This window comes from Haliotis asinina, chromosome 12, assembly GCF_037392515.1.
Source record: "Haliotis asinina isolate JCU_RB_2024 chromosome 12, JCU_Hal_asi_v2, whole genome shotgun sequence".
NCBI lineage: Eukaryota > Metazoa > Mollusca > Gastropoda > Lepetellida > Haliotidae > Haliotis > Haliotis asinina.
In genome coordinates, this window is record NC_090291.1 from 11,747,563 (window position 1) to 11,854,212 (window position 106,650).

General features: G+C 40.7%; 1 protein-coding gene across 1 annotated transcript; it reads right to left on the bottom strand.

Annotated features, from left to right (window-relative positions):
- Positions 1-16,045: 16,045 nt before the first annotated feature.
- On the bottom strand, positions 16,046-73,952 carry LOC137258118 (uncharacterized). The gene is made up of 3 exons (XM_067795679.1): positions 73,583-73,952; positions 17,631-17,847; positions 16,046-16,257 (listed from the first exon to the last, which is right to left on the bottom strand). The coding sequence occupies exons 1-3, from the start codon at positions 73,862-73,864 to the stop codon at positions 16,079-16,081; spliced, it is 678 nt and encodes a 225-aa protein (XP_067651780.1). The 5' UTR covers positions 73,865-73,952; the 3' UTR covers positions 16,046-16,078.
- Positions 73,953-106,650: the final 32,698 nt, after the last annotated feature.

The window sequence follows — 106,650 nt, forward strand, 5'->3', positions numbered from 1 at the left end:
AATGCTCTTTAAGTGTGTTTAAGTGTCCGGCGGCTTGTCCATGCATAGCTCTATACATTTATGCATTCATTATTTGTACAAGATGAAACTAAAATAAACAAACAACTACCACTGTAATTACACGTTCCAAAAGAGTACCATTGATGAGTCGAGTGAGTGATGGTTGAATATAAAAAAACGATTTTAATGGATCTTAACAGTGCATTGCAGGCAACAGGTTGCCATGAAATTTATGTACATCACGAATTGTGATTTCATCACTTTGTTTTGATTAATTTTTTAAAAAGGCAGATATTATGCTACAATTTTCACTTTGAAGTAGGCAAATTATTGTCTGATAAAATTCTTCCTACCTATAATCGTTCGAATCCTTTTTTAGGAATAACAGCTAAATCTTAGGGATAACAACTTCTTGTTTTGTTTTCTTTTACAGCGTTTCTGGGGTAGTACTTCCCCTTCTTAAGATGGATAATGAAACGTGAAAATAAATCAAGAAGTTGTTCTCCATAACATTTGTCTTTTGTTACTACAACTTCTAAATATTCTTGAAGACGTCGTTCGGAATGTTAAAATATAGCTGACCAGGAATAGCTGCCAGATTGGTAATCCGGCATAAAGCATTATTCACTCACTCACTCACTCATACCTTTAACTACTGGTCTTTAACTACTCGCTACAGCAGAGTTCCATTTTATAGGGTTCCTATCGACTTGGATAATGGTAACATGGACATAAACTTGCCGAGATATGAAATTTGATGTACTCTTCCTGTAGATAGGTCACCACTTATTAACACATTTGATACCTCGAGCTAAAGACCCGGTTCTAAACTGAAACATGAGGAATCAAATTAGATTTAGAATCTCCTGGTTCTGTTCCAATATTCAATTTAGGGAATTACATCTACCGGTAACAGAAGTCTACGCTGAAAAGCAGACTGAGTATTACCTACATATGCATCTATCATATGTACTGTCGAGAGTCTAATGTCCATATTCACGAGGTTTTGATTAGACTGGACATATATTGATAATAACATCACGTATGATTTCTTTCATTGGCTTACCAGAAGTTGGGTTGATGAAGGATGAGGACAATTCTTATGCATATACAATTTCTTTTTTCTGTATAGGCAACGTTTCGACATAGATTCGACAAGGATTCTAATGTCGTTGTCAAGCAGGTGATGTATCTTTAGAGTCTATGTCGAAATATCGCCTATACAGAATAGAGAAGTTGTACTTCCATAAAGATAATCCTAATCCTTCAATAGGACAACGTGTTGGTAATGCATGGGATTTCATTACTAAGACAAGACAACTAATCAAAGTGCATCCAAATAAGTTAAAATGGGAAAACTGAAGAAATTGATTGATTTCAAATTGTCATGAAGAAGAGTCCCCCTCTTGCGTCGTCGAGCCTGAGCAATATTGATCGATAAATTTTGATCATTATTTTGAGGCCCAAATCCTCTCTTTGAATGTGTAAACAAACGACGTTTGGAAAGAACGGAAGCCGTAACTGACATTCCATACACGAAACAAATTCCGACCTTTAGGTATTTTACATATATTTGACCAGTCAAAATCGGGAATAATGAGGTGAAGATTCTCCCTGGTGTGACGTCTCTACTGAAATCTTCCATTATTTCCGTGTTTCATGCGTGACCTAGCGATCCAATCACTTGATTCACCTTGGACTGCTTCTCCACACGCTAGATTTCCCCTCGCGTGTGTGACACAATATATAACATTGAACATTATCTTGTTTCTCTTGTTTACGTCTTTTCAAGATACGGAAGCAGGGATGCTGACGAGAGGCGTATGTGCATTTGTGCGCGCAATGTTGGATTAAAACATAAGCACACTGACATTTCAAAATTTAACTTATTGAGCTGCCCTTACACATAACTCTGCAAAAAAGGAAGTACAATAAGCAAAATTAGTAGAACCTTCCTTAAACATATACTCTGCAAAAAAAACCAAACAAACGCATAAACAGAAACAAAATTGGAAATAATGAGCTTTCCTGATATTCATACATGTTAATACCAAACATAAACTTCATACGTCCAGATGCATAGTGAGTGCTTGGTGCTGGTATAACACGGCCGAGAACACAAAAACACAACCACGTGAGTGCGTGACAGTCAAACACACTAGAATGAAAAGAAGAAGCAACATGAATTGTTTGGCTATAAAAACCATTAGTTTTCATTTGTCATGGGCTCATGAAGGAGGCGACCAACTGGATCGGGTGTTCTGGCTCGCTATCTTGGTGGACACGTCACAGGTTCCCAAATGCACAGATCGCTGCTGATGATTACTGAATTGTCTCTTCCAGACTCGAATATTTACAAATCACCACCATATAGCTGAACTAATGCCGAGTGCGGCGTAAAGCTGAACTCACTCACTCTCTCACTCAGTTGTCATGAGACAGGTTTATGGGGACCAAGGTTAACCATGATCTTCAAGGATAGACTGTTAAGGCCAATTCCTACACTTATAGTGGTCATGTGGTGAGACGTCAATTGTGAACAACAAACAAAACGTCGCGATGCTTATCTCTATCATCATCATTAGTAACCTGTTTATATCTTATCCGATCAATAACACTGAATGTATTGATTTCACGACTTTATAATAAGGTCACTTCACTCTCCATATCAACACACTCATCTTGTTTCCCAGTGTGCTACCTGCTGTACGAAGTGTGTGTACGCTTTAATCATGCTCGTATTGATAAAGGAATCGGTTAGCCGTACTCATGACGGATGATAAATCTTAATAAGAACGAAGTATTGGCATGTTTTATCTGGACGGTTTCAGGAGCAGACATTATTTAGGATCTCACTCCACACACACCAAAACCCTAATTTCTACTTGTAAATCCAAAACACCTGGATTTACGAAGGAGTGGTGGGGTAGAAAAGTGGTTAAATCGTTCGCTGGTCACGCCGAAGACCTGGGCTCAATTCAACACTGGAAAGCAATTATTCTATTATTGTTTCCATAAGAAAATATTCCAATAACCTGTCAGGTAAAGATCGTACAAATCACAGACTCATTTCACAAAGTAACCTCTACTAAGTTTAACCTTAACTCCCATTCTTTAACATTGCACTAAGGCTACCTTTGACTTAGGTAACCTTAGTGCAATGTTAAAGAATGGGAGCTAAGGTTAAAACTTAGTAAAGGTTGCTTTGTGAAAGGAGCCCCTGAACAACTCAAAACATTCCAAACGTAATTGAGTACATGAGGTGGGTTTTACGCCGCCTTTATCAATATTCCAGCAAAACCACGGCATTTCATGTGTCGTACCTGTGTCATACACACATGTATATATAGATGGTGAACCAGGTTATAATCTGCATCGCACATGTATAGTTTGTGCAGAATAGACATAGTTACAATACAGGTGAATCTGCCAAATCCGGACTCCGTGCAATGCGGCTTTCTCTACAAACCGGACTCCTCGCTTAAAACCTGTAGATTCAGTGTGTTAGCAGCTTTAGGCTTAAACGTCGCATACAGTAAAGATATACAAACGAATTCAAGTCTCGTTTATATTGATCATTTTAAAATACAAATTGAGCATGTTTAGGCATCTCAACACGTTTGAATTATGTAAAGTGGGTCATGTTTCTGTTTTGCCGAATAACTATATGCTAGTTTCAGTGATGTACTTGGAATCCTACAAAATTTGGAAAGGATATATTTTCACAGAGATGCATGTTTCTTAAAGTACTTCCTTTGATCGATAGATGCAGCTGTTCTTGTGATGGGATCGAGCTGAAGATAGATTTACTTACAACAGACACATCTGTTTGTGAGTGCAGAGCTATTCGTTTCTGTCAGATGGGCCAGTACTGGATATTTTAAACGTTTGAAGATTCAGATGTTATTTCGGACGGAGGATGTAGCATGCGGCTTACATATTTGACTTATGACCAGATTGTTTACAGACCGCTCCCATATGGATGGAATATTGCTGAGTGTGGCGTTAGACTATAAATGAAACTTATTTTATCTTCAAATTGGTTTAAGTGACAATCGTAAAGTGACAGAACCGGACGTGATTATCCTTTATTTTGCGAACACCAGATGTCGTCTCCGATTTTTCAGACTCATTCAGAAATACTATTTAAACCGCCATTTCGAATCTGTTTGGGTCGATAAACGGAACTGGTGTTTTTCTCTCGTGTTGACGTTGAACATCATTTCTTATAAGTCATAAATACTTTTTATTGCAATCGACATGCATTTAACTGTCATCTGTCATCATATTACACATATGGGCTTGAGATGAACATTTCAATTTATAATTTCTGCAATCCCTGACAAATATTTGTAAAATGCACACATCAAAAACGAACTTAAACACTTAAATACGTGCGTATTTAGTCCTTCGCCATCCTGTACTGCTATCTGAGAAATGACACTCAACACCCGAGGCACGACGTCACAAAACAAGGCATGCACTCTCACCAAAAGCGAGTTGGGGGTTAATATCCTGATGACGCAAGCAAGGGAGTGAGGCAGGTGGGGATGAAGGAGTGGGGCGATGGAGGGGGAGTGGAAATTAATATCTAGCTTTGACAAGAAGTGTTTTGGGGTTTTTTGGGTTTTTTTGGTTTTTTTTGGTTGTTTTTTTTTTGGGGGGTGGGGGGTGGGGGGTGGGGGGAGTTTTTTTGGGGGTGGGGGTGGGGGAGTTTATGGAAAACAGCAGAAATCAATTTCATGATTTTACTTCAAGAAAGGCCCGGAGATAGGGGACCTCATCGTTCATGGTTATTGCATCAACGTTCTAATTTGAATTTGACGTGCTCGGGTGATCTCTCACCCTACGTCTTTATCAAGTGCTGCAATTACACATGTTTCGACAAAAACGTTAACGTGTCTTATATCAAATCAGTAGAAAACAGGACGGGAAGAGTGACAGGAAGTGTTGCCATGTTTTCGTGTTAGTGTTGAGGTATAAAGTTAGCTATCTATCAAAACTGTCAAAGAAACATCGTTTCCACGACGCCAGAACTTCAGAAAATTAAATTATGTCTGTGGTAATAAAATAAGTATTTTTTGCCATGAAAAAAAAAATGGAAAATTGTAATGAAGTTTTATATGATCTTTCAGTGATGACACTGAAACGAGCAATCTGGCTGCATACACTTAAAGTCATCAATTTAGAGTATGACAAAGACGAGATTGCTAATCAGAGTCAATGGAGACAGATCGAATGTCAGCAGCGTATTTTTTTGTCCAGACGATGCATTTAGCAAAAGAGGTTTTTAATAGGAATATGATAAATATGAAATGTATTTCAGCGAGATGTTCTTCATGACGAACTTAGGCAGAGCTAGAGAAGCTTAATGGTTTAACCGGTCGCTCGTCCCGCCTAAGACACAGGTTCAATTCCTCAAGTTGTACGTATTCTGTTCTACGCTTCCCGTCCTATTTCCCATTTCATTTCATGCCCTGCATTTTTTTATTTCGATGCAATATCTCAGCTATAAGGTGGCGGCCTATTAATAAGGCAGTCAAGTGATCGACATCATGAACATCGATCTGCTCAACAGGTATACGAAAACATGCATCAGCGACATCAGCGAACATGGGGCAGTCTTGAAAATACGATCTTATCTCACTAAGACACCACTATATCTACTGCAGCGTAAAACAATATTCAACCACTTAAAAACTTTTATTGTATTCTTACATACGGTGACGTGACGTATCACTGCAATAATGTGCAAAGCGGCGTAAAAAATGTTCAGCACTTAACAATTTTGGTTGTATTCTTACATACGGTGACTTGATGTATCACTGCAAAAATGTCCAAAGCGGCGTAAAAGTAAAAAATGTTCAGCACTTAACAACTTTGGTTGTATTCTCACATACGGTGACTTGAAGTATTACTGTAATATTGTGTAAAGCGGCTTAAAACCATATTCAGCCACTTCACAGTTTGTTTGTTTTTTCACCCACGCAGGGTGCAAGACGTGCATCATTTGAATACCGTACAAAGCGGTGGACCCAAAGGACTCACTAATTGAAATTCATCCTCTCTCCCACTGGCGAATCAGGCCATCATCAAGTTCTTCATCATGTCCAACAGATGAGAACTGTATAGGCGATAATAATGAACGATCTTGAATTATTCATTTATTGTTTATGTATCAACTTGAATAGCCCCACAGGCACAACAATGAGTCCCCCGACTCATACCTAAACGCCTTATCGTCTAGGTTCTGTTTACGTTAACAGGGAGTGTATTCGTTGGCGAGTTGTTATGCACGAAATGGCATTACTTTGTTGACATAGCAGTCTGTGCTGAAATTCAGAACAGATATCCTAAACTGAATTCTTTTTGAGATCAGAAATGTCAGTAATAGTTCCTTATTTCCTTTATCAGTTATTATTCATTTTCTCTTTTTAGCATATTTGATCAATATATTAATGATACTTTTACGGCAGCGTATTAGGGCCACGGTGAAAATTTTTTTTGGTGTCACTATCTCCTACGTAGGACTTACTATCTCCTACGTAGGGCTTACTATTTCCTACGTAGGACTTGTTATCTCTTAAGTAGGACTTAGTATCTCCTACGTAGGACTTAATATCACCTACGTAAGACTTACTATCTGCTACGTAGGAGTTAGTATCTACTATCTACGTAGGAGATAGTAAGTCCTACGTAGGAGATAGTAAGTCCTACGTAGGAGATACTAAGTATTAAATCCTACGTAGGAGATACTAACTCCTACGTAGGAGATAGTGACACCAAAACATGTTTTCACCGTGGCCCTAATACGCTTCTGTATGAAACAGAGAAGATAACGGCTGGTGGCAGTTTTAGCTTCCGTACTTTCAGTTTCAAACTTTGGTGGAATCTGAAGTAACTTGAAGTGAGAACTGTGTATACTCCTACTTAATATCACCTACGTAAGACTTACTATCTTCTACGTAGGAGTTAGGAATGCTATCTCCTACGTAGGAGTTAGTAACTACTATCTACGTAGAAGATACTAAGTCCTACGTAGGTGATAGTAAGTCCTACGTAGGTGATAATAAGTCCTACGTAGAAGATACTAATTCCTACGTAGGTAATAGTAAATCCTACGTAGGATATAGTGACACCAAAAACTTTTTTCACCGTGGCCCTAATACGCTTCTGTATGAAACAGAGAAGATAACGGCTGGTGGCAGTTTTAGCTTCCGTACTTTCAGTTTCAAACTTTGGTGGAAGTTGCAGTAACTTGAAGTGAGAACTATGTATACTAGTTATGTCAAACAACTGGAATCACGGTACCGATTTTGAAAACCGATTCTTGGTTTTCCCGTTCATGATATGTAAACAGATATGATCATTATTGCTGTAAGGGAGTGAGTGAGTGAGGTTTTATGCCGTTTTTAACAATAATCCAGCTAAACCACGGCTGAGGACGCCAGAAATGGGCTTCACACATTGTAACCATGCTAGCTATTCTCGAAACGTTCTTAGCCCCACGAACTTCTTAAGATCATTCTTAAGCCCAAAGTTAAGAATTCTTAGGACTACGAACGTTTCGAGAATAAGGGCCAATGTTCGGAGTAGAATACGGGGTCTTCGTCGTGACTTCGATGATGATGATGATGATGATGATGATGATGATGATGATGATGGTGATGGTGATGATTGTGATGGTGATGATTGTGATGATGATGATGATGATGATGATGATGATGATGATGATGATGATGATGATGATTGTGATGATGATGCTGTTTCTGCGCACATGACTTGGTCCAAGGTCAATTGTGTGTGTAAATGTGGAAGTCATGAATGATGATAAATGTGTATCACACTCCATCACACGTTATCAAGTGCAAAACATCGCCGACAACGTGTCCCGAGGAATGGTACGCTATAGTTCATTTAACTCAGAAAATAGCCCCAAACGATGTTTTGAGCTGCGTTACACTTGTCTGTAGGTCAAATCCACACAGTGTTAAAACTGGGCTCTTTAACAACCCGTACGAGGCCCTAGACAGAGAACTGCTCTATAGTGCCGCGGTTGTTGCTGTAGGCGTTGGTGCTTGATGGTGCAGATTGAAATGTCACTATCGCCCTGTAAATATTCTTTTTTCATGGACATATGGTATACGACTGATGTCTGTAACTGGGGTTTTTAAACAATTTGGGGACAGGAAGACCATTCCTCATTGACCCCCATTGCCGTTCTCTACAGCTCCTATTTCTTACTGCAACCACATCAACTACGCTTCCTGATACTGTCACCCTACATCCCCCGCAGTCCCCCTTCCTCTATCTTATACACTATCCTTATCCGACTATGCCTACTTCTATCCTGTCTTCTATCATCTACCCACCTCTATCCTCTCCACTGTCCGTATCCGACTATAATCACTTCTATTAGACCCACTTCTATAACCGATCATACTCTACCCTACCCTTATCAACCTAATCCCACCATCTACCCCATACCTGACTCTAATCCTCTGTACTTCTTCTAATGAGCTACCCCTATCTTACATCCCCAACCCACCCTCACCCATCTTCACGTGCATCCTACACCCATCCCTCCATACCCCTACCCATAATCTCATTCACTTTAAATCTAATATATCTAACAATACATAATCCCCATCTGTGGCACTCCATCCATGTCTCGAAATAGGTACAGCTCGATTAAGTTTCGATTACCACCCTCCACCAATGACCAACGAGTTGACCATATCGGTAGTGTTTGTTTATACGTCTATATCTCCAGCAGGCAAAAACATCCGTGTTCCTCGTTTAACTATACTTCTCCATGTTACGGAAATAGCACCACGATAACAAGTACGATTGCCTGTGGGGTATCCGGGAGTACATGCACCTCTGAGCAGTTTACACAAGGTCGTTAAGGCAGACTCGATGTGTTTGTTTTGGGATTAAGGAGCATTCAGCAATATTTGGATGCATGGCGAGTGTCTAGGAGTAGTCGAGGCTCAATCAGACAATCCAGTGATCAACAGCATGATCCCGTAAGTGGCCTCTTACGAGAAGTATGGGTTACTGAATCTCAATCTAACCAAGAACGAGACGTGTAAAGATACACTGATCGGAAATCTAGATATGAGACCCGTTCTGTTAATCCATTCGTCAGCCAGGTCTACACGACTTCTGACAGATGGTCTTGATATTGTTGATCTATAGCGGCCTAAAATAATACTATTGTGTTCTCAGTGGTGGGTTTTATTGTGTGATCGTCAGCCATTTTGTAACGGTACATCTGCCGGGACCAGACCGGTTTCTGGTGTCAGACAATTCGAGTTGTGTCCCTTAGGTTAGCCAGGAGCTTATGGTTATGATTCTAAGTTAGTAACATCAACTCGTACCAATGTGTTTCACCAGGATCAACATGTACAAGAAAGCTTCCTACAACACCAGGATGAGATTATGTATTATAATTCAAATAAATTTAAATGGCGTACTCACTCTCACAAAGCTGCATACACTATGGGCGAGGATACATGTTTGTGCCCACTGAGCTCTGCAAGAGGGCAACAGGGTAGACTAGCTTGTGATTAAAGCGTTGGCTCGTCACGCAGAAAACCTGGGTTGGATTCCCACATGAGTAGAATTAGTGAAGCTCATTTCCTGTGTCTCCCACCGTGATATTGCTGACATACTGCTAAATACGGCGTAAAACTGAACCCACTCATTTCTCTACAGGAATCGTAAATAATGGCTTAGATGTTTCAACCTCTACAGATAATTCCAGGGCGTATGTTGATGTCGTAAGTGGGTGTCTAAGTCAAGATGAGCTGAGAGTTACACACGTCTTAGCACCAGATCCAAAAGGTGACTGGGTCAGTGCCCCGCAGACAGAAGACAAGACAGGACTTGTAAATGTTGTTATTGTTGTTGTGATGGAGACTGATTTGTTGGTGCGGGATGCCTGCTCCTCATCTATAAATCACGAGCGTCAATTTCCAAACTGACTTACATATACGACACTGCATCTAGGGTTTAAATAGTGTAGAACATCAACATTGAGGTGTTCAGTGAGTGAGGTATAGTTTTAATGTTTTGTTTGTGTGGGTGGGCGTAGTCACAAGGTAGTTTTGTCTGATTGACGCATTACTGTTAGCAAGTGCTCGGTGACCTCCATCGGGCCTATAATGTCACAAAGGACCGCATCAATGCTTGAAGCTGACCTATGTCAATAACACGGGAACCTGTGTGAATGATAGGCGGGCCCATGTCAGTTTTACAAACGTCAATGTCAGTTCACGAGAACCTTTGTCAGTTCTGAGTGGGATGTTGTCAAACCCACGAGGACCTTTCAGTTTCACAAATGTCAATGTCAATTTCACAAAAACCATTGTCAGTTTTACGAGGACTTATTTTGGGTGAAAATTCACGAAGGACTTAAGTATATTTAATTTCGTGTTTACCGATTGTTAATTTCTCAAGGGCCTATTGTCATTGTAACAACTGACTTTATCAGTTTCACGAGTGCCCTTCCGTCCTTGATGAGGGACATGCCAATATCACGATAGCTACGTCCGAGTCTCAAGGCCACCCAGGAGGACAGGGTAGCCTAAAGTTAAAGCCTTCCCTCGTCACACTGAAAACCCGGGTTCGATTCCCCTCATGGTTGCAATGTGTGAAACCCATTTTTGGTGTTTTCCACCGTAATATTACTGGAATATTGCTAAAATCGGCGTAAAACCTTACTCACCAAACCATCAAACCATCACAGTGATATGAGGAATAGTTAACAGTGATGTCTTATCTTACGTCCTTTACCCCAGAGACTATGCTCCACATACGGACTCATTGGCCGCGGTTGTCAAAGATGACAGAACATCCAGATCCGTTTACAAACCGACACTCAAGGATTTTCTGAAGGCCAATACAGGACATTGTCCAATGACATAGATATTTTAAGATTCCGTTTCACAGAAAATATATAATGTGGCTGACCCGTAACTGTCCACAGAAACATACGTGTACACTTGTAACTGAAGCGGTTGTTAGATAAGTGGGTGATTAAACAATTCTTTACCTATTTCAGGGCTCAGAAACCATGAATATGAGACGATGAGACTATAAGTCGTTCTCTCGAAGATGGACTGTGTGTCTGTACCTTCAATCTAACTTTATAGACAAAATTAAATTCTTAACGTATCGTTGAGTACCTAGATTTGCAATGTAATAACCTCATACAAATGATCTGGCTTTGCATGTATTTGTGACAGACTCCACAATGCGGTCATCTGAGGCTCACCTTTTCGTGATCACTCTATACCATCACAATTTGATAATTATTCGATTAATTCTGTCTTTTGCTACTAATATCAGTGCAGAAGGGATTAAACGTTTACATATGAATATGTGTGGAAATATGATGCAAAACTATAAAGTATTAACCATGTTAACTATATACTCTCACCAAAAAGAAACGATTACGAAGTGTCAGAAGACCCTGTTCTGGCCATGTGCTGCGACGGTTCGTATGATGAGCCACGCTTTCTGCTTCAGTTCCGTGAAGTAAGAGCGCGTGTCTTCTAGACTTCAAACTACATGCGTGTCCTTCCTGGTTGTCTGATATGGTGGTGAGAATGTCATGATGTGGGAGGTGATTTCCTACAGGCAGAATTCGAAATCTAATTCAAGCGGCGTCCCAGAATGAATTTGAATGCTCTTGAATTCAAAGACTTATTGAACCCATCCTGAGACGGCGCTGAGTTGTCTGGGAGCACATGATGACCACAACAGATATGAAACACAACGCCCAACTAGGAACAGTCGCCCTGACCTTTTGAGCTTTATATAAGCTGTACATGTAAAAACACATGGGATCTTACGTACTACGAAATGTGATGGCATCTGATCAATATTACGTGTGTTATCTCAATTTACAATTAGAAGGTATAATCCGTCAAAATACATCTATGCGGGGGTTTTTTGGAAAGTATATTTCCGCTGGTATTCATGTCATGTGTCAAGTGATAATTCTGCATAAACACAAACAACAGAAAACAGAACGACCTTGCCTGCCTTCTTTAGACAAATTGAAAAAAGTTATGGTACACGACATTTCCAGTTTTGATGTTTTATAGAAAGGGTGGAGTCTTGAAACCCAGAACATATTCTCTTACATGACATATTTGTAGGACTTCAATACGGTGTTATTCACGTGAAGAGGTCAGTCCTAGCAGTCAAAACAATTCATCTTTCACGAACGTGTTCCGTCTAACCTACTGGAACAAGCATGTATTTCTTTAGCAACCCACGCTTGTACCTCCTTGAAAATAACGATTTTCATTGGCTTTCAGCAACCGATGGTTGTCATTAGAGACAGCATCATGTTAGGTTGATACACGAGTGACATCGGTGACCATTTTGTCAATCACTGGATTGTCTGGTTCTCTCACAAGTATATGGATCAATGCCATAATCTGAAATATCTTTAACACGCACAATATCCGCCCCAAGTCCTGATGATTTGGGTACCCCATAAAAGAGTTGCTTGCTTGTTTTCTCCTTTCTAAGGGCGTCTATGCCAGGGTGATCATGACCTTTGACACATGAAAGCTGACAAAAAGTAACACAATAACTCTTTTCATGAGATAATTGGTATTTTTTGACTGTACTGAAAAAGATATACTGAACAAAACAACGGGAATGTTTATACAAAACGTGCAACATTGCTTTAATTCCTTACATACATAACTCTCTCTCACTGGTGACAGAATACGAAGGTTAGTTTACCGTTACAAACATGTCGAAGCAACGGTTCTCTCTCACACCCAGACGTATATTACCATGAACGTATCTTAAAACCAAGAACTCTAATTAATCTATCCGCTTTCCATTACTAGTTAATATTCGTTGCACTCTTTCTGAAAAATATATATGTATTTAGTCATTGTTCCCGTTACTCTGTCTATGTGTGTGTATAGTCACCGATCCTGTTACTCTGTCTATGTATGTATATCGTCACTGTTCCTGTTACTCTGTCTGTCTATCAATCACTACTTTTTTTAGAAAAAAATGTTACTCTAAGGCGACAAGGAGAGTATTCTTAAAAGCCATCCACAGTACAAATGTTTCTTTGAAATGAAACAGATATTTTATATAAAACATCCAAGAGTATGCAGCTAATGAAATTCAAGTTCATACATTACATGGCACTACACAAAAAAGAAACATGCTGTTGTACAAACACATATACGCAAGCATGTGACCTTCTTCACAAACACCCATGAAAAGTACATGGCTGAATTCTGCATCCAAGACAAACACAAAAATATCACATTATTTTCTTTATATCGCTTAACGCACAACAACGATTGACTTTGCGCAGTAGATTCGTTCATAATAATTCCTTGCAATAAAACGATACAATTATTTATGACAGCGAGTTATTTCTGACCGAATCCAACTATATCAGGTACCAAAATAAATGTGACTGTACTGGGCATTATTAGCATAATAGCTTATCCCGTCCCACCGGTGACATCTGTCATAAAAACACGCAGAGGCAAGACAATTCATCTCTTGATATTATATTGTATAGTCGGATATGGAATTTGTCACTTTGGTCACAGGTACGTCAAATTTGATAGATTTGATATGTCCATAATGTGATTGAGCTTTACGCCGCCGTTTTTGTCAATATTCCAGCAATATCACGGCAGAGGATACCAAAAAAGGACTTGATACTTTGTACCCATGTGGGGAATCGAGCCCGGGTCTTTGACGAGACGGGGAACCACTAGGCTACAAAAGTACTCGCAATATGTCAACTAAAACATTTTGATGTCTCAGTAAGCCTTGAACTTGTAAAGCTGATCAAACGTTTGATCAGAAGGATTTCATGACAACTGGAACACTTCTTTTACATTAAGAACAGCATATGAGATGTTCTTGCATGACAATAATCTTTTCAAAACAAGAACGTACAAAGACTTTTCAGTGTAATGAGCTGTGTTTTTAGTTACCACCCGTGACTTAACTTGATGTAGGGAAGTATAATAGAAACTTTATGGATACCAACTTGTTTATTTCGTTAGTACCATGTTTCGACACAGATTCCTGTACAGACTACAGTTAATGTGTTTATTTCTTTTTCTATGTCTTCTTTCCCAATACTGCTTTCCTTTTAACCGATTATAGCAATACGTTTTTTTTCAGTGTTGCGACAGAAGTTGATGAAAAATTCGGTCTGAAATGTTTCAGAAATCATGACATTGACATCTGTCCTTCTAAAATAAATGATAAAAAAGACTTGTTCGTTTAAAGTTGTGTGCACTCTGTCAAACGTGACATCATGGTCGATACCAGCTGGCCGCAGGTTGAATATTTATGTTCAGGTTGCTTTTAAACATTTGTAGCAGATTATGTTTCACACATCTACTGTATTCAATCACCATTTCATTTTCTTACCTCAGATTTTGCTTTCAGAATTTGAAAGGATGTCTTAACAATATCTTATTTCAAGATATTAATTTTAGATATCAAATTTTACTGCCTTTACTATGTTTGAGCTAAAAAAATAAACAAAGAGTTGCACATTTAGCAATACCACCACTTCGGTACAGAGGTACCGAAAGTACAATTACGACGTAATCAAAGGGAGGATCAAAAGACCTAACTCTCAGACAACAATATGTTTGATCTATTGATCTTTAGTTGGCAACATTATTTCATGCTTAGTCAGCACTAAATGAATATTTCCACTAGGGGTCATTATTAGATTATTTGATTCAAAACGTAAAGAATTAAAATTATAAAACAACAAGTCACAGCATACACATCTTACCTTAAAAATACACAGATTTGGATTTTACGACCAATTTACAACATGAGGGAACAAATATTTGCAAGTTCATTTCGTATTCCACTCGTCACTGAATCAAATTATTTTAACCCCAAATTGACTACGAGGGGGAGGGGGGGGGGAGTATACCACGGGGACAGGGAGGGAGAGAGTGAGTGAAGTTTGGGGCAATATCATAGTAGGGGATACCAGACATGGGTTCCACGCACTGTCCCTATGTGGGGATTCGAACATTGGTCTTCGGCGTGGTTTTGTAGATACATGTACAAGGGGCATGTTCCACTAGACCGCACAGATACGTCATTGGTGCTTGGAGGTCGTAGTAGCAATACGAGTCAGTGCTTGATGACCCGGCAGTATGAGTTGAGATATCCTGCACTAACTGGACAAAAACAAAGCGGCTGAAGAATATTGAATGTCATCCAGTAATGACAAACATTAGGATGAGTCCGATTTGGGAAAGGACAGATTGCACCGTTTGAATACAAAGATGCAGGTATCCTAATTATTCTAAAAGTGCGGAAAATGAGACGGTATGGTCGCTGCCCAATATTTGCTGAATTTGCATAATGTTCGTCCCATAATGCCTTTGGACGTCATTTCCTCTTTGCCATCTGTTTTTACCGGCAGCATGGGTGTTATGAAGGCATTGCGCCTTTGATCGAGGTTTGCTGAATATGCAAGTGCCAAATAGCAACATAAGGGATAGTCATTCCAAGACTTTGCAATGAAATAAATGAGCTTTACCAGCAATGATCGTGTACACTGTGAGCAGAAACAGTTTAAGCTTGAACTTTAGACACAGAAAACCTGTGGTGTTGCCATAGATTTCAAAAGCGTGATATTTGACAGATCAAACGTCAGTTTTGACCTTAGTGGAGGACACCGTCTTTACGTTGTGTCATAGGATTCATTAGAAGAGATTCAACGTCAGTCATGACCTTACTAGATGGCACAGAGGGCGTCTTGGTGTATCGACAATGTGAGGTTGTGCCGAGGTGTCCACGACCTTGAACTGTTGGTCATGACCTTGATTCGTTGGTCATGACCTTACTCGTGAACTCTGTGATGACCACAAACATCTGTGATGACTTTCCAAGGAGACACAGGGGTTGTCATGATGTCATCACATCTTCTTATATCAGATTCAGCCATTCCATTTTCCAATGTTACCCAAGGCTGTTGAAGCTGACACTGAACTGTAACTTTCAGAATCATCATCATGTTTCCTCCTCAGGGTCAATGTTTGCTGAACATATAGTCTCTCAAACCATTCTTTACAAAGTCTTTGCACACTTGGTCTGCCTGTCTGGACATCATTGCCTTCATGATTGAGTGCTCCGTCATGGCCGTTGGAACCATTGAGAGAAAGTTTGGTAACGTCACAATGCCTTTAATTCCTATGTTGACATCTAAACCTACAAAACAGTAGAAAAGCGCTGTTACGAAACTTTACAATATGACGCCCCAAACTCAAACCCAAAATAATACACAAACCTACAACATTGCAACAGGAAGTGTACCTGGTACACCTCCAAATGTGTCGTTACACATGAATAATATCTTAAACTTCATCCCATCGTCAGAGCACTACATCTTCACATAGGTACTTACGTTACATCACAGCCTACATTTTAAGCATAGTGGATAAAGCGTATTAAAACGTACAGACAGTCAATGGTTCCATCACTTCCGCGTCATATTTTAAAATATAGTCCTTTTAGTTACTCTGTCTGGAACTCTAGGTAAAGGGAATAAAATCTACGTTTTCTGTGTGAAAGGATCCCAGAAAGGAAAACAAAGGTTCAGTTTTGAAATCGTGCACCGTTTCCATCCACGTTCATTTTTCTAAAATCTTGAAATATGGTTTATGACAAAACATTATGCAATATTACAAATGCCACAACGGCTAAATGAGAAACGGCGCCACAGGGAGAACTTGATTTAAGGACTTTTGTGTTAAAAAAAGAAACGTCAAATCATCTGCTCTGTATTGAAGATGAAGACATATTCCAACACAATTACCATTATGTCATAAATGGAAGCGTAAAAGCATGTTTTAGTCCATCTCGTTGGCATGGAAACAACACATTAGAAGATTCGGGAGAGTCAATTAGCCACATACCACGATTAACGATTTAACATCTTGCAGTTTCACATACGTTTAAGAGACCTGGAGTTTATTTACGATGACAAATATACGACGTTGGTGAATGTGTGGCCTTTGTGTTCCGGATAATGTTCATGGAATGTGGTTGTCTTACAAGCATTATTTACAGAAATATAGCGTCATTAAATCTATCTTTAGACCGAATGGTATAATAAATACAGGTTTCCCAAATATAATATATATATCTTCCCTTAGTATATTCATTTTTAGATGATGGTATATAAATATTCATGACCAACATATTCCTTACATCACTTTGGCTACCATTTAAAGATTTATTTGTAAATTTTCAATAACGTGTGAGACGATAGAATCGGCCTAGAGCTTACATCGTTGGCTATTGCTGGAATTTTGCTGAAACCTAACTCACTCACTCACTACAACGTTCTTGTAATTGTTTTTGTAGAAATATTCAAAGAAAATAATTGTTTTCAAATGTTACTGCTATTCGCGGCTGAAATACAATCACTGGCAGTGTGTTTACAAATGAGTGAAGTGCGGGTAACACCAGAAATGGACTTCACAATGGGTATCGAACCCGGGTTTTCAACGTGACGAGCGGACGATTTAATCACTACACAAGCCCACCGTACCTTATTCCTAAATGAATGAAGGTGTTACCTGTGTGGAAATTGTAGCACCCTGCGGCGTCTCCCTCTGACACAACAAACGTGTCAGAGTCTTCGAAATACGCCACCGTCTCCAGCCTCTGCGAGAGCTTGATCTCAAACAGTCGGGGGCTGAATTTCATTAATTTTAGAGCGAACGAGTCACTCAACGAATGTTCACAATTACTCTTGTAGGTGTTGAAACATTTCATGAAGATATTTCTCATCATCTGGAAAAACACAACAAAAGGCCTTATAAGAAGTTTGTTGTTGTTACCCTGCCTGGCGATTGGGAAACATGGAGTAAAATTAGGTTTGGTCGGCTCGAAGTGAGTAGAACAAATCAGGTATCGATGCTGATTTGTAGCCTGGTACCTCAGTGGGCGGGCTTACGCTATAAGGCCCGCGAATCTCGAAAATAGCACAGCTCGGTACCCGTACACGTTCCTGTATAAGTCACTTTGTCTGTCATGATGGTATACATGTTCAACTGAAAAGACGTTTTTGATTGAACTGGTCTCCTAACCTTCTGGCATTGTGAAATCTCATATAATATAATACAATATAATACAGTGATCAGGTAGACACACTCTTTCCTCGTCACCGTACCCTACTGTACCAGTTGCATGTGTTGCCGCAATTCGCTGTACTGCATAGTTGCCTCCCTTAGGCTTGAGGGTTCGAATCTCGGATCGCTCCATGTTTGTCAGAACCATACCCGTGCTGATGGGTTTCAACAGAGTTAACCAGTGACACGCATTACCTCGGGATTTCATCCCTTATTTACAGCACAGTTTTCAGTACGGCGTTAAACCTAACCCAGCTTCTGCCATACGGGTAATACAGGGAGGTGGGATAGCTCAGTGGTTAAAGCGTTCGGTCGTCACGCCGAAGACCCGGGTTTGAAACACAAATTCTGGAATCCCCAGCCGTGATATTGATTGAATATTATCAAAAGCGGCGTAAGACCCAACGCACTGAAATGGAACTGAACAAAGATTTATTCTACGTGGTTTCATTATCCGAAATCCCATCTCGGAATAATAATGTGACTGTCTACACATCACGTTATCTGACTCCGGTAACTTTACGAGTCCCTGAATGCTACTTACTGCATTAATGTCTGCAAGAAAAGACAAGCCAAACCAGACTTATTCAAGCAAATGTCTGACACCGTCTGAAGTACGTACCTCGTCTGTTAGTGGTATGCAGTTCCAGTATTTTCAAAAGAAACATTTATGTCTGGGGGACTAGAAGGAAGCGGAATGAAGTGTAATAATTCACACATGTCCATTCTACTCCTGGTGTTCACGTCTGCTCTATTCATGCATCTCATACATAGATGTCGCTGTGACATATATGCGCCGCAAAAGGCACTGTGGGATTTGAGTCTTGTCGTAAAGTAGCCTAACTAATGTCGCGAATGATCTATGGCAGGTCTACCTAATCCGTACATTACTGCACGACTTCAAAGTCTCAAATTGCATTGTGGGATATATGGTCTTGTCGTAAAGTGGACAGGCAAATGTCGTGAGAGATCTATGGTAGCTCGAGTTCTGATATTTCTCAACAACTTTAAAGCACATGGCTGCATTCTAGGATATGTAGTCTTCACGTAAATTGGATCAAAATGTGAACAAAATCTATTGCCGTCTTGCCTAATTCTCAGAAGAGCGGGCACTCCACCGTCTTCAGTGCGTTCAAAGAAACCATTGGCCACTTTACGGAACCTGATTTAAACGTGTAATGCAAAAATCGATGACTCGGTTTTCAGTTATAATAGGGCACCAACTGCGCAAAATATGTTACCTCTTCAAAAGGACACATCCAATCTGCCTTTGTATAACCAGCTTCAAAGAGTTAATTATCCTAAGCGTACCCCTATTCTGCTCCAAAATCTTTGCTATCGAGCATGTTTCAATCGCACCGGGAAACCATATTGTATGTAATAGAGAATGCACTGCTCCAGGGAAACCTCAAATTCCATTTTGTAATAACTTTGAAACCTTACATCAGTTCAAGATGAGAAGAAAATGTTGAACTATGCGGAGATGCCCTTTCTACCGGATATTGGAAAGATAAACCGGAAGTTCCCTTGTGACACTGTCAAGTTTTTGAGCACGCAGGGCTTGGATCATGAAGGAAATTACAACTTTTCGGTCCTAATGTCCTAATTCTCGCTGCTTGTCATGCAACCTCTATATATGTTTCTTCGAGACGACGTTCCACGTCTGAAGTCAGTAGGGTTATTTAACAATTACGTACGTACTGAACAGCATGATCCTCGACAATCTCGAGGTCATACGTTACTTTAAATCTCCACTATAGCACCCTGAAGATCGAGAATGAATAGCATGTAGTTTAATGCAAACGTCACCGAATTACAAGACTTTCCAAACGAGGTCATTCAATGAATGACTTGGTTAAGTCGTTTCAGGAATCGAATGGCAGTCTTAGACGTTCAGAGAAACTTGTCAACTTGTCACCCTCACGAAGGATGCTATATTATGGCCTTTGCATGTACTTACGTATTTAATCCATGTGGCTTTGACTGGCGATCCTACCGGTAGAGCTGGACGAGTTTACCTGATCCGCGAACTCCTGGTGTCAAGCAATGCATTCGCATACCAGTAATTTCTATTTTGCCCTTACATGAGGATTAAGTTTCGACAAATGCTCTAAACTTTTCATACCGTTGCCGTTAAGACTTTGTCTAGAGGTACAGCGTTCGACTGGAACAGTTACCCTATTTTCGTTCACTACTGCATGAAATGCTTATTGGCACTTGGGTACTCCACCGCCCCTGGTGATGAATGATGAAAATGATCTGTATAACGATAATTATGCTGACGATAATAACGATAACGGTTAGGGTGAGGTGAAATGGGGTTTACCTTAATATTTCGATCATATGACGACGTGCTTTAGTGTGTACGTGTGACTGCATGTACAGGCTTGACTTCAGATGGTTTTGTTGTGCCAGTTCACTGAAATTTAAGTACTGTCGCATTTAAGCATTAATACCCCATTAGACACATTATACTGACTCCGAGCAGGCTAGTCCTCGCTGTACCCATTAATGCCGAGCACCAGGCAAGGACCAACAAGTTTTCACATCTCTTGGCATTGTCGTAACTGGGATTTGGGTGTTAGTAAACCCTCTTACCAGTTACCTGTTACGACGACCGTTCTGCCTTATTGGGGGTGCTGTCAGCTCTGGTGGCATACTCTCTTGGTCTGTCCGGGGGGCTACATCTAGGAATAAGTGGTCTGACGACCGGGATTCCTAACTAGCACATAGCATTCATGTACTGGCACTGAGGCATACAATGAATAACTCAACACAAGTTTCTATACTCACATCGGTTTACTCGATCCCTCTCTTCATAACAATTGGTCTTGGCCTGGACAGGGTTGGGCAAGGATGTGAACGTCCTGCTGTCTCTTCAACCCGCATCGCACCTCGCACCTTTTTAGTGCTAACAGTATCTTTTTAAGGTGTTCGAGCCTGCTTCACCCTTATCACATGACCCTCTACAATCTCTCTGATTCGTTAGAAGTTACATCATTCCCTGGTCTCATGTCGTACCTCGTGATTGGAAATCTCCCTTAATTCTAATCATTGACTCAGCTTTAATTGCTACTTGACGAATCTATTCTGTTCTGTTGTTTGACATTTATTCCCTTTTTCCATCCCTTAATATATTACCCAATAGTAATAGCATTGGTGCTATGCCGAACTAACCGCAAATCTCAATGATAGATGTATAAATCGTTTCTTGTATACGATTGCAATTTTCACCTTATAACAGCATGACGGGGTCGCAAATCGAACCCGCGACCTTCCGCTTTACGGGCGGACGCTCTAACCACTACACCGCCGAGGAGGTCGTAACGATAACATTGGTGGTGACTGTAATTATAGAAATTAAAGCAAAGGTGATAACTACACCGACATCAACATGACAAGATAATGAAGTGATAATAAAGGTATGATTATCTACTCACCGATCGATCTAGCACAACACGTAATGTTTTCAATAATGGAGATTCTCACTTGGGAACTATAAACGTCATATAACGGGACTTGGAACTGCCAAATATTTTCAAAGAGAATCCCGTTAGTCCATCACATTCGCTTGTATCTGTCCCATAGGCTGTCAAGTCAAAGTGCAGGTTATGGACCCGCGTCTCTGACATAGGGACATTGTGTTATTCCGGGCGTTCAACGGCAGCCACCGCAGCGTACGCCTTACACGTATGTTGCACGCACTCGTCGCTAAGTCCCATCGTACGCGTACGTACTGCTTGGCCGTTAGCTCCATCACAAACGATGACCAGTTTTCTCCCTGGTGTGTATTCTATTTCTTTTGTATGCTCGCGGGTAAACTGAAAAAAGAGAATGCAACGTTAAAACAGGGTTGATATTTCAAATTCAGTCATGACAATATAATTTACCAAACATGCAGATATCCGACCGAACTGACATTCGTTAAATTTTTTTTTTTAAAAATATACTAATTATTTATGTGAAACGTGTCTTCTGAATATTTTAATATTAACTAAATCTATATTTGTATACGAAAGTATGATTAAGGGTTTCAGAGCGTCAGTGCTATTTGTCGCGTCATTTTGTTTTTTTAGAAGCCATGGGATCTGTTTCAGCAGATACTCGTTGCTGGTTATCTCGTTTTAAAAGTTTATACATACATATTTTATGCTTTCGTTGGTTAGGAGCATAGATTATAGATAAAAACAAAATACCGAAAGCAATACTATTTTACGGCTTCGATAGGAAACAAACGCCCAAATATTGTCTGTAAGCAAACAAAATTCAATCACAAATGTATCTAGTAACCCGTAGCCCGAGACAAGCAGAGCCCGCTATTAGACCATAAACTCTTCTGACGACTACCAAACGTACTGGATAACTGGTTAACAGATTCTTTCTTGTTTGAAACCACATTTAGCAATATTCCAACTATATAACGACTCTGCATATAATTGAATCTGTACCAGGCAATCCAGAGTTAGGATAAAGGGATGCACCATCTGAAAGAGACGTGACACTCGATAACACTCGTCAAATTTACATCTGTTGCTGAAGGCCATGAACTTAACTTCCATTCTAACCACGAACTTTACCAAGACATCGAGTTAAACGAGTTCGAGTTAAAAGGTAGCAACACACCGAAGGACGTTCCACCCTTCCACATCAAATCATATGTTGACGGCTCGGCTAAACAGTACACATGCCATGCTCATTTTAGCTTGGACATATGTCCTAACGCAATGACCTCCGATGTTGCACTGTAACATCCTTTCTGGGTTAGATTCGATGCCACAACGACCCCACCTTAACACACAACCTCCATTAACTTGCAATTGCCACAGTGTTGAACATTTCCCCCGGGAGCACAAATCAAGGCTCGTACCAAAGGATATATCCCAGTCGACTGACGACATTGCGTGCTGGGTATCGTATGTCATTGCGACGCGACATACTGATGGTATGTCCTGTGTGTGGAATATCGTTTACATATTGTGGTCGGCTATGATGTATTTTTGGATATAGTGCTTCTTATAAAGCTGATGTGAGGGGTTTATTACCCTTTCCAGTGCCCAGCCCATCATTTGTGACATTATTGATTGCAGTGCGTGAATGAGTGAGTGATTGCGTTGATGAGTGAGTGATTGAGTGATAGGGTGAGTGAGTTCAATAAATGATGGAGTGGGTGGATGCAAAAGTGAGTGAGGTTGTTTAGATTGTCTATTCCCTCGATTTGTTATTAAAGACCCCAAAAGACATTAGTAAAATAACACTGGACATATCATAATCTCATAAATATATCGATCGAATATTAAAAGAGAAAAAGAACATCAATAATGAAGGACAAACAAAATGGGAATATGATACTGATAAGGAAGTTTTACAAATGAGAAATACTTTCAACATATAGCAGCAAACACGTAGTTATAGAGTGGGTGAGTGAGTTAGTAGGTGAGTGAGTGAGTGAGTTAGTGGGATGGTTCAAATATCTGTGGAACTATTTACTCGACATATCCCCCAGCCGAAGAACGACGCATATATATCACTGACCCTATTTACAATCTCATTAATAGATCGATCGAATATGTTAAAAAGAGAAAATGAAAAATAAATGATAAAGGAAATAAGGAAATAAGGATACATGAAACATTTCTGACCGCAAAAAGAAATCAGTTTAGGATAACGGTTCTGAATTTCTGCAGTCCACTGTGTCAAAACAGTAATGGCATTTCGTGCATAACAACTCAAGTACGCTGACTGTTAACGGTAAACAGAACCTAGACGATAAGGCGTTTAGGTATCAGCCGGGGTACTCATTGTTGTGCCTGTAGGGATATTCAAGTTGATCCATAAACAATAAATGAATAATTCAAGATCGCTCATTATTATCGCCCATACAGTTCTGATCTGTTGGACATGATGCAGAACTTGATGACAGCCTGACACGCCAGTGGGAGCGAGGATTTCATTTAGCGAGTCCTTTGGGTCCATCGCTTTGTACGGTATTCAACTGCACGGTACGTGGGTCAAAATACAAACTGTGATGTGGCTGAATATGGTTTAAGACAGTTGGCACAATATTACATTAATACCTCATGTCACCGTATGTAAGAATAAAACCAAAGTTGTTAAGTGCTCGAATAGTTTTACGCCGCTTTGCACAACATTGCAGTAATAACTCATGTCACCGTATGTAAGAAAGCAACCAAAGTTGTTAAGTGGTTGAATATTGTTTTACGCTGCAGTAGACATAGTGGTGTCTTAGTGACATAAGATCGTATTTTCAAGACTGCCCCATGTTCGCTGATGTCGCTGATGCATGTTATCGTATCACTGTTGTGCAGATCGATGTTCATGATGTCGATCACTTGATTGTCTCATTGATAGGCCGCCACCTTATAGCTGTGATATTGCTGAGAACGGCGTCAAAACAATGAAATACAGAGATGGCATAATGAGATAGGATTATGACTTATTATGACATGAAATGGGAAATGGGACGTACAACGTAGAACGGAATACGTACAACCTGATGAATTGCGGGGCGTCTTAGGCGGGACGAGCGACCGGTTAAACCACTGAGCTTCACTTGCTCTGTCTAAGTTCGTGACTAAGGAAGTCTTCCTGAAATACATTTCATGTTTATCATATTCCTATTAAAAAAACCCTCATTTGCCAAATGCACCCACTGGACAAAAACCTTACACTGTTGACATTCGATCTGTGTCCACTGACTCAGTGGAAGAAGCAATCTCGTCTTTGTCATACTTCAAATTGATGACTTTAAGTGTATGAAGCCAGATTGCTCATTTCACTGTCGTCACTGTAAAATCATAATTATACATCTTCATCATAATTTTCCATTTCTTTCTAATGGCAAAAATACTTATTTTTGAAATTAGACATTTAGTTTTCGTGGAAACCAACCTTTTTGGGATAGTTTTGATAGATAGTTAACTTTATATCTTAAGTCGAAAACATGGCAACACTTTCTGTCACTCTTCCCGTCCGGTTTTCTACTGATTTGAAAAATAAGACACGTTTTTGTTGAAGCGCGTGTAATTGCTGCAGTTCATAAAGATGTCGGGTGAGAGATCCCCCGAGCACGTCAAATTGAAATCAGAACCTTGATGCAATAACCATGAATGATGAGGACCCCTTCGTCGGGCCTTCCTTGAGGCACAATCATAAAACTGATTTCTGTTGTTTTCCATGCAGAAACACACACTTCTTGTCAAAGCGAGGTATTAAATTCCACTCCCCTCTCCATCGCCCTTCTCCCTTCATCACCATCTCCCCACCTCCCCTTCCTGCGTCATCAGGATATTAACCCCATAACTCGCTGTTGGTGAGAGCGCATGTCTTGTTTTGTGACGTCATGCCTCGGGTATTTCTGAGATAGCGATACAGGATGGTGTAGGACTGAATACGCACGTCTTTGTTTGTGACGTCAGCATGTGTGCATGTTACAAATATTTGTCAGGGATTGCAGAAATTATAAATTGAAATGTTCAGCTTGAACACATATGTGTAGCATGAAATGAATGACAGCTTGCAGACACAGATGACAGTTAAATGCATGTCGATAGCAATAAAAAGTATTTATGACTAATAAGAAATGATGTTCAACGTCAACACCAGAGGAAAACACCAGTTCCGTTCAAAAACAGTTTCGAAATGGCGGTTTAAATAATATTTCTAAATGATAGTGAAAAATCAGACACGACACCTGGTGTTCGTAAAAAGGATAATCACGTCCTGCTCTGTCAATTTTCGATTGTCACTCCAACCAATTTGAAGATGAAATAATTTTATTTGTAGTTTAACGGCACACTCAGCAATATTCCATCCATATGGGAGCGGTCTGTAAACAATCTGGTCGTAAGTCAAATATGTAAGCCACATGCTACATCCTCCGTCCTGAATAACATCTGAATCTTCAAACGTTTAAAATATCCAGTACTGGCCCATCTGACAGATATAAATAGCTCTGCACTCACAAACAGATGTGTCTGTTGTAAGTAAATCTATCTTCAGCTCGACCCCATCACAAGAACAGCTGCATCTATCGATCAAAGGAGGTACTTTAAGAAACATGCATCTCTGTGAAAAAATATCCTTTCCAAATTCTGTAGGATTCCAAGTACATCACTGAAACTAGCATATATTTATTCGGCAAAACAGACACATGACCCACTTTACATAATTCAAACGTGTTTAGATGCCTAAACATCAATTTGTATTTTAAACTTATCAATATGAACGCGACTTAAATTCGTCTGTATATCTTTACTATATGCTACGGTTAAGCCTAAAGCTGCTTACACACTGAATCTACAGGGATTAAGCGAGGAAAAAACCGCATTGCACGGAGTCCGGATTTGGCAGATTCACCTGTATTGTAACTCTGTCTATTCTGCACAAACTATACATGTGCGATGCAGATTATACTCGGAACCTAGTTCACCATCTATATATATATACATGTGTGTATGACACAGGTAGGACACATGGCATGTCGTGGTATTGCTGGCATATTGATAAAAGCGGCGTAAAACCCACCTCATGTACTCAATTACGTTTGGAATGTTTTGAGTTGTTCAGGGGTTCCTTTCACAAAGCAACCTTTACAAAGTTTAACCTTAACTCCCATTCTTTAACATTGCACTAAGGTTACCTAAGTCAAAGGTAGCCTTAGTGCAATGTTAAAGAATGGTACTCATTGTTGAATTAGGTTGAATTGAACACTAGCCTTCGGCGTGACCAGCGAACGATTTAACCACTTGTCTACCCACCACCCCTTCGTAAATCTGGGTGTTTTGGATTTACAAGTAGAAATTCGGGTTTTGGTGTGTATGGAGTGAGATTCAAAAGAATGTCTGTTCCTGAAACCGTTCAGATAAAACATGCCAATATTTCGTTCTTATTAAGATTTATCATCCGTCATGAGCACGACTAACCGTTTCCTTTAGTAATACGAGCATGATTGAAGCGTACACACACTTCGCACAGCAGGTAGCACACTGGAAAACAAGATGGGTGTGGTGATAGGGAGAGTGAAGTGAGCTAATCATAAAGTCGTAAAATCAATACATTCAGTGTTATTGATCGGATAAGATATTGATCGGATAAGATATAAACAGGTTACTAATGATGATGATAAAGATAAGCATCGCGACGTTTTGTTTGTTGTTCACAATTGAAGTCTCACCACATGACTACTATAAGTGTAGGAATTGGTCTCAACAGTCTATCCTTGAAGATCATGGTTTGCCTTGGTCCTCATAAACTTGTCTCATGACAAATGAGTGAGTGGGTGAGTTCAGCTTTACGCCGCACTCGGCAATAGTTCAGCTATATGGTGGTGGTTTGTAAATATTCGAGTCTGGAAGAGACAATTCAGTAATCATCAGCAGCGATCTGGGCATTTGGGAACCTATGACGTGTCTACCAAGATAGCGAGCCAGAACACCCGATCCAGTTGGTCGCCTCCTTCACGAGCCCATGACAAATGAAAACTAATGGTTTTTATAGCCAAACAATTCATGTTGCTTGTTCATTTCATTCTAGTGTGTTTGGCTGTCACGCACTCACGTGGTTGTGTTTTTGTGTTCTCGGCCGTGTTATACCAGCACCAAGCACTCACGATGTATGGGGACATATGAAGTTTATGTTTGGTATTAACATGTATGAATATCAGTAAAGCTCATTATTTCCAATTTTGTTTCTGTTTATGCGCTTGTTTTTTGTTTTTTTTGTTTGGGTTTTTTTTGCAGAGTATATGTTTAAGGAAGGTTCTACTAATTTTGCTTATTGTACTTCCTTTTTCGCAGAGTTATGTTTAAGGGCAGCTCAATAAGTTAAATTTTGAAATGTCAGTGTGCTTATGTTTTAATCCAACATTGCGCGCACGAATGCACATACGCCTCTCGTCAACATCCCTGCTTCCGTATCTTGACAAGACGTAAACAAGAGAATGTTCAATGTTATATATTGCCTCACACACGCGAGGGGAAATCTAGCGTGTGAAGAAACAGTCCAAGGTGAATCAAGTGATTGGATCGCTCGATCACGCATGAAACACGGAAATAATGGAAGATTTCAGTAAAGACGACACACCAGGGAGAATCTTCACCTCATTATTCCCGATTTTGACTGGTCAAATATATGTAAAAAACCTCAAGGTTGGAATTTGTTTCGTGTATGGAATATCAGTTACGGCTTCCGTTCTTTCCAAACGTCGTTTGTTTACACATTCAATGAGAGGATTTGGGCCTCAAAATAAATAAAAAATATTCTATATTTATCGATCAATATTGCTCAGGCTCGACGACGCAAGAGGGGGAGTCTTCTTCATGACAATTTGAAATCAATCAATTTCTTCAGTTTTCCCATTTTAACTTATTTGGATACACTTTGATTAGTTGTCTTGTCTTAGTAATGAAATCCCATGCATTACCAAGACGTTATGCTGTTGAAGGATTAGGATTATCTTTATGGAAGTACAACTTCTCTATTCTGTATAGGCGATATTTCGACATAGACTCTAAAGATACATCACCTGCTTGACAACGACATTGGAATCCTTGTCGAATCTATGTCGAAACGTTGCCTATACAGAAAAAAGAAATTGTATATGCATAAGAATTGTCCTAATCCTTCATCTACTCAACTTCTAGTAAGCCAATGAAAGAAATCATACGTGATGTTATTATCAATAAATGTCCAGTCTAATCAAAACCTCGTGAATATGGACATTAGACTCTCGACAGTACATATGATAGATGCATACGCAGGCAATACTCAGTCTGCTTTTCAGCGTAGACGTCTGTTACCGGTAGATGAAATTTCCAAAATTGAATGTTGGAACCGAACCGGGAGATTATAAATCTAATTTGATTCCTCATGTTTCAGTTTAGAACCGGGTCTTTAGCTCGAGGTATCAAATGTGTTAATAAATGGTGACCTATCTACAGGAAGAGTACATCAAATTTCTAATCTTATCAAGTTTATGTCCATGTTACCATTATCCAAGTCGATAGGAACTCTATAAAATGGAACTCTGCTGTAGCAAGTAGTTAAAGACAGGTATAAAGCAAAACTGTCTCGGAGTGAGTGAGTGAGTGAATAATGCTTTATGCCGCATTACCAATTTGGCAGCTATTCCTGGTCAGCTATGTTTTAACATCCCGAACGAATTCTTCAAGGATACTTAGAAGTTGCAGTAACAGAAGACAAATGTTATGGAGAACAACTTCTTGATTTATTTTCACGTTTCATTATCCATCTTAAGAAGGGGCAAGTACTACCCCAGAAACGTTGTAAAAGAAAAAAAACAAGAAGTTGTTATCCCTAAGATTCAGCTTTTATTCCGAAAAAAAGGATTCGTATGATTATAGGTAGGAAGAATTTTATCAGACAATAATTTGCCTAGTTCAAAGTGAAAATTGTAGCATAATATCTGCCTTTTTAACAAATTAATCAAAACAAAGTGATGCAATCACAATTTGTAATGTACATAAAATTCATGGGAACCTGTTGCATGCAATGCACTGTTAAGATCCATTAAAATCGTTTTTTTACTCACTCACTCGACTCATCAATGGTACTCTTTTGGAACGTGTAATTACAGTGGTAGTTGTTTGTATATTTTAGCTTCATCTTGTACATACAAATAATGAATGCATAAATGTATACAACTATGCATGCACAAGCCGCCGGACACTTAAAAACACTTCAACAGCATTAACGTGCGTAAGCTGGAAAAAATGATTACTATGAGTTACATACAATTTTCAGATAAACATAAAACATGACATACAGCAGTGATTTATGATTTTGTTGATGATGTTACAAATAAAAACTAACATATTTCTTAGAAATCAATATAGCAATCGCCAATGTAATGTTGAAAGGTTGCAGAAGCAGGCAAGGTAGGAGGTGATTCTTCATTAGAGAATACGATTTGCATTGATCATGGTTGAGTATTTATCGTTCATATCATACAGGTAATGTTCTGTCTCCCACCAAAGACAATTTGTACCTATGTTGAGATGTGGGCGGCTTGTTTGTTTCTTGTTACCACCGTAATATGCAATACTCCAGCCACAGGACGGAGGTTTGTAAACGATCGAGTCTGGACCAGGGAACCCAGTGATCAATATCATGAGTATCGGTCTATGCAGTGGGGATGCAACGACAGCGAGCCTGACCACCATGCCACGTCAGTCGCCTCATAAGCATGGGTTACTGAAGACCAATTTTTTTATTCCGGATCTTCAAGGTAAGACGAAGACATATTGGTGTGAAACAGCCTGTTGATACAACCACCAGCAAAGGGACCACCAGGTCTCAACATGACCTGTTTTCGCTGAAGGCGAGACCATGCGACCACGAGAAAGTATTTATTTGTGTGCTACAGTATTGTATGTGTATGGTTGACTGAATTGTACTTCAAGTATTCTGAAATAGATTTGACCAGGTTTAATCAGGTGTTGCGACCAGGTACTTATGAACAGCACCAGTTAATGGCAACACTGTTCTGATATCCAGGTATACACTTCTGACACAAGGGTACAGATTCTAGACAACCGTTGATATATTCAGGGATGTCAGGTCTAGCGACATATCGATGTGTTCACAGACAGTTTATAATTAAAGCGAAAACTTAAATTTGTATCTAATGTAATTAGACATTTTTTTTCTTTTTACTCTTAGCTTGATGACCATACACTTCTAACACATTGTGGATAACCATTGATCAATATTCATTGGTGTCAGGGTCATTGAAAAAATAGATGGATTCACAAGTAGATTCAGGTGAAAAGTTAATTTCAAGGCACCTAATGATATTAGATAATTGTTATTTTTCTATTGCTGACTTGAGACTAACAATCAAGCAATCTTCAGTTCATTGATGAAAGGCAACGTACATTTTGTTCAGCTGATCCGGAAGGTTTCTAATCCAGAACATTATACAAATTCTCTGTTCGGATTCCGTCGTATTTTGTGTATACATTTTGCAGAAGCAATCAACTAATGCAGTTATTGTCCATGAAATATTTGCAAGTAAAACGTTGACAACGCGGTCCTTGTGTTAGTGGAATACAACGTAATGACGGATGGGGTGGGACAACACAAGCGACATGTGAAGTTTTTCTAGCCAACGGCATTACAGTAATTACACGGTCTGTTCCGGGAGGCCTGGTATTATCAAAAGGACACACACCTGATCAATATTAGTCGCCTATGTAAAAAGTATATTGTGACATAAATTCGATGAAATAACCAAAACAATTCTGCCGAGACTGTATCTTCCACATTTATTGTGAACATGTACAGGTCGAATGTTTAAGCTACTGGTCAAGCACCGTTCACAAAACGTGACGGAGTCAGTGAGTGAGTTGGGTTTTACATCGTTTTGGGCGATATCACAGCAATATCACAGCGAAGGACACCAGAAATGGGCTTCACACATTGTTTCCACGAGAGGAATCGAACCTAGCGTGACGAACGAACGATTTAACCACTAGGCTAAGACAAAATGTTGAAATGATGAAGGTGTCTGGTAGGCTACCCCTCGGTCCCTTTAAGGGGATCGGGTGGCCAGACTCACTGTCTTGCTTGATAAATGTCATCGTCTCCCAACTGCGTAGCTCGATACTCAGGCTGATGATCACTGAATTGTCCGGTCCAGATTTGATTATCTACAGACCAACGCCATATAGCTGAAACATTGTGCGACGTTAAACTAAAACGACTCACTCTAAGACATTCATCACTTCACCTGTTCCCAACACATCAAACTGACACAACGTAATGCACAGTGTCTGTTAAAACGGTTTCAAACCATACCCACTCACGTCTGAAGAAATATACATACATTAAAACTGTTTTGTACATCTTGTCTGTTCACGCACAGAAACATCTCCTAATTGTTATAAGATCCATTACACAAAGACCACATTTCGAAAACCACGTGTTTAAATACCTCACAGCAACCTAAACAAACAAGTCTCCAGAATACGACGAACTCTCTCCATTCACTTATATCCAATTACATAACCATCGTTGACTTAAAGAACGTTGTGTACTTCAAGAACAGGAATCGAAGCCATCAACAATTTCTTGGAGCCTGGAAACCCCAACCTTCTTCTGTTCCTTTGAATCTGGTTATAACTCATCCCAGATGTTAAAGTCAGATTCGCTCATCACAAGCTACGCTCAGCATCAAAACTTTCATGATAACAGTCAGGTATCAAAGGATAACAGTAGGAGGTTGTGCTGTGAGGTTACTCGTGTCATGGTGCTCTAACCTCAACACTCAAAGAAAAACTGGGATGAAATGTTTGGAACGTTTCAAAGTTTCCCAGCTTTCATGAAATACATTTAAAGATAATATACAAATGGAAAACGGGATTATTATTATTATCAGTATTTCATTTTCATTTCACAAGAATAATTGCTCGTACGGTGATACTCCAAGATAAACGAAGTTATAGTTTCCAGAAAGGTACAATGTCAACGTTTCAAAGCTCTTTCCTGCTACATGATTTAACGGTAACACATAAACGGAAATTAAGACGTTTTTGCTCCTAGCAATATTCAACACAGTTTCATCGGGATTAAAACACGGGCAACTATCTAGTACACAAATACGTAAAGTCTAAGACTGCCATAAGCAGGACCAAAGAAACACCTTTGTTTGGTCATGTGGCCAAGAGAATGGTTGTGATGGGGTCAAGTGGTTAGTGCATGCGCTTATCACACAAAGACCTAGGCTTGAATCCCAATCTGGTCTCAGTATGTAAATCCAATTTCTGGTGTCCCTCACCTTGATGTTTCTTTAGATATTGCCTAAAACAGTGTTAAACCAACTCTTTCAGTGACAAAGACTTCATCCTATTTAACCAGCAATAGATATGCTCCCGTACCATACGTGCCCCAACGAGTGATTTTAATTCAAACAACTTTAGGTCAGCTGTTAAGAAACGTAATCCACAGTTTGGGAAAGTAAAATTAAACACTAACGATCAAATGGAATTGGAATTTAGCGACATGCTAGAGATCAATAGAAAAATCAAATGGCACTGACGTAATAACATTGCTGACATCTGTTCACAGAATAAATCAGACACATAATTCCAAAACAACATACCTTTACCCTGCGGCGCTGTCAGATAATTGCTTTATCACCTCAAAAGCTACGCGTTAATGCAGGTCTGATGCATAGCCATTGTTCTTGCACTTCCAGACGGATTCCAGTTTATCTGAAGGCGTGACATTATCAACCAAGCCAACTCCGCAATAGATCATATTTTCATTTCTGGTAATTGCTTCATTATCCCAAAACAACTTTTACATTTGTGATCAATATTACATTCTGATGAATTTCAGTATTCAGATACTGGGTGTAGTATTTATGAACCAGAAGCAGACCGCAGGGTTAAAAGGGACATGCATTCACAGGAAACAATGTCAGTATTAGTCATGCTCGTAATGTCATGATTTACAGACCCTTTTCATCCGGCTTCCACTATCTTTCCTTTCAGACGACCCGGAGATGGAAAATTTTCAGTTAAATGACGCCTCCTTAATCTGGACCCAGATAAATCGAAATACCAATGTTTCCGACAAAGTATGAGAACCCTTACGCATGATACGTAGACACGCGAACGTCGCACGGACAGATATTCACTCCAACAAGGAGCAGACAGACACTGACATATTGAGACATTCGTCTGTAGGAATGGCATCTTATCTGGACAAAGTTAATATGGACGAGGTATCCGGACTATCAGGGTTACACTTTATGCCGATGCGGGTTTTGAAAGACGGACTCCTGCATATGCTCCTGCGGGTCTTACTGAACATGAAGGATTTCTTTTTCTTTTTTCGCACCAACTGTCACATAGGATTCGCGAGTGAGTTTAGTTTTACGTGGCGATTGATACTGTAGTTCACCCATGAGTGGCCCAGTCTTTCACAGGACTAAAAGACCCACTGTCTGAACACTGAATACAAGCCGACGGAGCAGAGCGGAATGGAGAGCGGCAGGAGGTGTAACGCCGCGCAGCATTGGTCATCTGTTTGACAGATTTATACCTAGATATATATAGGCCCAAACACACCACATTGATCTCACTAAAACAATTACTGTATCTATGAATGCAGTGACTTCAACACTAATCAGTTCGATCAATAAAGTGCAGAACACAAACTTCCCTTTTCCCAAGGAAGGTAATTACTGACGTCTAAGTCATCTTTATATTAGCTGCACCTATGCTGTTTCCCTGTTTGCCTAAACTAAACTATTTCCCTAATCTTATTGTTGGATATTGCATGAGGAAGCATATGATATAGGTTTCCCAAGATAAGGTTCAGTCTGGGCCCGTCTCGGGCAGTGTCCGTTTGTCTCTCCGAAGGATTAATTGCAGCAGCGGAAGTTTATCTGTTAAATGGCTGCCGGCTAACAACACATTTCCATTCATAAAGTCATGAATGCAGTTTAAGGTGGACTCTCTTTACCACGGGGAACGTATAAATGACGAAAATAAGCCGAAAACACCTTTTAGGTTCTGTCAAAATGTATTATCGATTTATATCGCACATGAGAAGCAGGCTTTTGCGAGGTTACATGGAATAATGAGATATGATCGCTGAAGGGAACCCGACTAGAATGTCGTAGAGTTAACTTGACGCATGCAAATCCCATCGTTTCTCTGTTGAATTATTCGGAAAAAGAAATATAAATTAAACATTAAGCAGCAAAAACATAAACTCTAGTCATGGCAGCTGTTGCCGTTTCGAATACTATGTTCAATGCTACTGCTCTGAGTCCTGATCTATAAAACGTTCGTAACTTTACGACTTGTCGTAACTAGTTTATCACAGGCTTACGGATATCGTAGTGGTACGAGCGCTTTTTGGATCGAGCTCTTGCTCTCGAACCGTCCGTAGCCCCAAAACCTCTCAACCTTGATCGTAGCCAATGTGTTACAAATGGGCTTAAGAAGTTCGTAAAAGCTATCGTGAATATGTAGCCTGGACTCTGATTAGAGTCATGGTAGTGTAGTGTGTTTATATGTGAGAGAAATATTGGATTCGGTCTTGATAAATAGGGACCATCTGAAACCGGTTTATGAGTAAGCGTCATTGCACATGGTTCGGTATGGTGACGGTCAATATGGCCCCACACATGGACAAGGTATTCCATTCCGTTAATAAAAAACCCCACCCCCAACCCCAACCCCACCCCACCCCCACCCCCAATCTCCGACGAGTCTCCAACAAAATATAACTTAAATTATAGTTGTTACTACACATTTCGTCCGCTGACATAGAAACTCAATCTGGTTTAATCTCTTGGCCAGGTTTTATCTTAGACAGAGTAGCTATCAAACCAAACTATTAAATTCTAACTGTTACAGTGTTTAAAGACAATTACGTCATTTATAGAGTAGTGAATGGCGTAATTGTTCAGCCGAGAATACTACTGAAAGTTAAATCGAACAAAATAAACGACAGTGTTTTGCAATTCACAGACCATTGACTTACATTTCATTGACATCGGAAGACCTTGTACGAAGACCTTAAAAACACGATGTCACATTACTGTAATGACATCACCCATCCTCTGTCACAATGTCACTGTCGATAATGGCTGAGAGGAGATTTGTAGCACAACGTCACATTTCAATTGCAGATTAGATAAATGTACTTAAAAGCATTGTAACTACGAGTGAGCTACTGTAGAAGCAGCTCAACCAACGCGGACGCTTTGCCAAACACGCGACGCCATGCTGCAGTATTGATGGATCTGCGATGAAGGTAAGTGGTAATTTCTGACATATCTGTCTGTTTAGACATGACTCCTAATGTAAGAACTAGGATACCTGCCATTGTATTAAAATAGATATCGTGTTGATGTCACGTTGTCGTCAAAATGTTGTAGAAACGTGCGGTCAAGTAGAGAAAAATATTTCGTTGACATTTGCTTTTGTATATAAGACGCTTCCTACCACGTCACCAATTCAACTGTATTTTGACCATTTCACTTCAGCAGATAGAAGATATAAGTGAGTATCGTTACAGTGTAAGTACTAAATAGACGCCGTTTAGAGCTTACACGGCATACCTGGATTCGACTCCATACATGGGTACCATACCCTGGTTCGACTGCACACATGGGTACAATGTGTAAAAGTCCATTTCTGGTTCCCCCTGCCTTTTGTTGGAATGTTGCTAAAAGCGGCATAAAAGTAAACTCACTCACTCACTTAAACGTCACCAAAGGGACGTAACCCATGTTTCTTTTATTTCAATCAGAAAGTTGGTCTCAGAGAGACGTTTTCAAGTTGAAGATTTTCGTTAGGACAAAACAATGTAAACATGGACACTGCACTCTCTCTTGAGGTGTCCGTCCTTGTAATTCGAGACAAGCGGAGCGCCGAAATGTATCCCACATAGACCATACACTCTTACTACAGTGTTTTGAAAGTTCATTTATACACCGTTGTTTCGACGGTGACTGGATCTTAGAAAATATTTCGATCTATCCGATACTCGACGCAACAAGAAAAGGGTGACTAAACAGGGAATTAAGCAGAGACAAAGCTTATACTTCGACATATTGAGATACATCGAGATAACGTGTTCGAGATAACGGTTTTTGCACATTTGATCTAGTGGACTGGGACCGTAGACAACATTTCAGTCCTTAGCGATATATTAAAGGGATTCGAGTCACAAGAATTCGAGTAAGTGAATGTTTCATATTGCATTGGTATAGGTTTCATGGTTGCAAGAGCGCATAGTAACGCAGATATAACTCTCGAATGGGAGCTTGGGAAATCTATCGCTGAAACGCCTTATCTATAACGAATTGCCCAGTTGTTTAAATACTGTAAAAGACGATCGGTTTAGTGGAAACACTTTAATCGGATCCCAAGCGTTGACGGTGATCGAATCGAAAAAAGCCAGTCACATTTAGGCGGAAGTCAATCAAGGAAAGGGCACGACGATTTCCGTCTGATTTAGTCCGTTAGACACGTAAATACAGTTTGATAACTTAGCCCCGAAGAACCTTGCTGGACTGGTTTAGGCTATTGGGGGATCAAACTTTTGTTTGATCATTACATCTTTAAACTGGATAAAGAACAAGCAGAGTGCAAAGTTACGAAATGCTTAGTTGAAATCTGATTAGCCTCGGGAGGTCTTTTGTATATTCCGGTCGGAGAACATTTTCTGAGTCTCCAGCCTAAACATTCTGATGCTTGCTTTGAAAACCAGATTTGCTCAAGTTTTCATATTAGTTTGCCAGCTCCAAAGTGCATCGCTCGTTATCAGTTTGAGCGTTCTTGTTTCAAAAGGCAAAATATATCTGATGCATGTGCTTTCAAGAATTCCATTGTCAGCATCGCGCGTAATATACTTTCCAGTTTTTAGTGTTTATGGATATTACAGAAACAGTCAACACGTCCCTTTCTACTTTCGGTTTGCAAAGGCCAAACGACTGATGCCAGGCTGAGACATCAAGGTGTTTATAGTAGCTCGGACATGTTTGCAACCCCTCAGTCATCTGTATTAAACATGCATGACTCCAATATTTAAACAGAGAATCTGAAAATGATAGCCTGTTCCATTAGCTTCAAGCGTTGTTGACAGGAGTCAAGTTTACGGCACATTAAGTGTGTGGAAACCAGAGCAGGACTTTCATCGAGCACCCGCGTCATTGTATGGAAAACGGCGCGTCATAGATTTCAGCCTTCAAAGGTATTCAATACAATTTTGTCTCTATCTTTCGTCAAAGATTATCATTTACACCATTCACTATTCTGTGTAAGGACCACTGTAGTATTGCATTAACACCATAAACACTTCTTGTTACTCTGTTAAACCTTTGAAAGATGGCGAGCTCCTCAACGCGACGTCGTTGGCATGGCTACGAGATATATCCTTTGAGGTTGCGTCATATTTTTCAAGAAAAGATCTTATCAGAGTTACTTGTCTTCAGCAGTTGTCGGCGACAAAGAGACGGGATTTAACATAGTGTAGTTAACACTGACAGATAGACGGCTTAGATGATGCAAGGGGTAATGATACTCTCTGGTGGAATCTGTCATGTACGTCAACTACTTCATCACTTCCTCTGTGATGTAACAACCTTCTCTGATGCGGTTCTTGTTATCTGGGGCAGGGTAGGGCAGGGATGGACAGATCCGAAGAGGGCATGGCTGAACAGTTCTGGACAGGGTAGGACTGGGCACGGCAGTGCACGGCAGGACAGGGCAGGCCTGGACAGCGCAAGACAGGGCAGGGGAGATCTCGAGAAAGCAGGACAGGGCTCAAGATATAAAGGCAGGGCAGGTCTCCAGAGGGCAGGGCAGAAGGTGTCTGGAAAAGTCAGATCAGGACAGGGCAACACAGAAGAGGATAGACCTGAAGAGTGGAGAATAAAATCAAGTCACATCAGGTTATGTCAGGTCGGGGCAGGTCAGATCAGGGCAAGGTGAAATAAAATGAACAATGTTTTACGTGTTTCATTGAGTTGACGACAGCGCGGGCCCTAAGGCATAAACCACATGTAATACTACCGACGATGTCTCAGCTGCAGCGTTCAGCGACTGCAGGTACACAAGACTAGACACGCTGACTCAACTTATCACACTAAAGAATATATGAAACATAATTTCAACATGCACTGAAGCAGTTCGTGATTCCCAAGTGATTTATGACTGTCCGTTTTCAGACAGAAGGCTCCACGTCCGCGGAACCAGTAGACGAAACACCAAAGACACGTAGCTAATATTGGCTAACGACCTTGGCTTTTCGGAACTAGTAAAGAGAGAAAATTTGATTTGTCAGCATACGTGCTGGTCACGAAAACATGGAAAGGATTTGAGATGTCGTAGTCTGTACTTTAAAATGTGGCAATGGTGGAAGAACACAAAGTCTGACGTATAGAGCAAGTGAGTGAGTAAGCGAGCGAGTGAGTGAGTGAGTGTGTTTTATGTCTCTCTTAGCAATACTTCAGCAACAGCCCGGCAGGGTAGACCAAAACTGTCACATATTAATTTACCCATTTGGGGAATCGAACACGGATCTTCCTGACAAGCAAACACTTTAACCACTAGGCTACCCATCCGCCACTATATAAATCAGGTAAGATCGCTAAAGCACCCCTTGCAATACCGTCTGATGATTATTGGAAGTTTACAAATTGAGGAGGAAAATAATGACGTTTCTAAATAATGGACAAATTCCACCTGTATAAACTGGCTGCAAAAACTCTTTCTGACCAGTGACTGACATCATGAGCATCTTCCTGATACGTGCTGCTGGGGATCAACTGTATTATTAAAATAGAATCACTGATTTTGCCGTTGTAATTTTATTGACTGAATGATTTTGTTTGTTTTTGATTTGGCTTCCTATGGGATATAACCATGGACCTGTTTAACAATATGCCCACGAGTATCTAGTCTCGAGGTACCAGAAATGGAATTGACTCAGTTCATCCACATGATCAGTCGACGTGTCAACCTCCCAGTACACCACTATGTTAACTTTTAGTCTCCCCTAACAGTGCATGTCGTTTACAAAATGGCTTGGTGAGTGAGTAATACTTGAAGTATTGTTTGTTCATATACCGATGTGGAATTACAGGTAAAACTGACACAGTGATTAAAGCTGTCCGGACATGGGTACATATGGTGCTGGCACACCAACAAGGGGCTAAGTCGGGATTCGAACCTATGACCACGAAAACCGCGATCTGCAGATAAGGGATATAGCTTCAATATGGGTTTATGTCCATTTACCCCTGTACCTGAATCTAATCTTTAGCTGAGAATGAACATACGACGTATAAGCCGTCGACAATTTTACTCAGTGTGCGAAATAGACAATGACCCGCTAGTCCCTGGCTAGGACAAATCAAGTCGGGCCAGTGCATCGCCACAGTCACTGTTCCAACTAGTTAGTGAATTTTCATGGGAATCATAAAAATCATACAAGATTATGCACTGATTGAAATTGTCATCATTTTGCCAACCTAGTGGTGAAAGCCGTGTCTACATTCAAATTTCGGACTAGTGAATTATTTTGTGGGCTAGTAACTTTCAAACAAAACTAGCCCGACTGGCACACGTACACGTGCTCTACTGTAATTCCTTTCCATTCAACGCCATCCAAATAACTGTTGACATCTTGTATAACCCAGCGATGTCACATGTTTCTTCTCAGACCGATTTTCAGGTTTGTTGCGAAAGAAATGAGTTAGAAAGGAACGCAGACAGTCGTCTAGGCCCTGTTATTAAATCTCACTAAACTATATAAATATCTTTACACAGGATTTGGTTTTATTTGTCAGTGTGTAGCACAGAGAGATGGATTACAGGAGGTATTTGGGTGTAACGCCACGCCGAAATGTATCTTATTCGTAACCCCGAAGTGATGCATGTCTCAAACGATTAAATATGAGCATGGGTATAGTGTTGAGAACTCTCGAAGATCCGAGTTGAATCAGGGATGCAGTCCCCATACTTTTATACTCTCCAGTGTCTCCATTGTACAACAAACAACGACGCAAGGATGAAACTAAATTTTACATGCTTTAAAAATATTAACCATGAAATATTGATGTATGCCACGATGCGATCTCAGTGTCATTATGTGCCAATATCGGCGTTGGCTTGATGCATTCTAAGGAAACCAAGTACTCACTATTCTGAAAAAGGGCGTGTTCAGATTTACGACGCCATGAATTTGCGAACGTATGTTGAAATCTCAAGTAATGACGCCAATATAAAAACATAGATTTGTCGCGAAATAAAATACTAATTCTTAGTCGATTTTTGCAGTTTATTTGCAGTTGTGATCTTTTTTTGATAGATATAGAAACCTTTCATGATCGCATTACATGAGTGATCGCTCAAACGTAGAAACGATAAATACTATTCCCTTTCGTTCTGAAATGTCATCATGGTCACAAGGAAACGTGGCCACGAGAACATGTGACAGACAGAACGTGGTCACGTGAAACAGACCCATGTTGGTTTTCAGTGCAAGGTAAATAGGCCGTGACGTGTACAACGATTTGTTCGGAGAGCATATTTACAACCGTTTGACATGGCACGGAATTATATTTGGCATGGCTTCCTACAGAATAACAGGACGATCTTCAGCTGGATTGTGGCACTGGCCTAAGGTCTATGGGTTCCAGTCCCTCTTTAATTCACCAGAATGAAAGACAGGCCCCTCGATAATGGAACGTTGTTTCCAAGTCACATTGCTGTATTGAACAAATCTAAGTGAGCCAAGTCTTTGAGCGAGTGAGTTTTTTAGCCTTCGACAATAATCCATGAATATGACTGCAGGTTACACAAGAACTGGGCATCATGTTTTCATTGTACAGTGTTGGGATCTGAACCCGGGTCTTCAGCATCACGAGCTAACACTTTAACCATCAGGCTACCACACCACCACACGTTGGAAGCAAACACACCCAACTGTATCGTGTCTCTGAATATACTGTGTCTGTAATAACTATCATTATAAGTTAAGATTAATGTGAAAATGCAGCAGAGAGGGTTCGGGTGACCTTGACACAGCCAGACTGGCCCTTAAGCTCATCATCAGATTAGTACTCAGGGCTCGGGGCTCGGGGCGAATGAGACTTCTCCCATAAAGCACTGCCTAGTCGAACTCACCATAAACTTTCTACCTAGAATATGCAGGTTATTGGTATTGCTGTGTCACATCGGTATATGACACCGGGTAATCAACCTGTCGATACAGAGGCAGGTCACAGTGAGTTTACATTTCCGTGATGTTTCATTAGAGCTCGCTACAATGATGTCTGATTGTATCGACTGTTCCTGGACATCTGTGGTCATCTATACATGGATATATCGAACAGCAGGTGCCCCGGGACTTTCTTTGATGTCGATTGTGACGGTCGGAGTAATTTGTCGGATTCAATTTCTAACATTGTACCTTTAATTAACAAAAGTTCAAGTGATAGCAGCTATTCAAGACATATGACTTCAGCCTATAGTCAGCCAGTCTAAACTAATGTTTGATATTTTGAGCAGATTCTTTAATCAACCAGTGAGTGAGTGAATCTAGTTTTACGCCGCTTTTAGCAACATTCCAACTCTGTCACGGCGGGGGACACCAGCAATGGACTTCACTGTGCCCATGTGGGTCGAACGCCACCAACCAAGCATCACCATCCGTCAATTTTGCATCCTTGCAACCCCTTGCTCCAGATGAACACATCCAGGTGATAGATGGCCAAATGGGTGAAGCGTAAGCTCGTCACACCGAAGTTCTGGGTTCGATTCCCCACAGGGGTACAATGTGTGAATCGCATTTCTAGTCCCAGGCAGTGCACGTGATGTTGCTGGAATACTGCAGCGGCGGAAAATTGTACTCAGTTAATTCAGATGACCGCCGATTTTTTAAAATATGATAGCACTTTGAAGATTCACCTTCATTTCACGGGTCTGAGATGTTCCATTACAACATGCCATATTCGAGCAAAATGATATCGATTCCATCAGGGGGATGACGCACATATGGATAACCAAGGCTTGAGATGTTCCTGGACAGTCTCTAGTGTCGTTGCTGTAGTCGTGTTAACTAGATTCGACGTAACAGGACATCGCACACGGGACACCCTTGCTTCAAGATAGACGGGTTCGCCAATAACATTCTGATGACGTTCTAGTCTGATATTGTTGCGTTTTTTTATCTCAGAGTTCTTGGGGTTATCGAAAATATATTATCATCCTATTTTCCAGACAAGCGGAGTGCTCCATAGCGTCAATGATACAGCAAGGGACATTATTTTACATTTTGTAACGATACAGTTAACAGTTTTCAGCTTAATGCCTTTCGAATGCAAAACAGGCGGTAAAATATTATCTCTTCAATGCAAATAATATTTCAACCCCAGACGATATCCATTTAGTATGTGTTATGATGTGAGTCACACTGGTTACCGGCATTCTGAAACTAACCATCAAGGCATGTCGTCTTACTGTGAGAGTGAACGAGTGACGAGTGACGAGCGAACGCTTGAACCACTGTGCTACCCGACTGACATGGCTGAGAGGACAACCCGAAAGGCAGGCGGTATCTCAAACGTTAACCATTTTGGTGGAACCCGTTAGCGAGCACTAGCAAGATTACAGGCTATTATTGCAAGTTCAGTAAGACGAGAAGGGGTTCGATCCCAGGTTTAGATTGAATGAATATGGTTTTATGCAACTTTTAGGAATTTCACGTCATGGAACACCAGGAATATGCTTCACATACTGTACCCATAGAAATCGAACATGGGTGTTCATAGGTTCGTGACGGCGCACGAGTGTAACAATGCACGGCGGAAACCAGGGCCAAACCAGGGCACCTCCATATTACAAATCCAAACAACCCAGTTAATGCAACCACCACCAGACGTATCCCGGGACACCTGCTGGGCGACACCTGCAGTTACCATTGTCTAGACACAATCAATACAATCGCACACCTGTGCAGCAGGTGTAATGAAACATCACACACTAATTCCTTTACCTTGCCTCCATGGCAACAGTAGCCGATAACATTCATGTGAGCGAACACCTTAACCACTGAGCTATTTCATCGCCCTCTTCCAGATAGTGGCGATCCTAGGTGAGATGTAAAGGTGTGCGTATCCTAGACTGTGATACACCAGACCTTAAGGATTTGTCTCACAGTACATCCAAAGAGACGTGCATCTGCTACAGAAACGACAGTCTGGGAATATTACTGGGATTTATACGCTACATCCAATCTGGAATGTTGTTGCTTTAAATAATCAACCTTTATGACGCTGTTCTTGTAAAGCTGATAAGTGATCAGAGAAATAATTTGAGTGCACAATCCCAGTAACGAAACACAGAGTAATGCTTTCGACGACTTTAGCATATTGAATGTCTTATGATGATGGCCACAGATATTCAGTGAGTCACAAGGCTCCGTTGGTTCGAATCCCACTTTGCCTCTGATCATGGTCAAAGGTTTGTCAGAACCGATCTTGTGAGGTTCACCAAATAGACAAACATTTAAGAAGAATTCCGGGGTTTCCTCCCATGCTGACCAGAAAAACTCTAGTCATTCACACATAATGTTATTTCTTTGTTGGCACCGTGTTTGGGGATGTCACGGCAACGATACACTCCAGAAGACTGAAGCGTTGTAATGGTAAAACGTGCTGTTGTAATTACGCGCACTCACTCCGCTTTTACCGTTTAAAACATTTCTCATTTATATACCATCAAAAACATTGAATTCCATGAACGTTATGACATTCAGATTACAACGAAATGGTCTTTTTCACATTGCCGTAAACTGAGGTAATTCTCAGTAGAAACATGCTTTTTCAAGAATGGACTTGATATGAGAATGGCTGGTGGCAGTTTTAGCCTCCATACTTTCTATTTGGGGGAGTTTGAAGTAACTTGAAGTCAGAAATGCGTATGCTAGATATAGAAAACAATTCGAATCACGAACTATATTTTGGGAACAGATTCTTCATGTTCATTGTCATGACATCAGATATGCTTATTATTAATATAACTGAACGACTCACGCTTTACGCCGTTTTTTCATCAAAATCCCAGGTACATCACGACTGGAGACACCAGAAATCTGCTCACACATTGTACCCATGTCGGGTGTGGACCCCATGGTCTTCGGCATGAGGAGCAAACGCTTTAACAACATGGCCCCTTGATGATGGTGAAGAAGATGATGACGATGACGATGATGGTAGTGGTGACGGTGATTTAACGTTACCGTGCATATGATTTGGTCCAAGGTCGGTATAAATGTGGAAGTCATGAACGATGATGATTCGTACCACACTCCATTCCACGTTATCAAGTACAAAACATCGATGGCATTGTGTCCTGAGGTATGGAAAGCTATAGTTCATTAAACTCAGAATATAGCCTCAAATGATGTTCTCGAAACACTTGTCTGTAGGTCAAATCCACACAGTGTTAAAGCTGGGCTCCTTAACAACATGTCCGAGGCCCTAGACAGGGAACTGCTCTATAGTGCCGCGGATGTTGCTGTAGGCGTCGGTGCTTGATGGTGCAGACTGAAATGTTACGAACGCCGTGTAAATATTCGGGTTTTTTTAAACAGACACGTGGTATATGACTGATGTCTGGAAACAGAGTTTTGAGAGGAGGACAATTCCTCAGTGACCGCCATTACCCCTCTCTTACATCCCCCACCCACCCCAATCCCCTTCACCTGTACCCTACTCCCATCCCTCCCTTCCCCTACCCATCCTCATCCATATCAAATCTAATATATCCAATAATTCTCCAATACCAGTGGTATAAAATCTATGGCATAAAATGTACACTCACATGTTTCGAGATAGGTAAAGCACAATTACGTTTTGTTTGCCATCCCGTCCCCCAATTACCAGCAAAGTGTTCATATGAGTAGAGTTTGTTTATACGTCTACATCTCCAGGAGACAAAACATCCGTGTTCCTGGTTTGACCACACTTGTCCATGTTAGGGAAATACCACCACGATAATAACTACGATTGCCTGTGGAGTATCCGGGAATACATGCACTTTACACGTGATCGTTAGAGAAGACGCTTTTTGTTTGTTTTATGCCGCATTCAGCAAAATTCCTGTTATTTGGCGGTACGTTTGTAAGTAATTGAGACTGGTGGTGGAGTTGCGTTGTTCTGTACTCGTTTATTGTAGATACCTCAGGTTATTGTAGATACCCTAGGTTATTGTAGATACCCTATGTTATTGTAGATACCCTAGGTTATTGTAGATACCTTAGGTTATTGTAGATACCCTAGGTTATTGTAGATACCTTAGGTTATTGTAGATACCCTCTAAGGCCTAGGTTAGAACTAGTACTCAATGACTTGTTGTATGAGCCGAATAACGTAATCGGATGATCAGGTTCGCTAACTTAGTTGACAGAAGTCATCGTATCCAAATACGACCGATGCTCCTGCTGTTGATCACTGGATTGTCTGGACCAGATTCGATTATTTAAGTCAAGATGAGCTGAGAGTTAAGCACGTCTTAGCCTCAGATCCAAAAGGTGATTGGGACTGTGCCCCGTAGACAGAAGACAAGACAGCTCTTGTACATGTTCGATGTATGGCTGCAATGTCCACGTGACAAGACTTGGTGTAGAGGTGATTGATTCCACACCGACATTCTGAAATCCTGTTTGAAAGATGCGATGAAACAATGTTCAAGAGTATGTTATAGAAGCACTCGGGTCACACATATTTATACCAGTGTGACCTCCTTCATACAATTAACACAGCTGTAGGTATAACAGACACTTGTCTGGTTGTTAATAGTTCACTCCAAGCTGTCCATAAACCTCAAACCAATTATCGAAACCTTTCAAGTGCCAGGAATCTGAATCAGGTCATCCGTATGTCCATTTAGTGGCCGGATATGTTATTGTCAATTTCTAATTAAAAGTTTTCTGCTGGAAGAGTTCGCTCGTCACGCCAAAGGCTCTTTTTAGACTTCCCACATGGGTACAATGTACTAGGCTAATTCTGGTGTCTCGGACAGTGATATTGCTAGACTATTGCTTAAAGTGGCGTTAAAACCTCACCGAGGCATGTCGAAAGAAGGTGCAGAAGTTCAGAGACGGTAAGGTCAACTGGGACAGGTGTTAATTTGAAACCTTCCTTGGACACCAGATCTGGTCTCAGCCTGTCTTAACTGATGATGAAGAAGATGAACTGATGCAGAGGAAGATAAAGAGCAGATGGCTGATTATCTGAAGTGTCCATCTGTGAATGATGATAAACAATTATCTACAGACACCAGTGGCATTTGTGTCACAGTGTTATTGATTATTGTCTATTAATCTCGCCTTGTATTGGTGTGCCCATTTCCAGAAAAGTAAGAACTGAGTTTATGAACCCATGTTGTACCAATGCACATCCTGCCTGGGATAGTCTATTAGTTAAAGTCACAATGAAGACTAGGGTTCGATTCCCCACATTGGTACAGTGTGTAGAGCACATTTCTGGTGTTGTACACCTGGAAAATTGCGAAAAGCCATACTCACTCACCCTCCTTATGAAAAAACTGTATGAATTATTGTCGTCGAGCAACAACAGTCAGAAGACTAGCCCTGTTTCTCAAAAGACTATGAATTGAACTGCGTTTTAGTATATCTGATGCGGCCAATACACACATAAACTGTATTGAAACAGCAGGGTAACTGTATATAAAACTAGTGTTCTGAGCACTGGCCGAGCTTTTGTCAATATTATGATCAGCTGTATCGGCATACGATGTGAAGTGGACATGGTTTCAGAGGTTTGGCATCACATATCGACCACAATTCAGCAAAACCCATTGCCAGGCGCATTGCACACGTCCTGATATGGACACTTTGAAAATATTGACTTATCTTTTCAAGGTTGTCTTGTTATAAAATATGGATGGCTTGAACTGCGTTGTCATAATCAAACTACATTCTCCAAGCATGGAATCATTTCACTCGACAACACGGAATATTTCTGAAGATTGCTGTCTTGTGAATGTTGGTATCCTTACAGTATAGTGTCATAAATCCAGATACACGCTCAGATAGACCACTGCAATGGATAAAACATCACTTGGATGAAAAAAACAGTGACAATTACCTACTATTGCCATGAATAAATATCACTTTCTGTGAAACCATTTCCAGAACTAAGACTGAATTGCTATACTATTGCAGTGAATAAAAGAAACAACCCCATACACACGCATACTCACTAACATCATTTTGGTTCTGTCTGAGTGAGTGAGTTTAGTTTTACACCTCACTCAACAATATTTCAGCTGTGTGGCGGCGGTCTGTAAATAATCACGTCCGCTGTTGATCACTGGATTGTCTGGTTCAGCTTCTTATGTGTTGTAATTTTGATGGAACAACCTGTGTGCAAGTGGGGCGGTGGGGTAGCACAATGGCCAAAGACCCAGGTTCAATTACCCACATGGGTCAAGTCCATTTCTGGTGTCCCCAGCAGTGATGATGCTGAAATACTACTATAAACGGCGTAAAACTCACTCACTCTCCACGAGAGTCACATGACACTCTTTGACATCCACGTATGTTTTGCATGGATGTTCATGGACTTTTGGAATCCAGTGCGAAAGAGGAATGGACATGTCTCCAGGTTTTATACGTGTTGTAATCTTGATCTTACATCTTCTGAACAAGAGTCAAGATGATAGTATTGATATATGACTTGCACAATTTCCCCCTCAGTTCAAAACCCATACCTAATTGTTCTATTCTGTCTGCATGGTAGCCACGTGTTTATGAATAACTATCAAATAGGGCTGATATCACACGTGTTCCCGTAAAGGAACGACATAGAACATAGCCTTGCAAAGACTTGTCAGTTGTTTTAAAGGGGCCATACTTATGGTACAGGTGAAAATAGGGAATGGGTGAGTGAGTGAGTGAGTGAGTTAATATTTAACGTCACATCGGCAGTATTGCAGCCATATCGTGACGAGAGCATTCTTAAAAAAAGAATCTATGTACATGATAAACACCTGTCGACGTAGGACAGTAAAACAACTAGAATATCACAATAAGAAATAAAACTAGCGTGAAAAGTTAAAACTAATATTCCTATTCAGACAATACAATATAAAAACAGGCTATATAGATCACCAACAACTGAAGGTAGATCACCATACTAGGGGCCATGGGGACTTACAGTACTTCTGCTACCTGCATGGTCCCTAGCTGGATTTACATCATCCCCTCAGTTGATGGTGATTGTAAGCAAGATTAGCCACAAATTAAAATGACACATATTCTACGGCTAAGACAAAATGGAAGATCAAATTTGACTTCAAATGTTTTGGGACTTACGTATCCTCTCAGGAGGACAATAATTTTACAGTGCTTTAACCCCCCTCGAGGATACAGCCACTAACACTCTAAGTTACTAATTCAAACTTCCAAGCATAAAATATGCATCTATTTACAATTCATCTAGCAAATCTAATTCTTTTAAAAATGCAATAATTAAATGAGAGCTAACAGAATTAAAAAGATCCTTCAAAGTTCGTGAATTAAAATATTTATCCCTTGTGATGGAGTATTCAACACAGTCAAGCAGGACATGCTTGACTGTGATTCTTTCATCACAAGGGATACAAAACGGAGGATCTTCACCTTTTAATAAATACTCGTGAGTATACCTCGTATGGCCAACGCGACATCGTCGCATAATGACCTCCTCAAATCTGGACTGACAACCCAAGTAAGTATAACCGATATAAGGTTTTATTTCATGTAATTTATTTATACCCACTTGGGTGTCCCACTTCTTCTGCATCAGATCACGGACAAAAGATCTTATTGCAGCTTTATAATCTGAGTATGGAATAAGAAGTGGTGTCACAGATTTGCTGAGGGCTGCTTTAGCAGCAAGATCGGCCATTGTGTTACCAGAAATGCCAACGTGACTAGGTAACCAACAAAGTACAATGTCGCACTGGCCAGTAGCAAGATTATTGTACAATTCAATAATTTCTATCAAAAGTGGATGTTTACAAGAAATATCTTTAATAGCCTGAAGGCAAGAGAGAGAGTCCGAATAGATTATATACTGTTTATGTTCAGGGTGTCCCTGAATATATTGAAGAGCAGTTAATATGGCGTTTGCTTCTGCAGTAAAAATAGAGCTGTTATCGGGAAGTCTAGAAGATATTGTTCTCGATCCAATGACAGTGGCACAAGCTACTGCACCACCGTCCTTGGATCCATCTGTAAATAAGGGTTTGTAATTGCTATATTTATGTTTTAATTGATTATATTCTTGTTTATATTGTAATTCATTAGTTTCTGATTTTTTAAATGTAGTTAATGTTAGGTCAACTTGTGGCCTAACCAACTGCCAAGGAGGAGAAGAAAGGAGACGGGAGGGAGCTATGTTTTCCAACTCAATTCTGGCCGAAGAAAGAAAGGGTTTAATTCTGTGTCCTAGAGGTGGAACAAGAGAAGACCTCTTGTCATACAAATTTTCATAAAGCGGATTGAACACACAGTCATAGGCTGGGTTAGATTTATTAGAATATAGTTTAGTAATGTATTGTAAAGATAATTTTATACGGCGTTGTGAAAGAGATGATTCATCAGCCTCAACATAGAGACTGGCAACAGGTGAGGTTCTAAAAGATCCAAGACAAAGTCTTAGACCTTGGTGATGGACAGAATCTAATAGTTTGAGGTTGCTTTTACAGGCTCCACCATACACAATGGAGCCATAATCAAGTTTAGATCGTACCAATGATCTGTATAAGTGAAGGAGGGTAACTTGATCCCCTCCCCACTTTGAATTTGAAACAACCTTTAACAAATCTAGTGCCTTCAGACATTTAGCTTTAAGGGATTTAATGTGTGGCAAGAAGGTTAAATGAGAATCGAAAATTAAACCCAGGAACTTGGCCTCCTTTACAACCTTGATGGGAGTGCCATTTAAAGATAGTTCAGGGTCCTTATGCGGCTTATATTTTCTACAAAAATGTATGCAATTAGTTTTGGATTTAGAAAATTTGAAGCCATTTTCAAGACACCATTTATTTATTTTGTTCAAACATAACTGCAGTTGTCTTTCAATAGTGTGCATATTTTTACCACGACAAGAAATATTAAAATCATCCACAAATAATGATCCATCAATTGAATCATTTAAAACCTTGGATAAACTGTTGATCTTAATACTAAACAAAGTGACAGACAAAATACTACCTTGAGGGACACCCTGATCCTGATTATAATGATCAGACAGGGTAGAACCTACTCGGACTTGAAATTGCCTGTCTTTTAAAAACTCTGATATAAAAAGAGGCAAACGACCTCTCAATCCAAATTCATGTAAATCCCTCAAAATACCATGCTTCCAGGTCGTATCATAAGCTTTCTCAAGATCAAAGAAAATTGATACAGCATGTTGTTTATTTACGATTGCATTTTTCACGAAGGATTCTAAGCGTACCAAATGATCAATGGTACTGCGATTTTTCCTGAAACCACACTGAATATTTGTAATGAGATTATTGGTTTCAAGATACCAAACTAATCTATTATTCACCATACGTTCCATGGTTTTACAGACACAGCTAGTGAGAGATATCGGTCTGTAATTCGACGGATCTGTATGATCCCTGCCAGGTTTTGGTATTGGGACTACAATGGCATTACGCCACGAAGGAGGAAATGCTCCAGACGTCCATATTTTGTCAAATATATCTAAAAGTGTGACCAGACATGGTTCAGGCAAATGTTTCAGTAGCTGATAATGAATATTGTCATCACCTGCTGCAGTGTCATGAGCTTGGTCAAGAGCTGTATATAACTCATGTAATGAGAAAACTTCATTATAATCTTCACCATTATTTGATTCGAAATTAAGTTTTTTCTTTTCCTGTTGTTTCTGATATCTCTGAAACTCAGGGACATAATTTGCCGATGAAGAATTTTTGGCAAGTGTTTCGCCAATTTTATTTGCAATATGAGACATGTCAGTAATTAAATTATCACCATCTTTGAGATGGTGAACTGAAGGTTTAGAACCTTTACCTTTAATTCTTTGAACCATGTTCCATACCTTGGACATTGGCGTGCGCGAATTAATCCTGGAAACGTAGTTCCTCCAAGATTGCCGTTTGTTGTGTTTGAAGGTACGACGGGCTTTCGCATTGAGGATTTTAAACTTATTCAAGTTGTGGACAGTTGGATGATAGCGGAAATAATTTTCCGCCTATTTCCTCGCTTTTCTGGCTTGCCTACAATCGGAATTGAACCATGGTTTCCGTACATGTGGAGCAGTAGAAGACCTAGGTATACACTCATCAGCTATTTCATTTAAAGTGTCAGAAAAAAGCCGAATAGGATCAGTTACTTTACTGAAACACTGCGGCCGTAGTTTAGATGTGCAAAACGTTTTAAATAACGACCAGTCTGCCTTGGAAAAATTCCATCTTGTATAAGATAGAGAATCAGATGGATTAGTTGCTGTTAAGATAGTTGGAAAGTGGTCACTTCCACAGAGGTCATTGTGGACTGACCACTCAAATTCATTTAGTAGAGAAGGGTCTGCAAGAGACAGATCCAGAGAAGAGTAGGTGCCAGTTGCAGGGTGCAGATAAGTGCTTGAATCATCATTGTATATACACAAGTCATTATTGGCTATAAAATCTTCCAGTATTTTACCTTTAGAGTTTGTGTTTGTACCACCCCAAATCGGGTTATGTCCATTGAGATCACCCATTAAAATACAAGGTTTAGGAAGTTGGTCATAGAGAGCTTGAAGATCAGACTGCTGGAGTGCTGAAGAAGGTGAAATATATAAAGAGCATAGTGTAAAGGTAACGTGAAGAGTTAGTCTCACTGCAACAGCTTGGAGACTAGTTGTGAGTGTTACAGGACTATGGATAACATCCTGTTTTACTAGAATTGAAGACCCTCCAGTGGCCCTATCACCTGGAGGTGAAAAACAATTATATGAAGTGAACTGACGTAGATCAAAAGCGTCTGTCTCCTTCAGATAGGTTTCCTGGAGACAGAAAGCGGATGGTGCAAAATCCTGGACAAGTAGCTGTAACTCGTTAAAATTGGTCCTTAGGCCTCTACAGTTCCACTGTACAATATTTTTGCAATGGATTATCGTTTGGGCGGGTTGATTGGGGATCTACCCCGTACTTTTTTTGAGGGCGACAAGCTGTGTGCCCTTGATTGGACGTTTTCGGACACGTCCATGTCCTCAAGTGATCCGTATTTATTATAAAGCTTAATTCTGTTTTCAGACCCTTTTGGGGCTCTGCCACTTTGCTTTTTTGAAGAATCAGGCATAGGTTTAGTTTTTCCTTTAGGAATTTGTTGGACATTTGACAAAGATTGAGACCTTGCAGGTGACTGTGATGATGAATCCGAAGCTGGCCCTGATTGACTTTGCGACATGCGAGGAAGTAGCTCAGCGGTCTGAGTAGAAATAGCGAGTGAAAAAACCTCTGGGGAATCAGTGTGCACCCAAGTCAAGTTTGTTTGAGCAGCTGAAGAAGACGTAGAAGCCTTAGAGGATGGTTCAGATGATGGTTTTGTTTTAGAAGCATATGTTTCTTGTGGATCGCATCTTTGAACAAGTTGTTTCGCTTCGGCAAAGCTGATATTTTGAGTAAATTTTAGTTTGTTTATTTCCATCTGGTACTTCCAAATCGGACACTCTTTTGAGAAAGACGAATGGTCTCCTGAACAATTGGTGCATTTCTTGTAATTACTGTCACAATCTTCTGTTGTGTGGGTCTTCTCACCGCAGTGAGCACACACAACAGACAATGTGCAGGAATTTACACCGTGACCATACTTTTGACACTTGAAACATCTGAGTGGATTAGGAATAAACGTTTCCACTTTGATGTGACAGTAGCCGGCCTTTATTGATTTTGGAGCCGTTGGAGTGGAAAATGAAAATAAATAGGTGTTGGTTTGTTGGATCTGGTTGTTTCTTCGGGTTGTGAAACGTTTCACAAATAACACACCTTGGTCCTTCATCTCTGCAGCGATGTCAATTTCCAGCATATCCGCAGATAGTCTATCACGGTCTCTCATAATACCCTTACTAGTGTTAAGAGTACGGTGAGGAGAGACTGACACTGGAATGCCTACAAATGATTTTGTTGAAAGGAGATTGGTTGCCTGTTGCCTCCTATTACACTCAACAAGCAAAGAACCTGTTCGTAAACGTGTAACGTTTCTAACATCACCTGCAATGCCCTGTATGCCTTTTGATACCGCAAAAGGGTTCAGCTTTAACGGAGTGTTGTCAGTGGTCTCAACTACAATAAACCGTGGCCAGTAGTCAATGGATGTGGACAGTCCTTGGTCTTCAACATCAGGATCAGTAGTATCAAGAGGACGTTTTGTTTTTTTGAGGGGAGTTTCGTAAGCCATGGTAAGTTTATATTGTTTCATCATCCGAGCTCCCCACCCGCCACGGAGTATCACAAGGACAATGCTAAAAGCAGGCGGGTTTCCTGCCTGCAGCACCAAGGATACCCGGATGGTATACTCAAGCAGAATAGCACAAAAGCATTTATTCCACTTGATTGGCCCATGAGCCACTGCCTTCTGGACATAGGACTCTAGGCAAGTTACGAAATTTGAATTGTACAATCGAAATACAAATGAATCATCATAAAGCCAAGACAAAAAATTACATATTTTCTCAAATTTGTGAACAACATTTACATGTACAGGGCTTAGCATGACCAGCCGATTGGTTGAACCGGGCCCATTCAACCACCCGTCTAGGTGAAGTCAGGGCCAAAGTGGTGTGTTGAGCAATAGGAGCAATAGTCCTGCTCCCATGCTCTCAACCACCAGGATCCCTTCCTCCACCGACACAAGGCCGCAACCCACGGCAAACGGGTTGGTGGACCAAATATCCCCCCGGGTCCACTACGGGGGTGTCGGCGAGCTCTTGGCGTTACCCAGCACCCACCACGAGGAGGTGGCTCGCCACGGGTGCCGAAAATAGGGAATGGCATAGTACATTAGGCTGTTGATTAGTTCAGTAAGCTGGGTGTCTTGGGGGCAGGGAGGTAACACTGTGATCGATTCTAGAAAATCTTGGGCATCTCACGTTATTCTTAGATAAAGAAACGATACGTCACACTCGCACATTCTAGAAAGTCACCCAATCGCATTTGTAATAAATCATTTGTTCAAAACTGTTCCAATATTCTCGCGAGATCTCGGTGAAAGAAGTCAGTGTGCTGCTACCAGTTTGTGCAGTCACGTGCAGACTCCTGTACCAGAAACCGTCAAACATTGTTAGATTAGGATATGATAATACTTGTCATAAAATGATTTTCTCACTTTAGTCAGTGGGGACATTTCTTCAGAAGTTGATTAATTCGTAAATTGGACCACGATTAAGTACGGATTAGGGCTAACCGAACGCAGGATCTCATGGACGTGAGGTCGAGGCTATGTCTGTGGTAAATACTCATACATATTCAGGGCTCCGTTAGGAGCCATACATATAATTTGTATTACACCTTGGAGAAAATTGGTAAGTGTCCGAGCATTCTGCTACCAGCTTTGTGTTCACAGGAATATGTGCATGCGATATATGTTCTTTTATCGATCGTGACAGGTTCCCTTCTTATGACATAAGCTACCATTAGGAAAAAAGAATTACGTAGAAAAGGGAGGAAATTTGAGATGAATATTTGTGTCGTAGGTCAGTGTTAGGGGTCGAAGATTTGAAGGTGATCACGTCTTTGCAGAGAAAGATTAAAAACTGTTGATGCAGCGTCAGAAATAATCACCCTAGTGAGTGAGGTTTTACTCCGCTATTAGCAACAGTCCAGCAATATCACCGTGGGGGACACCAGAACCGGGCATTAAACACCGTGTCTATATAGGGAATCGAACCCGGATTTCAGCGTGGCGAGCGACGGCAGCGTCAGAAATAATCACCCTAGTGAGTGAGGTTTTACTCCGCTATTAGCAACAGTCCAGCAATATCACCGTGGGGGACACCAGAACCGGGCATTAAACATTGTATCTATATAGGGAATCGAACCCGGATTTCAGCGTGGCGAGCGACGGCTTTAATCACAAGGCTACCCCATCGCCGCTCGGTTGGTGAGATAAAGCTGACTAACATGCATCACCTCATGAGATGTGGATTTGTTCTTTGATGGGGACAAACAACAAGTGATTTTCTCATCTTTGCGGTTCATCGCCCAAAATTATACAATGCCACTACTATCAGCCACCGGTTTGTGTAGTCCAGACTCAAATATAGATAGATTATTCCAGTAAAATGGCAGAGATATATTTGCTATATTACAGCCGGGGACACCATAAATGGGTTTTGCACATTTGCACAACAATGTCACCAGAAATGGTCTTGACACATGAGGGGTTTCTTCAGCGAATTCAGTGTCAAATATTTATCATCGTGTGGTCAGTATGAGATGATGGTGATGGTGATGGTGATGGTGATGGTGATGGTGATGGTGGTGATGACGTTGGTGATGGTGATAGCTGCGCCCACTGTGCTCGACGATAAATGGCGTCTGAGATCGGCTTGACACTAGATCCACGTTGAGCCGACTCTCACACCAGATTACTGTTGTCCAACGGGGATGTAATGATGTTTGGGCTGCGCTCCACTATCTGAATCCAGCAAATCTACTGCAGCGTAATCCATGTAATAATGTAATCCAAGTAATATGGATAATCTGCAGTCTTTACAGAACCATCTTCAATTTTCCAGGGCGGTTTATCGACACTCTGTTATAAATAACTTGTGCCATTGTCTGTCATAACTCTGTTTAGGGAGTGACGTCACATTAGGATGACCCTAAACAGTGATTTGGTGTGATTTGTTTGGATGGCTATTTCTATCGCGTTTCAAATCGTATGTAAAACGAAGCTTTAGTTTCGAATAGGCCCTAGATACAAGGAAAATGGAGTGTTCGTATGATAGAGCACATACCATCTATTTCACAAGCAACATTGAACACTGATTGATTGAATACGTACAAGCAAACTAACACACACAAACCAACAAATAAACCAGCGTCATTTGCCAACAAAGACAGGCTGGTGTAAAGTTGTACCGAGAACCTATACTCAGGTCAGAATCGGAACTGAAGAAAAGATCAGAGACTTACTACTTTGGCGAAACCATGACTGAGAGGATTGTATGAGGAAACCTAGACATCTGATTCATCGATTACTGCCACGACCAAGGGACGCGACTCTGCACAACGCATTTAATCGTTTTGTACGTTCTTGTACAATCCGTGTCCCGTCTTGACAAGTAATATTGCACATATTTTCCAGACATGTTAATGTTTAGTAAACAACGTTTACCTTTACGAGTTGCCTCGTGGTATGATAAACTGCACCTGAATTCACATACCCCTACCTATTTAGATTTGCCTTGTGGTTAAAACGTTCACTCATCACACTGAAGACCCAGGTTCGATTCCCCACATAGATGTAATGTGTGAAACCCCTTGCTGGTGTTCCCCGTCGTGATATTGTTGGAATATTGCTAAAAGCGGCGTAAAACTCAAGTCACTCACTCACTATTTCATTCATTTGTTGACACCGTGTTTGGGGGATGTCACGGCAATGATACAGGTCAGAAGACTGAAGCGCTGTAATGGTAAAACATGCTGTTGCAATTACGTGCACTCACTGCGCTTTTACTGTTTAAAACATTTCTCATCACGTTGTGGTATATTGAGGTGATTGTCAGTTGAAAAATGTTAAAGTTTTTCAAGAATGAATTATGTTCTTGAAACAGAGATGAAAATGGCTGGTGGCAGTTTTAGCTTCCGTACTTTCTATTTCAAACTTTGGTGGAATTTGAAGTGGAAAATATGTATTCTAGTTATGTCAAACAACTGGAATCACGGTACCGATTTTGAAAACCGATTCTTGGTGTTCCCGTTCATGATATGTAAACAGATATGATCATTATTGCTGTAGGTGAGTGAGTGTGTGAAGTTTTATGCCGTTTATAACAATATTCCAGCTAAACCATGGCTGGGGACTCCAGAAATGGGCTTCACACATTGTAACCATATCATACTCCATTCCATGTTACCAAGTGTAAAAATCGATGGCAATGTGTCCTGAGGAATGGTAAACTATAGTTCATTAAATTCAGCATATAGCCTCAAATGATGTTCTCGAAACATCTGACTGTAGGTCAAATCCACACTGTGTTAAAACGGGGCTCCTTAACAACTCGTACGAGGTCCTAGAAAAAGAACTCTTCCCTAGGATGTTGCTGTAGGCGTTGGTGCTAGATGGAGCAGACTGAAATGTCACGAACGTCCTTGAAGTATTCTTTTTCCACAAACATATGGTATATGACTGATGTCTGGAACTGGAATGTCTGGAACTGGAATCTACCTGTACCCACCTTGAGCTATCCTATCCACGTCAGCCCTATTCGACTGAATATTCTGATACATAAATGACCCTCACCCCATCCCCACCCCTCGCTCATCGCAATACCCCACCCTCTCCAATACCCCCTTCCGCCAATACATACCCTCTATCTCGAAAACTAGCCTCATTTGCCTCTATTCACCTGTATCATACATACACCAACCTTATCCGAGCATACCCATCTCTATCCTTTCGAAGATCCTTATTTGCCCAACTACCCACCTGAATCCTATACACCATCCTTATCCCCGTATACCCTGCTGTATCCTACACACCATCCTTATCCCCGTATACCCTGCTGTATCCTATACACCATCCTTATCCCCGTATACCCTGCTGTATCCTACACACCATCCTTATCCCCGTATACCCTGCTGTATCCTACACACCATCCTTATCCCCGTATACCTTGCTGTATCCTACACACCATCCTTATCCCCGTATACCCTGCTGTATCCTACACACCATCCTTATTCCCGTATACCTTGCTGTATCCTACACACCATCCTTATCCCCGTATACCCTGCTGTATCCTATACACCATCCTTATCCCCGTATACCCTGCTGTATCCTATACACCATCCTTATCCCCGTATATCCTGTTGTATCCTATACACCACCTTTATCCCCGTGTACCCTGCTGTATCCTATACACCATCCTTATCCCCGTATAACGTGCTGTATCCTACACACCATCCTTATCCCCGTATACCCTGCTGTATCCTATACACCATCCTTATCCCCGTATACCTTGCTGTATCCTATACACCACCTTTATCCCCGTGTACCCTGCTGTATCCTATACACCATCCTTATCCCCGTATACCCTGCTGTATCCTATACACCACCTTTATCCCCGTATACCCTGTTGTATCCTATACACCATCCTTATCCCCGTATACCCTGCTGTATCCTACACACCATCCTTAGCCCCGTATACCCTGCTGTATCCTATACACCATCCTTATCCGACCATACCCACCTCTATCCCATACACTATCCTTATCCGACTACGCCTATTTCTATCTTTCCTACTTTCCTTATCCGCCTCTACTCACCTCTATCCTACCTACTGTCCTTATCCGAATATAATCACTTCTATTAGATATGCTCTCCTTATCCGATCATTCCCTACCCTACCCTCATTAGCCTAATCCCACCATCTACCCCATACTTGACTCTCATCCTCCGTCCTTCATATAATGAGCCATCCCTATCTTAATCCCCAACCAACCCCCAACCATCTTCACCTGTACCCTACCATACATCCCTCCCTATCCCTATACTTAATCTCATCCACATTTAGTCTAATATATCTAGCAATTCTCCAGTACCTAGTCCCTATCTGTGGCACTCCTCACTCCCATGTCTCGAAACAGGAAAACTTCGATTAACTTTCGATGGCTACCCTCCCCCAATGACCAACGAGTTGATCATATCAGCAGTGATTGTTTATACTTCTACATCTCCAGCAGACAAAAACATCCGTGTTCCTCATTTAATTATACGTGTCCATGTTATCGAAATAGCACAACGATAATAAGTACTATTGCCTGTGGAGTATCCGGGAATACACGCACCTCTGAGCAGTTTACACGCGGTCGTTAGGGCAGACTCGATGTGTTTGTTTGTTTTTGGATTAACACCACATTCAACAATATTTGGATATAAGGCGAATGTCTAGGAATTATCGAGGCTCCATCAGACAACCCACTGATCAACAGCATGATCTCATAAGTGGCCTCCTGTGAGAAGTATGGGTTACTGAAGCCCAACCGAACCAGAATCGAGACGTGTAAAGATACACTGATCGGAAATCTACATATGGCACTCGTTGTCTTAATCCATTCGTCTGCCAGGTCTGCTCGACTTCTGACATATGGTCTTGATATTGTTGATCTATAGCGGCCTAATATAGCACTAGTGTGTTCTCAGTGGCGATCTTCATTGTGTGGCCATCAGCCACTTTGTGACTGTACATCTGCAGGGACCAGATCGTCAGCCATTTTGTGACGGTACATCTGCTGAGACCAGATCGGTTTCTGAACAATTCGAGTTGTGTCCCTTAAGTGTGTCAGGAGCCTATGGTCATGATTCTGGTTGTGAATGGTTGTGCGTTAGTGACTCGTACCAGTCTGTTTGACAAGGATCAACATGTACAAGAAAGCTTCCTACAATATCAAGATGAGATTATGTATTATAATTCAAATAAATAATGAACCCACTCTCACAAAGCTGCATACACTATAGCGAGGATACATGGTGTGCCCACTGGGCTCTGCAGGAGAGCAACTGGGTAGCCTAGCTTGTGATTAAAGGCTCGTTGGCTCTTCACGCAGAAAACCCGGGTTCGATTCCATATGAGCAGAATTAGTGAAGCTCATTTCCTGTGTCTCCCGCCTTAATATTGCTGACATATTGCTAAATACGGCGTAAAACTGAATTCACTCATTTCTCTACAGGAATCGTAAATAATGGCCTAGATGTTTCAACCTCCACAGACAATTCTGTATGTCGTAAGTGGGTGTCGAAGTCAAGATGAGCTGAGAGTTAAGCACGTCTTAGCACCAGATCCAAAAGGTGATTGGGTCAGTGCCCCGCAGACAGAAGACAAGACACGACTTGTAAATGTTCGATATATGGCTGCAATGTCCACGTGACAAGACTTGGTGGAAAGCTGATTTATTCCCTCTGTCGACGTCCTGAGGGGAGATGCAGTTGAGGAGATAACGACGCATGATGCATACGTCGTCGCAGCTGATGAAGTATACATGACAGAACAGGTATAACTGGATCCGAAATAAAACACCCTTGCTTCAAGTTATGTTTAGATAGTAGGTATTGTTATTGCTGTTGACATGGAGATGGATTTGTTGGTGCGGGATGCCTGCTCCTCATCTATAAATTACGAGCGTCAATTTCCAAACTGACACTGCTCCTAAGGTTTAAATAGTGTAGAACATCAACATTGAGGTGTTCAGTGAGTGAGGTATAGTTTTAATGTTTTGTTTGTGTGGGTGGGCGTAGTCACAAGGTAGAGTTGTCTGATTGACGCATTACTGTTAGCAAGTGCTCGGTGTCCTCCATAGGGCCTGTTAATGTCACAAAGGACCGCATCAATGCTTGAAGCGGACCTATGTCAATAACACGGGAACCTGTGTGAATGATAGGAGCGCCCGTGTCAGTTTTACAAACGTCAATGTCAGTTCACGAGAACCTTTGTCAGTTCTGAGTGGGATGTTGTCAATTCCACGAGGACCTTTCAATTTCACAAATGTCTCTGTCAATTTCACAATAACTATTGTCAGTTTTACGAGGACTTATGTGGAGCTGACGATTGTTTTGGGTGAGAATTCACGAAGGACTTGGTGCATTTGAAGTATATTTAATTTCGTGTATCCGATTGTTAATTTCTCAAGGGCCTATTGCCATTTTCACAGCTGTCTTTGTCAATTTCACGAGTGCCCTTCCGTTCTTGATGAGGGACATGCCAATATCACGATAGCCACGTCCGTGTCTCAAGGTCATGCAGGAGCATAGGGTAGCCTAATGGTTAAAGCCTTCCCTCGTCACACTGGAAACCCGAGTTCGATTCCCCTCATAGTTGCAAAGTGTGAAGTCCATTTTTGGTGTTTTCCACCATAATACTGCTGGAATATTGCTAAGATCGGCGTAAGGCCTTACTCACTCACTCACTCACTTACCCCAGACCATCACAGTGCTATGAGGAATAGTCAACACTGATGTCTTATCTTACGTCCTTTACCCCCGAGACTATGTTCTACATTTGGACTCATTGGACACGGTTGTCAAAGATGATAGAACATCTAGACCGGTCTACGGCGACCAGATCGACACTCAAGGATTTTCTGAAGGGCAGTACAGGACATTGTCCAATGACATAGATATTTTATGATTCCGTTTCACAGAAAATAAATAATGTGACCGAACCGTAACTGTCCACAGAAACATATGTGTACACTTGTAACTCAAGCGGTTGTTAGATAAGTGGGTGATTAAACAATTCTTTACCTATTTCAGGGCTCAGAAACCATGAATATGAAACGATGAGACTATAAGTCGTTCTCTCGAAGATGGACTGTGTGTCTGTACCTTCAATCTACCTTTATAGACAAAATTAAATTCTTAACGTATCGTTGAGTACCTAGATTTCCAATGCAATAACCTCATACAAATGACCTGGCTTTGCATATAGTTGTGACAGAGTCCACAGTGCGGTCATCTGATGCTCACCTTTTCGTGATCACTCGATATCATCACCTTTTGAAAATTAATCGATTAATTATGTCTTTTGCTTCTAATACCAGTGCGGAAGGGTTTTAACTTTTACATGTGAATATGTTTGGAAATATGATGTAAAACTTTAAAATGTTAACCATGTTCTCTATATACTCTCACCAAAAAGAAACGCATAGTTGATATTGATATATCAAACATTTTTCAAAATTTAGTGTTTGATTTTTGTAGTTTCAACAGTATAACGCTGGTTTGTGTACATTGAACGAATGTACAACGCAAAATCCCATCTTCGGAAAGGTTGACGTTGAATAGTGTCAACGTGCATAAAATTGTCATGAAGAAAATGTGTTTTGCAATATGCACGTGAAGTTCTGAGGAATCGTGGGAAGGGACATTACCTACACAGGAAAGGTCTTTTTCCATAAGGTCTTTTTGTATAAGGCCTTTTTTGCATAAGGTGTGTTTTCTAATAAACGGTCATTGACATTTTTAACTTGAAAAAGGAGAATATTGTCAATTTTTGGTATCGAACTGTCCTAGTAATTGCAACTGCAAATTCAGCGCCTGAGTTGAGGAGAGTGTCAACGTAAACCGTTACAACTGTTTACGACGAGTCAGGCGACACTGTTCTGGCCGTGTGCTGCGACGGTTCGTATGATGAGTCACACTTTCTGCTTCAGTGCCGTAAAGGAAGAGCGCGTGTCTTCTAGACGTCAAACTACATGCGTGTCTTCCTGCTTGTCCGGTATGTTGGTGAGAATGTCATGATGTGGGAAGTGATTTTCTACAGGCAGAAATTTAACTCAACCGGCGTCCCACACTGAATTTGAATGCTGTTGAATTCAAAGACTTATTGAGCCCATCCTGGGACGGCGCAGAGTTGTTTGGGAGCACATGATGACCACAACAGATATGGAAGACAACGCCCAACTAGGAACAGTCGCCCTGACTTATTGAGCTTTATATAAGCTGTATATGTAAAAACACATTGGGATCTTATGTACTACGAAATGTGACGGCATCTGATCAGTATTACATGTGTTATCTCAATTTAGCGTTAGCAGGTATAATTCGTCTAAATACATCCATGCTTTTCTTTTTTGGAAAATATATTTCCACTGGTATTCTTGTGAGTCATTCGACTTTGTCAAGTGACAATTCTGCATAAACACAAACAAAAGAAAACAGAACGACCTTGTTCTGCCTTCTTTAGACAAATTGCGACCTTGGAAAATGTTATGGTACACCGCATTTCCAGTTTTGATGTTTTATAGAAAGGGGGAAGTCTTCAAGTCTTTAAACCCGGAAGATATTCTCTTACATCACAACTTTGCAGGACATCAATACCGTGTTATTCAAGTGAAGAGGTCAGTCCTAGCAGCCCAAACAATTCATCTTTCACGAACGTGTTTCAGAGTATCTGTTCCGTCTAACCAACTTGAACATGCATGTATTTCTTCAGCAACCCACCCTTGTACCTCCTTGAAAATAACGATTTTCACTGGCTTTCAGGAACCGATGGTTGTCATTAGAGACAGCATCATGTTTGGCTGATACACGAGTGCGGATACCCTCTGCCTACATCGATGACCATGTTGTCAGTCACTGGATTGTCTGGTTCACACTGAAGTATTCGTACCAGGGTCATATATCTGAAAGATCTTTAACACGCACAATGCCCCCCCCCCCCCCCCCCCCCCCCAAGTCCTGATGATTTGAGTACCCGATAAACGAGCTGTTTGTTTGTTTTCGTCTTTATTTGGACGCCTATGTCAGGGTGATCATTGATCATGACCTTGGACATATGAAAACTTACAAAAAGAACCACAATAACCCTTTTCATGTGAGAATTGGTATTTATTACCTATACTGACATGGATAAACTGAACAAAACAACGGGAATGTTCATACAAAATGTGCAACATTGCTTTAATTCCTTGCATACATAGCTCTCTCGCGCTCTGGTGACAGAATACGAAGGTCTGTTTACCGTTACAAACATGTCGAAGTAACGGTTCACTCTCACCCAGGCGTATATTACCATGAACGTATGTTAAAACCAAGAACTCTAATTAACCTATCTTCTTTCCATCACTAGTTAATATTCGTTACCCTCTTTCTGAAAAATATATATGTATATAGTCATTGTTCCCGTTACTCTGTCTATGTATGTATATAGTTATCGTCCCTGTTACTCTTTCTATCAATCACTACTTTGTTGGAAAAATGTTACTCTAAGGTGACAAGGAGAGTATTCTTAAAAATCATCCACAGTACAAATGTTTCTTTGAAATAAAACAGAAATTTTATATAAAACATCCAAGAGTATGCAGCTGATGCAAGTGAAGTTCATATATTACATGATAGTAATCAATAAAGAAACATGCTGTTGCACAAACACACACACGCAGGCATGTGACCTTCTTCACAAACATCCATGAAAAATACATCGCTGGATTTTGCATCCAAGACAAATACAAAAATATCACATTATTTTCTTTAAATCACCTAAAGCAGAGAAACGATTGACGGTGATTGTTAGTAGATTCTTTCATAATAATTGCTTGTAATAAGAACGATACAATCATTTATGACAATGAGTTATTTCTGAACGACTCCAACTATACCAGGCACCAAAATAAATGTGATGGTATTGGATGTTCGCGAAATAATGAGCTTATCCCGTCCCACCGGTGACATCGGTCATAAACACAAGCAGAGGCAAGACAATTCTTCACTTGATATTATATTGTATAGTCGGATTATGGAATTTGTCACAGATCCATAATATATAAGTGAACTTTACGCCGCTTTTTTCAGTTCTCCAGCAATATCACGGCATAGGACACCAAAACTGGGCTTGACACTTTGTACCTATGTGGGGAATCGAACCTGGGTCTTTGGCGAGACGGGGAACCACTAGGCTACCCCACTGCACTCACAATATGTCGACTAAGACATTTCGATACCTGAGTAAGCCTTGAACGTTGTAAAGCTGATCAAACGTTTGATCAGAAGGATTTCATGACAACTGGAACACTTCTTTTACATTAAGAACGGCATATGAGATGTTCTCGCATGACAATAATCTTTAAAAAAACAAGAACGTAAAAGTAGACCTTCTAGTGTATTGAGCCCTTTTTTAGGTTACCACTCGTGTCTTAATTTGATTTTAGAGGTTGGGAAGTATAATAGAAACTTTATGGATACCAGCGTGTTTATTTCGTTAGTACCATGTTTCGACACAGATTCTTGTACTCCTGCCATGCAGTCACAGTCATGCAATAAGGAAGTTATTTAGAAAGTTTGTCTATAATGCACTCGAGTCATTCCGGGATGTTTTTCTTGTAGTTTAAAGTAATAGACGAGTGGCTACAGATGCCTTTCTCTCTTTCCTGGCCGTTCATGTAATTCTCGGACGAGCTTCTGGCAGTTTACGGAAATTCCCGAATCATGATGATGCACCGGCATCATTTGTGTCTAGCACATTACGGAAGAAGCCGAGAGGTGACGAATGTATCCTCCCGTTGTTTTGTGGCGAGCGTAACGCGACACGAGCCCCATTGAGTAACGGCTCCACGTCAAACACAGACACACAATTGCCAGGTAATTCCCCTTCTCTTCCGCTCAACTGTCAGACGACATGGGTACATGGCCGCGTTCTTCCTGTACAGACTACAGTTAATGTGTTTATTTCTTTTTCTATGTCTTCTTTCCCGATACTGCTTTCCGTTTAACTGATTACAACAATACGTTTTTTTAATGTTGCGACAGAAATTGATGAAAAATTCGGTCTGAAATGTTTCAGAAATATTGACACTGACATCTGTCCTTCTAAAATAAATGAAAAAGACTTGTTCGTTTGAAGTTGTGTACTCTCTGTCAAACGTGACATCATGATAGATACCAGCTGGCCGCAGGTTGAACATTTATGCTCAGATTGCTTTTAAACATTTGTAGCAGATTGTGTTTCACATATCTCCTGTATTCAATTACCATTTTATTTTCTTACCTCAGATTTTGCTTTTAGAATTTGAAAGGATTTTTTAATAATATCTCATTTCAAAATATTATTTTAGATATTAAATTTTACTTTCTTTACTGTGTTTGAGCTGAAAAATTAAACAGACAAAGAGTTGCATTCAGCAATACCACCACTTCGGTAGAGAGATACCGGAAGTACAATTGCTACGTAATCAACGGAAGGATCAAAAGATCTAACTCTCAGACAACAATGTATTTGATCTATTGATCAGCACTAAATGAATATTTCCACTAGGCGTCATTATTAGATTATTTGATTCAAAACGTAAAGAATTAAAATTAAGAAAAATAAGTCACATCATACACATCTTATCTTAAAAAGTACATAGATTCGGATTTTACGAACAAATTTACAACATGAGGGGACAAGTATTTGCAAGTTCATTTCTTATTCCAATCGTCACTGAATCAAATTATTTTTACTCCAAATTGACCAGCCATAAAATCGTTTCTACACACTGCAACATCATTGAGTAATGGTTGAGTACACAAAATCAGATTTGACAAGCGAAGTTCTTACAAGTTACAATTATATAAGAATCAGACTTGGTACACTTCCTTTTGATTCTCGACACTCGGTGGAATTGCGTTACAGGGTATACCATGGGGACAAGGAGGGAGAGAGTGAGTGAAGTTTTGGGCAATATTCCAATATCACAACAGGGGACACCAGACATGGGCTCCACACACTGTCCCCATGTGGGGATCCGAACCTTGGTCTTCGGCGTGGTTTTGTAGATACATGTACAAGGGGCATGTTCCACTAGACCACACAGATACGTCATTGGTGCTTGGACGTCATAGTAGCAATACGAGTCAGTGCTTGATGACTCGGCTGTATGAGTTGAGATATCCTACACAAAGTGGAAGAAAACGAAGTGGCTGAAGTATATAGAATGTCATCCGTTATTGACAAAGATCTGGATTAGTCCGAGTTCGGAAATGACAGTTTGCGCTGCGTTTAAATACAAAGATGCATGTATCCTAATCATTCCAAAAATGCGATCACTGTATGGTCGATGCCCAATACTTGCTGAATTTGCATAATTCCTGTGGACGTCATTTCCTGTTTACCATAGGTGTTATGAAGACATTGCGCCTTTGATCGAAGTTTGCTGAATATGCAAGTGCCAAATAACAACACAAGGGACAGTCATTCCGAGACTTTGCAATGAAATACATGAGCTTTACCATCATTGATCGCGTACACTGTGAGCAGAAACAGTTTAAGCTTGAACTTTAGAGACAGAAAACCTGCTGTGTTGCCATAGATTTCAAAAGCGTGATATTTGACAGATCAAACGTTAGTTTTGACTTTAGTGGAGGACACTGTCTTTACGTTGTGTCATAGGATTCATAGGAAGAGATTCAACGCCAGTCATGACCTTACTAGATGTCACAGAGGGCGTCTTGGTGTATCGACAATGTGAGGTTGTGTCAAAGTGTCCAGGAACTTGAGGCGTTGGTCACGTCCTTGAGGCGTTGGTCATGATCTTACTCTGAGAAACTGACGGTGTCGCGAACTCTGTGATGACCACAAACAGAGGGACACATAGGCTGTCATCATGTCTTCTCGTTCCCTTGTCGTTCTCATTCCTAAACCTCATCATATCTTCTTATATCGATATCAGATTCAACCATTCCATTCTCCAATGTTACCCAAGGCTGTTGAAGCTGACACTGAACTTTGTAACTTTCGGAATCATCATCATGTTTCCTCCTCAGAGTCAATGTTTGCTGAGCATATAGTCTCTCAAACCATTCTTTACAAAGTCTTTGCACACTTGGTCTGCCTGTCTGGACTTGTACATCATTGCCTTCATGATTGAGTGCTCCGTCATGACCGTTGGAACCATCGAGGGAAAGTTTGGTAACGTCATAATGCCTTTTATTCCTATGTTGACATCTAAACCTACAAAACAGTAGAAAAGCGGTGTTACGAAACTTTACAATATGACGCCCCAAACTCAAACCCAAAATGATACACAACCCCACAACATTGCAACAGGAAGAGTAACTGACACACCTCCAAATGTGCCGTTACACATGAATAATATCTTAAACTTCATCCCATCGTCAGAGCACTACATCTTCACATAGGTACTTACGTTACATCACAGCCTACATTTTAAGCATAGTGGATAAAGCGTATTAAAACGTACAGAGAGTCAATGGTTCCATCACTTCCACGTTATATTTTAAAATATGCCACTTTTTGTTACTCTGTCTGGAACTCTAGGTAAAGGGAATAAAATCTACGTTTTCTGTGTGAAAGGATCCCAAAATGGAATATAAAGGTTCAGTTTTGAAATCGTGTAACCTTTCTATCCATCTTTATTTTTCTAAAATCTTGAAGTATGGTTTATGACAAACAATACGCAATATTACAAATGCCACAACGGCTAAATGAGAAACGGCGCCAGAGGTAGAGCTTGATTTAAGGACTTTCGTGTTAAGAAAAGGAAACGTCAAATCATCTGCTCTGTATTGAAGATGAAGACATATTCCAACACAATTACCATTATGTCGTAAATGGAAGCGTAAAAGCATGTTTTAGTCCATCTCGTTGGCATGGAAACAACACATTAGATCATTCGTGAGAGTCAGTTAGCTACACACCACGCTTAACGATTTAATATCTTGCAGTTTCACATACGTTTAAGAGATCTGGAGTTTATTTACGATGACAAATATACGACGTTGATGAATGTGTGGCCTTTGTGTTCCGGATAATGTTCATGGAATATGGTTGTCTTACAAGCATTATTTACAAAAATATAGCGTCATTAAATTTATCTGAATGGTTACAGTACATATTTTCTCTCAGGATATTCAAATTTAGATGATGGTATTTTTCATAAATGTTCATGACCAAGATATTGCTTACATCACAAACTATAAACACTGGACAAGGATATGAAACTAACAAGTAATGGTTGTGCAATAATGACGTATTTAATACGGATGTAATGGCTATTTTGTTAATAATTTTGAAATACTTCGGCTACCATTTAAAGATTTATTTGTAAATTTTCAATAACGTGTGAGGCGATGGGATCGGCCTAGAGCTTAAATCGTTCGCTATTGCTGGAATTTTGATAAAAACCTAACTCACTCACTCACTACAACGTCCTTGTAATTGCTTTTGTAGAATTATCCAAAGTAAATAATTGTTTTCAAATGTGAATGCTATTCGTGGCTGAAATACAATCACTGGCTGTGTATTTACAACTGAGTGAGTGAGTGATTATGGTTTTGTGCCGCTTTTAGACATATCAATGCAATATCACGGCTGGTAACATCAGAAATGGACTTTACAATGGGAATCGAACCCGGGTTTTCAGCGTGTCGAGCGGACGATTTAATCACCACACAAGCCCACCGCACCTTATTCCTAAATGAATGAAGGTGTTACCTGTGTGGAAATTGTAGCACCTTGCGGCGTCTCCCTCGGCGACAACAAACGTGTCAGAGTCTTCGAAATACGCCACCGTCTCCAGCCTCTGCGAGAGCTTGATCTCAAACAGTCGGGGGCTGAATTTCATTAATTTTAGAGCGAACGAGTCACTCAACGGATGTTCAGAATTGCTCTTTCATGAGGATATTTCTCATCATCTGGAAAAAAAGCAAATAAGATAACATTATGAATAACCTCTGTGGTCTAGCGTGTAGCGTTTGCTAGGAGATAGTACGTCGGTAGTTCGATCCGATGTTCCGATAACAAAATGCCTTTAAAGTTTGTTGTTGTTACCCTGCCTGGCGGTTGGGAAAAATGGAGTAAAATTAGGTTTTGTCTGCTCGAAGTGAGTAGAACAAGTCAGATATCGATGCTGATTTGTAGCCTGGTACCTCAGTGGGCTGGTCTACGCTATAAGGCCCGCGAATCTCGAAAATAGCACAGCTCGGTACCCGTACACGTTCCTGTATAAGTCACTTTGTCTGTCATGATGGTATACATGTTCAACTTAAAAGACGTTTTTGATTGAACTGGTCTCCTAACCTTCTGGCATTGTGAAAGCTCATATGATATAATATAATATACAATACAGTGATCAGGTAGAGGGACTCTGTCTGACTTCAATGATCCTCGTCACCGTATTCCACTGTACCAGTTGCTTGTGTTGCGGCGATTCGCAGTACAGCATAACTGCCTCCCTTAGGCTTGCCAGGATTGATGGTTTGATTCCCGGATCGCTCCATGTCTGTCAGAACCATACCCGTGCTGATGGGTTTCACAAGCGTTAAACAATGGCACGCATTACTTCGGGATTTCGTCTCTTACGGAACAGTCTTCCATACGGCGTTACACCTAGCTCAACTTCTGCCATAAGGGTAATACAGGTTGGATAGCTCTGTGGTTAAAGCGTTCGTTTGTCACGCCGAAGACCCGGGTTTGAAACACAAATTCTGGCACCCCCAGCCGTAATATTGATGGAATATTAGTAAAAGCGGCGTGAAACTGTCTGCAAGAAAAGACAAGCCAAACCAGACGTATTCATGCAAATGTCTGACACCGTCTGAAGTACGTACCTCGTCTGTTAGTTGTATGCAGTTCGAGTATTTTCAAAAGAAACATTTATGTCTGGGGGACTAGAAGGAAGCGGAATGAAGTGTAATAATTCACACACGTCCATTATACTCCTAGTGTTCACATCTGCTCTATTCATGCGTCTCATACATAGATCCGCCGAAAATGCACAGTTGGATTTGAGGCTTGTCGCAATGTAGTCTGACTAATGTCGCGAATGATCTATTGCAGGTCTACCCAATCCGTATATTTCCCCACGACTTCAAAGTCTCAAATTGCATTGTGGGATATATGGTCTTGTCGTAAAGTGGACAGGCAAATGTCGTGAGAGATCTATGGTAGCTGGAGTTTTTCTCAACAACTTTAAAGCACATGGCTGCATTCTCGGATATGTGGCCTTGGCGTAAATTGAATCAAAATGTGAACAAAATCTATTGCACTCCTGCCTAATTCTCAGAAGAGCGGGCACTCCACTGCCTTCACTGCGTTCAACGAAACCATTGGAAAAATCAAAGAAAAATCGATGACTCGTTTTTCAGTTATAATAGGGCACCAACTGCGCAAAATGTATTACCCCTTCAAAAGGACACCTCCCAACCCACCTTTGTATAACCAGCTTCAAAGAGTTAATTAACCTAAGCGTACCCCTATATTTCTCCAAAATGTTTGCTATCGAGGCCACAAAGCATGTTTCAATCGCATTGGGAAACCATACTGTATATGATGGAGAATGCATTGCTCCAGGGAAACCTCAAATTCCATTTTGTAATAACTTTGAAACCATACATTAGTTCAAGATTAGAAGAAAATGTTGAACTATGCTGAGATGCACTTTCTACTGGATATCGGAAAGAAAAAAAGGAAGTTCCGTCGTGAAAGACATTGTCAAGTCTCTGAGCACGCAGGGCTTGGATCATGAAGGAAATTACAACTTTTCGGTCCTAATGTCCTAATTCTCGCTGCTTGTCATGCAACCTCTATATATGTTTCTTCGAGACGACGTTCCACGTCTGAAGTCAGTAGGGTTATTTAACAATTACGTAGGTACTGAACAGCATGATCCTCGACAATCTCGAGGTTATACGTTACTTTAAATCTTCACTATAGCACCCTGGAGATGGTCGAGGATGAACAGCATGTGGTTGAACGCAAACGTCACCGAATTACAAAACCAGACTTTCCAAACTAGGTCATTCAATGAATGACTTGGTTAAGTCGTTTCAGGAGTTGAATGGCTGTGTTAGATGTTCAGAGACTTGTCAACTTGTCAACCTCACGAAGAATGCTATATTATGGCCCTTGCATGGGTTTCATCACTATAGCTTACACATTTAATCCGTGTGGCTATGACTGGCAGTGCTACCGGTAGAGACCGACGAGTTTACCCTCTTCGCAAACTCCTGGTGTCAAGACTTACTTTCAGCAATCCATTCTCATAGCAGTAATTTATGTTTCCCTTACGTGTGGATTAAGTTCCAGTAAATACTCGAAACGGACTTTTCATACCGTTGCCGTTAAGGATTTGTCTGGATGTACAGCGTTCGACTGGAACAGTTACCGTGGTTCTAGTCCTAAAGTCATTGTTGACAGTGTGCTCCATGTGTATCACCCGGAAGCGATCGCAGGGAAAATAGCATTCGGAATCGTTCGGGTACAAACCTTTTCGAGGTAAAAGTTCATAAGATGTATGCGAATGTCCACGTTTCCGATTTGGTAAGCTGTGTTCTGATTGGTCAATCTCAAAAGGTTACCTGAAGCAACCTCCTACCGGGATTTGCAAGACTCAGTAGAGGAGAGTAACGAATAATGCTGAGACTAAGTTTACTTAAACTGACCACGACGGGGTTTCATACAATGTAATCGTGTGTGGAATCGAAACCAGGGCTTTAACGTGACTAGCGAACGCTTTAACCACCAGACTACCCCACCGTTCCCGATGTGAGATGATTGCATTTTCGTTCACTATTGCATGAAATGCTTATTGGCACTTGGGTACTCCACCGCTCCTGGTGATGAATGATGAAAATGATCTCTTAGACGATAATTATGCCGGCGAAAATAACGATAACGGTCAAAGTGAGGTGACATGGGGTTTATCTTAATGTTTCGATCATATGACGACGTGCATTAGCGTGTACGTGTAACTGCATATACTAGCTTGACTTCAGATGGTTTTGTAGTGCCAGTTCACTGAAATTTAAGTACAGTCGCATTTAAGCATTGCCGCATTTGAGCATGAATACCCCATTAGACACATTATACTGACTCCGAGCAGACCAGTCCTTGCTGTACCCTTTAATGCCGAGCACCAGGCAAGGACCAACAAGTTTTGACATCTCTTGGCATGACGGGGTCGCGAATCGAACCCGCGACCTTCCGCTCTACGGGCGGACGCTCTAACCACTCCACCACCGAGCCGGTCGTAACGATAACATTGGTGGTGACTGTAATTATAGAAATTAAAGCAAAGGTGATAACTACACCGACATCAACATGACAAGATAATGAAGTGATAATAAAGGTATGATTATCTTCTCACCGATCGATCTAGCACAACACGTAATGTTTTCACTAATGGAGATTCGCACTTGGGAACTATAAGCGTCATGTAACGGGACTTGGATCTGCCAAATATTTTCAAAGAGAATCCCGTTAGTCCATCACATTCGCTTGCATCTGTCCCGTAGTCTGTCAAGTCAAAGTGCAGGTTATGGACCCGTCTCTCCGACACAGGGACATTGTGTTGTTCCAGGCGTTCAACGGCAGCCACCTCAGCGTACGCCTTACACGTATGTTGTACGAACTCGTCGCTAAGTCCCATCGTACGTACTGCTTGGCCGTTAGCTCCATCACAAACGATGACCAGTTTTCTCCCTGGGATGTATTCTATTTCTTTTGTATGCTCGCGGGTAAACTGAAAAAAGAGAATGCAACGGTAAAACAGGGTTGATCTTTCAATTTCAGTGGTGACAATATATTTTACCAAACGTGCAGATATTCGACCGAATATGTGAAACGTGGCTTCTGAATAATTTAATCTTAACTAAATCTATATTTGTATACGAAAGTATGAAAAATTACGGGTTTCAAAGCGTCAGTGCTATTTGTCGCGTCAATTTGTTTTTTTAGAAGCCATGGGATCTGTTTCAGCAGATACTCGTTGCTGGTTATCTCGTTTTAAAAGTTTATACATACATATTTTATGCTTTCGTTGGTTAGGAGCATAGATTATAGATAAAAACAAAATACCGAAAACAATACTATTTTACGGCTTCGACAGGAAACAAACGCCCAAATATTGCCTGTTAGCAAGTCAAATTCAATCACAAATGTATCTAGTAATCCGTAGCCCGAGACACGCAGAGGCCGTTATTAGACCATAATCCAGAGACGAACTCTTCTGATGACTACGAAACGTATTGGATAACTGGGTTACAGATTCTGTCTTGTTAGAAACCACATTTAGCAATATTCCAACTATATAACGACTCTGCATATAATTGAATCTGTACCAGGCAATCCGGAGTTAGGATAAAGGGATGCACCATCTGAAAAAGACGTGACACTCGACAACACTCGTCAAATTTACATCTGTTGCTGAAGGCCATGAACTTAACTTCCATTCTAACCACGAACTTTACCAAGACATCGAGTTAAACGAGTTCGAGTTAATAAGTAGCAACACACCGAAGGACGTTCCACCCTTCCACATCAAATCATGTGTTGACGGCTCGGCTAAACAGTACACATGCCATGCTCATTTTAGCTTGGACATATGTCCTAACGCAATGACCTCCGATGTTGCACTGTAACATCCTTTCTGGTTTAGATTCTATGCCACAACCACCCCACCTTAACACACAACCCCCATTAACTTGCGATTGCCACAGTGTTGAGCATTTGCCCCGGGAGCACAAATCAAGGCTCGTGCCAAAATCCCTGCCAAAACTACTGAAGAATGCTGAGGCTTTGTGCAATGCTGTGTAATTTAGTTGACAACGTCAGATGATTGAATAGTTCACCCGCTTGATGTCTTGGCTAATTTGCGTGCCCTGAGGAGGGGTTTCCCCCTGATAATTTGTTGTTATCACGATAACCTGTTGTTTAAGATCTAAAATGCTATTATCGTCAGGTAATATGGCATTATTTACATGCGTCATCATGGCGTTTCCCATTAATGGGATCAAACGGGAGTCAACTCATCTTGTTTTGTCTTGAGGTGCATGGGCTTTTCTTCTGGGGATTCTTGAATGTGACTCAGCCTTTATGTATTGTTTTTGAATAAATTGTTCAAAGAATCTTGGAATTAGAAGTTTCTCAGCACGACTACTCTACTGGTTGAAAGAAGAACGATGATATGAATATAGAATGGAACTAGAATATTGCTCACAGTGGGCAAACAATATGAAGCTGAATACACACACGCAAACCGTATGCACACACACATGCACGCAGACACGCGCACGCACACACATTCTAATGGTGTATTACAGGTGTATCTGAAAGAGCAGAACGTGCTTAAGATTTACAGGAACATCTGGTGGCAATAACGATCGGTACCTTCATCTAATTTTAAGTGTTTCTCTCCAAATGGAATCTGTTTCGGAGAATGATGGTAAATTTTGTCTTTTGTTGACCTTTTATTTATCTTGGATATATGCAAAGAATAATTATCGTCTAGCTTCTAAGTATACACAATCTATCATTCGAGCAATGTACTGACGTACACGAAGGAAAGTAATCAAGATACTATTAAGGATAATTACAATAGGATGCTGCTGTCCGTGAAGACGTGGCTTTGTCACGGGGATGGATGTCAGTCTCGTCTGTTTTACCATTAATTTCGTGGCGAGACTTAGATTAACGGAAGGTTATATCCCAGTCGAGTGGTGACATTGCGTGCTGGGTATCGTATGTCATTGCGACGCGACATATTGATGGTATGTCGTATGTGTGGAATATCGTTCACATATTGTGGTCGGGTATGATGTATTTTTGGATATAATGCTTCTTCTAAACGGATATGAGTTTTCATTTGGTATATTACCCTTTCCAGTGCCCAGTGATATTCATCATTTGTGACATTATTGATTGCAGTGCTTGAATGAGTGAGTGATTGTGTGGTTGAGTGAGTGAGAGAATGGGTATGTGAGTGAGAGGATGGGTGAGTTAATACATGAGTGAGCGGGTGGGTGAAAAAGTAATTGAGATTGTTTATATTGTCTATTTCCTCGATATTTCATGAAAGATCACAAAAGACATATGCAAACTATCAATGGACCCATTAAAATCTCATAAATATGTCGATCGAATATTAAAAAAGCGAAGAGCATGAATAATGAATAAGGGAGGACAAAGGAATGTGACACTATTAAGAATTTTTTCACAAATGAGAAATACTTTCGACATATAGCAGCACACACGTAGTTGTTGGGTGAGTGAATGGGTGAGTTGGATGTTTTAAATATCAGAGGAAATATATATTTACTTGACATATCCCCCAGGCCAAAAAACGACACAAACAAATATGTCACTGACCCTATCTAAACTCTGATTAATATATCGATCGAATATGTTAAATGATAACATAATAAAGGAAATAGGGACTGACATTTCTGATCTCTAAAAGAACTCAATTTTAGGATATCGGTTCTGAATTTCAGCACAGACTGCTATGTCAACAAAGTAATGTCATTTCGAGCATAACAACTCGCCAACGAATACACTCCCTGTTAACGTAAACAGAACCTAGACGGTAAGGCGTTTAGGTATCATCCGGGGGATCCATTGTTGTACCTGTGGGGCTCAAGTTGATACATAAACAATAAATCAATAATTCAAGATCGTTCATTATTATCGCCCATACAGTTCTCATCTGTTGGACATGATGAAGAACTTAATGATGGCCTGACTCACCAGTGGGAGTGAGGATTTCAATTAGTGAGCCTTTGGGTCCACCGCATTGCGCGGTATTCAGTTGATGCACGTCATGCACCGTACGTGAGTGAAAAAAGAAACTGTGAAGTGGTTGAATATGGTTTTAAGCCGCTTTGCACAATATTAGAGTTATACTTGAAGTCACCGCATGTACGAATACAATCAAAGTTGAATATATGTTTTACGCCACTTTGCAAATTATTGCAGCGATGTTCATGATGTTGATCACTTGTCTTATTGCTGTGATCTTGCGTCAAAATAAAATAAAATATACAGTTCATTATGTTTCACTATGGGGAAAAATGAGATGGGATTATGAAGTATTATGAAATGAAATGGGAAATGGGACGTAAAACGTAGAACGGAATACGTACAACATCAGGAATCGAACTTGTGTCTTCGGCGGGACGAGCGAATGCTTAAACCATTGAGCTTCACTTGCACTGTCTAAGTTAGTGTCAAAGAAACTGAAATACATTTCATGTTTACCGTATTCCTATAAAAAAACCCTCATTTGCCAAATGCACCCACTGGACAAAAACCTTACACTGTTGACATTCGATCTGTGTCCACTGACTCTGTGGAAGAAGCAATCTCGTCTTTTTCATACTTCAAATTGATGACTTTAAGTGTATGCATCCAGATTGCTCATTTCAGTGTTATCACTACAAAATCATATCAAACTTCATCACAATATTCCATTTGTCTTTTCATGACAAAAACATTTATTTTTTTACATCAGAGATTTAGTTTTCTGAAGCTCTGGCGTCGTGGAAACGATCTTTCTTTGGCAGTTTTAATAGATAGTTAACTTTATAACTTAACTCTAACACGAAAACATGGCAACACCTCCTGTCACTCTTTCCGTCCCGTTTTCTACGGATCTGATAAAAAAGACATGTTTTTTGTTGAAGCGCGTGCAATTGCTGCTCTTGATAAAGACGTAGGGTGAGAGATCAACCGAGCACGTCAAACTGAAACTTGATGCAATAACCATGAACCATGAGGTCCCCTTTCGCCGGTCCTTTCTTGAAACAAAATCATGAAAATGATTTCTGCTGTTTCCATAAAAAAATCCATAAAGAACACTTCTTGTCAAAGCTAGGTATTAATTTCCACCACCATCCCCCCTCTCTCCCTTCATCCCCATCCCCCTCATTTCCCTGCCTGCGTCATCAGGATATTAACCCCCTAACTCGCTGTTGGTGAAAGTGCATGTTTTGTTTTGTGACGTCATGCCTCGGGTATTGAGTGTCATTTCTGAAATAGCGGTGCTGGATGGTGAAGGACGAAATACGCACGTCTTTGATTGTGACGTCAGCAAGTACGTTTTTTATGTGTGCATATCACAAATATTTGTCAGTCATTGCAGAAAATATAAATTGAAATGTTCATCTCAAGTCCATATGTGTAATATGAAATGAATGACAGCTTGTGGAGAGATGACAGTTACATGCGTGTCGATAGCAATAAAAAGTATTTATGACTAATGGAAAATGATATAATAAACGTCAGCACCAACGAAAAACACCAGTTCCGTTTACCGACCCAAACAGATTCGAAATGGCGGTTTAAGTAATATTTCTGAATGACTGCTGAAAAATCAGTAATGAAACCAGGTGCCCACCAAAAAGGGATACACGTTATGCCGCTTTTAGCAATATTCCAGCAATATCACGGCGGGAGACATCAGATATCCCACATTGTACCCATGTAGGGAATCGATCCGAGCGAAAGTTAAACCATTAAGCTAACCACACCGCCCCTCTAGAACAGAGAATCCACTGTTCAACAGCATCAGTATCCATCTATGCTATTGGTATACGATGACATGTGTCAACCAGTCAGCTAGTCTGACCACCTGGGTTCCGTTCCACGAAACGATCGTAGCGCTAACATGATCTAACTCCAATACTTGAACATAGACTTACTAGTGGGATCGTTCTACATCATACAAATCAGAGATCGATATAGCATACATCGATCGTTGTAGTGGGGTGCGTTGACGACCCCATCCATTTCGTCACCTGTTGATATTTTCGAACCAGGACGCGTGAAGGATATGTACTATTGTGAACAAGGTTGTTCCAATATCAAAAGCACTGTCCAAGTCATAGAGTTGCTAGTTGCCTACTGCACTGTTGTTCAATGTTCAGAGTTATCAGGCTGACATGTCGAGTAAGTGCCGTTAAACCAAACACACCCTCACCTCACCGGCGGATGCAGGGTGGTGTGGTGGTGGTGTCTTGAAGGTTTATGAAATGAACAGGTTATTTAACACGGGTGGAAGTGAAGTGTGCACCCTTAGTCGTCTCCCCTTGACACGTTCCTAAATCCAGATCATGAACGGCTGTTAAACATACGTTGTCAGGGATGTACCAGATATTCCAAAGTGCAGCATTTATTCATTTGTCATGCAATTATTAATGGACAGATATTCCACCACGATATTCAGTTATACAGTGACGTGAAGTCAATTGTGTAAGTCATATGCTACATCCTCCGAGCCGAATGATACTTGAATCTTCAAACCACCTGACAGATAAGAATAGCGTTGCACTCCAGTGCAGGTGTGCTTGTTGTAAATAGATCTATCTTCACCGCGGCCCCATCACAAGAACAGCTACATCTATTGATCAAAGGAGTTCACATTTCGTTCTCATGTTTTAAGTAACAGGCACCTCTGAAAATATATCCTTTCCAAATTTCGCAGGATTCTAACTACATCACTGACATAGCATATATTTAATCAACAAATTAGAAACACGCCCCTTTTTACATAATTCAAACGTGTTTAGACACCTGAACATGCTCAATTTGTATTTCAATATAATGTTTATTATCTAAACATAATCATAAACACAGCTTGAATTCGTCCGCATATCCTTACTGTATGCGATGTTTAGGCCCTAAGTTGCTTATACACTGAATCCATTGTAACTGACAGTGTGTTTTAGCTGCACAAGCTATACACCTGTGATGCAGAGTATACTCGGAACCTGGTTCACCGTGTATATGCATGTGTCTGTGACACAGGAACGACACATGAAATGCCATGATACTGCTGGAATATTGATAAAACCCACCTGAAGTACTCACTATTTACATATGTAATGTTTTGTGTTATTTAGATTTGTACGTTCTTTTCCTAACAGGTTATTGGATTTTTTTAATGGGAACAATGAAAGAATAATTGCAGTCCATTGTTAATGCTATTCAAGGCTGAAACAAAATCACTGGCGGTTTATTTACAGATTCAGTGTGAGTTAGAGTTAACGAGTGAGTGAGTGAGTGAGTGTGGTTTTACGTATCAAATGCAGATGTTACACGGAACATAGTTCACATCTATATGCATGTCTGTGACACAAGAACGACATATGATGTGTGGTCCCCTTGAGTTAGTAAGTGAATATGGTTTTACGCCGCTTTTAGCAATATTCCAGCAATATCACGACGGGGAACACATGCTCGGATTCGGCTTCACACATTGTAATCATGCGTTGAATTGAACACTGGTCTTCGGCGTGACCAGCGAACGATTTAACCTCTAAGCTACCCCTCCACCCCTCCTAAATCCCAGTGTGTTGGATCTACAAGTGGAAACTAGGGTTTGGGCGTGCATGAAATGAGATCCTAAATAATTCCTGTTCCGAAACCGTTCAGAGAAACATGCCAATATTTCGTTCTTATTAAGACTTATCATCCGTCATGAGCACGGCTAACCATTTCCTTCATTAATATGAGCATGATTAAAGCGTACACACACTTCGCACAGCAGGTAGCACACTGGAAAACAAGATGGGTGTGGTGATAGGGAGAGTGAAGTGAGCTGATCATAAAGTCGTGAAATCAATACATTCAGTGTTATTGATCGGATAAGATATAAACAGGTTACTAATGATGATGATAAAGATGAACATCGCGACGTTTTGTTTGTTGTTTAGATTTGACCTCTTACAAGATGACTACTACAACGGTGTAGCAAGTAGTTAAAGACAGATATAAAACACGACTGTCTCGGAGTGAGTGAGTGAATAATGCTTTATGCCGCATTACCAATTTGGCAGTTATTCCTGGTCAGCAATGTTTTAACATTCCGAACGAATTCTTCATGGATATTTAGAAGTTGCAGTAGTAATAAATGATTAATCTTATGGAGAACAACTGCTTCATTATTTTTTTTCATTATCCATCTTAAGAAGGGGCAAGTACTACCCCAGAAACGCTGTAAAAGAAAAAAAAGCAAAACAAGAAGTTGTTATCCCTAAGCTTTCGCTTTTATTCCGAAAAAAAACCGATTCGTATGATTATAGGTAGGACGAATCATATCAGACAATAATTAGCCTATTTCAAAGTGAAAATTGTAGCATTGTCTGGCTTAAAATAACAAATTAATCAAAACAAGTGATGAAATCACAATTTGTAATGTACATAAATTTCATGACAACCTGTTGCATGCAATGCACTGTTAAGATCCAACCAAACCGTTTTTTATATTCAGCCATCACCCACTCGACTCATCTATGGGACTCTTTTGGAGCGTGTAATTACAGTGGTAGTTGTTTGTTCACTTTAGCTTCATCTTGTTCATACAAATAATGAATGCAATGCATGCACAAGCCGCCGGACACTTAAAAACACTTAAAGAGCATAAAAGTACGTAAGTTGGATAAAATGATTAAAATAAGTTACATACAATTTTCAGATAAACATAAACCATGACATACAACAGTGATTTATGGTTTTGTTGATGATGTTAACAAATAAAAAAATACACACAAAAAAACCAACAGAAACATAAAAAAAAGGATATTTCTTAGAAAACAATGTAGCAACTGCCATTGTAATGTTGACAAGTTGCAGAAACAGTTAATATGGAATGTGATTCTTCATGAGAGAATACGATTTGCATTGATCATGGTTGAGTATTTATCGTTCATATCATACAAGGTAATGTTCTGTCTCCCACCAAAGACAACCTGTACCTATGTTGAGACGTGGGCGGCATGTTTGTTTCTTGTTCACGCCGTAATCTGCAATACTCCAGTCACATGACGGAGGTTTGTAAATGATCGAGCCTGGACCAGGCAACCCAGTGATCAATATCATGAGCATCGGTTTATGCAGTGGGAATGCAATGACCACACGGCGCCGGCGCCTCATAAGCGTGGGTTACTGAAGACCAATTTGTTTTATTCCGGATCTTCAAGGTAAGACGAAGAAATATTGGTGTGAAACAGCCTGTTGATACAACCACCAACAAAGGGACCACCAGAATGTATGTCTCAACATGACCGATTTTCGCTGAAGGCGAGGCCACGAGAAAGTACTTAATTGTGTGCTACAGTGTTGTATGTGTTTGGTTCACTGAATTGCAGTTCATGTATTCTGAAATAGATTTGACCAGGTTTTGTCAGGTGTTGCGACCAGGTGTTGGATGGGGTGAGACAACACCAGCGATATGTGAAGTTTTTCTAGCCAACGATTTTACAATAATTACACGGTCTGTTCCGGGAGGCCTGGAATTATCAAAAGGACACACACCTGATCAATATTAGTCGCTAATGTATAAAATATATTGTGACATAAATCCGGTGAAATAGCCAAAACAATTCTGCTGAGACTGTATCCTCCACATTTATTGTGAACATGTACAAGTCAAACGTGTACGCTACTGTCAAGCACCGTTCACAAAACGTGACGGAGTCAGTGAGTGGGTTGGGTTTTACATCGTTTTTTTGCGATATCACAGCAATATCACAGCAATATCACAGCGAAGGACACCAGAAATGGGCCTCACACATTGTATCCGTGAGGGGACAGTCAACCTCAGTCAACTGCATTAAACATGCATGAGTCTAATATGTAAACAGAGAATCTCAAAATGATAGCCTGTTCCTATAGCTTCAAGCGTTGTTGACAGGAGTCAGTCAGATTTCAGTTAACGGCGCATTGCGTGTGTGGAAGCCAGAGCAGGACTTTCATTGTATGGAAAACGGCGCGTCATAGATTTCAGACCTCAAAGGTATTCAATACAATTTTGTCTCTTCCTTTCGTCAAAGATCATCATTTACGTCTTTCACTATTCTGTGTAAGGACCACTGTAGTCTTGCATTAACACCATAAACACTTCTTGTTACGCTGTTAAACCTTTGAAAGATGGCGAGCTCCTCAACGCGACGTCGTTGGCATGGCTACGAGATTTATCCTTTGAGGTTGCGTCATATTTTTCAAGAAAAGATCTTATCAGAGGTACTTGTCCTCAGCAATTGTCGTCCGACAGAGAGACGGGATTTAACATCGTGTAGTTAGCACTGACAGATAGACGACATAGATGATGAAACGGGTAATGATTCTCTCTGGTGGAATCTGTCATGTACGTCAACTACTTCATCACCTCCTCTGTGATGTAACAACCTTGTCTGGTGCGGTTCTTGTTATCTGGGGCAGAGTAGGGCAGGGATGGACAGATCTGGGCAGGGCAGGATTGAACGGTTCTGGACAGGGTAAGACAGGGCACTTCACGGCAGGACAGGACAGGCCTGGGCAGCGCAAGGCTGTTCAAGTCTCATGAGGGCAGGGCAAGGGAGATCTCGAGAAAGCATTGCAGGGCAGGGCTCAAGATATCAAGGCAGGACAGGTCTCGATAGGTCTGGACAGCGCAGGGGACGTCAGGGCAGAAGATGTCTGGAAAAGGCGGATCAGGACAGGGCAGCACAGAACAGGATATGTCTGAAGAGAGGAGAATAAAATCAAGTCACATCAGGTCAGATAAGGTCAGGGCAGGTTAGATCAGGGCAAGGCGAATTAAAATGCAACAATGTTTTATGAGACAGCATTAGCTTCACATATTGTACCCATGTGGTGAAAAGAACACGGGCAGGGCACTCCTGACGTGATGAGCAAACGCTTTAACCAATAGGGTACTCCACTGCCTCTCTGATGTTTACAGTTCAGGTACACAGCCAGCCGCTGAATTATCTCGAGCAATACGCGTACGACATTTATGAATAATCAACGAATTCAAGCTGTATGAGTTGGCTGGTAAAGCTGTGTCTGACAACACAAACTAGTGGTTTACGTCATGAGTATCGTTTCAAGCTGCCTGGTAGGGATAGTCTTGCTAGGGAACAACTGTATTATTGAAATTGATTCTGATAACTTCAACATCGGCTTTTATCCATTTACCCCAAAACGAGAATTTTATCTTCAGCTGAAACTGAACAGGCGATTTATAAAAGATTTATAAAATTTCGATAATTGTGCGACGTCAAACAAATAAACAATTTTAAACTGACCATGATTGGTCGTTTCCAAGAGAGAGACTGGGAAAGAACAAGTATCATATTAAAACGCCATTTACTATGACGCACATGGGGATCCAACTGCCGATATTCATCGCTAAAAGCTCCAGGTCAGTTTATATACGACTCTCCGACTCTCCGACTTGTTAAATTAAATCATGCACGATTATGGAATGATAGAAATGTTCATCGTATTAGCAGCTTAATGGTGAAAGCCGTCTGTACATTCAAATTTCTGACAAGTGAATCATGTTGTAAGCTAGCAACTTTCAGACAAAATTAACCCGACTGGCACTCGTACTCTACTTAATTCCTCTTCATTCAACGACACCCAAATAACTGTTGACATCTTGTATATCCCAGCGATGTAACAGGGATGCAGTCCCCATACTTTTATACTCGGAAGTGTCCGCATTGTACAACAAATTGTACAAGCTTTAGCAGTATTAACCATAAAATACTGATGTCTCCCACAATGCGATCTCAGTGTCAATATGTGCCAATATCGTCGTTGCCTGGATACATTCTAAGAAAACGAACAACTCACTATTCTGAAGAATGGCGTGTTCAGATTTGCGACGCCATATGAACGTATGTTGAAATTTTCAGTAATGACGTCAAAACAAAACATAGATTTATCGCGAAATAAACCACTGATTCTTCGTCGACTTTTGCAATTTATCGCGCTGTGACCTTTTATTGATATATATAGAAACATTATATGAGTGATCGCTCAAACGCAGAAACGATAAATACTATTCCCTTTCGTTCTGAAATGTCATCATGGTCACAAGGAAACGTGGCCACGAATACATGTGACAGACAGAACGTGGTCACGTGAAACAGACCCATGTTCAGTGCAAGGTAAATACGCCGTGACGTGTACACCGATTTGTTCGGAGGGAGTATTTACAACTCTTTGACATGGAACCGAATTATATTTGCATGGCTTCGTGCAGAGTATCTAGAAGATCTTCAGCTAGATTGTGGCACTGGCCTAAAGTCCATGGGTTTCAATCCGTCTGTAATTCATCAGAATCAAAGCAAGACCCCAGTGGAACAAGTTTCCAAGTCACATTGCTGTATTGAACAAATATGAGTAAGTGACCGAAGTCTATGAGTGAGTGAGTGAGATTAGTTTTGTGCCGCTTTTAGCTTTCAGCAATATCCAATCAATATCACGGTATGGGGCACAAGAACTGAGCATCATACATTGTACTGTGTTGGGATCTGAACCCGGGTCTTCAGCATCACGGGCGAACGCTTTAACCATCAGGCCACCACAACAGAAAATAAAAACAGATATCAATGGTATCGTGTCTCTGAATATACTGTAATAACTATTATTGTGAGTTAAGATTAAAGTGAAAATGCAGCAGAGTGGGTTCGGGTGACCTTGATACAGTCAGACAGGCCCTTAAGGCCCATCATCAACTTAGCGCTCAGGGCTCAGGGCTCAGGGCTCAGGGCTCAGGGCCCAGGGCTCAGAGTCCTTACCCATCTACACACAGCGAATTGGACTTCTCCCAAGAAACTTTCTTTCTAGAATATGCAAGTTATTGGTATGACTTTGTCACATCGGTATATGACACCGGCTAATCAACCTGTCGATACAGAGGCAGGTCGCACTGAGTTCACATTTTCGTGATGTTTCATTAGAGCTCGCTACAATGATGTCTGATTGTATCGACTGTTTATGGACAAACGTGGTCATCTACACATGGATATGTCGAACAGCAGGTGCCCCTGGATATTGTTTAATGTCGATGTTGAAGGTCGGAGTAATTTGATTTCTAACACGATAGAGTACCTTTAATTAACAATGGTTCATGTGATAGGAGCTATTCAAGACAGATGCCTCGAGCAAGCAATCAGCCAGTCTAAACTAGTGGTTGACATTATGAGCAGATTCTTTAACTCCGGAGGACGATAACATACAATCAACCAGTGAGTGAGTGAATCTAGTTTTCCGCCGCTTTTATCTCTGTCGTGGCGGGGAACACCAGAAAGGGGCTTCACTGTGCCCATGTGGATCGAACGCCCCAAACCCAGCATCGCCATCCGTCAATTTTGCATCCTTGTAACCCCTTGCTCCAGATGAACAGATCCAGTTGATAGATGGCCAAATGGGTAAAGCTCGTCACACCGAAGTCCTGGGTTCGATTCCTCACAGGGTTACAATGTGTGAATCGCATTTCTAGTCCCAGGCAGTGCACGTGATGTTGCTGGAATACTGCAGCGGCGGAAAATTGTACTCAGTTAATTCAGATGACCACCGATTCTTTAAAATATGATAGCACTTTTGAAGATTAGCCTGTTGGAATGGATGCTGAAGACAGTGAGAGAAGTTCCATTACAACATGCCATATTCGAGCGAAATTATATCGATTCCATCAGGGGGATGACGCACATATGGATAACCAAGGCTTGAGATGTTCCTGGACAGTCTCTAGTGTCCTTACTGTTGCCGTGTTGTTAACTAGATTCGACGTAACAGGACAACGCTCACTGAACACCCTTGACCTCAAGACAGACGGGTTTGCCAAGAATATTCTCATGACGTTCTATTCTGATCATGTTGTGTATTTTTTTTATTTCATAGTTCTTGGAGTTACCGAAAATATACTATCATCCTATCTTCGAGACAAGCGGAGTACTTCATTGTGTCAATGATACAGCAAGGGACGTTACTTTCATCTCTTGTAACGATATAGTTAACAATGTTCGACTTAACGACTTTCTAATGCAGGCAGTAAAATATTACCTCTTCAATGAAAATAATATTTCAACCTTAGACGACAAATTTTATTCATTTAATTTTTGTTGTGATGTGAGTCACATTGGTTACCGGCATTTTGAAACTAACCATCAAGGCAAGTTGCCTTACTGTGAGAGTGACTGAGTGAACCATTGGACTACCCGACTCACATGGCTGAGAGGACAACCCGAAATCCAAACAAGCCATTTAATGCAACCACCGCCACCAGAGGTGTCCCACAATCAATACAATCACAGACCTGTGCAGCACATTGTAATGAAACATCACACACTAATTTCTTTACCTTGCCTCCATGGCAACAGATTGCAGCGGCTTTGATGATGTCTGTGTCTAATGTTATATGTTACATACAGTGAAGATATACACGTTGTACGATCTGTCCGTATGAAAGACTTTGCCCACAATGAAATTGTGAAACTGTGAAAGATACGTATTCTACGCTTATTACAAGTAATGAATATTATAGCATGTAAATAAACTGATCACCAGAAATTGTGTGTCTATGTATTTACCATTTGTGTGTGTGCGTGTGTGCGTGTGTGTGCGTGTGTGCGTGTGTGTGTGTGTGCGTGTGTGCGTGTGTGTGTGTGTGTGTGTGTGTGTGTGTGTGTGTGTGTGTGTGTGTGTGTGTGTGTGTGTGTGTGTGTGTGTGTGTGTGTGTGTGTGTGTGTGTGTGCGAGCGCACGGGTATCGTTTCTATCGCCGGAGCGCCGGAGATGCGAAATATGTATTGAGGTGGATAATCCAGTGATTGATGTTATGAGCAGCGAGCTATGATATTAGGATTCCATGAAACGCAGACACGGAGTTAGCGTGCCTGCTCGTTCGATCCCGAAACTTGCCCCTTACGAAAGCATACGTTCTTGAAGACCATAACTAAGACCACCACTGAGAACAAACATCGGTTTCTGAAGACCGTTAAACCCGTTCTACATAGAGAGGATACATCCACACCTGTGAAAGTCCATATATTAATCAATACTCAGTTAACGGGGTGAAAACTAATTTCCCAGTCTTTTGAAATATCTCATGAATTCGGGGTCGACAGGCAGAATATTGTAACCATTGATCTAAATCAAAACAACAGAATCTTTCCCCAAATCATGAGAAATCTCTGCCAAAGGCGTAGTCTGTTGTACTATGAAGTTTAATGACCGTACACCTTAATCATCTGCACGTAAACGCCTTTCAAATAGGAAGTGAGAGAGTAGGGTTTTACACCGCAGTTAACATTATTCCAGTAATGGGAAATGGGTTTCACACATTGTACCCGTGTGAGGAATGGAACCCGTAATGAGCGAACACCTTAACTACTAAGCTACCACATCGCTCTCTTCCAGATAGTGACGATCCAAGGTAATATGAGGTGTTCGTGAAAAGGCGTGCGTTTCCTGGCCAATCGATGGCAAATAGTAGAATGTCTGCTTACAAATAATTCTGAAATCACTCAAAAGTATCAAGTAACTAGTGTATAATCCCACCATACCGACCTAACCAATGCTTGGAAACAATTTGCCACCATGCATAATGCATGCACGATCTATTCAACACGACCGTCCACGCCCTAGCTCTAATTGTGTCTTAGACTCCTGGCCGTATTTATTTATCATCAATCAATATTATCATGGAACACAATCACTCCCAGACTGTGATACACCAGACCTTGAGGATTTGTCTCAGAGGAACGACAGTCTGGGAATATTACTGGAATTTACACGCAACATCCAAACTGGACACATGTTGCTTTAAATAATCAACCTTTATGACGCTGTTCTTGTAAAGCTGATAAGTGATCCCGTTAGGTAACGGTGTCATTCCTCAACAATGTTAATCGGATAAGTAATCTGAAAACTGATTTAATATTCGGAGGGTTGAATTAGAAAATGAGTCGGAAAACTTCTCCGACGTTTCGGATGCTCTGTCTTGTTCTGGTCAAGGGATTTATGGAAATAAGAATCATGAAATGGATGCGAGTTAAAGGGCAAAGGAGTAATTGGAGAATTTATAGATTTTGTCCATTTTGGGAGGTCTTTGTGTAAGATTTGTAGAAAGTCCTTTGGGAGGAGGCAGCGTTGTTGTGTGGTTGATGAATAGAGAACAGAATACGACTGTTGCATGGAAAGGGGTGAGATGCTGTAGATTGTGTGTGGGTTGTATCGTGGCGGGCTATAACATAGTCAGGTTTGATTCAGACAATCCAGTGATTGATATTAAGAGCAACTAATTCTGCTGTTGTGAGAATTCATTGATCCATCTGTTTCCTTTCTACGACCAGCACAAGTTACTGGAGAATCAAACTCGGAATCACCTCATAAATAGATTAATGGTTGGTAGCCTAGTGGTTAAAGTGTTCGCTCGTCATAATGTGTTAACCCGAATTCTCGAGAATGTTCTTCAGTGTGTCGGCGTAAAACTTGACTTGCACCTCAAACATTAAAAAGTACTGTGAAATCTAAACCTTTTCTTCAACCAGTTATCCAACTGATCGACTTTAACGTAAATCGTTCATAGTTTTCGTCATATCTAACATGTGAAGCTGAATTGATCAGAAAAATGGCTGCACGTCCTGGTTACAGCAAAGTCGAATTTGGTGAGGTATGAGTATAGTTAGAAAGCTTGAAATTAAGTGAATTCAAGAATTTTAGTACAGACAACCCGTTATCAATGGTTTGTGACCAGAGGCGACCAGAGAAATGATTTGAGTGCGTAATCCCAGTAACGAAGCACGGAGGAATGATTTCGACGACTTGAGCATATTGAAAGTCTTATGATGATGGCCACAGATATTCAGTGAGTCACAAGGCTCCGTTGGTTCGAATCCCACTTTGCCTCTGATCATTGCCTAAGGTTTGTCAGAACCGATCTTGTGAGTTTCACCAAATCGGTAAACGTTTGAGAAGAATTTCGGGGTTTCCTCCCATACTGACCAGACAAACTCATTCACACATAATGTTTGGGCACCGTGTTTGGGGATGTCACGGCAACGATACACTCCAGAAGACTGAAGCGCTGTAATGGTAAAACATGCTGTTGTAATTAAGCACACTCACTCCGCTTTTACTGTTTAAAACATTTCTCATTTATATACCATCAAAAACATTGAATTCCATGAACGTTATGACATTCAGATTACAACGAAATGGTCTTTTTCACATTGCCGTCAACTGAGGTAATTCTCAGTAGAAACGTGCTTTTTCAAGAATGAACTTGAAAGAGAGATGAGAATGGCTGGTGGCAGTTTTAGCCGCCATACTTTCGATTTGGGGGAGTTTGAAGTAACTTGGAGTGGGGAATGCGTATGCTAGATATAGAAAACAATTCGAATCACGAACTATGTTTTGGGAACAGATTCTTGGTGTTCCCTGTCATGGCATCAGATATGCTCATTATTAATATACGTGAATGAGTGAAGCTTTACGCCGTTTTTTTTTACTTTTACAAATCCCAGGTACATCACGACTGGAGACACCAGAAATCTGCCTCACACATTGTACCTATGTCGGGAGTGGACCCCAGGGCCTTCGGCATGAGGAGCGAACGCTTTAACAAAAGGGCTTTAACACGGCCCCTTGATGATGATGAAGAAGATGGTGATGACGATGATGGTAGTGGTGACAGTGATCATGTTGATGCTTTTTCTGCGCATATGACTTGATCCAAGGTCAGTGTAAATGTGGAAGTCGTGAACGATGATGATACGTACCACACTCCATTCCACGTTATCAAATACAAAACATCGATGCGAATGTGTCCTGGTATATGGAAAGCTTAGTTCATTAAACTGAGAATATAGCCTCAAATGATGTTCTCGAAACACTTGTCTGTAGGTCAAATCCACACAGTGTTAAAACTGGGCTCTTTAACAATCCGTACGAGGCCCTAGACAGAGAACTGCTCTATAGTGCCGCGGATGTTGCTGAAGGCGTCGATGCTGGATGGTGCTGACTGAAATGTCACGAATGCCGTGTAAATATTCTTTTTCTTGTCACAGACACATTATATATGACTACTCCCATCCCTCCCTTCCCCTACCCATTGTCATCCATATTAAATCTAATATATCCAATAATTCTCCAATACCTGTGGCATAAAATCTACTGCATAAAATGTACACCCACATGTTTCCAAATAGGTAAAGCACATTTACGCTTTGTTGGCCATCCCCTCCCCCAATTACCAGCGAGTTGTCCATATGGGTAGAGTTTGTTTATACGTCTACATCTCCAGGAGACAAAACATCCGTATTCCTGGTTTGACTACACTTGTCCATGTTAGGGAAATACCACCACGATGATAACTACGATTGCCTGTGGCGTATCCGGGAATACATGTACCCTCGAGGAGGCTCTTTTTGTTTGTTTTATGCTGCATTCAGCAAAATTCCTGTTACTTGGCGGTACGTTTTTAAGTAATTGAGACTGGCGGTGTAGTTGCTTTGTTCTGTACTCTAACCCGTTTATTATAGATACCCGTAATTAAGGCTTAGGTTAGAATTGGTTTTCAATGACTCATGTTTGTGGTATGAGCAGACTGACGGGATCGGATGATCAGTTTTGCTTACTTAGTTAACAGAGATCATCGTATCCCAATAAGATCGATGCTCCTGCTGTTGATCACTGGATTGTCTGGACCAGATTCGATTATTTAAGTCAAGAAGTGAGAGTTAAGTCCGTCTTAGCCCCAGATCCAATAGCTGATTGGGACTGTGCCCCGCAGACAGAAGACAAGACAGCTCTTGTACATGTTCGATGTATGGCTGCAATGTCCACGTAACAAGACTTGGTGTAGAGGTGACTGATTCCACGCCGACATTCTGAAATCCTGTTTGAAAGATGCAATGAAACAATGTTCAAGAGTATGTTATAGAAGCACTCGTGTCACACATATTTATACCAGTGTGACCTCCTTCATACAACTGACACAGCTGTAGGTATAACAGACACTTGTCTAGTTGTTAATAGTTCACTCTAAGCTGTCCATTAACCTCAAACCAATTATCAAACCTTTCAAGTGCCAGGAATATGAATCAGGTCATCCGTATGCCCACTTACTGACCGGATATGTTATTGTCAATATCTAATTAAAAGTCTTCTCCCGGAAGAGTTCGCTCGTCACGCCAAAGGCTCTTTTTCGATTTTCCACATGGGTACAATGTATTAGGCTAATTCTGGTGTCTCGGGTAGTGATATTGCTAGACTATTGCTTGAAGTGGCGTTAAAACCTCACTGAGGCATGTCGAATGAAGGTGCAGAAGTTCAGAGACGGTAAGGTCAACTCGAACAGGTGTTAATTTGAAACCTTCCTTGGACACCAGATCTGCTCTCTGCCTGTCTGAATTGATGATGAAGAAGATGAACTGATGCAGAGGAAGGTAAAGACCATCTGAAGTGTCCATCTGTGAATGATGATAAACAATTATCTACAGACGCCAGTGGCATTTGTGTCGCACTGTTATTGATTGTTGTCTATTAATCTCGCCTTGTATTGGTGTGCCCATTTCCAGAAAAGTAAGAACTGAGTTCATAAACCCATGTTTTAACAATGTACATCCTACCTAGGATAGTCTATTGGTTAAAGTCACACTGAAGACCAGGGTTCGATTCCCCACATTGGTACAGTGTATACAGCCCATTTCTGGTGTTCCACGCCGTGATGTTGCTGGAAATTTGCGAAAAGCGGCGTAAAACGATAGTACGTTAGCTCATGACAAAGCCGTTCCATCAGGCAGTCTTGAAGACCCACGGTATACGTATGAGGCATGTTGCACTTGGTGGTTCCATCCCGCCGTATGAAGGTTTCTCAAATATTGAAACCAGACAAAGAATCCAGCTCAAATAGTATTCTCTATTTCAGTATAGCTCGATGGGGGATATTGTGTTCGTTATCTGTTTAACTGAAAGATAATCTTGCTTCGCGGTTCTTAGCTGAAAATAAAGCCACATTAAGGAGTGGAGGCACTTTCACGCCTTATAAATAGCTTTAAACAAATATATGTGTTGAAACCACTTGTTTTGCCTCAAACAAAACAACGAGTCATTTTCGGTATGATAATATCTTAAGCATGAAATCCTTTCCCACGCGAACACGGAATGTTTCTGAAGATTGATGTCTTGCGAATGCTGGTTTCATAAAACCAGATATACGTTCAGATAGACCACTGCGATGAATAAAACATCACTCTCCATACTACTTGGATGAAAAATAAAACAGTGACAATTACCTACTATTGCCATGAATAAATATCATGAAAACGAATCACCTTTCTGTGACACCATTTCCAGGACTATGACTGAATTGCTAGTATACTATTGCAGTGAATAAAAGAAACAACCGTAAACACACGCATACTCACTAACATCATCTTGGTTTTGTGTGAGTGAGTGAGTTTAGTTTTACACCGCACTCAACAATATTGCAGCTATGTGGCGGCGATCTGTAAATAATCAAGTCCGCTGTTGATCACTGGATTGTCTGGTTCGGGTTCTTATACGTTGTAATTTTGATGGAACAACCTGTGTGCAAGAGGGGGCGGTGGGGTAGCACAATGGCAAAAGAGCCAGGTTCAATTACCCACATGGGTATAATATGTCAAGTCCATTTCTGGTGTCCCCAGCAGTGATGATTCTTAAATACTGCTTTAAACGGTGTAAAACTCACTCACTCTCAACGAGAGTCACATGACACTCTTTGACATCCACGTATGTTTTGCATGGATGTTTATGGACTTTTGGAATCCAGTGCGAGCGAGGAAACGACATGTCTCCAGGTTTTGTACGTGTGTTCTAATCTTGATCTTGCGTCTTCTCAACATGAGTCAAGATGATAGCATCGATATATAATTCCCCCCTCAGTTCAAAACCCATACCTAATTGTTCTATCCCGTCTGTATCGTAGCCACGTGTTTATGAATAACTATCAAACAGAGCTGATTTCACACGTGTTCGCGTAAAGGAACGATATAGAACATAGCCTTGCAAAGACTAGTCAGTTATTTACGGGGCCATACTTATGGTACAGGTACAAGAGCGACTGGCATAGTACATTACGCTTTTCATTAGTTCAGTAAGCTGGGTGTCTTGAGGGCAGGGAGGTAACACTGTGATCGATTCCAGAAAATCTTGGGCATCTCACGTTATTCTTAGATAAAGAAACGATACGTCACACTCGCACATTCTCCAAGTTACTCCATCGCAGTCTCAAGTAAATCATTTGTTCAAAACTGTTCCAATATTCTCGCGAGATCTCGGTGAAAGATGTCAGTGTGCTGCTACCAGTTTGTGCTGTCACGTGCAGTCTCCTGTACCAGAAACCGTCAAACATTGTTAGATTAGGATATGATAATACTTGTCATAAAATGATTTTCGCACTTTAGTCAGTGGGAACATTTCTTCAGAAGTTGATTAATTCGTAAATTGGACCACGATTATGTACGAATTAGGGCTAACCGAACGCAGGATCGCATGGACGTGAGGTCGAGGCTATGTCTGTGGTAAATACTCATACATATTCAGGGCCGGTAATGAAAACAGTAGTTTTCCGTGAGAAGGCATACATATAATTTGTATCACAACTTGGAGAAAATTGGTAAGTCTTGAGTGTGCCCGAGCATTCTGCTACCATGTTGGGGTTCACAGGAGTCTGTGCTGGCGATGTATGTCTTTATCGATTGTGAGAGGTTCCCTTCTTATGACGTAAGTCACCGGGAGGATAAAAAGAATTACGTACAAAAGAGGGGAAATTGAGATGAATATTTGTGCCGTGGCTCAGTGTTAGGGGTGGAAGAATTGAAGGTGATCACGTGATTCTGTCATTGCTAAAAGGATTAAAAACTGTTGATGCAGTGTTAGAAATAATCACCCTAGTGAGTGAGGTTTTACGCCGCTTGTAGGAATAGTCCAGCAATATCACCGCGTGGGACACCAGAACTGGGCATTAAACATTGTATCTATGTAGGGAATCGAACCCGGATTTCAGCTTGGCGAGCAAAGGCTTTAATCACAAGCTGACTAACATGCATCACCTCAAATACACCTCTGCCGTTTTACAGGAATAATCTATCTATATTTGAGTCTGGACTACACAAACCGGTGGTTGATATTAGGAGCATTGTATAACATCGGTCGACGAAAAGCAAAGAAAATCACTTGTTATTTGTCCCCATCAAAGAACAAATCCACATCTCATGAGGTGATAATACGTCCTACGTAGGAAGTAGGAAATATTAAGTCCTACGTAGGTGATATTAAGTCCTACGTAGGAGATACTAAGTCCTACGTAGGAGGTAGTGAGTCCTATGTAGGAGATAGTAAGTCCTACGTAGATGTTAAGTACTAAGTCCTACGTAGGAGATACTAAGTCCTAGGAGATACTAAGTCCTACGTAGGAGATACTAAGCCCTGCGTAAGAGATAGTAAGTCCTAAGTAGGAGACAGTAACAATAGTAGTAGGAGACAAAACAAATTTCACCGTGGCCCTAATACGCTACCGTAGTTTCAAGACCATAAGTTCATTCTTGAAAAAAGTTAACGTGTTTCTACTGAGAATTCCCTAATTTACAACAACGTGTAAAAGACGTCATAAGCTGAATGTCATAACGTCCAAGGAATCCAATGTTTTTGATGGCATGCAAATGAGAAGTGTTTTAAAGAGTAAAAGCGCAGTACGTGCACGTAATTGCAACAGCATTACAGCGCTTTAGTCTTCTGGAGTGTATCATTGCCGTGACATCCCCCGAACGGTGCCAACAAAAGAATGGAATAGTGAGTGAGTGAGTGACTACGATTTGGCAATATCCAGCAATTTCACGACGGGGAACACCAGCAAGGGGCTTCAGACATTATGCCCACGTGAGGCATTTAACCCGGGTCTTCAGTGTGAAGAGCGAATGTTTTAACCACTAGGCAAATCTAAATAGGTAGGGGTATGTGTATTCAGGTGTAGCTCCTCATACCACGTAAAAGTAAACGTTGTTTACTAAACATTAACATGTCTGGAAAATATGTGCAATATTTCCTGTCGAGACGGTACACGGATTACCCAGTTGAACAAAACGATTAACTTCGTTGTGCAGAGTCGCGTCCCTTGGTCGTGGCAGCAATCGATGAATCGATGTCTAGGTTTCCTACTGCAATCCCCTCGGTCATGGTTTCGCCAGAATAGTAAGTCTCTGATTTTACTTCAGTTCTGACCTTTTCCCGTCTGTCAAACCCTTCAAATAATGTTCAAACCCACATTCACTCTTTTTGAAAAAGGAATATCCGACATGGAATTCCAAACCGAAAGTCTTCATCATTATCAACCTATCCACCCCCAATACACTCCCCACTTTAGCTTTTACTTAACTTTAAGGTCCATATTATCATCAACAAACACGCATTCATACAGTCAGTGATTTGAGAGTTAACGTCGCTTTGTACAGGATTCCATACATACCATGATGTTTACCTGCTTAACGTGGGAGGAATCGCCGAAATTTTAAACATTTAGCGTTTCGGTGAAGCACACAAGATCGGTACTGACAAACCTCGGAGAGTATTGTTTATTTGTCATAACCCTTTGCTTCGTAAATCGTTTATCTGGTCTCCCAATCATTGATAATGGGTCGTCTGTAATGAGATCCTGTTCTTGAATTCACTTAATTTCAAACTTTTCAACTACTGAGATTTAAGAAATTCGAATTTCAGTTTTCGATTCTGACCTGCAGGGTACAGGTTCTTGGTATAATTCTACAACTTTACATCAGCCTGTATTTGTTGGTAAACGATGCTTGTCTATTTGTTGGTATTTGTAAGTTAGTTTGCTTGTACGTATTCAATCCATCAATCTTCAATTTTCGATGTGAAAGAGGTGTTCTATGGCTATCTAAGGCCTATTCGAAACGAAAGCTTCGTTTTACATACAATTTGAAACGTGCCAGAAATAGCCATCTGATCAAATCACTCGAAAACACTGTTTGAGGCTATTGTAATGTTACGTCACTTCCTATCCAAAACCATGACAGACAATGGCGCAGTGTATTTGTAACAGAGGGTCGATAAACCGCCCTGGAAATTTGAAAATGGCCCAGTAAAGACTGAAGATTATCAATATTACTTGAATTACTCATTTTACAACCACAGCTAACGATGACAATATCACAGGGATGATTACATTCGTTTCTCGAGAAAGAACAATCCGATAATGTCATCAGTTCTCTTGCAGCACACATCTCCTCCCTGACGAAAGCATGGATTACGCTGCAGTAGATTTGTTGGATTCAGATGGTGGAGCGCAGCCCAAACATCATTACATCCCCGTTGGACGACAGTAAGCTGGTGTGAGAGTCGGCTCAAGGTGGATCTAGTGTCAAGCCGATCTCAGACGCCATTTATCGCCGAGCACAGTGGGCGCAGCTGTCGTGAAGCTGTGTTCATCCGTTATCACCGTTATCAACGTCATCACCACCATCACCATCACCATCACCTCTGATCACTCTATGAGAAACATGAAATGACACCATTGATGTGCAAGGGGGCAATCGTGTAGCCTATGAATACTTCATGTGGAGTTTTATTCGACACATCATAGTTCGACACAACAGTGTTTGTACCATTGTGTAAATGGCATGCATTCTCCTGCAAATATATAAGGGGTGGTGGGATAGCCTAGTTGTCAAAGCGTTCGCTTTGTCACACTGAAGACCCCCACTTCGATTCCCTACATGGGTACAATGTGTGAAAATCATTTCGGATGATAATGTTGGAATATGGTTCGATTCCCCTCATGGGCAAAATGTGCAAAACCTATTTATGGTGTCCCCAGCTGTAATATTGCTGGAATATTACTTAAATCGGCGTAAAACAAACTAAACTTACTCACACTCCGACAAATATATCTCTTCCGTTTTACAGGAATAATCTATCTATATCTGAGTCCTGATCACACAAACCAATGGTTGATATTAAGAGTATTGTGTAACATCCGTCCTTGAAACACAAACTCGAAGATATGAAAATCACTTGGTTTGTGTCCCCATCAAAGAGTCTGAACAAATACACATGTCATGAGGTGATGCATGTTAGTCAGCTTTATCTCACATACCGAGGGACGGTGGGGTAGCCTTGTGATTAAAGCCTTCGCTCGCCACGCTGAAATCCGGGTTCGATTCCCAACATAGATACAATGTTTAATGCCCATTTCTGGTGTCCCACGCGGTGATATTGTTGGACTATTCCTACAAGCGGCGTAAAACCTCACTCACTAGGGTGATTATTTCTAACACTGCATCAACAGTTTTTAATCTTTTTAGCAAAGACAGAACCACGTGATCACCTTCAATTCTTCGACCCCTAACACTGAGTCACGGCACAAATATTCATCTCAATTTTCCCCTCTTTTGTACGTAATTCTTTTTATCCTCCCGGTGACTTATGTCATAAGAAGGGAACCTCTCACAATCGATAAAAAACATACATCGCCAGCACAGATTCCTGTTAACACAAACCTGGTAGCAGAATGCTCGGGCACGCTCAAGACTTACCAATTTTCTCCAAGTTGTGATACAAATTATATGTATGCCTTCTCACGGAAAACTATTGTTTTCATTACCGGCCCTGAATATGTATGAGCATTTACCACAGACATAGCCTCGACCTCACGTCCATGCGATCCTGCGTTCGGTTAGCCCTAATTCGTACTTAATCGTGGTCCAATTTACGGATTAATCAACTTCTGAAGAAATGTTCCCACTGACTAAAGTGCGAAAAGCATTTTATGACAAGTATTATCATATCGTCATCTAACAATGTTTGACGGTTCCTGCCACAGGAGTCTGCACGTGACAGCACAAACGAGACCGAGATCTCGCGAGAATATTGGAATAGCCTTGAACAAATGATTTATTAGAAAATGTGATCTGGTGACTTGGAGAATGTGCGAGTGTGGCGTATCGTTTCTTTATCTAAGAATAACATGAGAATCCCAAAATTTTCTGGTATCGATAACAATGCTATCCCCCTGTCCCCAAGAAACCCAACTTTCCTGAACTTATGAAAAGGGTAATGCTATTTTATCTATTCACTTGTGCCATAATTATGGCCCGTAAAGAATTGACTAGTCTTTGTTTTGTGTTTGTGACACGCCGTTCGTTTTTCGCAAACGTTTTTTTCTGTGATATCAGCCCTGTTTGATAGTTATTCATCAACACGGGGCTACGAGACGACGAAGAATCGAGTATGTGTGTGTTTGGGTTGTTTCTCATTAATTACAATAATATATCAAAGTAATCTTATTCCTCTAAATGGTTTCACAGAAGGTTCATTCATGGCAATAGTAACTAACTGTTATTAGTTTTCAGCACAGTAATATGTTTAGTGATGTTTTATCCATCGCAGTGGTCTATCTGAGCGTATGTCTGGTTTACGACACAATACCGTGAGGATACCAACATTCGCAAGACAGCAACCTTCAGAAACATTCCGTGTTGGCGAGTAAAAGGATTTCATGCTTAAGATATTTCCATACCGAAAATGACTCGTTGTTTTCTTTGAGGCAAAACATATGGTTTCAACACACATACTTGTTTAAAGCTATGTATAAGGCGTGAAAGTGCATCCACTCCTTAATGTGCGTTTATTTTTAGCTAAGGACGGCGAAGAAAGATTATCTTTCAGTTAAACAGATAACGCACACAATATCCCGAACGCACGATACAGAAATAGAGAATACCATTTGAGCTGGATTCTTTGTCCGGTTTCAGTGTTTGAGAAACCTTAAAACGGCGGAATGAAACCACCAAGTACAGAACGGGTTGTCTCATACACACACCGTCGGTCCTCAAGACTGTCTGATGGAATGGGTTTGTCATGAGCTAACGGGCTATTTCAAGAGAAAACTATTGATTTCAATTTTTTTACGAGGATCGCTTTCTAAGAACAATGCTAGTTTTGGTAGTGGCTTGTTATTGCTGGGCAAACTTGGAGACTTGTCGGAAATTAATAGAATTAGCCCTGACAATGATGGAATTTGATTATGTCAAAGCAGTTGAAGCCATCCATATTTTATAACACGACAACCTTGAAAAGATAAGTCAATATTTTGAAAGTGTCCATATCCGGACGTGTGCAATGCGCCTGGTAATGGATGTTGCTGAATTGTGGTCGATATGGCTTGAATGTGATGCTATACTTCTGACACAATATCCATTTCACTTCGTATGCGGATACAACTGATCATAATATTGACAAAAGCTCAGCGCAGTGCTCAGAACGCCAGTTTTATATACCGTTACCCAGTCATTTCGCCATAAGTTTAGTAACTTACACGGAAAAACGAATCAATACAGATTAAGTAATAGAACTATATCAAGTCACGGCATTACAATATACACAACAAAACACGAATATAGTACGACAAATTGAAATGTATTTCACAGACAATGATCAATACAGGTTAACGTGAGTAGTGGCCTCATCAAATACTTTGAAATTATTTGTTCGTGAGAAAGGTAAAATAATTCCATTGAAATTCTTTTGAGAGAGAGGGAACGTTTTCTGACTTTCAACAACTTTATGGCAATATCCCGGCGGAGTACACGAGAAATGAGCTTCACACAGTGCACCCATGTGGGGAATCGAACCTCGGTCTTCAACGTGACGAGCGGACGCTTTAACCATTTGGCTATCCCATATAGAGTGTACATCTTTCTTAAAATATCGGTTCACGAACTCAGTTCTTGAATATCTGTAAATGGGAATACCAAATTGAATACAAAGTGAAATTAATGGATAATGATCAATGACATTGTGGAAAATGTGTGCACTGTACAGTGAAATTACATCTCTTATTGAAATAAAACTGTATAAGTTCTTTAGAAGGAATAGCAGACAACACAAAAACACAACAGCTGAGAGAATGGCAAGTGCTTTCAGTATTTTCAAAAACGGCAGTTGTATTTGTCCTATGGGAAATGCCACTGGCGTCTGTAGATTGGAATAGGATGGACAAAGAAGAAAGTACTACAAAATGTTTACCCTCTTTCACAGATGGACACTTCAGATAATCAAGCATCTGGTCTTTAACTTCTTCTGGATCCTTAGTGGATTAGTTCTTCTTCATCATCAGTTCAGACAGGCAGGTCTGGTGTCCAAGGAAGGTTTCAAATTAACACCTGTTCGAGTTGACCTTACCGTCTCTGAACTTCTGCACCTTCATTCGACATGCCTCAGTGACGTTTTAACGCCACTTTAAGCAATAGTCTAGCAATATCACTGCCCGAGACACCAGAATTAGCCTAATACATTGTACCAATGTGGGAAATCGAAACACGGCCTTTGGCGTGACGAGCGAGCAGAAGACTTTTCATTAGATGTTGACAATAACATATGCGGCCAGTAAAAGGGCATACGGATGACCTGATTCAGATTCCTGGCACGTGAAAGGTTTGATAATTGGTTTGAGGTTTATGGACAGCTTAGAGTGAACTATTAACAACCAGACAGTTGTCTATTTATACCTTCTGCTGTGTGAGTTGAGATTGTATGAACGAGATCAAACAGGCATACATATCTGTGACCCCAATGTTTTTATATCATACTCATAAAAGTGTTTCATTTAATTCTTCAAATAGTTTATAACATTTATAACAGCAACGTATTTCAACCTAAAGCTAAATAGAAAATGTCTGACATACAAAATATATGTACAGAGACATCCGTGTTTTAAGAATGATTGGGTTTGTTTTGTTTTACGCCGCAATCGGCTGTGTTCCAGCTACATGGTAGCAGTCTGAAATAATATGTCTGGACCAGCAATAGCATCGGTCTACACAGTGGGAACAAAATGAGATAAGTCAACCAAGTGAACGAGCTTGTGTCAGTTAAATGAATGTATATATACATAGGAAAGAAAGTCACTGAGGTTGGGTTTTGCTACTAATCTTAATAAGATTAGATCTGTTATTACTAGAGGAGTATTAAGAAGGAGTATTAAGGAGGAGTATTAAGATGAATTCGGTTTCCTTCACCAACTAACACGCAACATCCAACTAACTAAGACAGATACTTGGTATAAGTACATGTATGTATGTTTGTAGCCGTGTCATTTCATATGTGCATCATGGATTAAATTCTGAGAAACAAAGGCGGCTTGAAAATAGTATTCAAATGACGCATGAACAGTAAGAATGCAAGTCCTAAGAACGAAGTCTGGTGGACTGTGAAGTCTGAGGTTTATGGTCATAAACTGGCATGTTACAAAGACAATAAACAATTATAGAGACTTTTTTTAATGATCCTGTGATTTATGGTCTCAATTAAACATGTTACACAGTCAGTAAACAGTTATTGTGATTTTATTTCTTCCTATCCATAACAGCGTCTTTTTATCTATGACATTTTTGCCTGTGACTTTCTTTCCGATTAGCAATCCAATCACCGATCCTGTTAGCCGCCTCTTAGGACAAGCACAGGCTACGGGAGATGAATTCTAAAGCGTATCTGTAAATATTCCCCGTATAGCATTATGGCCTAACGCCATCACATCACATTGACACAACGTTGACCACTAATTCTGACCGTCGGGTCAACGATGTTAGCCAGCTTCGGCAAAGAAACGTTGGCCCAACGTTGGATCAACGACTGTTTTATTTTTCGTTACCTCTCAAGTAGCCCGAAATGTTTGTACAAATCTCGTAATGCCAGATATATCGCATAGCAGGCAACACATTCTTCAAGTAGAACTTTGGGTTCTATCCTTGAAACAGTAACTCAATTACACGCACTCTCTCTGCCTTTGCTGGACACATCTAAATTAGTTAGTATATTATGCAGACTTCACGAAAAGAATTCAAGCCCATATTTGTCACAAATGATTCAAAACAATAATATGAAATAGTTGATTTTCAAATTAATAGGAACCGGGGCAAACGGTGGTCGATATTCTGAACAACGATCCGCTAGAACGGATGATGCAAACCAGGATGTAAAAGCGAGGGAATCGACCTGCACAAAAGCGGAAAGTTGTCAGACCATCCAATCTCTTAATCAATCGGCTTTCCACAGCATGGAATGCTGAACAATACTGCAACCGGACTCCCTAATGATTTGTAGTAGCCCCTAATACCTCAACGCGTCTTCAAATAGTTAAGATTCGGGTTGGATCTTATCTTTAAAAATCAACCCTATTGTAAAGGTGACTAATGAGATCTATCTTTCTATCCCAATACTGTTGATCACAGGATTGTCCGGCCCAGACTTGATTATTTACAAACCGCCGCCATGTAACTAATAATGTGCGGCGTAAAACAACCAACCGACTGGTCTTTTCTCTCTGCTTCACGTATATGAATTACCGGAAATTTTAGCTGCCTAAGCAGCTTTACGATGATAACTGTGTGTATCTATAAGGCGCCACATACACTCCCGAAGGAATGCACACAGCACAACGTTATTATCCGGGTCAATGAAACAGCATGCATTCCAATTTATTTCTCAGCTCCTTGGGGAACCTTAGGTGATATTAGGCGATATAACATAGTCATGTTGACATTTCAACCCACCAGAACAGAGGCAAATTTGGAGCCAGATCACTTCCCTAAGGCGACACCACATAATTATAACCTGTTTATAACCGAGCCGAATAATAGGAATTTTCGGCCCGAGGGGCTCTGGATTAGAATGGGTCTTTAGTAACACATGCTTGTCGTTAGTGACAACTAATGGGATCGGTAGGTCTGGTTTTCTATCTTGGTTGACGTGTCATCGTATCCGGAGTGAGCAGATCCATGAATGTAATGCTGATCACTGGCTTATCTGGCCCAGACTCGTTATTTACAGACAGCCACCATATAGCCGCGTATTGTTTCTGTGCGCGTTGCTAAACTACAAACACACAAAGTAAGATTTTCTGTGTTGTAATCCTGATGAAACAACGTCTGAATAAGAAAGCTGAACTCGGTATTAAACCACAGCAGTGGAGATTATTTATGTTTATCCAAGTTACTTACACTATCCAACAACTCTCCGTGACCAGCAATGCTACTGTATTTGTGACCTGTGCCTCTACACGGGCCTATGTGCTACGACAAAGTGACATTCCTGAAACTGGGTCCGTTGTAGCATTCTGTCTCGAAGCAGTATGTATTAGTGTTTCACCTTCAGAAACTAAATCCGTTTCCTCATCCTGTACAAGAAGCCGACAAGAGTTATCTCCCATTCTTAAATGAAATTGTCCCTGTGGACCGTGGGAATAACGTGTTATAGTTCGTTTGATTCAAAAGCAATGAATTGCAATGTAACTCGAAAACTAATACACATAACATACTCAATGAAACGCTGATCATAATGAAAACATCATACCAACTCTGTGATTTTTTGCAGAATATTTGTCTTAATAATAAAAAAGTTGTTTAACAAACTATCATAAAAATATTTGCAGATCACTGTTTATTGCGAGGGAGGAGTGTACAGAAAGGCACAGCCAGGTGTTCGAGAAGCACGTGCACAAGTGCCGAGTAAGCTATTTAATCATTAACCTGTGCTGTGCTGTCTCCATGCTTTCTCGCACACCTGGCTGTCCCTTTCCCTACACTCCTCCATCGTAACAAATAGTGAACTGGGTCAATATTTTAACGATAGTTTGTTAAACAACTCTTTTATTTTAAGGAAAGATATTCTGCAAAAACCTCACAGAGTTGGTATGATAATCTGATTATGATCAGCGTTTCATTGAGTGTGTTATGTTTATTAGTTTTCGAGCTAGACAGCGATTCATCTCTTGAGCCAAACGGACTATACAATCACCGAAATGAGATAAATGTTTATATCGAATGTCAGTGAACAAACTTAACTTGTAGGAGCACACATTTATTTAAAGTAAAATTCATATAACACATAAATGGGATTAGATATTAGCTGTGAGCCTACTATAGAACATCTTCGATATCTCCAGGGTATAAGCTCCGATGAATCTCCACAATATCCTGAATGCACCTACGGCTCAGTCTTGGCTGGCTTTTTATCCAGTCAGATGTCTACGCTGGGAAGATGACCGAACCAATCACAACTTAGTCACAATCCGTAGATGCATCCAGAGTATAGTGGAGACTTATCGGAATGTATACCCTGGGGATATCGAGTATGTATTTAGAAGGAATTGCGTAATTCTAAACTGACATTACGTGATTGGGAAATTGCCACCGGAGTTCGTTGCGTCACTACAATAAGCAGAAGCATGTGACCAATGGGAATAATGGACAGACATGGGAAAGGTGCAGTGACCAGGTACATGTAGAAATGTTGTTAGACCTAACAGTGAACGTCATACACGTAGGGCACGACACGTGGGAAGGATGACCCTTCACATGACAGCGTAAGGATGTGGGCAGAAGAAATAGAGCTCGGATGGGAGGGCCTTAAAAATCGACTCCGAATGTGGAAGCTGTGTGCGAAATACCCACTTGTCCGCTAGCCCGTGGCTAGTAAAAACCTAGTCGGATCAGTAATTCTTCTCAGTCACTGCTTAAGGCAAGGGAGTTATTTCGTGAGCTTGAAACTTTCAGGCATAGCTCGCTCGACTGGCTAGCAAAGTCTGGAAAGTATTTTGCACATGGTGTGGAAAACCTGCCACGTCAGCAAAACCTGACTGAGTTAAATACTCCACGCTATGACGACCAGCGATATGACTGAGCATCAGTTAATTACGTTTTCACTGACAGACAGTACATCCAGTTATGACAGACGCGACGGCAATAAAGAATGTAACGCGTAAGGTACATGTCCCGTGATTATGACGCTCATCACGAATATGATGCAGAAAGATTCGTGCAGCATTTTGAACATTGTTCGAACCCACGTCCAGGAGGAAAAAAATAGAAAGTAACTGTACCATTCTTCAGTAAGAGTTTTGCCTAATTCCTTTAAGGAAGAGCTGACGCCTCAATGTGCGGATAATATTCTTCTCTGGGTAGGCTTAGCAACCCCTTGCACAATAGGACCGTACGTCATCGTCCATGGGGAGGATTACATCAGCATACGGTCTCAGATATACATCCAGAATTTCATGCGTGAAGCGCGCACCTGCTGTCGTGCCCGCTGTAGGATCCCGCATTATTATCTAGACCCCACTATACCGACCATGTGGTGCAACTATTCTGTTACCATGCATCAAAACACAGGATTTCAAGCACCATGTCGTTCCACCCAGATGTCGTAGTCCTACTGGAGTTGTCAATCAATGGAATGTTTCAATCATTTTCTGTAAGGTCATTTTTCGAAGGAAAATACATTATCACTCATGACAAAATGGCTGTGCTAAGTAACAAGTGTAAGTAAATGAAATTGTTCAGACAGACTTTTCAAAAGCATCAAAGCTTGATCCAGCAGAACGTTCAGTCGTTGTGGAGAAAACTAATGGTTTTTACGCCTGTCAATCGTCTTTGGACAATCTGAAACCCTGCACTCAATCATCACTCATTAATGAAGTGAAAACGATCAAATTATCGACCATCCGACATCAACTGCCCCGTTCCGGATGTTTCCGTGCACCGGGACGACACGAATGATAGGACGTTTGATGCCTGAATCCTCTGGTAGCGGGTTGGGGTGTAGATTT

Coding starts and splice junctions, on each gene's coding strand:
- LOC137258118 (XM_067795679.1), bottom strand. CDS start 73,864: ATGGGACTTAGCGACGAGTTCGTACAACATACGTGTAAGGCGTACGCT. Junction 17,848..73,582: donor GTGTTGTGCTAGATCGATCG/GTGAGAAGATAA, acceptor GTGTTTTTCCAG/ATGATGAGAAATATCTTCAT. Junction 16,258..17,630: donor GTGCTACAATTTCCACACAG/GTAACACCTTCA, acceptor ACTGTTTTGTAG/GTTTAGATGTCAACATAGGA.